Here is a 144,179-nt window from a genome sequence, read left to right as displayed (position 1 = left end):
CTGCATAACAACCAACTAGCAATGCCCTGGAAACCACCCAGAAGACCCTAGCAACAACCTAGCTACTGCCTGGAAACCACCAACAACATTCTAGCGTTATCTTCAAAAATGAACTATAGTTGTAACTACATAGCAACCACCTAGCAGCTCTCTGGAAACCAACAAAATCACCCTAGCAACAACCTAGCTACTCCCTGGAAACCACCTACAACATTCTCGGACTATCTTCAAAAATTAACTTTGGTTGTCACTGCATAGCAACCACCTAGCAGGTCCCTGGAAACAAACAAGATCACCCTATCAATTCCTTGGAAAATACCCAGAACACTCCAGCATCATGGTCATGACATTTGCATGGGAAAACCCCATTAACATTTTAACAAATCACTTTTTGCTCTACAGCATAACAACCAACTAGCAACACCCTAGCAACCACCTAGCATCTCCCTGGAAAACACCTACAACATTTTAGAGTTATCTTCAACAATTTACTTTGGTGTCACTACATACCAACCACCCACAACACCCTGGCTACCACCTAGCAATGCCCTAGAAACCACCCAGAACACCCTAGCAACCACTTAGCAACTCCCCAGAAACCACCTACAATATTTTAGCGTTATCTTCAGAAATGTACTTTGGTGTCACTACATAGCAACCACCTAGCAACACCCTGGAAACCCTGGCTACCACCCATCAACGACCTGGAAACCACCCTTGCATTGTGCTTTTGACAGTTACATAGGCAAATACCATTAAAAGTCAGGTTATTTTTGCCATTGTTTTGCCACCACAACAGATGTAGAAATTGCACACTTCACTCATAATTCACACATCATTCTCACGCGCAACAGTCCCCGCCGTCCGCTCACCACGACGACAGATGCCGATCCCATAATGCACCACCTTCACAGGAAGCTTCCCCCGCTGTTTTTGTGATTTCTTCATTATGTTAACCAGCTGGTCGTCACTCACCTTCTCCTGATATTGCCTGCGCGAGGAGTCCAGCGACTGGATCAGCGCCGTGGCGTGGCCAACAAACATGGCGTAGCACGTGGCGCCCACGATCATGCTGAGGATGGTCAGCCACACGTCTGTCATGCCGACGGGCGGGTACATGCCATATCCGATACACAGCATGTGGCTCATGGCCTTGAAGAGAGCGTAGGAATACTGCTGACCCCACGTGTCGTTCTGAGAGGAGAGAGAGAGAGCGAGAGACCATCACAAACACTTTAAGTCCACCTTATAGATCTATACCATGTTTATGTAGTGATAAAGTTAATATTCATGATATACTCACATTGACTTTGATCTATGTATCTATCTATCTACTGTCTGTACCTATATATCTATCTATCTGTCTGTCTGTCTCTATCAATCGCTAGCAAAGCCTAGCAACTAGCTTAGGACAAGCTAGCAATGTGCTAATTCATGTTAGAAATATGCTAGCAATGTCATGCTAAATCATGTTAACCAAATGTCAAAACATGTTAGCAACATGCTGAAACATGCTAACAACATGCTAATTAATGTTAGCACAGAGTTCAGACATGCTAAATCATGCTAACCAAATTTCTAAATGTGTTAATGTGTTAAATCATGGTAACAATGTGTTAAAACATGTTAGCAACATGCTGAAACATGCTAGCAACATGCTAATTAATGTTAGCAAAGTGCTAAGACATGCTAGCAAAATTGGTAATACATGCTAGTAATGTGTTAAAACATGCTAATTCATGCTAGCACTTTGTGTTAATTAACGGTAACAACATGCTAATTAATGTTAGAATTGTGTCAAAACATGTTAGCAATGTGCTAATTCGTGTTAGAAACATGTTTGGAACATGTTAAATCATGCTAACCAAAATTTAAAACATGTTAGCAAAATGCTAAAACATGCTAGCAATTGGCTAATTCAGTGATAGCAATGTGTTAAAACATGTTAATTCATGCTAGTAATGTATTAAAACATCCTAGAAATTTGCAAATACATGCTAGCAATGTGTTAAAACATGTTAATTCATGCTAGCAATGTGCAAAACATGCTAATTCTTGTAGCATTGTGTTAATTAATGCTAGCAACATGCTAATTAATGTTAACATTGTGTTAAAACATGCTAGCAATGTGCTAATTCAAGCAAGCAACATGTTGTAACATGCTTATTCATGATAGCAATGTGCTAAACCATGTTAGCAAAACACATTATCAATGTGTTAAATTATGTAAACAACATGCTAAAACATGTTAGCGATATGTTAACACAGTGAGCTGTTGGTAAATCTGGCCTTTTGTGTGCATAAATAAAGATATACATCCAATATCATCCAAAGGCTGAAAAATATTAAGGTATAATCTTTTCAGCTGCATGCATTGAAACAGAAAGTTGAAACACTTCCAGTGACTTCATGAATATGAATCCAGATTGACTCCTGAGAGTTTGGGCTGGGAGAAAACAGAAAACACAGTGACATAAAATGAAAATATGTACGAACGAGGCCGGAAAAGAGAAATGCGAGAGAGCTGCAGAAAAGTGGGTCAGCTATTTAGAAAGATGTGAATTTCTGTGTGCTTCTAAAATAGTGAATAAATTGCCCTTGTCCTGTGGATGTGTGTGCGAGTCCGTGAGGAATCAATATTGGCTCCGTCTGATGTGACATGTCCAGATTGCTTTCAGACTCATTTCTATAGAGGCTCAATCCTGAGAGAGCGACAGCTTATTACAGCGCTCCAAAAAGAGGAAAAAGATCATACCGTTTCATAATGACAGCCCCGTCACTGGAATAGCTGGATCTGACAACGTAAAGGAGCTGCGGGCGTCAAAAGTGAATTTGAAAAGATACAGTGTGCCACTATTTTACTTTAATACATGTGCATTTAAAATACTAAGAATCATCATTTGTACCTCAGTGTAAAGGGCAAAAGTGACGTCTGGGATACGTTTTTTAAGAGCTTACAAGTACGATAAAATGATCAAAATATGAGGGAAATATTTGATAAATAATTCAAATACGGAAAAAACTAAACATTAACTTGTTTTTTTTTTGGCAAAAAAGGCAAACTACAGCAATACATTTTTATTTTACTATGCAAAAAATGCATAGAAAGACAAAAAACTCACAGAAGAAGCTCACATTGACCAAAGAAAATCTGTTATGAATATTTTGCTGGTTTCTCTCTAATTTTTGCATGTGTTCATAATTTCTTTGTGTGACAGTCTGGTCAAAATTTATGTAGCACAATTTGGCATGTTTCATTGCGTTATTATCAATTGACTCAAGCACACAATCTTTCACAAATTTTTTATTTATTAAAATAAAGGGTAAATATGTCAATTTTCCTAGGCAGAACATCACTTTTGGCCACTATTGGACTCTTAAAATGGTTACACTTTACGGTAACACATTTGTTAACATGAACCTACAATAAAAATACTTCTAAATCATTTATTAATCTTTGTTAATTATAATTTCAACAATTACTATTACATCATTCAAATTACAAGTTGTATCAGTTAATGATAAGATAAATAAATACTGTGTAAAAATGTATTGCTTATTGTTAGTTAATGTGAGGTATTGCATTATAGGGGATATATGAAAATTTTCATTTATTAATTGCTTTTTGTATTGCCAAAGTTTGAACAGCTAGTAAAGAAACTTCCTAGGTTGTCTAGGTTGAAAGCCTGTAGACTTTATGTGAAGGAAGTTTTTGCCGGGAAAATCATAAGGATGTGACGTTTTCGTGCTTATGTTCAATGATACGAATGCTTATACAATGTTCAGGATAAGAGACATTCGGTACTGTAATGTTAATGTGTCATGAAAAGAAACATAGTCTCGCATCACCGGATCTATATAGTCTATATAGTCTCAAATATACTTTATAATCAAACTATCGACGCCCAGTTCCAGGAATGCACTAATATTTTTTTGGTAGTACCAGTTTATAACAATTATTAGTTAACACTAAGTTGTCAACACTTCGGAAAAAATAATAATTCGTCGTTACACTACATCCTTATGCATCGCTTTCTGCCAGGACTTTTACGTGCTTTTCCCAACGTCGACGTCCGGGTTAGCGGTAGCATTAGCCATCAGGCAAGTGTTATTTAAATAAACTCCTGATGTACTTACAAACTTTCCAATGCCTCGTTTTATGAGTACAGAACCTATTTGTTTTACTGTAGAAGTTTGGTGCCATTCTGGGCATTATTAGAGGGGTAATTTACCAGATACATCCTTGGATCCATTAGCGCCTGCACTAAGACATCCGGCTGATATCTCTAAATAAGCTCTAACTTTAATAATGTTCAACCAAGGGAAAAACGGCTTCATGGGGGTGTTTGGCTCGAGGTCATGGTGCAAAGGACCCTTGGTTGATTTTACTCCGAACCGTCCCTTTAAGCGCTCGTGGCGACACATAAAAGGCCAACGTCCTCTTTTCTCTCCGCCTTACGAGAGCAATGTTTTGCTGACCTTTGAAAATAATGCGGAAAGCAAAACACTGGATAATCATCTTGTCTGCATATGCAATGCATCCACTGTATATCTGTATATCGCGCTGTTTTCCTCCCTTTTCCGGGTCAGAACGTCTACATTGGGTTGTTTCGGCAGTGTATAGTGTAAATGCAAATATCGGATACGGGTCACTTTAAATGTAAGCGGGTCGTCAAAGAAATCGGATATAGTCAGTAAATCGGAATTGTGCATCAAGACCTGCAGTGTATATGCAGCCTGTAGGCAATCACAAAAAACACCAATTATCCCAATTAACACCACAGGCCTCGTCGATAAACCCCAGCGATACACGACGGATCCCGAGAGGACTTTTCTGCCATCCTCACACTCATCGGGTCGAGGCTCGGGTCTCCGGCATTCAGCGAAGAAACTAAATCTCATGGGCGTCAGGAACAGGACTGTCCTCTCTCTCTGGACGCTGGAGACTCGCATGTCCTCTTGACTAAAAACAGAAGGGAATTACAGCCCAGCTCACTGGAGAACTGTCAATACCAGACGGATATCGAATTAAGGCTGGAGAAAAGCCACAATCTGTGACACTTCACCTCTCTAACTCACCAGCCTTACGCAATAACACAGCTCACCGTAACTTACCACTTCTGCTAGGAGATGTCCACACAATACTGAATCATTATATGAGTCATTTTACATCATGGAAACCTACATATAGTATGATACAGTACATAATAATAAGTGGTTATTCATATTTAAATTTAAATAATCATGTTGTAATGCCTATTTTGAGATAGTAAATCAAGAAAATTAAATACTTTTAATGATGAATGCAACTTTTTTAGGTTTAAAAATGACTAAGGCATGAATTGCAAGGTATTATATGAATGCACACATAAATAAATGTAAACAAAACATAAAAATACAGGTACAGTACAAAAATAATTGCAATATATAATTGTATCCTTGTCCTAATTTGAAATGGTTAAATTCAACTAGGACGCAGGAAAAAATACATATTTATTTTTGCTATCGAAAAAAATACATATTTATAATAATAAAAATGCATTAATAATAAAATATTTATAATTAAATATTAAATATACTGTATAACGTATATATATATATATATATATATATATATATATATATATATATATATATATATACTTCATCTCATTTTATTATTTTCTCTTTATATTTGGACTGTGATGGAAACAAACCAACAGATCAGATTAATAATAATAATAATTATGATAATAATAATAATAATAATAATAATATTTTTATTAGTAGTAGTAGTATTTGTTATTATTATGTGAATATTGATACTAACATTGTAATTTTATGTTATTAATTACATTTTTATATTAATATTAATATTATATTATAATGCTAAATTGCTAAATATTATTATAATTATGAAACAGTTCAGAACAAAAGACTCAAAAAACGATTATACAACAATATGACAGTCATATGACATATACTGTCATACCGGCATACTCTGATCAATCTGCGAAAGAATAAAAGTAAATCATAACATGTGCATGCTTTGAAAGGGGAAGCGATGACAGACGGAGTGTGTGTGCACACACTCACTCACCACCATCTTGTTCTTGGACACCCAGCAGTCGGCGGGGAAGTCTTGCAGCATCGGCACCAGGAACTGCAGACACCCGTCCCAGTGACACAGCAGGAGCATCATCCCAATCAGGTTCACGATTCGCACCATTGCACTGGCCAGGTCATAGGTCATATGAAAAATCTGAACAGGGCAGAGAAGGAGGACATGAGCTGTCACACACACACATTGCTCAATCTGAATGTCACTGACATTTAAACAGGGCAGAGCATCACGCATGACACTGAGAAACACCATTTAATAACTCAGACATGCATTCTTCATGAATTGAACTGTAAGGAATGATATGAATGCACAGGTAAGTACAACTAAAAATACAGATACAAGAATCTAAATACTCAATGCAATCATGAGAAAAATAATTGTGATATACATATTTTATCCACACAGTCCTAATTTGAAATGGCTGCATTTTAAATCAACCAGTCGGAAGTAAATTTACATTTTGCACTGGTGAAGGCAGACAAACACCACGGTAAAATCTTCATTCAGCTGATACAGTACTGGCTATAATACAGTATACAGTACTGGCTGTAATACAGTACTGGCTGAAAATATGATTAAATTTCTGTGTAATATGTTAAAGAGCATATTGTGTAGTTGTGCTGGAGTCAGTTGTTTTATTGGTTAAACATGGCAAAATGTGCCAACATCATTTTTGTTCAGGCTGTCATACAAAGAAATTATAAACACTTGCAAAAATAAGAGAGAACCAACTAAATATTAATAACTGAGTATGTAGTCAATGTGAGCTGTTTGTTTATATGCATTTTTTTACAGAGTAAAATAAAACCTCTAGCTGTAATTTGCCTTTTTAGTCAATATTGTCAAATAATGTTGTCAGATAAACACCTTAACCAAGTTTAGTATTTTGTTTTTCTTTGACATTTAATTTTTTTTAATATTTAAAATTTATAATAATTTATAATAACATTTAAAAAAAAATTCCTCATATTTTGATGTTTTAAATGAACTTGTACGGTCATTAAAAACAAATATCCACTCCTGATGTCACTTTTGCCCATTACTAATATATCTAAATAAATATATATATCATATTACAGATCATTTCAGATTTAATATACAAGTATCCAAGTCTCGAGTAATCAAGTCTACAATGACTGTTTTAGTGTGTGTGTGTGTGTGTGTGTGTGAGAGAGAGAGAGAGAGAGAGAGAGAGAGAGTGAGTGTGTGTGTGTGTGTGTGTGTGTGTGTGTGAATTCAATAATTGAAAACAGGTCAGAACAAGTCTGGACTCCTTCCGTTCTGCTCTGAGTGACAGAGAGAGAGAGCGAGCGAGAGAGAGAGAGAGAGAGAGAGAGAGAGAGAGAGAGAGTGTGAGTGAGTGATTGTCTGATCCTCATGGTAAGAATCCTCTGGAGAAGCTGGACGTCCAGTTAAGTGTTAATGGCCTCCACAATTGAAAGCTACTTAATGTGAGTGAAGTCACGGCACGCGCTGTTAACTGCACCAGTGCTTATTAAAAACCACTCGAGTCCTTTAAAACACAGCTTTTAAAAGCTTATGTAAGAGGAGCGTGCTCATATGATGCCATTGTTATTGAGCAACGAGAAATCAGAACCAGTCATGAACAGTCTCTCTCTCTCTCTCTCTCTCTCTCTCTCTCTCTCTCTCTCTCTCTCTCTCTCTCTCTCTCTCGTCCTTGACCACCAATTACTGAGATGGTGATTATAGTTTGTACGTTTCTCTTTAGTAACTACAGGGCCCTATTTTAATGATCTAAGCGCATGGTCTAAAGCGCAGGGAGCAAGTTCACTTAGTGCGTGTCCGAATCCACTTTTGCTAGTTTAAGGATGGGAGAAATGGTCGGTGCCTGGTCTAAAAGGGTTGTCCCTATTCTCTTAATGAGTAATGGGTGTGTTTTAGGATTAACACGCTGTTTAAATAACAAAAATAATAATAATTGCGCCATTGACTTTAGACCAGGTTTCAGTCTATTTCTGTTGCCTCAAAATAGCAACGCTCCAACAATGCACCAGAACACACCTCGTTCTCAGACCGGCAGCCCATGGGCGCACAAATGGGCGCAAATGCATTCATATTTAAACAATGCGGTGCAAGACATGAAAATGAAAACTGTGTTGGGCTGCACTGCGCCGGGTGTAAGATAGGGCCCATAGTGTGTATGCATGTGACGTCACCGTCGGCCGGAGTGACTGCGGTTACACACACTGAGTGGCAGAAACACTGAGTGGCAGCATCTGTTTTCAGCGTGAACACCGTGAAAAACACATCTAAAACGGGAAAGAGCTTTGAGATTGATTATACAACTAGATTTGACAAGAAATCTGAGGTATATTTTCACAGGCTGACGAAAGATACAGAACAGAGAAGCAAATGAAATTACAGAAACAACTGGATCCAGGCAGAGAAAGCTGGATTTACAGTTTTCATTTTGTGTCAATATGCTGAATTATGGGGTAAAATCATACACTATATATTGTATTGTTAGATATTGTATTGACAACTCATAAATTAAATATTTACCAGCGTATATTCTGCATAATTGGATGTTTTTAAATAAACACTGACAAAAAAACTACCCAAGTTTTAGTACTGGACAATATGATGTATAACACTGATATACAGTGAGTGATCACATGGATTTACACCTATATTGTATTTATATAAAGCGTTCACAGGCAAATTTGCTTTATGTTTTTCCCCGGCGTGGAAATCAGGCTCATATAACATGATTCCTGCTGCATGTCAATATCCATGATCACTGGATCTTTGGTAAGTTGTAAGAAACACTATATCGAGTCCAACCTTTAGTTTAAACTCATAATCGTTTGTTTTAAAGTGGGAAAGTGGCGTCAATGCATATCCTCTGTTTCCAGTGCCAGGACACTGTAACGACACAGAGCATTGCTTCGCTCGTGGTTCTGGCTCTTTCTGAGCGCGGGGAAACAGCATGAGGTCGGATTAAATAATTGGCTCTCTGTAACATTAACTAGCTGTAAAAAAAAAAGCATCTGAATTAATCATGCAGCGTCGTGCAAAAGTCACCCTCATTACCGACCGTCTGCATTTACTGCTGCATCATCACAGAGAGAGACACAGAACATGATGGAGATGAAACGAGAAGGACGGCTCATATGAAAGCGATGATGCTAACTGAAGGATTGTACATTTAACGCCACTATTTTCATTCAGCTTTGGGGCCAATGACAAATACTGAGATGATAAAAAGGAAAAACCTCAATAAATGAATATTGATTCATGTCATCGACTCTTGGGTTGCATGAAGACGATAAAATATCAAGTCATGGCACCATTTATCCAGATGTTGCTTATACTGACACAAGACCTTCAGAGAAGATAAGCTTAAAAAAGATTAAGCGTTGAGCGGTCTTTATGTTTTACAATTACAATAAAATTTCACTGGGAGTTATATTACCCATGAGAGAGTCACGGTTTAGCAGGGAAGAGGTGAGGCTTGGATCTGTTTGCAGCTTTTATTGAAATGAAACATGAAGATAATCCACTATGATGGAAGGAGTGAGAACAGATACAAACAAAAAAATGCAGCAGCTTTGCATCCAATATAAAGACAAAACCTGACAAACTGAGATTAAACACAGGGTTAAATGAGAAGCTAAACAAGACACAGGTGAAATCCATGAGAAACAAATTACAAACAAACATTGGGCCGTATTTTAACGATCTGAAATGCAAGTATCAAACGTGAAACGCAAGTAAGTTTGTGGGCGGATCTCTGGCGCTGTTGCTATTATACCGGCGGGATAAATGACTCTTGCGCCCGACGCAAATCTAAAATGTGTTGGTCTGAAGTCGCTTCATTACTCATAGGTGTGGTTTGGGCGTAACGTGAAATAAACCAATCAGAGCGTCATCTCACATTCCCTTTAAGAGCAGGCGCGCTTGTTCCATGGCGGATTGCTATTATAACGGCGGATTTCCCAGACGCGCGCCAGGAGCGGTTCACAGCCGAGGAGACCGACGTTCTCGTCAGGGCCGTAAAACACAGAGAAGTGACATTGGGGATGGAGAAACACACCCAGATTAGCTTCGGTTAAACAGGCGTATGATAATTTGGGTAAATGTGTAAGCTAGATTTATGCCTATTTTTTCACATCTTCATGGACACAACAATGATTTCCCTCGTGTGGAATATTTTTCTGTGTAATAATGTATGATTTGCAAAAATGTGAACTGCTGCGTCTGTGTGTAGATGAGAGAAGCAAAGTGTGTGTGCGTTGTGCACACGCTACATTATGGCCAAGCATTCGCCCTTAAAATAGCATCTGAACGCGCCGCTGACTTTAGACGAGGTTTCTCCTGGTCTGTGGCGGGATTGTTTTCTGAAACTGCAAAATAGCACCAGGGAACGTTTGCGCTGGAACACGCCTCCTCTTTTCACTGAACCGCCCCCGGGAGCGCAAGTTCATTCCCTAATTTACCGACGTGCGTCTGTGGAGGGAAAAGTCTGCGTGCGTCGGGTGAGAAATAGGAATGAAACATGCGTCGCTGTACAAGTCACTTGCGCTGGGTGCGAGAGTCTCTGAATAAAAACAAAAAGTGACAATCACTGAAACCAGACACACACACACACACACACACACACACACACACACACACACACACACACAAACAAACAAACACACAGACACAAACACTCACACACACACACACACACACTTACAATTACATCAATTGTATATCACAATTTACATATAATTTATTATACATTTTAATATTAAGTTATATAATTAAATGATATAATTAAATGATATGTAAATTGTATACCGTATATATTAAATATAATAATTGGCTTAAATATATTAAGATTCTATTATTATATATATTAAATAGATAAATAATATTTCACAGTAATAATATTAAAATTAATATATAATTACAATATTCGTAATTGCTTCATATTTCAGGCAGAAGGAGGTCGTATGAGGTTTCTCATCAGGGGCTCACCGGGGTTTTGGACTCAGCCGAAGGACTGTTTGCTCTCTCTCCCGTCTGTCTATAATAAATTAGCATGTGAAATGGAAACAGACTGAAGCGCAATTAAAACGAGAAGTGCTCTGGGTAGATTGTGGAAATCCTCTCTAATATGGGCTTATTATAAAGTCATTATTGTGAATCAGGGGAATGAAGACTAATGTGTCTCATCCGAACAGTGAGGGACAGATCGACCAATGTATAAATCACAAAAACTATAGAGGCCGTTTCTAGTTTCTCTTTCTCTTACACACAGATTGATGGACGCTCTGCCTCTGAGACTCTAATTGACACGAGACACATTAATGATGAGAGCTTCACGCACTGAACAAACGTCTCAGCGATGATTGATGAAGATGAGGACAAATCAGAGAGACAGAAACAAGCAGAAAGACTAAATCTAATCAGATGGACCAAAACCTGCTCATGAACTGATCTGATAATGAATCAATGAGTGAAGAATGAAAGAAATACCAGAGGAAACATCGTCATCACAACTAGGGCTGCACGATATTGAAGAAAAATGCGATATGCGGTAACTCGTTAAATAATGCGATATGCGATACGATAATGCTTAAAGTGTGTAAAATAAACTTAAAGGATTAGTTCACTTTCAAAAAAATGTTTGCTGATAATTTACTCACCCCGATGTCATCCAAGATATCCATGTCTTTCTTTCATTAGTCGAAAAGAAATTAAGGTTTTTGAGGAAAACATTCCAGGATTTCTCTCCATATAATGGACTTCAATGGCAACCAACTATTCCAATGTTCAAAGAAGGTTCAAATGTCCGTCTCAATGCAGCTTCAAAGTCTCGACACGATCCCAGTCGAGAAATAAGAGTCTTATCCAGCGAAATGATCGGCCATTTAAAAAAAAAAAAAACATATATATATATATATATATATATATATATATATATATATATATATATACTTTTTAACCACAAATGCTCGTCGTGTGCCATCTCTGAGATGTGCGACGCAATGCGTCTATGTTGGAAAGGTCACGCGTCATGTCATCTATCTAAGTTATTTGTCCGTGTTCTCCGGTTCAGAAAGGAAGGGAAGGGCGAAAAACTCCATCTCATTTTCTCCTCCAACTTCAAAATCGTCCGACATCTTTGTTTTAATTTATTATTATTATTATTATTTTTTCGTGACCTTTCCAACATGATGACGTAATGCGTGGCACATCTCAGAGATGGTACAAGACGAGCATTTGTGGTTAAAAAGTATATATATATATATATATATATATTTCTTTTAGAAATTGACCAATCGTTTCACTAGATAAGACCCTTATTTCTCGACTGGGATCGTGACGAGACTTTGAAGCTGCATTGAGACGGACATTTGAACCTTCTTTGAACATTGGAATAGTTGGTTGCCATTGAAGTCCATTATATGGAGAAAAATCCTGGAATGTTTTCCTCAAAAACCTTAATTTCTTTTCCACTGAAGAAAGAAAGACATGGATATCTTGGATGACATCGGGGTGAGTAAATTATCAGCAAAACGTTTTTTGAAAGTGAACTAATCCTTTAAATTATCTTAATTTAACATATTTCAAATTATATAACCTACATGCGTGTTTCACATTCTTTTTGTGACGAGAAAACATCCCTACAGCTTCTGACAGTGAACATCAGTGTTTTACTGTATATAAGAAGTGTTATTGTAACATCAGTGTAAACCACAGGGTTTAGGGGTTCAGGTTATCCTACATTAGGGTTATTAAACAACAGAAACTGAATAATCAAATGTAAAAATAAACACTGCTTAGTTTTCACTGTATGATTTAAATATAAATACTGATTCTTATTAAAGCTACAACAGTTATTCAGCCGAGAGTGAGTGATTTTCTCTTTGTCTTTTGTTCATGACCCCAGTTATTGCAAGCCGTTGCGATATGCATATCGCGATATAGACATTTTCGATAATTTTGATATATTGTGCAGCCCTAATCACAACTATTTTATAGATTGTCTGTCTGTATAATTATATGCATTCTAGTATTGCATCACCTGCAAAAATATACGTATGATACTGCCTTGGTTTCTGGACACAAAAACACATCCTCATGTTGAAAACACATCTTCGAAACAGCACAACGCTTACTCAATTTTAACAGCTTTTGCAATGTAAGAAATAGGCATGACATTGTGAAAAACATGAAAAGAAAGAACTCTTAGATGTGTTTATAATTGAGCCCGAATGAAAGAGGCGATTAGATCTGTCAGTATGTCTGAATGAAAGACCAGACACCAGTAATCACTGATGAAGGAGGTTTCTCACAGAAATGTTGTGCACTAAATCATGACCGGGCAGATTTCATTAAATCAAGTGTTTCCCAATGACTGCAGACCTCAACAAACCTCCTGGAGGAGATACACGTCCAGTCAAAGGTCAATACAAATATGAATGTGAATGGCGTACAAGCTACTATTAAAAATAAATAAATAAATAAATTACAAATAAACTGTATGCCTACCTCACATGTATGCATTTTTTCACAAAGGATTATTTTTTTTCTTGACTGATTAACATGTAATTAAAAATAGATGTAATGGATGTGACCATATGTTGAAATGTTGATATTATTAAAAAAGTAGACAATATTCTGGAGGAGAGTCTGTGAAAAATATCAGGGGAATGATATTCTAATGCCGGGTTCAGACTTCATGATATTTTTGTCTGTGTCAGAATATGTGTTTTTGACTACTCGTTGCTTCCCGACCAATCATTGCTCGCCGTCTTTAATGATATGCATGATGTCATCGAGAAGGCGGAACTAGCGACTGATTTCCGGAAACAAGAGTGTAAACAAACAATGGCTACAGAAGCGGTGTGTTTTGTTCTGGTTGTAATGTCATCGGTAAAGCCCAAAAGCCCCCATCATTGAGGACTGGAAAAAAATTGAACAAGCTAGTCTTTCTGTTGGGACGTTGTGAAGCCTTTCAGATGCAGCATTGGTTGTCATCCACTATGACACACTATACAAGATAAATCGATCGATTCTTGCGTCCTGATCAAGCTGCAACCTTCCTGTCTCTTTCTTGAATCCAACACTGAAGTGATTAAACTGCAGTTCATCGACTGGCCACTAGAGACCGGCTGCAGAAGAGACTCAATCCCATAGACCTCCATGTTAAAATGCCTAAATTTACAGCAGAAACAAATGTGTTTACGGCCTGGTACAAAAAGTGGTTTTGGTCTATATAGCTAATTTTGGCCTACATGAAAACTGTGAGGGGTGAATTTTTTTATAACTCATCCATTCAAATTTTATTAAGCCTTAAATTTCTGCATAATTAGGGGCGTGGCCACTTGAGTGACAGGTGGATTGCCGCTGATGTCACTACTAGCCGTTTGCCTGCTGTCTGTTAGCGTCACGTCACCTCAGCTAATCCGCCTCGCTGCACATTTTCGTTTATCCGGGAGTGACGCTGCCAAGATGGCAACCGCCGGCTCCGCCCACTTTGGGCTTCAAAAATGCTCGTCAGAAACAAACGGGTGACGTCACGCACACTACGTCCATATTTTTATACAATCTATGGTCGTGACGCCCATTGTCGATTATATATATAAATATATAGCGCCTATATGTCGCTGTATAGCTGCACATGTAGTTGGTCATACGCATATTCAACGCACACAGAAATCTCTGTACAGTATACAAACTGAATACTACATGAAATGAATAGAGTAATTCATAGGAGATGTTCAGAAACCTGCCATGCAAAGCTGAGGGTGTTTGTAGAGTCTTTATTTACATGGTTTTAGAGCCCACCTGCTGTGTGCATATTTATATTACACAAGTCACATTTGCCTTTTATGTTGCTAAACCTTCTTACATCTCTTAATACACAGCTAAACCCCTCCTGAGGACTTTATCACAACCTAGATGTCAGGTTTGTATGGAAGCTTGTTTCCACCACAGAATAAATAATAAAAAAGGTAATTGTGACTTATTATCTCACAATTGCGTGATATAAAGTAGCAAATGTGAGTTATAAAGTCAGAATTGCGTGATATAAAGTCACAATTGCATGATATAAAGTAGCAAATGTGAGTTATAAAGTCAGAATTGCGTGATATAAAGTCACAATTGCATGATATAAAGTAGCAATTGCAAGTTATAAAGTCAGAATTGCATGATATAAAGTCGCAATTGTGTTTTGTAAAGTCAGAATTACATGATATAAAGTCGCAATTGCATGATATAAAGTAGCAATTGCATGATATAAAGTAGCAATTGTGAGTTATAAAGTCAAAATTGCATGATATAAAAGTAGCAATTGTGTGTTATAAAGTCAAAATTGCATGATATAAAGTCGCAATTGTGTGTTGTAAAGTCAAAATTGCATGATATAAAGTAGCAATTGTGAGTTATAAAGTCAGAATTGCATGATATAAAGTCGCAATTGCATGTTATAGTCAGAATTGCCACTTTATATCACGCAATTCTGAGAAAAGATGTGAGAACTTTTTTCTCAGAATTGCATGTTTATTCCTCACAATTCTGACTTTATAACATGGAATAATGAAGAATAAAGTCAAAATTGTGAGATATAACCTCTCAATTGTAAGATAAAAAGTCGCAATTATCTTTTAAAATGTTTTGTTCTGCAACAGAAACGAACTTCCACAGGGTTTGTGACTCCAAACCAAACTAGAGCTGTTATGTTTGTGTTTCAGCAGTCAGAACTCGAGTCTACCACTGAAGAACCTCGGGGACCTGTGCACCATATTGGACATTATGCTTCCCATCCAGAACATCCAATCAAAGCGACACGAGCCATAAATCAGAACGATCCCTGATGCAGATCCTAATAGAGACGGACTCCCTGCCTCCGCTCAATAAACAAACACAGATGGTCCAGCAACACGAACGCCTCAGACGATCCCTCATGCTAATGTTGCAAACTCTTGCCAATGAGAAGTGGTTAAGCTTTGTCATTATAACATGGTCTAAAGGGGGTGTTTCAGCTCTTTAAAACACCCTCTTCATTAATACTCCCAGTGATGGTCCTCAGACGCCCCTGGATGCTGCGAGAGAGGCTTGTTTTGATGGCCATCTCATCCAGAGTCATTAAGCCTTCATTTGAGCTTGATTCAATAACACTCTGACAAACTGGATTCACTCGCGGGAGAGAGACTTGCTTGAGGAAACTGTCCAGGGTGGAGATGTTCCAACAAAAGCTGGAAATACTGATAAGAGGATGCATTAGATTGAGATTATCAGAAGCAAAAAAGTTAGCTTTCCTCGTGTCAGGTCCAAAACTTAATGCATAAGATTCAAATATTTTCAGTCCATTTCAGTATGTATTTGAAAAAATCATAAGGCTGTAAAATCGTGTAAAAACTGTGAAAAATTAGTTGTTTTCTATGTATTTTAAAGTGTAATTTATTCCTGTGATCAAAGCTGAATTTTCAGCATCATTACTCCAGTCTTCAGTGTCACATGATCCTTCAGAAATCACTCTAATATGATGATTTGATGCTCGAGAAACATTTATGATTATTATCAGTGTTAAAAACAGTTCATATTTTGGGGAAAACATGATCCTTCTCTTTTTAAAAGAACAGCATTTATTTAAGATAGAAATCTGTTATAACATTACAAATGTCACTTTTGATTAATTTAATTTGTCCTTGCTAAATAAAAGTATGAATTTTTGAACAGTAGTAAATCCCAGAAGTGACTATATTTTTTACTCTTAATCATTCAGTGGCAAAAATAGCTGTTCTAAATCAAATCATGATCACTATTCATGACAGTCAAGACATCATTAAACTAAAAGCAGGAACTGTTTCCTTAGAAATTACACTTTTAACGCCATGGCCTTCCATTTCCACTCTCTTACACATTACGACTCTCATCTCACACACACACACACACACACACACACACACACACACACACACACACACACACACACACACACACACACACACACACACACACACACACACACACACACACACACGCACACTATCTGCTATATTGCTCAGAGTAACTGAAGGAAGATATTGAATATCAAAAATATATGTGACCCTGGATCACGTCACCAGTCTCGAGTCGCACGGGTATATCTGTGGCAATAGCCAACAATATTTTTTAAAAATGTGTGAGTGAATGCAACACAATCACCAACATAAATAAAACTTTAAAGGAGATTTTCTCAATATTTAGATTTTTTTGCACCCTCAGATTCCAGATTTTCAATAGTTGTATCTCGGCAAAATATTGTCCTATCCTAACAAACCATACATCAATAGAAAGCATATTTATTCAGCTGTCATATGATGTATACATCTCAATTAAAAAAAATTGTTTTGTGGTTCAGGGTCACATTATCACTATAATGTAAACGTCAGCTTTACAAAGGCAGTTCTGAAACGATCTCATGATTTGTTAAGACTGATGTTATTAAGTATCTTGCACTTCTAACATGTTTTGAACACTTCTAATAGGATCTGTTGAATCCTGCGCGCTGCTATGGGAAAGTGTGTGACCTGCTGTTATGAGAACGAACACGGCTCGACTAAATGAGAGACCAGCTGCATCTACAGCTTCACTTCTCACCACTGAGAGAGAGAGAGAGAGAGAGAGAGAGAGAGAGAGAGAGAGAGAGAGAGAGGGGAGAGAGAGAGAGAGAACGCTTCTAATCATCACTGTAATCACCATCCAAACCAATCCTCAAGAGAAGGAGAGGAAATTACAGGCTAATGTTAGCACTCTACTTTGAAACATTCATTAATTGATACATATAAGACTCAACACTTCGATTTCTGCCAAACCTCCATGACTGGAAACGAGAGTCGTGTAACATATGCTGCATTTCTGTGTCAAACGAGATCTCTTCTGTTTCGCAAGCATTTCTACAAGACAACCAGAGTAAACGGAGAGCGAATCTCACACATTTTCTCAAACTACGCTCATATTTGCCAAGTCTCTAAATCAAACATCTGCAGTCAAACATCAGAGATCTCAATATGAAGAGAGAGTATGAAAATTCATCATTTACTCACCGTAGCATTTAACTATGATATAAGTAATAACAACAGTAATATTATTATTATTAAATAAATGATGTATTATAATTTTCGTGGCAGTGTTGTCTGATGTTTTTGAAGGTGAGAAGTGTTTGAGTCCGAATTAATTTATTGTGTATATTATTTTATAGAATTATTATAAGAAATGTACATTACTACAAATAATACAAACTATTATTATTAGAATCTGACGTAGTAAGAGGATCTTATTATAATATTACCGGCCCTTAATCAGCACGTTTACACACACAGTGCCGTCATGTGGTTTTGCAAGCGACAATAGTGAAACCAGCTCTAACAGTGACCAGTTCTAACAGTGAGACCAGTTCTAACAGTGACCAGTTCTAACAGTGAAACCAGTTCTAACAGTGAAACCATTCTAATGCAATGGCAGAAGATCCAGCAAAGCCTGAAGCTGTTCTGTGGTTGAGCTCAGACGAGCACTGAACATTATTGACCAGAACATGTCACCGCTGTCTTATAAAGACCTCAGGAACTGTGGACACTTGTGGAGAAGTTAAACATGATGATGAGATGATCAGTGTAACTCCACAACAACTACAGAAATGTCTCCACTAACATTCAGAAACTCTTCCTGAGTCTCTCCGTAAGGCTGCACTCGCTCCTGGTGATTCTGGGATTCTGGATGAGTGAGATTGGCCTGTTCTGTTATTATCTCTTCTGAACGGAGGCGTAGCAACAGCTCATTTGCATTTAAAGAGACACACACAAAATGGCGCATTTTTACTCACAACCCAAAAGGGCCAAATTTGACAAGCTATAATAAATGATCTGGTATTTTGAGCTGAAATTTCACAGACACTTTCTGGGGACGCCATAGATTTATTTAACATCTTGTGAAAAGGGGCATATTACTCCATTCCTCCGTCCTCTTGCACTATGAAACTGCTGTGCAGATCACATTATTACCACATTTAAGCACGGTGAACAAACCCTCAGAAGTGTCCACTCACCTCCTCCCACTGGTGAATGTAGCGAATGAGCCGCGAGAGTCGAAGCAGTCGTAACAAACTGAGGATCTTCGTGAAGCGTACGATCCGCAGAGCACGCGCCGTCTTGTAGAAATCCGAATCGATGCGCGTCTCCACGATGAGGAAGATGTAGTCCACGGGGATGGAGGAGATGAAGTCCACCACGAACCAGGAGCGCAGATATTTGATCTTGATCTGCTGAGGGTCCAGAATGATCTCGGCGTTGTCTTCCTTCACGATCCCGGTGCGGAAGTTCAACACCAGGTCCATGAGGAAGAAGGTGTCGGAAACCACGTTGAAGACGATCCACGGCGGCGTGTGCTCGTCTTTGAAGAAGGTGATGCCCACGGGAATGATGATTAGATTTCCCACCATCAGGAGAAGCATGGTGAGATCCCAGTAAAACCTGGAGGAGAGGGACAGAATAACAAGTATGTTGTATGTTGTTTCCATCCATATTATTATGCACATTTTGGGATATCGCATTAAATTAAGAAAGAAAAAAAGTTTGTTTTTCAGAACCCATTGGCAGATATTATTTCCTTTATGCATAACCCTCACTTCATTTTGATAGTTTTTTCATAAAACAAAACTTATCGTATTTAAAGGTGCAGTAAGCAATTTCTGAGAAACACTGTCGATATTTGAAATCACCAAAACAAACAAGCCCCACCCCCTACCCAAAATGACCACACCCCATCTCGATAGCTCCACCCCCAAAATCATGAACACGCTATGCAACATAGGCACCTTCCCCTCATAAGTGGACACACCCCTACTGCTGATTGGCTCACTCTCTCTCATCTCCATTATGAGTGGACACGCCCCCTGCTGCTGCTGATTGGCTCACTCTCTCTCATCTCCATCATGAGTGGACACGCCCCCTACTGCTGCTGATTGGCTCACTCTCTCTCATCTCCATTATGAGTGGACACGCCCCCTGCTGCTGCTGATTGGCTCACTCTCTCTCATCTCCATCATGAGTGGACACGACCCCTACTGCTGATTGGCTCACTCTCTCTCATCTCCATCATGAGTGGACACGCCCCCTACTGCTGCTGATTGGCTCACTCTCTCTCATCTCCATCATGAGTGGACACGCCCCCTACTGCTGCTGATTGGCTCACTCTCTCTCATCTCCATCATGAGTGGACACGCCCCCTACTGCTGATTGGCTACAAGTGTGTTGTGCTGCTCAGTCTGATCCACTTTCAGCGTTTCTCAGAAATCGCTTACTGCACCTTTAAGAATGAATAGATATTTCAACTGGAAAACAAGACAAACAGCTCTTTTTGAATTGTAACACAGATCATTCATACATAATCAGCAGCATATAAATTCAAATCCAGAGTTTTTCATGAGCTCACATAAATCACAGCACATGGTCATAATTAAGATGCATAATTATTCAGAATGCAAATGCATGCACACACCTTTGTGACTAAGGAAATTCTTTTCTGCAATAAATTCATATTCTGTTCGCTGTGGATTTCATCTTATGAATCGTAAGCGGGATGCACTTGAGATTTCAGCGATGAATTATGTTCAGAAAGTCATGACGCTGAATTCCTCAGCGTTCTCCACCACGGTAAACACAGGAGTTTAATACATGCAGCGCGACCTCTCCCGTCCTCAGGAGCACCCACACACGCGTGTGTGTGTGTGTTTAGTTATAAATTGCCCTCTTGGCCCAGTTGGTAATTGAATCTAGATTGGCTCTGTTGTTGGGCGATATATCCTCACGCCTCTATAGATTGCATAGAGAGAGAAGGTCAGCGTTGTGAACGGCTTGTCTGGTTCTGGTTGATTTACCCTCACAAGTTTAGGCAGCTCATAAAAATCCATCGTCGGTTTGAAAGCCAATTTAAAGCGAAAGCGGTTCGATTTGCTCGTATCTGTGAAGACTTTCCTCTGAAATTCAAACCCCCGCCGCTCAGTATAGTTTATTTATTGTTTCTTTAAGCAATTTGTGCATGAATCACAGCATCCTGAATACACACTAATTAAAGTGGAAATTACACACACACACAACTGTCTGTAATGACTGAGCTGTGATCACTCACACACACACACACACTGAAAACACTGACAGTAATTGGACTTCTTCAAAGTAGCGAGGGAATCTGGCGGTTCGGATCACTGTCAGGGTGTGTGTTATATTTAGTGTGATGTTTCTGACACTGTTCGCTGAGGTTTGAAACCCAGGAGAACGTCACACACGTCACAGGAACGGCACATTCAACACGCGCAACATTTGTTCTTCACCCTCAGTGTTCCCCAGCACACACACACACACACACACTAGATAATGTGTGATCGACATTTGCCATTTTCTGTCAGTCCACTCGTGTCTCTGGTCGCGTTGACAGCTTTAACAAGGTCATCTGGACCCGATGATGTAATCCGACACTAAATGTCTCAGCCGATACCGATAGCCGATTACTCAGAATGATATCGGTCAATGCCGATACCGATAGTTTGATTTTTCTCAAGGAAAAAAATCTCCCAAAAACACTATAATATTAGAGGTTAAAATCAACAACAGAGCTATTATATTCAATGGCTATTTATATTCAGATTTAGGGCCCTATCTTGCACCCAGCGCAATTGACTTTGTACAGCGACGCATGTTTCATTCCTATTTTGCACCCGACGCACAGCGGACTTTCCCTCCACAGACGCACGTCGGTAAGTTAGGGAATGAACTTGCGCTCCCGGGGGCGGTTCAGCGAAAAGAGGAGGCGTGTTCCGGCGCAAACGTTCCCTGGTGCTATTTTGCAGTTTCAGAAAACAATTCCGCCGCAGACCAGGAGAAACCTCGTCTAAAGTCAGCGGCGCGTTCAGATGCTATTTTAAGGGCGCATGCTTGGCCATAATGTAGCTTGTGCACAACGCACACACACTTTGCTTCTCTCATCTACACAGACGCAGCAGTTTTCATTTTTAGAAAACCATACATTATTACAAGGAAAAATATTCCACACGAGGGAAATCATTGTGGTGTCCATGAAGATGTGAAAAAATAGGCATAAATCTAGCTTACACATTTACCCAAATTATTATACGCCTGTTTAACCGAAGCTAATTTGGGTGTGTTTCTCCATCCCCAATGTCACTTCTCTGTGTTTTACGGCCCTGACGAGAACGTCGGTCTCCTCGGCTGTGAACCGCTCCTGGCGCGCGTCTGGCAAATCCGCCGTTATAATAGCAATCCGCCATGGAACAAGCGCGCCTGCTCTTAAAGGGAATGTGAGATGACGCTCTGATTGGTTTATTTCACGTTACGCCCAAACCACACCTATGAGTAATGAAGCGACTTCAGACAAACTAAATGTCTCAGCCGATACCGATAGCCGATTACTCAGAATGATATCGGCCAATGCCGATATCGATAGTTTGATTTTTCTCAAGGAAATAAAATCTCTCCCAAAAACACTATAATATTAGAGGTTAAAATCAACAACAGAGCTATTATATTCAACGGCTATTTATATTCAGATATAATATTTACTCTCAAATTAAAAGCTGAAATGTTTGTATACAACTTCATGGCAAATTTATTCAAACGTACATATATAATTAACAGTAAATATGCTCTTCTCTAATGTTTTCATAGCTAACTAAGGAACTGTGAACACTGGCTAACTTTCCTGAGGTAAATACAACATGATATCATTCTCAAGCAGTTTTATTGACGTGTTTCTGCGGTTGAAACCTGAAACCTGAAACCTGAAACCTGCCTCAGAACACAACACACACTCCTCCACAGGTCACCTTTTGGCGAAACCTACGCTCACTCTCACCCTCTCGCCTATCCTCTCTGGTCTCATCCACACTTCCTCCACCTGATCAGCTTTCAACACTAGATACTAACAGTGCGACTGATACTCTTTTCTCCACTTTAACATCGTGCTTGGACAACTTCTGCCACCTTTCCTCCAGGCCAGCCCGCGCCACACCCTCTGCCTCCTGGTTATCTGATGTTCTCCGTGAACATCGTTCTAAAGGAAGTGGTGCAAATCGAAAGATCCTACTGACCTTGGCCTTTATCAATCCCTCCTCTCTTCCTTCTCTGCTAATATCTCTACTGCTAAAATGACTTACTATCACAACAAAATTAACAATTCCTCAGACTCTCGCATGCTTTTCAAAACCAAGCGAACGACGTCTTGTGGTGCCATCTCAAAGAGGCACAAAATCTCTTTCTCGGACCTTCACCATGACTGTTCCCTGCTGGAGGAATGATCTGCCTAACTCAACCTGAGTCCATAGCCACTTTCAAGAAACGGCTGAAGACGCTTCTTTTTCCGACAGCACTTGATCCAGTAATACTAACACTTTCTATTCTATTCTATTCTGTTCTTTCACAAGTTCACACTTACATACAATTTGAGGGGGTAAAGTTTAAAGGGGTGGTATAATGTCCTTTTCACAAGATGTAAAATAAATCTCTGATGTCTCCAGAGTGTGTGTGTGAAGTTTCAGCTCAAAATACCCCACAGATATTTTTATATAGCATGTTAAAGTTGTCACTTTTTGAGGGTGAGCAAAAACGCACCGTTTTTGTGTCTGTTCCTTTAAATGCAAATGAGCTGCTGCTCCCGGCACAGGGGGCGGAGCTTCAACAGCTCGTGTGTTAGCAGCTCCAATTATTTCACGCAGACACACACTAAAATGACAGAAACTGTTCAGCCTTTTATGTTTAAACGAAGTCAGACAAAGATGGAAAGACTCAAGAAGAAGTGACAACACGTAGAATGCAACTGGACGTCTCTGAATGGTTAGTTGATGAATTTATGTTGCTGATATGGATTTAACTATCTTCAATTGGCATATTCTGTCATGATAATCTATAAATCGCTCATATAGGAACTGTTGTGAGATGCACACAGAATGATTTTCTATTGCATGTGAAAAGACAGATGCTACAGTTTGTGCTGACTCACTTTCAATTTTTTCAATTTTTTTCCAATTTTTCACAAAATTGAAAGTGCAAACAAACATCAGAGATCTCAATATGAACTCAATATACTAATATATTAACTATATAAAATAATATAATACTCTTATTTCTCATAGAAGAAACATCATATACTGATTCTAACATTATATATGATAAAGAACTGCAATAAAGGAGCAGCTCATCCAAAATATCTAAATTTAAATCGAAATAAAATAATGATTAAAATAAAGATTAATCGCATTCACAGTATAACAGTGTTGTTATTGTCAACTCAGATTAATACAAATTATTAAAAATCATTATTGATAAAGCTGAAATGAAATAAAATAACAGATGAAAAACTTGAACAGAAATAAATATGTTTAAGTACTATAATTACTAAAACTGAAATAAAATGAAATTCGAGATAAATAGATATATTTAAATATATAATTTAAATATTCAATATTTAAAGCAAATACTACTAAAATAACACTTCTACATAACCTCCACCAGACTGCTTTTCAAAGATGTGAATGTGCAAAATTATGGACAATTTTAATTGTAATTTTAAATGTAAAGCTTGTTAAATAAACACGAATTCTCTAAATCTAGTTGTTGAGGCGGGTCTTATTTCATAAGCAGAGGAACTTCTGTGTTACTGATGGCATTTCTGTCAAGTTTGCTAGAAACATTTGTGTTCATGTACTAGATGTTTTGTACATGCATATTTTATTAAGGATAGAAACCCCAACATGCTCTATATATACAGTAAGTGTGTGTGTGTGTGTGTGTGTGTGTGTGAGTGAGTGTGTGTGTAGAGTATGTGCGAGTGAGTGTGTGAGCGTGCATGTGGGTGTGTGTGTGTGTGTGTGTGTGTGTATGAGAGTGTGTGTTTGCGTACAGTATGTGTGTGTGTGTGTGTGTTTGCGTACAGTATGTGTGTGTGTGTGTGTGTTTTTGCGTACAGTATGTGTGTGCATTTGACAGTCAATCTCATGTTCCGAGACAGAAATAGACTCCATCTAGTATTTACAGTGGCTCCGCTCTCTCTCGACACACTCCTCTGACGTTAGACTATGAATTCCCCACACATCCAGAGAGAAGAAGAAAACAGGAGAGAGAGAGAGAGAGAGAGAGAGAGAGATAGAGAGAGAAGACAACAGTACGACATGAACACAGAGAAAGACAGAGAAAGTGCTCGAGTAAATCTCACAAAACCTGTCATGATCATCCTAAATCAAAGGAAAGAAAGAGGATATTAGATATATTGCAAATGTAAAGTTTGTACAGTGAAACTAGCGCCACCAAACATAATGGAAACATCAATGTTCGGAAGCATCACAAGGTCAATATTTCTACTCTTTGGGGGGAAATTATCCAAAATTTTAATTATTTTTTTTTACATCTGACAATTGAACACTTTTAACCCCACATTCTCATTAATGTAATAAGGTTTCACTGGCTTTAATTTATACTGACTGTAATTATACACACATAACGGTAGATATAGAAGATACCGCTCAAAAGCTTGGGGTCAGTAAATATTCTTTTTTTAAAGAAATTGATACTGAAGGACACACTCACAAACACACACACACACACACACACACACACACACACATACACACACGTACACACACAGACACACACACGCACATTCACACTCACTCACTTACACACACACTCACTCACTCACTCACTCACTCATACACACACACACACACTCACAGTCACTCACTCACTCACTCACACACACACTCACACACAAAGAGAGAGAGACCTGAGATGAGCCACCATGACCTTTCTCTCATCCACTGGAGAGAGAGAGAGAGAGAGAGAGAGAGAGAGAGAGAGAGAGAGAGAGAGAGAGAGAGAGAGAGAGAGAGACTTGTTTCCCTAAAAGGACGTCCATGACATGTTTTCACCCTTTGAGTGCCTTCAGCTACAAGATAAGACTCTCTCTCGCCACACACACACACACACACACACACACACACACACACACACACACACACACACACACACACACACACACACACTCCAGCTGGCTGTCATCATGGAAACACACGCAGGAGTCATGGCTGCACGAGGGGAGAATGAATGTGAATGAGTGTGTGTGATAGAGTGTGTGTGATAGAGTGTGTTATCCCGTTATAGATTTTACCATGATTAACGAGTGTCGTCATGACACAAAGTTAACCACAAGATGATACCGTTTTTTGTTATATTCACTACAAATAATTTATATACAATTAATCCATTTATTCCATCTCATTCCTTCAATAACCCACAACACCCAAGCAACTGCATAGCAACACCCTGGCAACCACACACACACACACACACACACACTGTAGCCTGTCGTGCGGTTCTGAATGGTGTGTCGTGTCAGTCACTGACGGCACGATTGAAGCTGCTAATTTATGAAGATGAATTATGAGCAGCATCCTCCTGAATTATGTATTTTCTTGCTCTCTCTCTCTCTGTGTGTGTGTGTGTGTGTGTGTGTGTGTGTGTGTTTGTGAAGCGGCTGTTTGTTTTCGAGGTGCTTGTTGGCTCACAAGTTTGTTGTTTGTTGGAAGAATCCCTCTCAGAAGTGGGGATGTGCCATCTGGCCACACACACACACACACACACACACACACACACTCATGACACATTAAAGAGAGAGAGAGAGAGAGAGAGAGAGAGAGAGAGAGAGAGAGCGGATGTTAGATGATGTTGCTCTAGTATAATGTGCCGGTCTGAATTAGTCTATTCTCTCGCACTCTGTCCAATACACTGAGATTCAACTCAACAGGAGACCCTGAACAGTTAGTCTACATCTGTGTGTGTGTGTGTGTGTGTGTGAGAGAGAGAGAGAGAGAGAGAGAGAGAGAGTGTGTGTAAGAGTGTGTATGTGTGTTTCTGTGTGTGTGTACATGTTTCTGTGTTTGTGTGTATGTATAAGAGAGTGTATGTGTGTCTGTGTGTGTGTTTGTGTAAGTTTGAGTGTGTGTGTGAGAGATAGAGAGAGAGAGAGAGAGAGAGAGTGTGTGTGTAAGAGTGTGTATGTGTGTGTGTGTGTGTGTGTGTGAGTGTTTGTGTGTGTGTAAGAGTGTGTGTGTGTGTGTGTGTGTGTGTGTGTGTGTGTGTGAGAGAGAGTGTGTGTAAGTTTGAGTGTGTGTGTGTGCATGTGTTTCTGTGTGTGTTTCTGTGTGTGTGTGTGTGTGTGTGTGTGTGTGTGTGTGTGTGTGTGTGTGTGTGTGTGTGTGTATGTGTGTGGTGGTGAGTTCTTCTGAAGTGTGTACTCAGTGGGGTTAAGTGTAACATTAGTCGTCCGCTGACAGATATCTGTGCTCTTCTGCGTTGGGTTTATCTGGTGAAGTGTGTTTGAACAGAAGCTGATGGGCAGAAGAACGACACAGATAGAAGAAACAGTTCCAGCAAACAAGGAATCTTGCATCGCTTTCACGTTTAAAAACTCTTTGCATTAGTCAGACAGAGGGTGGAAAAATCAATGATCGTAGTTAGTAAACTTTACTAACATTATAAGTGGACCTCGAGACTAACAATTAATGATGTGACCCTAATGAAGAGATAACAGTCCTATGGGCCGAGTCCTGGTGTCTACACACACACACACACACGCACACACACACACACACACGCACACACACACGCACACTCGCACACACACACGCACACGCACACACACAATGAACAATGTTACACATTATCAAGATAGGAATAATGAAAGATGAAAATGAAAATTCATAATTTTTCCTCTGCCTCAGATTGTTCTAACGCATTATTAAACCTGCAAGTGCAGTATTTCAAGTCTTATGAAGTCACATGACACAAGTCATATTGAAACGTGTGAATGTTGTTGTACACTGTAAAATTACAGACAATAAACATGTTGGACAAAAAAATAAAATAATAATAATAATAACATCATATAAATAAATAATACACGTGGTAAGTGTAAAAACAGTGCTTTTTAACAATTTTCTACAGATGTTACGTCACAAAAGTACGCTTCTCCTTCAGAGTCACAGATACTCGTTTAATCTCTCTCTCTCTCTCTCTCTCTCTCTCTCTCTCTCTCTCTCTCTCTCTCTCTCGCTGGTTATCTGAGTGTATTTGTGTTTCTATCACAGACATCAGCCGCTGAGTGAGACAGAAACCAGTGAGTGTGTCTGAGAAAGTTTATCTCTGAATGAGACCAGTGTGAGCTGCGAAGGAGAGTGTGTGTTTCAGTGTGTGTGATAAGGAGAGAGGGATAGTGGAAGTGGAAGATGTCTACCGTCACCTAACGAGAACAAAACCTAATGTACAGGCTTTATAATGCAAGAACTATTGTGTGCAGCACACACACACACACACACACCGGCAGCAGGTGATGTAATCAGCGAATGGAAAGAGCAGAATGGAAGATGCTCGATCCCTTACAGCCAAACGGATCCAGAGAGAGAGAGTTACAACATTTTTTTATATTCAAATAAATATAAATATTTGTAGTGAATTTTGACCACTTTTCCTGTGGCATGTTGTGTTTTAATGTTTTAACTACAGCTTAGCACATGATAATAACACAATATATTTTCACGCAAAAATATAAATAATGCACAACAAGGCCTGTCTGTTTCCATTAAAAATATGAAGCAATTATACTATTTGATTTATTATTAAAAAACAAGGCAAGGATAGGCTCCTAAATGAATTTTAGCAATGTAATGTGACGCACATCTGTATCTCATATTTTCCAAATGTCTTGTACCGTTAAACATGTTATCACGTGGATGAATATGCATATGCAAATGATATGCAGATGAGGATATGGATAGTAAAAATAGGCGTTGTAAGCTCCATATATGGTTATTTCGCAACAGGAGACGCATGTGCGCACAATCTTCCGCAGAATGGGATTTATAAAGCGAATTTTGTGCAGTTTTATAAGTCTGAATATTTTTTTGCCTTACGCCATTCTTGGCTTTCATAATTTTTCATAATTCTTGATCCTTCTTCCGAGAGCTCTGACAAAGCAATAATGTCTTTTTAAGATGCATTCAAGACAGCAATATATGGAAACTTGTTCCCGCCACAGAATGAAAAATAAATAAGGTAATTGCGCGGTAATTTTTATCTCACAATTCTGACTTTTTTTTCTCACAATTGCGAGCTTACATCTTTTTATCTCAGAATTGCGTGATTTAAAGTCGCAATTGTGAGTTTTAAAGTCAGAATTGCGAGATATAAACATGCAATTCTTATAAAAAAAATGTCAGAATTGCGAAATGTAACTCACAATTGTGAGATAAAGTCGCAATTATCTTTTTATTCTGGGGCGGAAACAAGCTTCCATAGCAATCCGTTCACATACACACAACTCTTCACTCTCCAACAGAGTATAAACGCATCTGTTCGTTCAGGCCACACCCGAAACATTACAAGCCAACATTTTCTTTCAGATGTTTTTACAGCCTAATATTTTCAATAACCAAATTCTCCAAACATGTCCACTTATGCAATCCATGATTATTTCTGAAATGTGAAATTATTGTAATGCTGCCCAAGAAACAGAAATGATAAGTCCACCTCCTGAATCCCTGCATCCTCTGGTCAGAGTCGTTTTACTCATTTGTCACGTGACAGAAGCAAATCTTTTATAAACAAACCATCACTACCAGAAACTTTACACCAGCAGAATAATAAAAAACCTAATCAACACTACAATATGACAACATGCATCGAGATGCATGTCAGAGGTCGTCCACAGAAGCAAAAACAGCATCTGCACAGATTTGTTTAGGGTGTCAATCATCTCTAGGGTGTGTGTAAGTGATCATCTCTAGGGTGTGTGTAAGTGATCATCTGTAGGGTGTGTGTAAGTGATGCCATCTATATTCTGATTGCATCAGTGCTTGACTGAAGTGTTAAATGAACTGGTGACTGAACTCTTGATATGCATGACAGAATTTACCTAAATGACAAATACAGAACTGGAAAATATTTCATTTCACACTGCAAAGTAAAAATGGCGCATTCCACTGAGATACACGTGTGTGTGTCTGTGTGTTTGTACATGTGTGTCAGATCCATCTTGCTACTGTCTTGTCATCCTCTTAAGCAAGTCTGAAATACACAGAAGATCCAACAACTTCCAGCACTTACCCTTCCACATGACCTACACACACACCCACACCCACACACACACACACACACACTTACACTTTATTATTAGTACAGTGTGTGGTTGATTCTGGCTGCAAGTGAGTGAGAGAGACAGACGCCGCTTAGCCGTCTTATCTGCTCATGTCTCAACTTTAAGAGTGGCTGTCAATCATCTTTCTATTGAGCCTTTAAGCAAACAGTCTCCAAAGCAGTGCAAATGACAAATAAATGATCGACTCGTGTGATTTCCATATGAATGTTTGTCAACAGAACTGAGTGCAGCAGTTTTTATCTCTGGGGTTTTGAAGAAAATGACATGGACCCTTTGATAAAAACCCCTTTAAAGGGGGTCATGACATGAGAAATCAAATTTGCCTCGATCTTCGTACTATTAAAACATCCTGCAAGTCTCATAGCTTAAAGCATCCTCCTCATTATAAACAAAGCAGTTTTTAACCAAGCTCCAAAAACAGCTCGTTTTGATATTGGGTGACCTGTGGGGCCCTATTTTAACGATCTGAAACGCAAGAATCAACGCGAAAGGCAAGTAACTTTGTGGCCGGATCTCGACGCAAATCTAAAATGTGTTGGTCTGAAGTCGCTTCATTACTCATAGGTGTGGTTTGGGCGTAACGTGAAATAAACCAATCAGAGCGTCATCTCACATTCCCTTTAAGAGCAGGCGCGCTTGTTCCATGGCGGATTGCTATTATAACGGTGGATTTGCCAGACGCGCGCCAGGAGCGGTTCACAGCCGAGGAGACCGACGTTCTCGTCAGGGCCGTAAAACACAGAGAAGTGACATTGGGGATGGAGAAACACACACAAATTAGCTTCGGTTAAACAGGCGTATGATAATTTGGGTAAATGTGTAAGCTAGATTTATGCCTATTTTTTCACATCTTCATGGACACAACAATGATTTCCCTCGTGTGTTAATATTTCTCCTTGTAATAATGTATGGTTTTCTAAAAATGATAACTGCTGCGTCTGTGTAGATGAGAGAAGCAAAGTGTGTGTGTGTTGTGCACACACTTCATTATGGCCAAGCATGCGCCCTTAAAACAGCATCTGAACGCGCCGCTGACTTTAGACGAGGTTTCTCCTGGTCAGTGGCGGGATTGTTTTCTGAAACTGCAAAATAGCACCAGGGAACGTTTGCGCCGGAACACGCCTCCTCTTTTCGCTGAACCGCCCGGGAGCGCAAGTTCATTCCCTAATTTACCGACGTGCGTCTGTGGAGGGAAAAGTCTGCGTGCGCCGGCTGCAAAATAGGAATGAAACATGCGTTGCTGTACAAAGTCAATTGCGCTGGGTGCAAGATAGGGCCTGTGATGTCATACAAGCAGAGACATTTGCATATGCCCGCCTCCAGAGCAACACATTAACGAATAGTAATACATCATTGCACCATAGGCCCCGCCCACTGGCGTATCACACTAAAAGCAAACAGAGCCCATTATAATCACTGATGCTGTCTACACTGATCCAGTTCGTCCAGTTTAAACAGCTGGTCTGCGTCTCGGTACAGACGTCAGAAGGATCCCAGTATCAGGAAAAAGTGGATGGTTTGTTTAATGGCGTTGGAGGATTATATGTTTGTTCGGAGCATTTGACAGCAGATTGTTTTGTAAATGAGGCACAGTGTAATGGAGAGTTTGCAAAGAAACTTTTGTTGAAAGATGAAGCAGCCGACTGTACTGGATCTGTAAATGACGGTTTTATATGGATAATGTTTTTCAAACACTTACTCACGTGCAATAGCTGTTTCCTATGCAATGACGTTAGCCAATCATAACAGTGGGATTTTTTAGTAAAGAGGTTTAGAATGAGGGTTGAATTTGTTTTTTGTGCAAAAAACTTATAAGTGAATCTCAAGGAACATATTAAGATAATTAAAACATCAATGTCATGACCATTTTTAGATCTCTGCACGTCAAAACTGGATAGAGACGCTTATAAAGGCCGTGTTTGAGTTTATGGGATATTATAATATAATTTAAATGATGTTATTCCCCTCTTCATCTGGTTTAAGATTAATTTGTCTAAGCTGTCTGCTTTCATTGTATGGAAAAGAGAAACATGAACCTTCTGCTAAACTTTTCCGAGATTTGAAACAACATAAGAGTGAATAAATGAAGACAGAATCATAATTTTGGATGATTTATCCCATTAAACCAAAGTAATGCTTCATATTGTTAGTAAATACTATTCTAGGTGTCTGTCCAGGCGTTTAACGGATGCTTTTGACGTAAATGATAAAATTGCATTCCAGAAAACCTGAGAGACACTGTCAATCCTTTCAATTTGAACACACAAACCACAAAATGTTTGCAGCCAATTCTGCTTGGTCAAAAGACAAATCGGTTGAATCTATCAGCAAGAAATGAAGCATGTAACAGATATGAGGAACTGATCCTGGAAGCGTTTTGTTCTTTCAGAAACACTGACACCTTCAATACAGTGTGTCCTCTTGCCGAGGCTGTAAATTGGTGTTGTGTAGAACTAGATTTGAAGAGAAAGATGAAAAATAATGTGTTCAGCCACACACTGAAAAGAAAAACACAAACGCTGCGTCTTTGGAGAGACTAACAGCTCTGTTACGCTCACATCAAACCTCACGAAGCATTACACTGTTAGTAAAACAAAAATCTTTTTTTGTTAATAGAAATAAAGCTGAAAAGCTGTGTAATTTCAGCACCAATCACAGCAACAAACTTTTAAAAAACAATGATTGTTTTTAATTCGCTTTTTGCCAGACACTTCCATGGCCACGCCCCCTGTTTATCATTGGCTAAACAAAGAGTTAGTCCCACCCAGAGCTCACCCATTGGCTGAGTCAGATGTTGACATGTCAGAAGAGTCACATCATTTACATATCTCAGAGAAATCAAATATCCAGTCAGTGGCCTACTAATAATTGTATTAAAGACCCCCTCTAGTCAATCATTTTATCCCTTAAAACTCATTTTGATCTCCAAAATTACATATTTAAACTTTTTTTCCTTGTAAAAAAATCCTCATGCCTTGAAATATCTTGAATGTAACTCGACACCCTTGCCTCATTTAGTATGCGCGGTTCTATGAATATGCAAATGAGCCCCGCCTCCACTCACTCGCTCAGCTCAGAGATCCACTGGTTGACGATCACACGTTGATCTGATTGGTTACAAGGTAGTTTGTGACGTCAGAAACACCAGCGATATCAAAGCGTGTTTTTGAGACTGTCTTTGGTTCACTGCAGTTTTAAGGAGAAAATACTCAGCAATGGTGTCGACTTACACATGGTTTGTCTTAAAGCATATTAAAAACACCACATAGACACACAAACAACATTAAAAGCTGGATTTTCACCACAGGGGGACTTTAATAACCTGCATTATACAGTATTTTAATGTTGATAAAATGACACATCTCAACTTTAAAGTCACCATGAATTCAGAATGGACAATTCTTGTTTTTTAATGGAATATTCCAGTATTTAGTATAAATGATTTATCGGTGCACATCATTATTGTTTTAATAATCTTGAATCTGAATAACTTCCTCTTGCAGCATCTCTTCTCTTCTCTGATGGCGTGGGCGGGGCAACAACCTGTCACTCACATGAGATCAGCCAATAGCAAACCACAACCATCCAATCAATTCCCTACAGGCAAAATCAAGCATTTGTTCTTGTTCCAGAAGCCGTTTCACTCGGATATGCGAAGAAAACACTATTGCAACTCTTGTTTCATGTCGACTTTAATACGAAGAAAAATGCTCAGCAACACATGCAAACACAAAAGCCTTTGCAGGCGAGTGGTGTTGGCGTGTGTCCTGTTCGGTGACCTCTCTGTAAGTGAGCCTAGGTCACGGCATTATTTCAATCACTCTGCGGCTCCATCCCTCTGTCTCTTATCGTCCCATCAGAGCCGCATCCCTATCCCTCCATTAAATAAATTGTGTTGTAATAATCCGCTGTGCTACGTGCTCCTGATAGTGGTGGCCTTTTTGATTACCCCACTTTCAGTCCATCCAGGACACTCGATAATTCCCACTTTACCTTCCCAGAATTAGAGCACGAGGAGGGGCAGTCGGTCACTCTTTCAGTGCTTCTTCTCAGAAGTTTTGCTTTTGTTTTACTTTTTTTTTTCATTAAAGATTCTGCATTCTTTGTTTTTTAAGAGTGACATTTAAGAATTAACTCCTTTTATTTTGACAGCATAATATAAAGCAGAAGCAAAGACCCAAATGTAAGCGTTATGCATTTGTATAAGCCAAGTGGAAATGGAATATAACAACAAAAAAAGTCAACCACACACACATTTTTCATGATGAGTTTGGTGAACTTCAGGTAGATTGCAGTGATGAGTCATTCATGAACGATCCGTTCGGATCGACTCGGAAGGTAAAGTAATTATTGTTCCCTGTAAATTATTTTTGACTGTATTATAATGATTTCTTAATTCAGAATATGATCGAGATTGCGTAGATGGATGTGTTCGGGGAATTTGCCTGTTAAAAGTATAACATTTAAAGCCCCTTAAATGAACGAAATGACTCGAAAAAAGATTCGTTCATTTTGATGAACGAGATCGAACAAGAGAGTCGGTGAAATGATCCGAACTTCCCATCACTAGTAGATTGCAGATGTAATAGAAGAAGACAGAGAAGGTGAAGAAGAAGAAAAACAACAAGGACAAGGATGAAGAAACAGAAGCAGATGAAGAAGAGGAGAAAATAAGAATAGAAACAGTAGTAGAAAAAGCAGACAAAAAATAAAAATAAAAGGTGTAACGAACAAGATGAAGGTTAAGAAGCAGAATAAACTGAAGCAGATGATGATGATGAAGAAGAAAAGAAGTAGAAGAGAAAATTAGAAGCAAAGGATAAACAGAAGAGATGAAAGAAAAAGCAAGTGTTCCTAGAGAACTGGAACACAGTTTCTTTCATGCACTGAAACCGATTGTGAGTAAACAGCCTCAGTGATTGGCTAACGTCTGCATGTCAACACAGCGACGCTGTCGTTCATCAGGGCTGATGAATATTGAGTAGGTGTTATTCAAATGAAGTTGGTCGTATGTAAATGAGAAATCAACTGTACCCTGTAGCCGTGTAATAAGCTGATATTCTCTAATGTCCCCTGATACGTCTGTGTGTGTGTGTGTGTGTGTGAGCAGGTTTACGGCGCTGGTCTCGCATCATTCGCAAATAAATCAGGTGTGTGAGAGACACGATCACAAACCCGCAAGACCCAAACAAATCAATAGAGAAACGCAGCCAACAATCAAGTGCAATCAAAACCTGGGGAGAGGATCAGACTCTGTCATTTGAGCTGGGAGTCGAGTGTGTGTGTGTGTGTGTGTGTGTGTACTGTACATGATCATCCACTGGAACCGTTCAGCTCCTAGACCAATCACTCCTGTCCTAAACGAATTCAACTAGAATCTCACTCCTCGCACAGAAACTCAACCGTATTAGTTCTGTTTAATCGTCAGTCAACCTAAATTTTATGCATGGATTATATAAAAAAACGACTGCATCAATGTCCTCCATGAAATTAAATTAAATTCGTAACCCATTTTGTGTAAAAGGATATTCAACACAGACCAAAAAAAATTACACAAATAATGAATAGGACTTGATTTTATCCATCAGAATTGATAAAATGGTTAAAAGTGGGATATAAATATCAGATATCAAGACATGATGGCCAAAAATAGTATAAATAATAATAATAATTGAATTTACCAAATTTGACATCATTATAATTTCATTCTGCTTTTAAAGACTGGGGGGGAAATCATGAGATTTATCACAATTATTGTATTGATTGACATTGTTTTATGTTTCTCTTCAGGTTTATGCAGCTAACAGGACTAATGGTGGGAGGAAAATACATATATTTGTATATGAAAGCACATCAAAGTAAAAACACATTTATATCTAAAAATATATAGCTGATACATTGTATATTTTAGAAATAATAGAAGATTTGAGGGTCTATAATAAAATATTATTCGAAAACTTTGAAACCCCCGGCCAACGAAATGGAAAGTTATTTCCAAGGTTGAGCAAGTTATTATATTTCAATGAAAGATTGTTAATACGAAGATTTTTTAGGACACAACGTGCACTGATAAAATGTTCACAACATGTTCAAAATACACAACATGCATTAAGAAATACAAAAACTTGATTTCATGTTGACTTTGAACATAACTAACTCACACAGACTAAATGATTGAGGAAAATCACTTCCCATAATTCAATATTAGGAACTTCCCAAAGGCAGAAAGAGATCTAATGTTTATAATTACGGTCATCATACTCTTACACTTCACATGAAGAAGAAAAGAAAGCAAACCAGCCACACAGGAAGAAAACGAGTGAGTGAAAACGAGAATATGCCTGTGATTTGTCCCTAATGCCATTAGACATTGTTATCAAGAGATCTGTACAGTAAGCGCTTATTACGTCTGCGTTTGCTTTAGTCACAGATATCAGAAAACAGCTCGCTCCCTGTGACACGACTCTTACTGTACAGCATCACACACAATTACCTCCGCACAGATGTTTCCGCTGGAATAAAACCAAGCGGATGAAGAAAACGTGGAACACGTGGAACAAAAGAACATTTCATCTGGATCGAATCACTCAAACCACAGTCTCTCTCTGTCTGTACCTGAAGAAAACATCAAACTCTAATGTGAATTCTGTATTCTAAAGCTGCTCCACTTTGCTGTAATAAATTCAACTAGATCTGAAGAAAGAGGAGAGAGAGAGAGAAAGAGAGAAAATAAACCAGCGAGAGATGATTTCCTTCTTATTTTCTGCGAAGGTACGTCCCTCTTGGGAGATGTGCGGCTGGTTATGCAGGATGAATAAAAAGATGGAAAGAGAAGTTTGTGTGTGAGAAAGAGAGACAAATGTAAAGAGATGAGCAACAGAGGTGGAATTAATTGATCAGACCAAATGAACCCCTAATGATTCCTCCTGTCCACTGCAGACTGTGACGGATTAACGGCATCGTTAGTGCAAAAACACGCTCTTTCTCTTCAAGACTGCACTGTTAAATCTCTGTTATTTCATGCAAAAATGAGGGTGACGCTAAAGAAGATATTTTAAAGAATGTCTCAGTGTCCAAAAACTGTCTGGATCTCAACATTCTTCAAAATATCTTCTTTTGTGTTCAATCGATAAATAAATAAAAACCTTTACGCACTTTAACGTGCATTTGGGAACGCAACACGTGCAAAACATCTTCCCATACTTGTAATGAGAAGTGCTTATGAAATCCCTGCAGTTTTCGGTCAAAATAAAAGCTTGATGGTTTAAAGTTTGAAAAGGTGCAGTACGTGATTTCTGAGAAACACTGTTGATATTGTGATCGGTCCAAAGAAACGCCCCTCCTTCATTGCTCCGCCCCTAAAATGCACGAACACGCAATGCAAAACTGGATGTCTCTTTATAGCTGTAGCTACTTCACGAAAAATAAAGCGAAGATGACGAACGAACAACAAGGAAGAAAAAAAATGAACATATAATACACAAGAGCTTACACAAGCAGGAGTTTGTTGTTAGTCGCCAACAGCTCCAGACAATCAATGACACTTAAAACTGTCCTGTCACTAAAGCTAACCTCACAAACACAGCAAATCCAATGTTACTCACGTATGGAGTAGAAACAAGGCAACCTCGGCGTCCATTTTCAGGCCTTCCCGCTTAGGTCTCTCCAGCGCTGGAAAGCTTTTCTAATATTAACTCGGGTCATACAGCTCTTGCCTGATCATAACCCTTGTTTTCCAGTGATATTCCTCTGACCTTTTCTCTTTTGTAATGTCTCAGAGCCATCACTCTTTCTACAGTTAAATCTCCCTCTTGCTCACTCTCTCTCCTGCCCAATCATGAGTGGACACACCCCTACTGGTGACTGGCTAACTCTCTGTCCTCTCCCATCATGAGTGGACACGCCCCCTACTGCTGATTGGCTCACTCTTTCTAATCCCTGATCATGAGTGGACACGCCCCCTACTGCTGATTGGCTCTCTCTCTAATCCCTGATCATGAGTGGACACGCCCCCTACTGCTGATTGGCTCACTCTCTCTAATCCCTCATCATGAGTGGACACGCCCCCTACTGCTGATTGGCTCACTCTCCTCCCCCATCATGAGTGGACACGCCCCCTACTGCTGGTTGGCTCACTCTCTCTAATCCCTGATCATGAGTGGACACGCCCCCTACTGCTGATTGGCTCACTCTCTCTCCTCCCCCATCATGAGTGGACACACCCCCTACTGCTGATTGGCTCACTCTCTCTCCTCCCCCATCATGAGTGGACACACCCCCTACTGCTGATTGGCTCACTCTCTCTCCTCCCCTATCATGAGTGGACACGCCCCCTACTGCTGATTGGCTCACTCTCTCTAATCCCTGATCATGAGTGGACACGCCCCCTACTGCTGATTGGCTCTCTCTCTAATCCCTGATCATGAGTGGACACGCCCCCTACTGCTGATTGGCTCACTCTCTCTAATCCCTCATCATGAGTGGACACGCCCCCTACTGCTGATTGGCTCACTCTCCTCCCCCATCATGAGTGGACACGCCCCCTACTGCTGATTGGCTCACTCTCTCTAATCCCTGATCATGAGTGGACACGCCCCCTACTGCTGATTGTCTCACTCTCTCTCCTCCCCCATCATGAGTGGACACACCCCCTACTGCTGATTGGCTCACTCTCTCTCCTCCCCCATCATGAGTGGACACACCCCCTACTGCTGATTGGCTCACTCTCTCTCCTCCCCTATCATGAGTGGACACGAGTCATGAGTTCAACAGCGTTTCTCAGAAATCAATTACTGCACCTTTAAGACAGCCATAAATATTAGTCTTGTAATTTTAAAATTGAAATGCTAAAAATATATTAAATATTTCTAAAATATAATTTTTTTATTGTACTGTGAAATATTACAATAGTAATATTTATACTTATTTTGTTTTATTTATTATTTTTTTACAGAGCCCCTAAAGGGACATGGTCATGGAAAAAAATATGAAATGGGAGGGAAAATTATAGGTCAATGCTTTTGCGTTTTCTCACAAATGTTTTGCTTTCCCCATAACCGAGCCGTTCCTCCCCATTATAAAGGCTGGATAAAATAAACATAAGATAAGAAAATACTTTATAGTTGGAAATGAGATTATTGATTTAATTATGGTCCCTTCTTAATCCTTTATTTGCTCTCTGAAAACATGCACTCAGTCTCTCTTGTCCTGCACAAATCATATTATACAATACGCCTGAAGCCTGAAGTGACAAGCACATTGCCTACAGCAACGTCTCAGTATCACACAAGCTCTTCCTTCCTTCCTCTGATCTCCATTATGGAACTTCCTGTGTTTTAAATCACAGTATAAAAGCATTTAGGCTTTGTCCGATCTGTCATGACATCATTCTTTTCTGCCAGCAACATCAGCAAATAACATGTGCTATACAGCAGATGAGGCCCGGGCAACACACAGTCACGCATTACAGTGTCCGTTACAGCGTCACTCCATTAGTGAGCGTGGAGAAACACTAATGAGCAACATGCACTTAATATAGAATTATTTTGTGGAACTGCAGGTAATTACACAACATTACTGCTATTGAAAATAATTATATTAACATGCAAAAAAAGCACAGCAATGTAAAGTATTGCCTTTGCATTGCTCTGAGGTGAGGAGAATCCCACAAAAACAGGTCCATTTCACATTTCACCACAAATAAGGATAATAAATCATATTTTGCATTAAGAAAATTATGCAATTTATACTGTAAGATTATTTTCATGAAAATTAAGCACTTTTCGTAAAAAAAAAAAAAAAAAAAATCATTATTGAAGTATGTTTGAGGTTATTCTCATTATTGTCAATGGTATCTCTCATTATATTAATATTACCGTGATACAATATTTTTACTGTATTACATAAAAAAAACGAATTCAGTGATTTTTTTCATTTAAATCAGCATAAAGTTGGCATCAGAACACCTATACCTATACTTTAAAATAATGTAAAATAACTACAATTTAAATGTAAATAATGTTTTTGCATCATTTTCTTCAATGCAATTTTTATTTACCCTCATAATTAAAATACATGAGACCCAGACATGCTCGTGCTCTCGAGAAGTGATCATGAGATTTTTCCCGTTTATACCATCTGCACTGTGATTGGCTGGATTAGTTCGACCAATGTCCAACATCACATGCCGTATCAAACAGGTTTGAAAATATTGCAACGTCTCAGATCACGTCGGCTCATTCTAAACTAGCATCTGTATTTCTCTCGTAGACCTCGTAAATCTGTGCGACAGCAAAATCCAGCTAAACGTTGTGAGCTTGCCTTTAGATGCACCACTGCTTGACCTTTTAATAACTGCGGTCATTGTCCTTTTATGAAGTGTGCAGAAGCGGATCTCGCTCATTAGCGCTGATGAGCGTCTGATCTGCGCTGATCACTGAATCTGCAGCGTGTGACCTGTGGAAGGGGTGAAGGCATCAATCGAACGACTGAATTACAGTGATACGGATAAATCTGTGCATACGGATGGATGGAGACATGGAGGATTTTAATTGTAGTTTCCATAATCACAGAGTCACCGGGGTTTAAATGCAGCTACAACGGGGGATGTTTTTTATGCATATACCTTATAACACTAATTACATTCCCATTACGCAACAGCAAGCCACCTCTGATGCTCACCTTCTTTTATTTGTCGTTTTCCAAAGCCTTTTCAAAGTGAGCATTGCAAGTACTTTAAGAGCATGACAAGATAAATATATGGCGAATGACACGCTAAACAAGAGGATTTTGTGTAAGATGTCATAGAGGGACTTTACTTTGTTCCAAAACCTACATTAAAAAAAAAAAAAAGCTGTTGAACAAACTTGATTAAATTAAGGAAAACTTTTTTGGACATTTTTCCAACAAAATCTAATTTGTTTGAAATGATTTGTTGTAATCTTGTTGTATGAACTTAAATTCATTTAGTCATTCCTGCTAGATAAAGTTTTGTCAGGTTGACTACAATTAATCTTTGCCCTGCCTAAAATCGCCAACATTATAATTTTAGCTAATTTGACTCTACAGTTATTTCCAATGATAGAAGCTACTAGTTTTCAATTTAATTAAAACCACCTTTCACAGAGTAATATTGAATATTATGCAGGGCTGCGAAAGAGGTTTAATGCATGTATAGTGTATATACTGAGTGCCCACAGCCCTAAACTAAACACAGTCAGTCTTCTGCATAATGGTAACCACAAAATTCAAAAACATTACAGAAAGTCCTCTAAGTTTCTAACTGAATATTAAACACTAACATTAACTAACAACATCTTTCCATTTACAGAAAAACACATAAAATAACACTTTAATCCCTAAATTTACCCTCCTAATGCAGTCCCTTGCAAAGCATGCTGGGAACTACAAATCCACTGCCCAGTTAGTTGTCAACAAAAATGATTCATGTAGTTTTCACACAAATTAAAGGTAGGGTAGGTAGGAATTGTCTAAAAAACTTCTTTTCCAAATTTGTTTAAACTTTATTTATATATCAATACATAATTAAAATGTAAGTACTCTGAAAAAGAAAGTATAAAAATCGAGTGTCTGTAGACCTCTCACGACAGCTCATTATTTCCATTCACTCCACCCCCTCCCTTCTGGGCTCCTTCCAAAGCCACGCCCCCAAAACACATGAACGCGCGACGCCGACCGCTGAGCTGAAGACGCATTATTTACCTGAGACGAGCGGAGAGGAAGGAGCACAGTGCATGTAGTGACATCATGTCAGAATCACATGTAATAAAAAAATCTAACTTTATCATTATGAATATAAACAAATAAGATGTATTTTAGTACTCACTATCAAGCTAGCATATTGATATTGGTAAAGTTTAAAATATATATTTTTTGATTCGCTAACGAGCTAGTTATATCTATAAGGCAAAGCTAAAAACTGGTTGCATTGCATACACGTTTTTCCATTACCATCATTTACACTGTGATGAAGATGAATTTCGTGTAAGATTCATAACATATATGGTGTTCTGCATGTAAGAGTTTCCATGATGAAAGCATTGTTGACTCTGATGAGGACTACACTCCAGAGACAAGTACCGCATCGTCAGCTCGAGGACAGGTCCGGGGTCGAGGGCGAAGCAGAGGAGGTCGTGCAAGAGGCCGTGCAACTAGGGTCCGAGGATATTGACACGCGTTTTATTCAAAGACTTTTTGTTCATTACCTTTTCTAGTACTGTCTTCCTTTTTTGCCTTGTTTGCCTTCGCTAACTGCATATGCCGGTAATGTGAATTTTTGATTGCTCTTTCTCTGCCATTGTTTTGCTATTCCTAGGTTCCGTGCCTCTTGAATTCCTCAAATCAAACGGGTGCGCGAGCATATGGGCAGATCCTGTGTGGCAAAAGGGTGGTTGCCATGGTTGCGAGAGAGTGACAGTCGCCTAAGCCAATCCTTTGTTTCGTCCCGAATGGAAATAATGAGCTGTGTTTAATACAGATTAAACGGTCTAGAGTCACTCGATTTTTATTCTCTTTTTTTTCAGAGTACTTACATTTTAATTATGTATTGATATATATAGAAAGTTTAAACAAATTTGGAAAAAAGTTTTTTATAAAATTCCTACCTACCCTACCTTTAAGTAAGTAAACTTCAGTTTTAAATATATTAGGTTGATTGAACACAATTAAATTAAGTTGTGACAAAATATTAAACAATTGTGTTACTTTTGCTTATTTTAATTAATTAAATTTAACAAGAGGCAAAAATTCATTTTTTGAGTGATGAGCTGCCTACAAAGTATTTTTAGGTGACGAAAGTGGCCGCACGAAAGCTGTCTAAAATGCAAGCAACAAGCATTGCTGGTGTAATAGTCGGATTTGTGGGCCTTATGGAGTATGCATGGGTTATTTTCTGTATCTGATCTGTCCACCGGATAGAGGAGTCAGACCAAGACGTCTGTGCTCAGAAGATCTCAGTGTTTATATCAGTCCTTTAACTGTAACTCTGCCTCGTTCCACCCGATTACATCACGCCTTCCCTTCTCCTCCTCTCTCTCTTCCCGTTTCCCTTACGCTCGCGATATCTCGCGTACAATCTAACTTTATTTAAACCTTCCCATTTCAATTCTTACACTGGTTTGATCAAATTGCAAGGCATCACCACACATACTGTTCACAGATAAGGCAATCCCAGAATGCACTGTGACAAATTCAGTGACTATATAATTGTGTAATAGTTCAACAAGTGGTGATATTCAGTAAAAGACCATTCTTGCTTGTGTAACATTGCTTGAAAATATATTTGATTTACTACTAAATGTAATACTTTTAGCTTTTCTTCTAATATCTTTTTATATTTTTGCCACTGTCGCCTTTGGCTTTTGGCTTGCTTAGTTGGGGACATTTAATATTCAGCAATATTATTGATCTCCTGCATTGACAGCATTATATGAGAACTGAACTGAGCTGGATATATATATATATATATAAATGAATTAAATTAATAACTTTTTTTACAACAGAAATTAACCATCACTGAACTTACTTAAGCTGGACTGTGACACTATTTTCTTCTAGATCTGCTGTACAGAAACGAACTTTATTGCATTATTTTCCTGTTATCTCTGTAAATCTGTACTGTAAAAAGCGCTATATAAATAAAGGTGACTTGAGTTTTTAATATATTTTCAAATTTAATTCCTTACTTTTTATAGTTCTATTTTTATTTGCCCATTTTAATGATTTTTCGTGTCAAGCAGCTTTGAATCACCAGAGTGCATGAAATCAATAAATAAACAAAATAAATAAACTATATTACAGTCAGCATGAAATCAAAATCTTACGGCAGTGTTTATTTTAAATGATTTATCGGTGCACATTAATCTTTTATATTAAATTCATGTTCCTGGTAATCTTGAATCAGAATAACTGCAACAACATCTCTTCTCTTCTCTGATGATGTGGGCGGGGCAACCTGTCAATCACATGAGATCCACCAATTGCAAACCACAATCATCCAATCAATTCCACACAGACAAAATCAAGCCCCGCCCACATTTGTTCTTGTTCCAGAAGCGTTTCACTCGGATATACGACACAACTTCCTCGCAACTTCCGCTTCATGCTGACTTTAAATATTAAACACATCATCACGTCACACAGAACTGCTTCCAAAAGTCTCTTCTAAGAGGATGCTGACTTAAAAGTTAGCATAACGGCTCACTAGGTGTAGGCGAATGAATACGGGTCAGTGAAATATCCAAGTCTCAGTCTGAATAATACAGTGTGGCCTTTATCTTGCGTAACAATGTGTGACCTTGCTGTGGTAATTACAGAGGTGTATTCAGGCCTGTAAACTCAGGCTATTGTGTTCAGAGGGAGAGAAGCGACGACACTATTATCTGTGCCACAGCAACAATGTGGAGAACGCCAGAGATCTGTAATTCAGTGTGCTTAAAGGAATAGTATAGGCAAAAATGAAAAATATGCTCATATGCTGATATTGTTTTTCTATGGAAGATTCAAAAACTGAGCTTTGAGGTCATTGACTGATGCCAAAACACTGCTGGTTCGTCTAATAAGTGACTAAAGCAAACAAATGAGATGCCATAGCTTCTGAGGAGGGGAATATGATCTAATATTATAATATTATATAGATAGCCTATAGATAACAATAGTATCTATATATTAACTAATAAGCTGAGGAGATGTTCTTCTGTTTTGCCAGATGAGAAGTCATCTTTTTACTCTTTTAATTCCTTTCTGTGTAAAGCACTTTGAATTACCATAGTGTATGAAATTTGCTATATAAATAAACTTGCCTTGCCTTCTTAAAAGAATGGAGAGTAAATATTGACAAAACTTTCATTTTCTGGGGATGTATTCCTTTAAAACAATCTCTTAGATTATTAAGGGATCAAGAAACTCTGGAATGAGAGATCATCTCAGTGACCAAAATGCAACGTCTCATGCACAACATTCAATTATAAAACAAAGAGCTGATGACAACAAAAGAAAAGAATAACTTCCTCTCTCAGCACCGAAACACACACACACACACACACACAAACACGTATCAACCTCAATATTGCATCAGTGTATTCCCACACTGCCTTTAATATCCTCCAGGAACAACGCTGCAATCTCATAATGTCGAGCAGAATAAAAGCATCTTCTCGGGATCAATAGGTAAACAAGGCGAACAGCAGTCGTGTCTCCGGAGGGGTTGGGTTTGCTGTTCCTGCACTCTTATTCACATTCATGAATGAAAACAGTGTGTAAATTCAACCCAATCACAGACATCCAAGCCAGACAGCGTTTGTGCACATGCATTTAGCCCGTTTCAGCGGCTTGTGAATGCTAAACACACGGTATAATAATTATCTGTCTGCCTGAAACGACTAATGTTTGCTTTTTCTGAAGGGTGTCATCATGACTACAGCGTGAATCTGTTTCTGTGTTCACTCATGTCATGACAAATGAAGCCTGAGGCAAACCGGTGTGTGTTATTAACAGGCTGAACATATCAAATCTGTATAGACTCAATGTCATCCCCAAGGACACATCTTAATGAATAAAGAGAGAGAGTCTGGATTTCATATAAAATTCAAGCAGTTAATGCACTTCTGCTGTCAGCTGGGAGAGCTTGGCTTGGTATGTTGCAAAATGGCTGTAAAAACACATTTGGAAGAAGAAGAAGAAAAAATATAAACAAAACTGAAATGTTTTTCTTCTTTTTTTGGCTGCATGCATGCAGCATTTGATTTTGTGAAATCATATGCTTTATGATATCTGAGTTAAATATGACTACACTCTAAAAAATGGTGGGTTGTTTTAACCAAATTTTAGGTCAAATATGGACAAACCCGAATGTTGGGTTAAAAATGTAATTTAAAAATGTAACCCAATGGCTGGGTTTGTCCATATTTGACCCAAAGTTGGGTTAAAACAACCCAGCATTTTTTTTAGAGTGTATTAAAACTATAACTATTAAAAAAATATAAATGAACAAATATCATTGATGCACCTTTATATTTAGATATATTTAGTCAAATCGATTAATCACGATTAATTGCATTTGAGATAAAAGTTTTTGTTTATATAATATGTGTGTATATATTTAAACATATTATATTATAAATATGTGTGTGTATATGTATATATACACACACACACACATATATTATACATATATATAATAATAATAATATATATAAACAAAACTTTTATCTCAGATGCGATTAATCGTGATTAATCGATTTGACAGCACTAATTTAGACACTTGAAAATATTAATCATGACAAAAGTGCATCAATCATCCTTCTCTCTTTAAAACCTTTAATTTTTTCTTCTTCAACTAAACCGGTTTAACATAATTAAGATACCATGCATTTCAAATACTCTATTTGATATGCTATTTTACTTAATAATTCCATTATTTTCCCCATGCATGATTGATCCACATGTAAAGTGAGCAGTGCTTCAGACTAGAGGGTCACAGAACCTGTTACCTGAAATCACTGTACGGGTGAATAATCCAGAATCCCGCGGATTTGACCCGTTCCTGCTCCCGTTCCACCGCCTTCTCGCTCCCAAACATCCTCAAGGAAAACTTGTTGACCCCGGGCTGCAACATCGCGCCGAACTGCCTGTGCATGAAGCCCGCTTGATAATACCTCTCGTCGTCCGGGAGGATCTCCTCGATGTCCTCCAGCTTTATAAAGCCAGGCTGCTGATGCTCCGGGAGCCCGTGATGCTGCTGACTCGTACCGGAGGAATCTTCTCCGTCTCCGCCTTGCGCTCCGGGCTCCGCGGCTCCCGGTGGGCTCTCCTCGCTCGGGCTGACTTCAGTCTCCGTGATCAGAAGCCTTTCCTCCGCTAAATCCGAGTCTTGGACGTGCCTACTAGTGATTGACGAAAGACTACCTCGGAACCTCCTGCAATCCCCGTTGGAGCTGGTCTTCACGGGTCTCCCGATGTCCGTCTCCATGATCACGGACTCCCCGCTTTTACTCTCCCCGGACGGCATGGGCTTCATCCGGATGCTCTTCCTCCGGGTGTCTTTATCAGTGTCTTCAGCATCACCCATTATAGACGCTTTCTGCCCGATGTGCGGTGGCAAACTATACAGCCTTTTACGCATGGACGAATGCAACCTGTCCATTATGACATTGAAGCGAATGCGCGAACAATTAAATGACAAATTAATCCGGTTTGCTACATAAACCCCTTTGCAACAGATCCCGAATAGTCTGAAGGGTCACCTGTCACCTGCCATTAGGCTTCCCAAATTCGCCAGATCCAGGTCTCCGGCTTCAAGGCACTAAGTGTGTTGCTGTGCGCACGTAAAGTCTGAGGATTGAATGACGTGTGAGGAGCGCACGCGGAGGTCACGGACCCTCAGGATCCCCGTCAGCTGTCAATCACATTCACAAGCAAACACCCGAGATCCCGTAACCCACATGTTCAGCCGGACACCATCTCCGCCGTCCCGAGTCCTCTGCTCGCTTGAATATGGTGAATGTGGTGCATATGGTGATGCTGATCTGTCGGGTTGCCATAGAAGCGAGAGCTCAGCCCACCCACTCAGTGTCAGGTGCCCGACACTGGAGAACTCACTCACGATACAGCCGATCCTCGCATCTCACGGGATATTTTACGCACAAACTTTACATCTAGGGTGGCTTTATCAATGCAAATGACATTGTCTGATTATTATTTTTATTTGAGTGAGTGTGTGTGTGTGTGTGTGTGTGTGTGTGTTTGAGTGTGTGTGCGTGTAAGTGCGTGAGTGTGAGTGTGTTTGTGTGTGTGCGTGTAAGTGAGTGTGTGTGTGTCGGTGAGTGTGTTTGTGTGTGTGCGTGTAAGTGAGTGTGTGTGTGTCGGTGAGTGTGTTTGTGTGTGAGTGAGAGTGTGTGTGTGTGTGTGTGTGAGTGAGTGAGTGTGAGTGAGTGTATGTGACTGTGTGTGTGTGAGTGTGTGAGAGAGAGAGAGAGAGAGAGAGAGAGAGAGAGAGAGTGTGTGTGTGTGTGTGATCTATATTTTGGGGACAAATGTGTGACAAAATCTCCAAAAACCTTCCTTTAGGGACATCCTCATTTGTAAATCTATAAAAATAAAGATTTTTTTTTTTTTTTAATAAAATGCAGAAAGTTTTGTCTCATGTGTAGGTTTAGGGGTCGGGTTAGTGTGTGTGTGTGTGTGTGTGTGTGTGTGTGTGTGTGAGATGTGTAGGTTTAGGGGTTGGGTGTCTGTGTGTGTGATGTTTAGGGGTCGGGTTAGTGTGTGTGTGTGATGTTTAGGGGTCGGGTTACTGTGTGTGTGTGTGTGTGTGTGTGTGTGTGTGTGTGTGTGTGTGTGTGTGTGTGTGTGTGTGATGTTTAGGGGTCGGGTTAGTGTGTGTGTGTGTGTGTGTGTGATGTGTAGGTTTAGGGGTTGGGTTAGTGTAAGTACAGTTTGTACAGGAAAAGTAAAGGATAAGTATATAGGCTAAACAACATGTGTGTGTGTAAGTGTGTATTTAGGGTTAGTGTAAGGGGATAAAATATGCAGTTTGAACAGTATAAAAACCTTTACGTTTATGGAATGTTCCCAGCTATAAGTAAACTTGTGTGTGTGTGTGTCGGTGAGTGTGTGTGTGTGACGGAGACCACCAGTGTTTAGTAAGTTACTCTAAAAAAGTGAATCTTCAACAGTGTAATTATTACTCTTTCTAAAAATTATTGGATTACTTATTACTTTCTAAATCTCATACCAACCTCAACCATTTGAACAACATGGATAGACATGAAACTGCTCTTTTAATTCTATGAAATAAATAACTTACAATTGCTATTCTTGAACTGACCAAAGTGTGCAAAGGGAGGTTACATTAAAAACATACATTTTAACATATATAGCCTACATTCAATTTTGATGTTTAATCCAATATTTATAATTGCTGTATCTATACGGTAATGCAATTACATCAGAAGTAACTGTAATTAAATTACAGAAAAACTAAGAGTAATCCCTTAGTTTACTTTTTCAAGCAAAAAGTAATTAATTACACCCAACACTGCCCACGATATACACAATATTCGCATTTAACAGCTTTTTTACACACAAAACTCAAGATTTAGAGTGGCTTTATCAATGCAACTGACATTGTCTGATTATTATTATATTTTTATTATTTATGGGCTACCTGTTTTCAAAAATGTGTCAAATTTTAATGAATTAGCAACTTCAGAACTAACATTATTAAATTAAATATAAATTATTTTTTATAACTCGACGCGATGTTGAAAATATCTAGTAGGGATCCTGACGCATGCGCATTGCGAGCATTAGTATGCTAGTACGCTATTTGAAATATAACCGTCAATCGCCCCTTCCTCCGCCTATCAGTTTGACTCGCTTCAGTTTCGAGGGAGAAAAGTAACGCGAACATGGAAAGTGATCCTTCACAAGAGCATTCGCAAGACGCGACAATTTCCAAAAGTGTTTGGAAACTGCGACGCTACGGTCGATTTCTGCCCAAAGAAAAGGAAAAATCCAAGTCCTCAGGAAGGAACTGCGCGTGGAAGGTGAGACGTGGGAGAAAAGTCCCGCCCTTTTTTTTTTTTTTTTACTTTCAACGCCTTGTGTTTCAACGGAAGGGAAAACACGACAATTTCGTTTTATAAGTGAAAAATGTTTATTTTATTATTTATTCAAAAACCTCAGAGTGGGAAAAATGCAAACATATAGTTTTTAACCATTAGTTGTTGTTGAAAAAAGATTTTGGTTAAGAGAACAAATTAAAGCCAGTAAGAGAAAACAATACAGCGCTACTAGTACTACTATAAACAGTTATTCTAAAATATATTTGTTTAAAGACATTGAAGGTGCTTGCTTGTGTAGTTGTCCACTAACGTTACTAGGCCTGTATTACATTTTTGTCAGTGATGTTTGGTGTGTTGCTCTATTGCTAGGGCGTTGTTAATTGATGCTGGGTGGTTGCTAGGGCGTTGTTAAGTGGATACTGGCGTTTTGGATGGTTTCTAGGGCATTGTTAAGTGGATGCTGGGTGTTTTGGATGGTTTCTAAGGCGTTGTTAAGTGGATGCTGGGTGTTTTGGATGGTTTCTAAGGCGTTGTTAAGTGGATGCTGGGTGTTTTGGATGGTTTCTAAGGCGTTGTTAAGTGGATGCTGGGTGTTTTGAATGGTTTCTATGTGCTTTGGCCTGTGGGTGATTTCTATGACACTGTTAAGTGGGTGCTAGGTGTTCTGGGTTGTTGCTTACCTTCTCAAATTGAGTCCACCCTTAAATCTCTTGTTATATTCTTGTCTCAAAAACACTTTTATAATTGTTGTTTCTTTCAGATTTTCGAATCCAGTGAAAGCGCTGGCCAACTGGAGCTGAATATTCTGGGCTCCGGTCATCTGCTAGTATCTCAAGGCCAAGAACTCTTGGTAAGATTAGGTAAAAACACACAGTATCTGTCCAGTGACCAATTAAAATTTATTTTTAGGGGCTTGTTGGGTGTTTATGAAATGGCTCTCTCTAAGCCGTCGACACTCTTCTTCCCATCAGGCTGTAAGTGCAGGTCAGGATAGCGCAGGTTTCACTGAGCCCATCATAAGAGCTTGACCGTATTTCTTTTCACCCGCAGAAAGAACATCATAATCCCCTTCCCGCCAGGCCTGTCGCTGTCCCTTAGGGATTGCCAGGCTGAGTGCTTCGGATATCTCCCAACAATAAGCCTCAATCTTGGACTCGTGGACACAATAGTCTTTGGCTCCTCATGGTGCATTTGGAGAAAGAGTCACATTTCAAGCTTTTATGCAGAACAACAGAGCCAAACGAGGCAGCGCGCTCATCCAGAGCAAAGCTTTAGGTGATTCTGAGATTAGGAACCGGCGTTCAGTCACGAATATGTGTCTATAATCTGAACACCACTTTTTTTTCCTTTGATATGCAGCCAGCAAGTTTGCGAAGTAGTTTCCAAATGCAATAAAGCCATACTTTTTCCATTTCCATCAAATGTGTTTCTTAAAATCAGTAGTTTTTTGGTTCTAAACATAATCTGCACAATAAAAAAAGTGCAAAGAACATGCAAAGATAATAATTTAATCTTATTTTATCTTTAAGCATCTTTGCATAAGGAATTTGTTTTTTACATAAAAATTTAACTTAATGGTTGTATCAGGTTTTTAGAAGCGTGCCATTTATTTAGTCACTGCACTTTCTACATCATGTATCATGATGATAAATCAAAGGAAATAATTTTAGTTTTATGCCCGGTTTCACAGACTGAAGGCTTAATCTTAAAATGCATGTTTGAGCTGTCTTAACTGAAAGCTACTTATCCTAAAATATGTCAGTGCCAGTGTTTTGTCTCAAGATGCACACCTTTTTTTTCTTTCTAAGACACGTTTATAAAAGCTACTAATTTAACTAAGGCCTGGCTTAATCTAAGCCCTGTCTGTGAAACCAGGCCATAGTTTTACAAGAAATCAGGTGAAAGTGTCCCTGTAAACCTCACCTACACCCACTTTAGTAGAGCTGTTAGTAGAAGCAATAGTAACAGTAGTAGTTGTAGAGCTAGAATGGGTTACACATCGCCTGTGTCCTGGTGAACATGGCAGTCGTGGCATTGAGGTTGCTAGTAGAGCCCTCTTCTGACATGCTTGTGTAACAGCAAAAATACCTTGCACTCAATGCCTCAATGGAGAAAGTATTTTTTAATTATAGAGGCATCCACCCACACAACATTCTTGCATTGTTGTTGCAACTTTTGCATTGTTAAAAAACATTCATATTTTCTCCAGAACATATCATTTTAGTTGTTAACTACAGTGTGTTAAAGGGTTCGTTCACACAAAAATTCTGTCAGTAATTACTCTCCCTCATGTTGTTCCAACCCCATAAGACTTTCGTTCATCTTCAGAACACAAATTAAGATATTTTTGATTAAATCTGAGAGCTGTCTCACTCCTCAATAGGCTTCTCTGTTATTGAAACTTGACGGCCCAGAAAGTTAGTAAAGACAATGTTTAAAGGACAAGTTCGGTATTTTACACTTAAAGCCCTGTTTACAGATCGTTTCTGATGAAATAGAACGGTTAAGATTAAAATTTGGACACATGCTGCTGTCCCGAGAATTTTAGGTTTATTTCGCTTTCCCCCCCACCTACAGAATGGCTGCATAGGTGCACTCGAACATATCCTTCCTAAAACGCATTAAACTTTCGTTTACAAAGAGATGAAACTCACCGAGTGGTCAGGGGTGTTCACTGATATGCTCATACAAAAATCGCTGCAAAAGATGCTTTCCAACAGGTGTTTTACCATTCGTTGTAAAACTGTGGATCTATTTTTCCAAACGCGTCACACCCGTAGATTCTTCCGTTGAGAGCTTGAATAATAGACACTCCAGCCCAGTTGGTGGCGATAATGCACCTTTGCCAATTGCAAGCAAACCACTGGCATTTCATTGAATACACAGAAGAAGCAGAAGAAGAAGCGGCGGAGTAATACCGTACCTCACACAGCTCTTTCAATACAAGTCAATGGAGTTGGACAAAAACTACGATAAAACCTGTTGGAAAGCATATTTTGCAGTGATTTTTGTATGCGAAAAAGCGAAATAAACCTAAAATTCTCGGGACAGCAGCATGTGTCAAAATTTTAATCTTAACCGTTCTATTTCATCAGAAACGATCTGTAAACAGGGCTTTAAGTGTAAAATACCGAACTTGTCCTTTAAACATTGTCTTTACTAACTTTCTGGGCCGTCAAGTTTCAAAAACAGAGAAGCCTATTGAGGAGTGAGACAGCTCTCAGATTTAATCAAAAATATCTTAATTTGTGTTCTGAAGATGAACGAAAGTCTTATGGGGTTGGTACAACATGAGGGAGAGTAATTACTGACAGAATTTTTGTGTGAACGAACCCTTTAACACACTGTAGTTAACAACTAAAATGATATGTTCTGGAGAAAATATGAATGTTTTTTAACAATGCAAAAGTTGCAACAACAATGCAAGAATGTTGTGTGGGTGGATGCCTCTATAATTAAAAAATACTTTCTCCATTGAGGCATTGAGTGCAAGGTATTTTTGCTGTTACACAAGCATGTCAGAAGAGGGCTCTACTAGCAACCTCAATGCCACGACTGCCATGTTCACCAGGACACAGGCGATGTGTAACCCATTCTAGCTCTACAACTACTACTGTTACTATTGCTTCTACTAACAGCTTTAAAATAGTCCAAGTGACTATCGCAGCGCTTCTGGGTTGTACATCAGAACGCAGGCTATCTACTGTCCCGAATTAGCCGGGACGTCCCGTATTTTGGGTCTAATTTATTTGTCCCGTACGGCACCTCCCTTGTCCCGATTAAATAGACTGCTAGGCTGATCTAACCACTGACTGATACAACAGCAACACAACACTTTAGTGATCACGACACCGCATCATCCAATCACAGTCCACACTCACGCGCATCAGACCATACCAATAACAGACTCTAAATTGAGAATTAATTATTCTTTTGGGACAAATTATTGTTTGATCTGCGAACAGAATCCTCTGCTGTCTGGTCGCTCCCGTTCGATCCGGAGATTCCGGACTCGCGCTAACGGCAAATACCTTTCACTATCCGGCCGGGTTTTGATTTCGGCAAATTAGTTTTGGTGAATTCAAACAACGTGATTATTGTTCATGAGTCCAACATCCAGCCACGCAAGAAAACATGAAATCTTCCTGAGGGAAAAGGATGCTATTACTTTCTTTAATTTCTTTAAAATGTAGTGTATAATGTTACAAAAGCTTTCTATTTCAGATAAATGCTATTTTTTTGAACTATGGTTTGTGTGTAATGTGACTTTTTTGTGTGACCTTAAAATTCGTTTTAGAATTAAATTGTACATACATTTTAAACACAGACAAACCTGAAATGACATATACTGTGTGATACAGTACAAATATTTTGAGTGTCCCTTATTTTCCTGTAAAGAACCACGATTGTCCCGCATTTTATTAATACTTTTAAAAGTATTCTCGTTGCTTGATAATCTTAAGGTTGAGCCACTGTAGTCACTTGGATAATTTTAACGATGTCTTTACTAACTTTCTGGGCCGGCAAGTTTCAATAACAGAGAAGCCTATGGAGCAGCGAGACAGCTCTCAGATTTAATCAAAAATATCTTGATTTGTGTTCTGAAGATGAACGAAAGTCTTACGGGGTTGGAACAACATGAGGGAGAGTAAATACTGACAGAATTTTCATTTATGTGTGAACGAACCCTTTAGCTGATCATTGTGTTTGCAGTGGGATTGACAGACTGCATTGGAAACACTGGAGGAGGCTGCTCTGCTTTAACGATGTGTTTTCAGCCCGATATAATCCTATTAAACGAGTCTCTGCTGGATAATGATGATGTGTGGTCCTGTTTTCTGTTTTGTAGGAGGGTTTTTCTTTGCTCAATGCACAGAGCTTCCTGAAGATCCAGCATAAATCAGACAGTCTGCTGTTCAACATTACTTTAAAGGTGAGAAGCAGCACTGTGATATATATATTTTTTTCTTCTTCTCACATTTCACTTTTTTTTTCCACTTGATTTGCGCGTGTTGTCCTGAAGGCAGGCTCCGCCTCTTTGTCCTTGAAAGCAATAAACAATTTTAATATGCAAATTTAAATAAAAAAATAGCTGCTTCTGAGTGACCTTCAGCTTACAACTGAAAGACAGACTCTGTGCCTCGTTAATTAAGCTAATGATCTCTTCTCCAACAAAAAAAACCCCCATAGTTCATGAATACTGATGCTTACCTTGAAAACAAACAAGTCCCTATAAGTTGCATTATTGTTACAAACAGCACTGCATCTTATCCACCTTATTCCTGACGATCTCACTGCGTTATGAATTATGGGTCGCACTTCCGGTTTGAGGAACTTCCATTCAAAAAGACTGAAACTAATAATTTCAAATCATAAATTTGCCTTACAAATAAAGCTGATCTGATTTGACTGGATGAGCTGTCAACTTTCTTTCATGATTTATTTTCAGACATCATGAGAATAAAGTTACACTTGGTATTTTAACGTGACATGTTATAACAAGAATATCTATGGCAAGAGCTTGTTTCTGTCGCTGCATTCGTTTCCTCGTGATTATTTTATTTTTTCATTTGCATTTCGCTGTAATAGTATGAAAAATGACAACATATACTGCACATTTGTCATCTGTTCTCCCAATTTAGCTTACGATATATCCCATTAATAATTCACTGGAATGCACGAAGAATCTCTAATTTCTCTCCTCAATCCTAACGTATCTTCTTTCCTGGTTTGTTTTCACATATATAAATACAGTTGTAAATATAGCTGCAAGCAGCGATGCGGGGCAACAGCAGTGCAGAGCAGGAAGAGCAAAAACAGCAGAAACCGAACATACTAGGGCTGTGCTCAGAATATCGATGCAACGATACATCGTCATGAACTCCTGACGATGCGCGTATCGATACAGCAGCTTCCGTATCGATACCGTTGTGCTTATGTAGCCAATTCAGGGCTCGAATTTCGGCGCGGGTATTGCGCATAATTTTAATCATTCCTGCACTTTAGCATGTAGATTGTATGAGTAAATTAATCCACACAGACTATACAATCAGATCAGTCATTTTAAAACGTTCTGCGAGACGCAATTTCACAAAGAGCGTGAAGCCTTGTTTGTACTTTCGCCTGGCTCCGCAGCGCGAGTCTCCGCTGCCTGCACACACACCTCCCCAAACGGACGAGGCGTTTATACTCAACGCGCTCACAAACAGCTCGCGAGTAACAAAAGTTATTTTTCGCAGATTATATCACTTTAACAAACAAAAACACGCAAAATTATGTCAAACATTTCGGTCTTGTTGAGTATCCTCTAAACACAGTCGGTTATGTCTTCAGCATAAAACGCATGATGGGACAGTATAATGAAATCAGGATCCGTGCACTAGGTCTTAAAGTGACAGAAGCCATAATGTGTCTGTCATTAATATTGTTGTCAAAACAACAAAAGATTTTGGATTAATTGCCTATGTATTTAATTTAGTCAGGACTAAAATACTACCCAGTGTTATTTTGCATTTGATTACTTTATTCAGTTTCTAGTAGCCTATTTCTGAATACTAGTGCTAGACCTATTCAAAAAGTTTTCTCTTTATTGGTAGGCTATCTTTATTCTATTGTATTTATTTGCGCTACTGAAGGAAGAGCCATTTTAAGCTTTTTTGTGAATTAAGTTTTTTATTTCATTTAACTCTTTGTTTTTTTATGACAAAAACTAAATAGTTTTTCAGTGATCACAACTGTTATAACACTGGTTATACAATAAACATATATTACTGTTGCTAAACTCTGAAATTCCAAATTGATCCATATCGTGATACGTATCGTATCGTGACATTGTTGGTGATACACAGCCCTAGAACATACATGAAAAAACAGTGAAATTGAACTCAAAATGAACAGAAGTTCAGATGAGAATGAACACAGAATGAACAAAAACAAACCTATTTCTAATCCAAGAGAAAGAAAGATTAGTACAACGCTTGAATAATAAAGGAATCGAAATTATACAATATTCCACACAGTTTTTCTTAAGTCGTCCCACGCGGGACTCGAACCCACTGTCTCTGGATCAGATGCCTGTCACTTATCTCGTTGCATCACTGTGCATTTACCAAGATATGTTCCATAATTCAAGTGAGAATCAACTCAACTCAAAAGGAATAATTTTAACATGCGCCACATGTCTTATTTATTGAGTTCCTTCTCAGATAGACGCCATGTCTGGAACTCAAGCATCTTTGCACCACTTCTGGGAATTGTCCCAGCGTCTAGAACGCAACTGATGCTTTTTCAAGCGTCTCCATACTTGAAAAAACGCGGAAAACTACTTTTAAACAGGAAATGACGGAATATTTACGTACATATTTACAGCGGGTCTATTCGCACGGGATTAGTATTAGCTGAGGTAATTTTTCCGGACCTTTTTACTAAGGGTAAAAGTCGTCGTAATCTTTACTGACATTCGGACGGGACTAAAGTCACGGAGAAGCTCTGGTGATTATTACTGTACCCCTCCTCTCCATGTTAAACTAGTCCCGTCCGAATAGGGCTTTAGACTGTGTCCTAATTACTAGTGTGACCAACTAGCGTTGAGTCAAGGGGCAATCAGTCTTACTTTCTAGTATCAAATTAGACCAATCTACGTTTTTATATAACTGACTTTAAACGGTTATGAACAGTCTTAAAGAAAAAAACGTGATGACTAAGTAGTAAGACTAGTCTTAACCGTTTATGCAACCGAGGTCTTAGAGATGTTTCTGTGTGTGTGTGTGTGTAAGGGAGAGAGCCGTTTGCTCAGACTGCAGTTTGAGGGTGCCAGTCGAGCAGAAGCTGCAGATTTCTGTGGAAAAGCTGTGGAGAAACTGCAGGATTATGTTCCTGTCCGGGAGCATGTGATCAATCCTGCATCTGCAACAGCCAATCCTGAGGAGCCTGGGACATCTACACAACAGCAGCAGGTCAGAAATACTCATCCATCCATCCCATCCATCCATCCCATCCATCCATCCACCTAAAACCCATCCTTCCTTTTATCCATCCATGCTTCCATTCATCCATTTATCCATCCATCCACAAATCATCCATCCTTCTATTCATCCACACATCCATCCATCCATCCATCCTTTTATCCATCCGTCCATCCATCCATCCACACATCCATCCATCCTTCTATTCATCCATCCATCCATCCTTTTATCCATCCATCCTTCTATTCATCCATCCATCCATCTATCCATCCATCCATCACCCTTCTATCCACACGTCCACCCACCTAAAATCCATCCATCCTACTATCCATCCATCCTTCTATTCATCCACACATCCATCCATCCATCCTTTTATCCATCCATCCTTCTATTCATCCACACATCCATCCATCCATCCATCCTTTTATCCATCCATCCTTCTATTCATCCATCCACACATCCATCCATCCATCCTTTTATCCATCCATCCTTCTATTCATCCATCCATCCATCCATCACCCTTCTATCCACACGTCCACCCACCTAAAATCCATCCATCCTACTATCATCCACACATCCATCCATCCATCCTTTTATCCATCCATCCTTCTATTCATCCACACATCCATCCATCCATCCATCCATCCTTTTATCCATCCATCCTTCTATTCATCCATCCACACATCCATCCATCCATCCTTTTATTCATCCATCCACACATCCATCCATCCATCACCCTTCTATCCACACGTCCACCCACCTAAAATCCATCCATCCTTCTATCCATCCACACATCCATCCATCCATCCTTTTATCCATCCATCCATCCTTCTATTCATCCATCCATCCATCCATCCATCACCCTTCTATCCACACGTCCACCCACCTAAAATCCATCCATCCTTCTATCCATCCACACATCCATCCATCCATCCTTTTATCCATCCATCCTTCTATTCATCCACACATCCATCCATCCATCCATCCATCCATCCATCCTTTTATCCATCCATCCTTCTATTCATCCATCCACACATCCATCCATCCATTCATCACCCTTCTATCCACACGTCCACCCACCTAAAATCCATCCATCCTTCTATTCATCCACACATCCATCCATCCATCCATCCATCCTTTTATCCATCCATCCTTCTATTCATCCATCCACACATCCATCCATCCATCCTTTTATTCATCCATCCACACATCCATCCATCCATCCATCCATCCATCCTTCTATTCATCCATCCATCCATCCATCCATCCATCCATCACCCTTCTATCCACACGTCCACCCACCTAAAATCCATCCATCCACACATCCATCCATCCATCCTTTTATCCATCCATCCTTCTATTCATCCATCCACACATCCATCCATCCATTCATCACCCTTCTATCCACACGTCCACCCACCTAAAATCCATCCATCCTACTATCATCCACACATCCATCCATCCATCCTTTTATCCATCCATCCTTCTATTCATCCATCCATCCATCCATTCATCACCCTTCTATCCACACGTCCACCCACCTAAAATCCATCCATCCTTCTATTCATCCACACATCCATCCATCCATCCATCCATCCATCCATCCATCCATCCTTTTATCCATCCATCCTTCTATTCATCCATCCACACATCCATCCATCCATCCATCCATCCATCCTTTTATTCATCCATCCACACATCCATCCATCCATCCTTTTATCCATCCATCCATCCTTCTATTCATCCATCCATCACCCTTCTATCCACACGTCCACCCACCTAAAATCCATCCATCCTTCTATCCATCCATCCATCCTTTTATCCATCCATCCTTCTATTCATCCATCCATCCATCCATTCATCCATCCATCCATCCATTTAATGTTTGTTAATATTAAAGGGAAAACTATGGGAAAATAATGTTATGTACTACTAGAGCTACTATCTATCTGGATTTCCTGTACATAATATTTATATCAAGCGATAAACGGGTAAAATGACAACACAATTAATGCATGTGATGTGATGTACAACAGAATATTTATGTAGGACAGGAAATAATGTAGGACAGAATGATGAGATTGTTTATCTTTAATATATAATGCACCAGTTAAGTGTGCATAATTAGACCTGACATTTAGACATTTACTTAAAAAAATATTTTTGTCAGCTTTGATTTACGTTAATTAAAACAAATAATGAATGTTATTTTGGAATTTTCATCACTAGGTGGTGCTGTTGCCACATGAGGATATTTAAATGGGCGACAAGTGAAATAATCCCACCCTCAGCAGAACTGCTTATTTGTGAATCTGATGTAAACACACAGACTTGAGGCTCTAAAGGGACAAAGGGAATTCACTTTGTAAAATATGGTTAGTCACGTTGTCTCCCCGCGGCAGGGATGAGAAAGATTCTCAGGGATGAGGATATTCAATTAGTAATGAGAGTATTGATCGGCTGGTGAGGCCCTCCGCGTGAGTCCTGAGACTATAATGAATGAATCTATTTCTGTTTCCACTTCAGGCCCCTGAAGATGCACCACGGGAGGCCCCTGCCGTTGCCATGGGAGCGCTGTCAATCAAACACCTCTCTCAGGTACCATGATTACACTGAGAGCCTGTATCTGGTGTTGACTCGCTGAATTAGATGCTGTAGTCAGTGATATTCTAATGTGACCTCTGAGATGTCATCCGTGAAGTGCACACTGACTTTTTCATGCATTATAATCTCTTCCTCTTCAGTTCTTCCTGGGCGAGTGTGAGCTGTCCCTGCCGATGGCGTATCATCAGAGCACGCTGCCCTCTGCAGGCCTGGAGGCATTACTGCGCCTCTGTCTGCTGGATGCTGGTTTTCCTGCTTTCGTGGAGGAGGTCGAGAACAAGCTAAAGGAGCTAATGCAAGAATGAGGTAGAGCAGAGCCTGTTAACTGAAACTATTTAAAATCAATTCGTTAAATTAAATTAAATTAAATTAAATTAAATATAAATATCAGATTAAAAAATACTTGTAATTAAAAAAATAGAAATAATACCTTGGCAACTAACTGAAATAAAATAAGTTGTACTAAAATTACAAAGAATAAAGCTGAGATATAAAAAAAACTGATAAATATTATAAAAGCACAGCAAAATTACTCAAATTAAAATGAAAGCAAAATAAATAATGAATTATAGCTCATTCAAAACATTAATACAAAAAACACTCAAATTCAAGAAAAAAAATGCCAAAAGCATATAGTAAAACTACTAAAAATAAAAATATATACGTGTGTGTGTATATTAATTAAAGATAACTATAAAAAAAACTATATTAAATACTATAATAGTATATAAATAATACTAAAATAACTGCTCAAAATCAAAACCAGTAAAAATGACTAAAGCACATAAATTTACTAAAACTAACTAAAATTAAAAAAATAAAGATGATTCAAAACTATATTAAATACTATAATAGTATATCAAAAATTCTAAAATAACAGCTCAAAATCAAAACGAATAAAAATGGCGAAACCTCATAGCAAAATTATTACAAATAAAATGAAAATGAAAACACACACACACACACATACATTATATATATATATTAGGGGTGGCATGGTACATGAAAAAACATCTGAACCGTTCGGTTCGCTTGTCTTGATTCGGAGCGTGTGTGCGTCACACGGTTCGACGCATGCGCAATGTAGCCTCGTGCCCGTGCTAATACAATGCTAAATCATAAATCAGATGTATGTAGAATAACATTACGATGTCCAGCAATCGATTTAAATAGTACACTGGGTTTACTTAGACATTTAATGAGATCTACTCCACTATATGTTGTTTTTTCACGTGAATAAATACATAGATCGACTGTCTCACGTATGTACTTTAATGGTCCAGTGGCAGAACTTTTGCCAAGCGTGTCATAGGTTCTGAGTTCTAATCCGCACTCGTATATATTTTTTTTCTTTTTCATCAAAACCGATTATGTTTATCAGTGGTTGTATATCAAGCAGGGACAGATTTGTGTGCATTTTGTTTTGTGATTTCACCAGAACGAATAGAGAGTCTCCTCAACGGATTAAAGCGCGCATCCGAGTGAAGACTGTGCGGCGTGTGCGCGAGCCACAAGAGAACACTGTATCCGCGCCACTGATCGCAGCGGCAACGAGCACTTTGATCACTTGATTTAAAAAAAACAATTTTCAGCGCTAGATTGCTTCTTATTTAAACAACGAACGTAACAAATACTTAGTTAACTGGAGATGCTTTATTTATTTGTATTGGTACATCCGTGCTTTATTTATTTGTATTGGTACATCCGTGCCAAAAAATGTTGGGGACATGTCCCACCCGCAAATTACGCCTATGATGACGAGACACGAGGAGAAATTGAGAAAGAACTGTCCGACACAGCGCACGTAGCTCTCACTACAGATGGATGGACCTCCAGGGCCACTGAAAGTTTCCTCACGGCGACCGCTCACTATATTACTTCAGAATGGGAAATGAGAAGCTGCGTTTTGCAAACACGCCCCATTTATGAAATAAATGAATTAATAATTAGATAATTAAGCTATATATCATATGCTGAAGCAAATCTTTGGAGTGTTAAAGATTAAAAGAAAAAATAACAACAAGAACCGTACAGAACCGAAAACCGTGATACGAACCGAACCGTGGGTTTTGTGAACCGTGTCACCCCTAATATATATATATAAATTAAAGCCAATTCAAAACTGTAATAGTATATAAATAATACTACCCGAATACTCCTCAAAATCCAGTTCCGCCTTTGATAAGCTCCGCCCCCACTGGTTACTGTTGCTAAGTGAGAAAAGCTTCACAGAATGCTCATTAACACAGGAGTATTTTGGAACCTTTATTCTGAAAAAGGAAACAATTGGTTTCACATAGTTTGTAATGGCTTTAGCTCCACCCACTTCCTCACTCGTATGTTGGTCCATTATGGTGACACACACACACTGTATTGATCAGTTGTCATGCAACTACAGCAGTGCAGTTCACAATGCGAAGCACCCTTATCTCACCGTCCCGTTAAAGCTTTTTTATTCTCAGAAATTAAACAAACCCACCCCACCTTACAATTGTCAGTAGGTCTATATGAATACATATTGCATAGGATTATAGCCATGCTGTACAAGAATCATCTCTTCTTCTAAAAAGAAACGACATTTAAAAAAAAAAAAAAAAGATATATTCTTTTTCTTTTTTACAGATGCTATCGTAATATTTGAACACTTACGGCACCACATGTACAAGACGTCTAAATAACTCTAGAAAATAAATGTTTTACATGTATCCATTTCATTTAATACAATATCAGCTTTTTTTAAGATTAAATACTGTTCTGCCACTCACAAAGGTTCTTGCATTCTAGTTTAAGACAAAACACCTCCTTTTAGTATTGGATGATAAACTGTACAAAGATCTCGATGATTCCTTACTTTTTTATCCATTTAAATTTCTTTAAAAACACACACACACACACACACACACTCTGATATGCTCTCTCTCTCTCTCACACACACACACACATAGGTTATTCATTTGGATGCAACGCCATTTAAAGTAACAATAGAAAAACGATATCTGAATCTTATTAGATTATGTTATTGCATGCATTCGAGACGACATGTAGATATGAAAAAGAATTAGTGCAGCAGGAGGGCATGATAAAAGAAAGAAATGCAACGTTAACAGCACATGTAGTAAAATCATCATCATCACCTTCATGATTCAGTCAGCGTCCACATTCACACACACATCATGAGCCTGGATAAGGCAAACTTAAGACAGTCTTTATTGTTCGTTTGTGCCAGTGTAACGCTGTCATTATTGTTGTTTTCTTCACCGCGTGAGGAAGGTTGTGCGTCGCTGAAGATCGCCAGGAGCTTCTCCTCTCCTCCGGATGGTCAGGATATGCAGTTGGTCATCTGGGAAACAAGGATTTAATCAACTAAAGGGAACATTTGCATGCCGGTTTGTAACTCAGAATGAATTGTAATGCGTAAAACCTTCAGCGCTTTTCAACGTTGGTCCGTCGTCGGCTCAGTTTGTGTTCCGCTGTCGTACGTTTTTCTCTTTGTGGTTGTTCGTGGAGTTCGTTTTTCTGGATGACGGATGTATACGGTTCACAATCAATACATGCATTAGTCGCACAAGTGTTAATAAATAAATGAATGTTCATAAATTGTGTTCTTACATTGGTGCAGCTGGTTCATCATCTTCATCAGGGTCGAAGAACATGCAAGAAAAAAGACTTTAATCACAAATTGAACAAAAATGAGATTATAAACATGCTTGTTTTTTAGTTATTTCACTTTAAATGGATGTTGTAAAATGCAACAGCGGGAGAATAATTGTTTTTGAAGTAGTTATATTATTGAGACCGAATGTGCTGATCATGCTGTCATGTTTTATTTTCTGTCTGGGCTCAATGTGTCACATTTTAAGTAGAAACACATAATTGTTTTTTTTTGGGAGAATGCTTGGAAATGTTCCCAGGATCTCTTTAGTGAAGATATTATCTGGGTTCCCAAGGTCAGCAAAAACCTGGAAATAGTTACACAATGTAAAACTGTGAGTGCAATTTCATATAAAAATAAAATAATTAAAAAAAGGGCAACACTTTACAAGAAGGTTCCATTAGTTAATGCATTATCTAACAGATTAATAAATCATGTAAAAAATGTATTTCTTGTTATAGTTACAAAAAACAAGGTTCAAGTGCTTTAAGGCCTTTAAGTGGAATTATACGATAATCTTTAAATTAGAGATGAAAAAGACCATTTTCTACAATTTCAGGTCAATTTACCATCATGGAAAAGTTGTTTTTGAAACCTTTATGACAGCTATGGCGCCACCTATGGTCTGATCGCCATAAAAGTTTTCATGCTTGTTGACAATCATATGTCGCATGTGCTCACCTAATTTCGTGAAGTTCTGGAATTTTTTGGCCACGCCCATTTTTATAGCTATCCAAAGGGGAAACATTTACTTTTTTTTTTTTTTTTTTTTTGGGGATAATTATTGAGCTAGAGTGTCCAGAAAATAGTACTGAAGTGGTTTTATTGAAGTTGAGCAAAATATCTAGGACTAGTTAGGCTAACACTAACACACAAACAACATTAAAAGCTTGATTTCCACACAGGGGGACTTAAACCTTGAAACAAAAACTGCTTTACATGAAAATATGATATGTAAAATTGTGCATTACGGATAGACTTGTCATATCTCATTGAAAAGGTTTCAACTAGCAGAATACAACGATCATATTTGTTTTAGTTAGAGACCAAACTATACCAAGTATTTGTATGAAAAACATGCACATGTAAACAGCATGTTCATGAACTGATACAACTAATTTTAGTAATATATTAGAAAATGTTGAAATTAACGTTAGCTATGATTAATAAATGCTTTAAACATATTCATGTTATCTAATGCAAAAAAATTGGAACCATGTTGTAAAGTGTTACCAAATAATCCTTATCCATTAATCATAAACCCCAGCACCAGACTCAGGTCTCGAGATGTTTAGAGAGCGGGTTATTGCTGATGCAGAAAGGTTGTTCAGTTAGAGGTCACGAGTCTCTCCACAGACAGATGGGTAGTTCTGGTTAGTTTATGCATGTCACATGCGCCCACAGACCGCAGCATTCACAGCGCCGGACAACAGGCAGGTTATGACAGGACAGTGTGAGTTAAAAACCTCATCCTTTTAAATACACAACCATCAGATCAACAGCACAAAAATAAGCCATCTGTTTTTTCCTCACTACATATAACAGATAAAACCCAGACAGCAACTTAGTGTCGGGTCAGATCCGGGCCACATCCGGCACATGTGGATTCAACGTTTACCGGATGTGGTCTGACACTATGTTGCTTGTCTGGGAACAAATAGGGGCTTTCGCACCGGAGGAACATTTTCATTGTTCCTAGAACTATTGGCGGAAGTTCCCGGATTTTGGCGTATTTGCACCACAGGAACTAGGAATGATTTTAGTTCTAGGAACTCCTTTTGGAGGAACTGATTTACTCCTACTTTAGAGTCGGTCTAAACCTGGGCTGCGTTTCCCAAAAGCATCGTAAGCCTGAGTTGATCGTAAAAACGATCATACGACTGATCTTAATATTATGGTCTGTTTCCCAAAAGCATCGTAGCTTAAGTAGCACTTGAAAATCTTCGTAGATCTACGAGTGCTCTGGAGTAATCGTACATCCCCAAGCGCATCGTAAGAAGACAGAGTTATGAGGACACCTGCAGGACAACCGGCAGATTACACCTTTAACTTTATTCAAATGTTTGTGATTATAATATAAGGTTAATATTGTACTTTATTGTACACTTTATTATTTTTTTGTTGTTGGTTAAATTAATGTATAAATTAAATAATTAAAAAGGTCAGAAAACAAAACAAAAAAATAGAAATAATTTAATCTAATAATTAGGGCTGTCAAAAGATTAATCGCGATTAATCGCATCCAAAATAAAAGTTTGTGTTTAAATAATATATGTGTGTGTACTGTGTATAATTATTTTGTATATATAAATACACACATGCATGTATATATTTAAGAAATATTTGCATACATATACTGGATATATTTATATATCATTTATATTATATATAAATATATTTTTTTATATATAAATAACACATTTTTCTTAAATATATACATGCATGTGTGTGTATTTCTAGATACAAATTTAATTATACACAGTACACACACATATATTATTTAAACACAAACTTTTATTTTGGATGCGATTAATCACGATTAATCTTTTGACAGCCCTACTAATAATTTTAATTAAAATTAGCCTAAATGAATGAACAAAAAATAAATAAAAGAAATTCTTTAAATCTGTTAAAAAATACATCTTTGTTTCGCTCTATCTCCTCTAAAAGGACATTAATTTCATCTTTTTGAAAGGTATTTTTTTTTTTTTTTTCAGCCATTTTGTCAGTGCCTCCGCCTGTAGGTGCTTTATATAGACTTGTCTTGATTGCTAATCCACAACAGATGACAATTATTAGGTTAAACGTTCAGAATACGATTCCATATAAGGTTATATTTCAGCACTTCGCGAATGGACAGCGACTCTTAAGTAGCGCATACACAGCTTACGCTAATAACTCTTCATTACTGTCTACTTTATACGTATAACAGTTCTATCTAATAACGTATTAGACAGGACTGTTAGACCGATCGTAAACTAATGAACACGGAGAATGCGAGCGCGGTGTGCTCAGCGCCGTCAAAATAAAAGTCACAGCAACAAGCTCATGTCTCACGTCACTTCAGAGTTCATACTGGCGGTGTGAATGCAACCAGGAAAATGGTCCTTTGGGAACCATTAGTTCTCGGGGAACCACCCTGGTGGCTAGTGCCGAGAACTACCCGGTGCGAAAGCCCCTAGTGTGACGGTGTGGTGAAGTGTCGAGTCCCACTGAAGTGATGGGTCCCAGCTTAGGACCCCAGTAATATGCCTGATCTAAAGCCGTTCTCGCGATTCTTAATGTAATCAATCAAACTTAAATTCATGTAATAATCTTTTATTTTTATCCTGATTATTTAAATAGTTAAAGTGAAAGAAATAGGTATGTTTTGCGACATTGTTAATTGTTATTAAGCAGTAAGGCATAATAAAATTTGTTTTCATTACAAGCATGTCATGTCACACAGAATTATGCTTGTATCATATTTGCTATCCAAGTTTTTTATTGAAAAATATCGTAGATGATGAGAAAAATGTTGTCTCTAATCATTTCGGATAGCTGTATGCTATGCTACTACCTAAGCTAACTAAAAAAACACTAAGAATGAGAAATGTTTAAATTCACAATCTATAGCTTCGGTTATACACTAGTATATGAAACATATAAGTTAAAGTATATTAACGCAATTCAAATGACTTGTATAATGAAGTGATATCTGATTTGTAACCAGGCACTAAAGCGATTACCCATGAAACGTGCTTTGAACCAATCGGATTGCTTGGGTCCGAAGCTGGGACTCATCACTTCAGTGGGACTCAACACTTCACCACAACGGCACTTTAACTTTATGCAAATGTGGCTGTTACGACCCTGATGCACATGATCAGTCTTCCCTCTGGTACTGTGATCTGTGCAGGCAAGATGGAGGAGTTAAAGGTGCTGTAAGCAACGTCTTTTAGGAGTACCACACATAAGATGTCACTACTACCCGAGAGACTTCACTGTAATAGGTGCCATGAGGAATTGCATTGTCTCTGACTGCACTTTAGATATACGAAGACAGTGCACTCACATTACTATGAATGGTAGAAAGTGCAATGCACAATAGAGGGTTTGAATTAACGTCAGTTTCCCGCAGGAAAACGGGACTGAGTGGCAGAAGAGCTGCTGCGTGACTGGATTTAATAGGGGAAAACGCCAGTAAAATGAACGATTATCAGTTTAAACTAAAGGTTGGATTCGATATTGTGTTCCTTACAACTTACCAAAGATCCAGTGATCATGGATATTGACATGCAGCAGGAATCGTGTTTCCTCACATTTATATGAGCCTGATTTCCACGCCGGGGAAAAACATAAAGCAAATTTGCCTGTGAACGCTTTATATAAATACAATATAGGTGTAAATCCATGCGATCACTCATATCAATGTTAAATATATCATGATATTCAGCTAGTTTTTGCCAGTATTTATTTAAAAACGTCCAATTATGCAGAATATACGATGGTAAATATTTAATTGATGAGTTGTCAATACAATATCTAACAATACAATATATAGTGTGTGATTTTACCCCATAATTGTAACGATCACCAGCTGGAGTTGCCATTGAGAGCCACCAGAGGGCACTCCACATAAGACTATTATCACTCTCAAACTACATTTCCCAGAACTCACTGCCTGGACTCATTCACTGATCACATTCACCTGTACCTCATTCACTGATTGCATTCACCATTGTCTTATCATCCTGTTAGTCTCAGTCTATATATACCTTGTTCATTCATTCACTCACCGCGAAGTCTTGTTAAGTGTTACACTGCATTTCTGAGCGTTTCCCTGGTTTTCTTGTTTCTTGGTTTTTGATATCTTGCCCTGTTCCCTGGATTACTCTCTTGCCTCTGGTCCCTGGATTACTCTCTTGCCTCTGGTCCCTGCCTGTTTTGTTTGTTTTGTTTGTTTCTTTGTTTTGACTACCTGCCTGTGTATGACCCTAGCCTGTACTTTGGATTACGCCTCTGGATTGCCCCAGCCAATAAAGCTGCATTTGGATCTCCTACTTTGTGTCTCTGAGCAGTTCGTAACAGAAGACTTCGCCACCATGGATCCAGCAGCTGTCAGTAATGGAGCTCTAATAAGATGGCTATCTTCCATGTATCAGGATGGTCAACCTATCGAGAGGTATGTGAGGGATTTTCTGGCTTGCTGTCATTTAGCGTCATTAGATGATACTCAGCTCATGGACCTGTTTTGGAGTGGACTGGATGAGGCGATCGCTCAGATGATGCCGGATGACAATACCGGCTGGACCCTAGAAGGGTATATCAACCTGGCCCTTTCCTTGAGCAATTTGGCACCCCCCGAGCCTGATTCAGTTCACGTCCCGTCCGTCCAGCCTGAGAAGTTTCTCATCATGCCAACCATCAAGCTGGTCACCGGATCGGTCTATTACCGTCCAGGGCTGGTATCCAGCATGGCCGATTCCCCGCTGAGGTCAGTACGTGTTGCCATAGGGGTCAACATGCATGAGTCTCGTCCCGCTGAGACTATCCTGCCTAAATCTTGTTTCGCCGAGGCCGTCCTGCCTGAGTATCTTCCTGCCGAGCCAGAGCTTCACGCCAGTCCAGCCGAGCCTGCACTTCACGCCAGTCCAGCCGAGCCCGCACTTCACGCCAGATCTGCTGAAGCCAAGGCAGTATGCGTCATGCCCGCCACCCCTGAGACTGAGAGCGTCATGCCCGCCGCGCCTGAGACAGCAAGCGACATGCCCGCCAAGACAGAGCCTTCACCGCTGGTCCCGTCCAGCACAGAGCCTTCACCGCTGGTCCCGTCCAGCACAGAGCCTTCTTCATTGCCGCTGGTCCTGTCCAGCTCAAAGCCCTCTCCGCCGCTGGTCCCGTCAAGCTCAGAGCGCGCTGATCCTGAGCCAGAGCCAGAGCTTCACGTCAGTCCTGCCGAGCCAGAGCCAGAGCTTCACGTCAGTCCTGCCGAGCCAGAGCCAGAGCGTCACGTCAGTCCTGCCGAGCCAGAGCCAGAGCGTCACGTCAGTCCTGCCGAGCCAGAGCCAGAGCGTCACGTCAGTCCTGCCGAGCCAGAGCCAGAGCTTCACGTCAGTCCTGCCGAGCCAGAGCCAGAGCTTCACGTCAGTCCTGCCGAGCCAGAGCCAGAGCTTCACGTCAGTCCTGCCGAGCCAGAGCCAGAGCTTCACGTCAGTCCTGCCGAGCCAGAGCCAGAGCTTCACGTCACGTCTGCCCGTCCAGAGTCTCGTCCCGCCGAGACTGAAATTGTTCCTGAGCCTGAATCTGATCCTGATACTGATCCTGAATCTGTTCCTCTTCCTGCGCCTGTGTCTTCGGACAAGATGGCCGACTCCACGCCTGTGTCCTCGGACAAGATGGCCGACTCCACGCCTGTGTCCTCGGACAAGATGGCCGACTCCACGCCTGTGTCCTCGGACAAGATGGCCGACTCCACGCCTGTGTCTTTGGACAAGATGGCCGACTTCACGCCTGTGTCTTCGGACAAGATGGCCACCACATCCCCTGAGCCCGTTCATGTTCCTGAACTGTCGTCTCCGCCCCGGCCGCCTGAAGGGTCGTCTCCGCCCCGGCCGCCTGAAGGGTCGTCTCCGCCCCGGCCGCCTGAAGGGTCGCCTGCACAGCCTGCTCCGCCCTGGCCGCCTGCACGGCCTGCTCCGCCCTGGCCGCCTGCACGGCCTGCTCCGCCCTGGCCGCCTGCACGGCCTGCTCCGCCCTGGCCGCCTGCACAGCCTGCTCCGCCCTGGTCGCCTGCACAGTCTGCCCCTGCCTGGTCACCTGCACAGCCTGCTCCGCCCTGGCCTTCTGCCCTGCCGGAGTCTTCAGGTCCCCTTCCGCTGCACGGGCCTGGCCCTCCATCCCGCCCCCGGATCCGCCTCCGCTCCACCTCCCTCCTGGACAGTTTTAGGAGCGTCTGGAATCCGCTCCTTAAAGGGGGGGCTATGTAACGATCACCAGCTGGAGTTGCCATTGAGAGCCACCAGAGGGCACTCCACATAAGACTATTATCACTCTCAAACTACATTTCCCAGAACTCACTGCCTGGACTCATTCACTGATCACATTCACCTGTACCTCATTCACTGATTGCATTCACCATTGTCTTATCATCCTGTTAGTCTCAGTCTATATATACCTTGTTCATTCATTCACTCACCGCGAAGTCTTGTTAAGTGTTACACTGCATTGCTGAGCGTTTCCCTGGTTTTCTTGTTTCTTGGTTTTTGATATCTTGCCCTGTTCCCTGGATTACTCTCTTGCCTCTGGTCCCTGGATTACTCTCTTGCCTCTGGTCCCTGCCTGTTTTGTTTGTTTTGTTTGTTTCTTTGTTTTGACTACCTGCCTGTGTATGACCCTAGCCTGTACTTTGGATTACGCCTCTGGATTGCCCCAGCCAATAAAGCTGCATTTGGATCTCCTACTTTGTGTCTCTGAGCAGTTCGTAACAATAATTCAGCATATTGACACAAAATGAAAACTGTAAATCCAGCTTTCTCTGCCTGGATCCAGTTGTTTCTGTGAATCGCAGCGATTCATTTGCTTCTCTGTTCTGTAACTTTCGTCAGTCTGTAAAAATATACCTCAGATTTCTTGTCAAATCTAGTTGTACAGTCGATCTCAAAGCTCTTTCCCGTTTTAGATGTGTTTTGAGTTTTTTTGCGGTGTTCTCGCTGAAAACTTCTTGCCACTCAGTGTTTCTCCGTCACTCCGGCCGACGGTGACGCCGTGCGCATACACTCTATATGGCAGAATAAGTCCCGCCTTCTAAATTAAAGAGCCAATCAGCAGCTGGTAAAGTCATTGCAGCTGCTTGTACACTGTAAAAAATGATCGTTGTTTTAACTTAAAAAAGTAAGTTACCTGGTTGCCTTACAATTTTTAGTTCATTGAAATAAATTTGAGCTAATGCAGTGAAGGAAATTGGTTCAATTAATAGAAACTCAAAATATTATGTTATCTGAACCACATTAATTATCTAAGTTGATTTGACTAAAGATAAAAAGTTGTGATAACAAATCATGAACTTTTTTTTTTTTACAGTGTAGAAGCTCCGGATGCTATAGTTCTGAGACGCGCGCTTGTTGAGAATTTGATGTTTGATGTTTCCCCATTCAGAAAGAGCTGTGCTTGCATGACTAAAATAGTCGCCCGAGAGGCGTTTCAAAGATGGCCGCCGAGTGAAATGACTCGGCCAAGTTTTTTTTAGCCAATCAGAAACATTCTCCGACTGTCAATCATTTAGCATACGTTCAGGGTTACTGCCATCAGTTCGGCCAACGCGTTTTAGAAAAGAAGAACATCTGGTTAAAAGCAAAATTGCTTACAACACCTTTAATTTGAAATTTCAATTAATATTCATCTTGCTCATGATATAAAGCCTTATGTACAGCTGCTTATATACTGTACATGGTGTAGAAACCATTTTCACTTAGAAACTAGTACATTTTACAAATAATTACAAAGAAACAGCAAGTAAAATTGAATCAAAAGTGTAATTTTGAAGTATAAAGACTTCAAATATACATTATATTTTAAAGTGCGCTTCCTTTCTATTACAGTGTGCACATTTTTAGTAGCAGGATCTTATATATTTATTTATTTACCAGTAATACATCACATTTGTGGTCAGATTATTTTTTTTAACTATAGCCACCGTTGTGCAGCTCGCTAATAATGTTTAATTACTAGTCGGGATAAAACAAATCTTAAAACAAATGTTCATGTCTCTCGTGTCAGTTTATCTACACACAGATCCTCTAAAGGTGTAGAGGACGCCGATGTTGAAAATATGAAATCCTGGCACGAGGATTTCAGCTGTAATGTGCGTCATAGCATTATGTCCTCATCTCGGATTCTGTTGATAAGACTGTGGGCAGATATAATCTACCTTAATCTAGCGCACCCTCCCATTACTCTCTCTCTCCTGGGGACAAATCCTCCCCAAACATCACAACAGAACACGCTGTTCATGCACGCACACCTCCTCTCCTTACTCAGTGCTCTGCATGCGTTTTGCTGTAAAATAAGAGTCTGTTCAGCGAATCATCCAGAGCAAAACAAACGCATGCAAGATAACATGGTTAAAAACTCTCTATTTCGATCCACATGTTATTATGATGATTAGTTTATTCATATTATAAGTAACCAGGTCATGTGATGACTTGCAGTAAAGATGCCAGGGTGAATCTAATGAACATAAAAAGCGCATCAAAAAATTGATTTGCATTGTGACATTATTTTCATAACAACTGGATACTCCACGATTCGAATTCCTGCAATGCTATATATATATATATATATATATATATATATTTTTTTTTTTTTGTAATTTAAATAACAATATATCAACTATACATAAACGTTGACTGATGAATTTGCGAATGGTTTGTCTTAAAGCATATTAAAAACAACATTAAATGCTTGATTTTCACCACAGCGGGACTTTAAGATGAAAATAAAACACTGTATTGCTGTAATAGTATTTACAGTAATACAATAAGGGGGTTAAAATGATGTCATAATGCAAAAAAGGTGAAGTAGTTACATTGTACTTACTCAAATAAGTATGAACTACATGTACTTACTACACAGTTAGGGTTAGTTGCTTGTAATTATACATAATTTACTGTTACTATAGTAATTACATGTAGTAACATTTCATTTGCACCTTAAAATAAAAGTGTCACCAAAAAAAATCTTAATTGGCCTAATTTTTTTCTTTTAATATGACGGTGAAATATGACCCGGACGTGTTTTGATGAGTTTTGTGACTATATTGCTATATTCCAGAGGCTAAAACAAACTGAGCTGCACAATCAGATTAATAAAATGAGTAAAAGACTAAAAATGTTGCAATGAAAGCCCATTACGAACCATAAACTTAACGGTAGAGAATCCAATCACAATGAATTGAACACTGTTGATGATACAAACAAATTTTTAATTTCAATTGATAATTAAATAAGCACGCGTTGTGACATCACAGCCTGAATGAGGAGGAAACAAAGAGAAGCAGAAATGCCTAAAGACATGCACATTCTCAAACTTACCAACAATAAAGAATATGAGGCCACATGGAGAAGGAAAAAACAAAGTTTCATCCATTATTTACTTGAATTAAACACTTTCATTCAGTTTGATTGAGCATCAGAGATATTAAATGGGAGTATAATTGAATATGAACACGCAAAACCCCCTGAAACGGTCCTGTTTGTCGGCCTACGAACAGCACCAGCACTGGATTAGCATTCAGAAAACTGAGAAATAGTGTGTTCATCAGTGCACAACTACATGCCAACATCATTCACAGCAAATAGACTTCACAATCTATCGTTATTTGCTAATATTTGTATACATATCATACTGCAACACCAGCCGAAACAATGACTAAATATCTATTTGACTATTGGTTTACACATATTTTGATGAAAAATCATGAAATCATGCACGGATTAATCGCTCATAAGACCAGGAATGTTTATGTAGAGTGAATATTGACTTCTAATACGTTCTTTCTTTTCCATTGCTATTGTAGCAGAGTTTGTACATCAGAAATCCAAGTGCATCCCGTGCAATTCACTGCATACTTACTGTAAACAAACGCGGATGTTGGATCTGATACACAAACACTGCAATGACACAAAATAATACAGACATATCTTGAGTTCTAGCTTGAGTACAATAGTTTCACTGAGAGATTATATTAAGTTAAAAAAATATTTCTTTCTAAAGATAATTTTTCAATGTCTATTTGATACTTTTCTCATTTAACACAATAATGATTTAAAATCTTTACGGGTAATTTCTCAGCCGAATTTAATGTGTGAATAATTAATTGGCACATCATGTAATTAATTAGATTATGGGCCCTATTTTAACGATCTAAGCGTATGATCTAAAGCGGAGGGCGCAAGTTCACTTAGGGCGCGTCCGAATCCACTTTTGCTAGTTTAAGGACGGGACAAATGGTCGGTGCTCCCGGCGCATGGTCTAAAAGGGTCGTCTCTATTCTCTTAATGAGTAATGGGTGTGTTTTGGGATTTACATGCGTTAAACCAATCAGAGTCTCATCTCCCATTCCCTTTAAATGCCAGTTGCGCTCGCGCCATGGCAGATTCGCTATTTACATGACGGGATTTGATAGTGGAAAGACCGAACGCGTCTCCAGAGCGCAAACGGATCTGCTCGTGCGCGAGGTAAAAGTCCATCTACGGGACAAGCCGGATTCATTCCACCATATCTTTATGTACACAATAATAATATTTTACATTGTAATCCTTTTATTTGAAATATTTGGCATGTTTGTGTGCTGCTGTGCATCCCTGTATGTTTAATAAGCGCGTTGTGGACCCGCCTATAGGCGCACATTACTAACGCGCTCTTTAAATAACAAAATAAATATTGCTCCATTGACTTTAGAGCAGGGATCAGTTGGTCGATGGCTCAGTCTATTTCTGTTCCTCAAAATAGCAACGGTCCAATAATGCGCCAGAACACACCTGGTTTTCAGACCAGCAGCCCATGGGCGCACAATTGGGCGCAAATGCATTTGCTATTTAAACAACGCGGCGCAGGACGTGAAAATGAAAACTGCGTCGGGCTGAAACTAGCAAAACACACTTGCGTCGCGCTTGGCGCTGCATTGCACCGGGTGTATGATAGGGCCCTAAAAATGTTAATCGCTTGACAGCCCTAATTTGTAAACACTTGTTTTGTATTTTAAATAACATATCATATATACATAAAACAATGAACATTATTTAAATTACATCATGGTGGTTTTTGTTGTAGTACCCATTAATATGCAAATTTCATCCATTATTTACTATTGTTTTAAACATATATTGGTGAAAAACCATGCACGGATTAATCGCTCATAAGACCAGGAATGTACATCGGAAAATCCCAGTGCATCCCGTGCAATTCACTGCTAAACATGTAAACAAATATTTACTGGGTGGATGCTGGATCTGATAAACACTGCAATGACACAAAATAACACAGACGTATCTGGAGTTCTAGCTCGAGTACAATAGTTTCGCTGAGAGAGTATGTCATGTGTTGTCAGTCACTAGAACGAGGTGCATCTCGCAGCAGATTTTAAAGGGTAGCGTCGGACCCCCCGGCTCTGAGAGACCCTTCTGTGGTTCTGCAAAGGTCAGATTAGCATGAAGCTGCCGTGTGCCTGACTGCATCCCTTTAGAGACCGGCACACTCACGGACAAAGCATGTCCAGAACGGAGCCCGTCTCCTGCTCCTTATTACTGAATACTTATAAAGTCTTATCAATATATTAAAATAAATGTATTGCAATAATGCTATTTTACTGTAAAATTACATCTGATTTTCTTCATTTTCAAACGGTATACCATCAAGCTTTTATTTTTCATGACAGAATCAGGGCTGCGTGATTTATATATATATATATATTGCAAATAAAATCAATATTGCAATATGGCTCAGTGCGATTGTCAAATCGAGCAGACATAATTAGTTCATTATGTTGCATGTTAGGGCTGCACGATTTGGGGAAAATGTCATATTGCGATAATAGAGGTCAATATTGCGATATGCGATATATAATAAACAAATGGTTTCATGAGTCAACTTGCTTGGTTCTCAAAGAAAATAAATGCACACACAGATTAGTGATAATCTGCCTAAAGAAAAAAGTTCTTTATCAAGAGCAGTGAGTGTTTTTCTCTGTTCCCTTTGTTCTTTGATTAACTTTAGCGACAGATATAATTAGTGGCTACTGTGTACTGTCCCTTTAAGACCAGCCGCTGCTGTCAGAGACGCGGATCTCACACACGCCTCATTCTCTCACGAATCACAACTCTTCACGTTCATCATAAGACTGCTCTTATGTTATGAAGATACTCGACAAAAAGACATTTTGGCATAATTGTGTGTGTTATTGTTCGTCAAGCTCGAAAGAGAACTGTATTCTGGCATGCTGTTTTGTGCGCACGCGAGTCATTAGCGCGAGTCTTTCTGTGTCACAGTCACGACATTCACAGGCAGCGCGTTTATTTTGGCATACATGTGTGTTGTTCGTTCTACAGCGAAAGAGAACTTGATACTGGCGCGTGTCTATCTGGGTCGTGTATGTGTGTGTGTGTGTGTCAGGAGGACATTCACTGACAGCGCGTTCTTTTTTGTCTTATCGCGCATGAATGGTTTAAAAGCATTTGCATGAATAAGAGCGGGATCATGTAACACTAGCCAAAGGATGCCAAAAATTAACAGATGCTGCGTTAATTGCGTTAACAGAGCTAATTTGTTTATTTAATATAAAATCGCAGCATTTTGCATCATATAATCGCGTAGGCTTGACATCGCCATTGCGATTGCGATACGATTAATCGTGCAGCACTATTGCATGTTCATTCACGCGTGTTAATAATAATAATAATAATACAACCAGTAATGCATTTCTTTAATGGCCGGCAACCCGTCAAAATAAAAGCTTGATGGTATGCCGTTTGAAAATGAAGAAATTAAGATGTAATTTTACAGTGAAATCAAATTAATTTTATTTCTCGATTTACAGAAAAATAGCATTATTGCAATATACCTCTTATATTATTTAATATATTGATAACACTTTATAAGTATACAGTTATAAATACATTTGCAAACTATTATAGTTAATTCATAGTTTAATATATTGTAGTCTCTACATTGTTAATATATTAATAGGCTATATTCAAATTGTGAGTTCTTCATTTTTTCATCTTTATTATTGTTTAATTAGCTCACATGTAAAGAGTTAGATCATGTTTTATCATGCTTTGTTGACAACTTAACTAAAGAGTTCTCACTTTAGATTAGGTCACATAAAATCACATAAAATCTCAATAATTATGTGCTTTAAACCATCCTTTATTGGACATTAATTGCATTAGTATTATATATTTATAATAGTGCCTTTATTGGACATTAATTGCATTAGTATTACAGTATATATTTATAATAGTGCCTTTATTGGACATTAATTGCATTAGTATTAAATGTAGTATTACACTGTCTTTAAGTTGTTTCTCTATTGGAGATTAACCATGAAATGATTACAATATAAAATATATTAAAAACGAATAAGTGTTTTAAATCACAATTAATCACAGAATAAATTTGATTAATCTAGTTAATTTTTTAATCGATTGACAGCACTATTTTATAAATACATTAAGCATATATTGATATTTCATGTATGATCCCTTAACCTTATCCCCAAAACTAAACATAACCACTCAACTGAAAAGAGATTAAAAAAATAAAAATAAATAAAAAAGCTGCATATAACCCAAATATGAACGGCCATATTTTTCAAGTTTTTCCCAAATCGTTCTGGCATAAAAGGATTTTGTGCTTCAGGTCTTCAGACTTTACAATTTCAGCTCTTTTTTTTTCCTTTTTTCTTTTTTTTTCTATGGAGATGAACTCACAAACCACCCTAAATCATTCTAGAATGATTCATTCTTTCACTCATCTGGTGAAACTCCCTGTGTGCAATATATATATATAGCAGAAAATCTAAATAATGCACAGCCCTAGACAGAATGAAGCAAAAAAAAAAAAGAAGAAGAAACGCAACCTTCAAATGTTCTTGCATCCAAATATCGTGTGTAACTGTACAATATTAACATTTCTGTTTCTCTCATTGAAAGAGAGTGTCATGTGTAGCTGTTGACAGGATCAATTATTCATTAACTTTAAGAGTGTACAAATGTGAAGCAGCTCCAGTGTTGTGATTTGTCTTTCTAGTGGAGGATCGGGTCTCAGATTAAAACGTGGTCAAGCATAGAGGTCAGTGTTTCCCAGTGGGTCTCTCTGACTCAACGCTCATGAATATTCACTTGTGCATCTACGCTAAGAGCCCGGGCCGTAAATGACCCACTAACAGCCTGTTCAGAATATATTATTGATGGCAGATTCAGTGTTTCGAAACAGCCTGCATGGATTATTCTAAAGGTTCACTAAATATGTTTGTGTGGAACATGGCAGAGTTGCACAAATAATCAAATATATAAGATTGCAGTGACTGCCACTGCAATTCAGTCGTTGTGAAAGTCTTAAAGTCCCCCTGTGGTGAAAATCAAGCTTTTAATGTTGTTTATGTGTCTATGTGGTGTTTTTAATCTGCTTTAAGACAAACCATGTGTAAATTCACATGGTCGACACCATTGCTGAGTATTTTCTCCTTAAAACTGCAGTGAACCAAAGACAGTCTCAAAAACACGCTTTGAAATCGCTGGTGTTTCTGACGTCACAAACTACCTTGTAACCAATCAGATCAACGTGTGATCGTCAACCAGTGGATCTCTGAGCTGAGCGAGTGAGTGGAGGCGGGGCTCATTTGCATATTCATAGAACCGCGGCAAGGGTGTCGAGTTACATTCAAGATATTTTAAGGCATGAAGACGTTTTTTTGGAGGAAAAAAACTGAAATATGTCATTTTGGTGATCAAAGATGAGTTTTAAGGGATAAAATTGATTGACTACAGGGGGACTTTAACTGAAAATCAGATTAAAAAATACATTGAACCATTGAGTTTTAGGACTTGTTTCTGCAGCTTAAATTTCCAAAGTTTAAAGTACTTTTCAAAAGCACTGAAAGAATCAATAATGAAATCAGAACCAGAACTGTTAAAATTCCTGATGTTGCTCATGTGCCAATCACAAATGAAAGGAAAATATATTAAAACACTCGCCTGTGAAACCGACCGTTTAAAACCCTCTTATCTTTATGCACAGGATCAATTAAGTATCTTTGATTGGCTATTGCATTCATGTGCTCAACAGAGCAGTCTCTGATTGGTTAAAGTGCTGAAAGTGCTGCATGTTGAAAATAGAAAATGTGGATGCATCTGAAGAAGACATAAATACTCAAAGAGCATATTGCAGGTAAAAAAAAATCAAAATGAATATATAACCGTGTATGAAAATATCATATGAAAAGATAATGCAGGATTTAAAATGTTTTAAAAGGACACCAATTTAGTAGATAAAGTGAGCGTTTCTTTGACTACTCGTAAAAAACGTTTTTTTTCAACATCGCGTCATTTTACGTCACACGAGGGAGATGTGTGTGTGCTCTGCCGCAGCTCAGTGCAGAGTAGGCTGGTATTCAGTAAGAGCGGTCGTGAGTCAGTGTGTTTTCAATAGTTTTTGTATTTCAATTTATCATCTTCATGGTAAATTATTGTGTTTGTGGAGCTTGCAAAAACTCCAGCCTGTCAGGACATCGAGTCCACCGGTTTCCTAACAAGAAAAGGGACGGTGCTATCTTTCGTGCCTGGGCGCGGTTTGTGCAGGTGAAGAGACGGGATTTCTCTTCCGCATCGGCTTCGGAAAACGAAAACTGAGCTACTCGTTATTGTGTGGACCGTTTATCAGTTTGGACCAGTGCAGCGCGAGCCTGATCAAGCAACACTGTTACTGCGAGATCCAGTAAATAAAGCATTTGAATTCGCCACTGAAGTAATAACATCGCTGCGAGATCTAGTGAGAAATATTCACATTTCTCTGTTATTACGGATCAAACAGCGCTGACGTGGAAACCAGGAATAAACTGTGCAATGAATGAACTATCCAGTGTCCACAGATCAGCAACATTCACCATGGATTTACTGTAGTAACACTACTGTCTGCAACCATGGACGTTTGACAGGAGTAGTAGGATAAAATGCTTTCAATTTACATTACGTCGGTTTTATTTTGACATTATGAATACAATTGCTGACCTCAAATGTTAATCTGAACTAAAATAAACCTTTGTTTATAGCCTACTACCAATATTACATTTCATTTTGTCCAAGGAGCTGTTTTCTTTTATTTGCTTCTAAGAAGAGTCAAGTATAGCTCCATCATTGCTCAAAGTAAAAAAATATCATATTTATGATGTTAGTTTTAATTTAAAAAAAAATTAATTCAAGGAAATTTCAAGGAAATGTATCTATAAGCTAACACTGGTCTCTCACCAAGACGCCTGCCCTGTTCTTCACTATCTCCTCACACCACAACTCAATTTGTCTCCTCTGACCGTTGTTCTGTCTAACATTAATCCTGGCCTGTCCCTGCTCTCTTGGCTGCCTAGCAGGCTCATAATTGTATAGCTGTGCTCCGTCATATGAGTAAGTATGAACAATTTCCTCAGCGTCCGAAACGTCATGCGATCCATTATTTCCCTGTTTGAATCGACCGCTCTCCCTCGTGCTACGTCACGCCCGCCACGCCCATTTTCAGATGCGGAAGTAAAATTTTCTCACAAAAACGACTCCAGAAGCCACTGTAGCGTATTTAGAAGTTTTTTTTTAAAAGAAAATCTAGTTCCTACATTATTTTTCTATACATTGACTCATTGGGTCTTCTAACTTGCAACATGCTATTTAAAGTCCTCCTGTAGACAATAATTGTATCCCTTAAAACTCATCTTTGATCACCAAAAAGACATATTTAAATGTTTTTTCCTTGAAAAAAATAATTTGTGCCTTAAAATATCTTGAATGTAACTCGACACCCTTGCCTCATTAAGTATGTTCTATGAATATGCAAATGAGCCCCGCCTCCACTCACTCACTCAGCTCAGAGATCCAATGGTTGACGATCACACGTTGATCTGATTGGTTACAAGGTAGTTTGTGACGTCAGAAACACCAGCGATTTCAAAGCGTGTTTTTGAGACTGTCTTTGGTTCACTGCAGTTTTAAGGAGAAAATACTCAGAAATGGTGTCAACTTATGAATTTACACATGGTTAGTCTTAAAGCAGATTAAAAACACCACATAGACATATAAACAACATTAAAAGCTTGATTTTCACCACAGGAGACCTGAAATAAGCTCTGTGTTGAACACAAACTCAATATATTTTATTCTACAACTTTAAACCCAACTATTGAAACTCAAACTTGCCACCTTGTAGATTTTAAATTAAGATTAAAAGAGTTAACGAAGTTTAGTGGTGAACCTTGAAGTCATGTGACCGTGGTGTAGTGTGTTTACTTTAGCTTTTTACTTCTGAGGCTTCAGAAAAGTCGTGTTCATTATCCTGAGGAACAAAACGTGTAGGAATCATCAACTTTTGTTGATCACAGAGCCTTATTTTCTGCCATAATTCAAACGGCAATGGAAAAAGGTATGAAATGAGATGAAAAACTTGTGAAAATACGTCATCACTGCAGCGCTCTATTTTTACTGCCTTTAAAAGCAGTCTATTTTAGATGTGTAGCTTCATTATGAATATGGCATGCAGCTGCCTCACACAAAATAAGTGTTTTATGTCACTGAAATCAAGGAAAATCAGCAAGTATAAAGAAGTCATAACTGTGCAGCCAAGAAAAACATATGTGACCCTGGAGCACAAAACCAGGCACAAGGGTACATTTTTTGAAAATGAGATTTATACATAATATGAAAGCTTAATAAATAAGCTTTCCATTGATGTATGGTTTGTTAGGATAGGACAATATTTGTAAATCTGGAATCTGAGGGTGCACAAAAATCAAAACATTCAGAAAATCTCCTTAAAAGCTACACTGTGTAACTTTTTAAGTTAATTCTTAGCAAAAAACACTTTGTTCTATCAAAAGTATATGTGGTCATTCATGTGTAAATACTTCCACCAACTAATAAAGTATTCTTGTAAGCGTAAAATCTGCCATTTAGAATACATACGAGCGACTCGCTCGAATAGCGGCAGCCATGTTGCGCCTCCATCTTGAAAATACATTAGCCAAAGAGGGACATACCTGGAAATTCAAGCTTCGCCTTTCACGTTTTACACTCAGTGACACCGTGACGAATGCGAGGGGGAGATTACTCGCGACTGCCGGCAGATTTGAAAGATTGCTGAAGATGGAGGATCACGCCTATTTTCGAGGACATGTAGCAGAGTCGCCAAGGAAGCGAAAGAGAGAATTAAAACGTCAACGCGACAGGCAAATCAGCAAGACCAAAGTCAATATTGGAGTAACTTTTCCCAGATGGAAAGAGCTCATGAGGAGCAAAGATTTTAAAACGGACACCGAAGTTGCCTGCTTTCTTCTCGACAGGTAATTCAGCCTGTTTGTGTAAATTCAAAGTTTTATAGTTGCTTGTCTAACCATAGCATGGTTGTGCATAACGCCAGAACGACCTCTAGGATAACTTGCGTTACTTTTCCTTGCGTCAATGGTGAAAAAGTATTGTTTACCTTGTAATATAAATCTGTGCTGCGACGGATCACAGGTGATGAATAGTTCTAACCTCATCACTTGAAGGAACACTCATGGGCGAAGTCGACCTGGAAGCCATGTTAATCTTGGAATAATACGGCCACCGTAGGAGTTAAAACGCCCTCGGAATTGAAACGAACAGAAACTAATATTCACTGGGTAGTCATATACAATTTCACCGCTAGATGGGGGAAAATATCACACAGTGTAGCTTTAAAGTTGTGCATTTGTTGGCGATTGTGCTGCATTCACTCACAAAAATAAATGTTTTATATATTTATGGTAGGAAATGTACAAAATATCTTCATGGAACATGATCTTCACTTAATATCCTAATGATTTTTGGCATAAAAGAAAAATCAATAATTTTGACCCATACAATGTATTGTTGGCTATTTCCACAAATATACCCGTGCGACTCGAGACTGGTTCTGTGATCCAGGGTCACATTTCCAGAATAATTCCTTTTCAGATCAAACAACAGCTGCCTCACACAAAATAAGTGTTTTTATGTCACTGAAATCAAGGAAAATCAGCAAGTATAAGCAGTCATAACTGTGCAGCCAAGTACAACATTTCTAGATTAATTCACTTCATTTTCGGATCAAACAACAGCCACTTTAAGCACTTCAGAATGATTATATATTGCCTTTCATGACCAAGAGGAAATCATACCGCAAAACTACAGCAGAAATGCTTAAATCCGAGCGCCTCTTACCGTCGGGAACCTCGTCCGGCCTCTTGCGCTTCTCGTAAACCACGATAATGACCACGAGGATGATGATCTCGGCCAGGACGCCCAGAAACGGCCACAGCGGGGCGAGATGGCTCCGGACGCGCAGGATCGTCATGGACTCTCTGGAGCTGATGATGTTCGAGGCGTTGCACACGTACTCGCCCGGGTCTGTGGCGATGTCCAGGCCGATGATACTCAGTTCTGTGAAGTTATTTCTGTTGGTGATGAAGAATCGGCCTGTGCTGTTGTCAATGTCCTAAATGAAGAGATTCAGAGAGGCTGTTGGGTCCTCACATATATATATATATATATATATATATATATATATATATTTAAGATTATTACATCATCTATGAATTAAAGGTGCAGTGTGTAATATTTAGGAGGATCTGTGGACAGAAATGCAATATCATATACATAACTATGTTTGCAGTGGTGTATGAAGAGCTTACTTAATGAACCGTTCACACACCGCGGGTCCGCTTACATCGACATGTTTCTACGGTGGCCCTGAGCGGACAAACGCGTTTCGTCACTATGTTGTTCTTCGTGTAAAGTAGCTAGCGAAAGTCAGTGGATAAAACACTGACACAATGATGAACAGGTAACAATAATAATCGCAATAACATATCGCTTTACTGAATAATTAAGTAAACCTAATTTCTTAATTTATCTTTGTAAAGAAAGCTCATTGCTTAACTGGCTACTCTCTGCCGTCTCAGACGACGACGACATCACTTCCTGTTGGCCACCGTAACTTCTGTTGGGTGCAGTTCGCAACATCTCCACTAGATGCTGCTAAACATCACACACTGCACCTTTAAGTTTCAACGTTATCATGAGATGAGGGTGAGTAAGTAATGACAGTTTTTGGGTAAACTATCCTCTTTAACTCTTTCCCCGCCACTGATAGAAATGTACATAATTTGTGAGAAAATGGTTCCCTGCCATAGACAGAATTTTCAGGCTTTCAGTGTTTTCACTGTTATACGGTAGGGGGCGCTATTACACATCTACTGAAAGATTACTGAATCTCCTTATCAAAACACAGGAGAGGAAGAAGCAGAAACAAGTGATATCCAAGTGGGAAGGAAGTCGACCGGAAGTTGAAGCCGGCCGTGTGCCACCATCTTGTAGCAGAACTTCACTTGCGTTAGCATTCCATTGACTCCCATTCATTTTGGCGTCAATTTGACAGCGAATAACTTTACATCTGAGGCGTTTGAAGACTCCATTTGTCCATTATTTATTTCTAAAGAAACATGACAATGTATAAAATGCTCCATTACCTTGTAGCTTATGTTATGGCCCCGTAGAAGCAGTTTTTGTAAAAGTAGGCTAACGATTGCGTCATAACCACATGACTCTCTGTCGCACAGTAGAGAGATTACCGTATGGACGGGAGGAGAAGCTCGATGGCAATCGGGGGGACGTGGAGGCAAAATGACAAAATAATTAATCAGAATACCTAGCAAAAGTTTCTCCTGCTCCTAGCTCATAGACACCTCCTACTCACACTCTCCGTCTCTGCAAGTTTCGGAAGGGAATGATTCAGTTTTCTCATGCCACAGCCACTAGAAGACAGACGGGTTGCTCACGTCACATCTACGTCGTCAAGCTCTGATTGAGTCGGTTTGAGTCTGCGCGTCAGGAACGGAAGTCCTAAAAAATCGCTAAAAATGGGCTTCACTTGTCTCAAATGAGTTCCAATGAGATGGCTCTGTCCACTTCTTATACTGTCTATGGTGATATCATGTAATCATATGCAAATATAAAATAACGCGATCATTAACATTAAACCGCATATAAATCAAATCTGCCTAATGTTACTAATGTTACTAATGCCCAATGAAATGTCGACCCAGGACGAGTTACAGGACTGAAGCTTTGAGTGTGTTGATGGACTCGATCGACTCCATCTGTGTCTGTGCATCATCGTCCTGAATCCCATCTGGATGTGATTTTCTCAGCTTTTTTATGAAACTTTCCCACATTCAAGTGAAGATAAAAAATAATGCATGAAGCTAGAATATTGTTTGAAAGCAGAGGGTCTTTTCTTTCTTTTGATATATTGCATTTTCAGATATTCATGCAACAAAATAATTCTGTGACTCGTGAAATTTTTGTGAAAATGGTCAAAACTGCTGGTGGTGGCTGGCAACTTTTTTCAGAAACGCTGGCAGGGAAAGAGTCAAAGAAGTTTCAAGACTGAATTTAAATTGCACAAGCGTCCAAAAATTAACACTTCTATTCAGGAAGGATGCATTAAATTGATCAAAAGTGACATTAATAATGTTACTAAAGAGTCTATTTCAACCAAATGCTGTTCTTTTGACATTTCTACTCATCACAGAATCATGAGAAATAAAAATGCATCACGTTTTCCACCAAAAATATGAAGCAGCACCTCTGATTTTGACATTCTTGAGCATCAGATCATCATATCAGAATGATTTCTGAAGGGTCATGTGACACTGTGTGTTGGATACGTACGACGTAAGACCCTCGGCCCACTTTCTTCCTCCACGTCCACACTGGATGCGGGTATCCCACCGACTTGCAGTGCAGCGTCGCGTTTTCTCCTTCTTTTTTGTTCTCGCTTCGTTTGTGGCCCAAGATTTCAGGAGCGGCTGGGTAGAGAGAAAAGACCATCAGGTTTAGTTTATAATGTTGCGTTCACATCACATTGAGCTGGACCCTTTACTTTACGTTCTCTCTACAACTCTCTTCTTCTGGTCTCGACATGCTGTGTATTATTTGGGTCATGTGATGTGATGTTTCATCCTTTTACATAGTCAGATTCCTGTAATCCTCTGACTTTAAAATAAAGCTTTTAAACTGTGAATTGTGACTTTATTTGCCTTCACACAACCAGGGCCGATGGAATTTCTTTTCAACGACTTTCATACAATTTCGCCATAAAACGCTTCCATGAACATATTACAGGGATCATTTTTATGGAGTTTGTGGACATTCAGTTCACCATGACATCAAAACTGACCACATTTACTTTAATAATACTTCCTAATAATTATAATATTATATATTATAACAGGGTGTCAGGAAGGAATATATCTAATATATGTTTAAATAGCAAGGTAGTATCATCACAGCAATGAATTATGAACAATATTGCTATTGCTAGTTAGAAGCAGGTGGCATCAGGGGGCGGGGCATTCTCAATCAAGACAGCATCTGATTGGACAGAAATTTGCATATGCTGATGAGAGCAAGATGAGTCATCAATATCATTGCTCTTTTTCCAGACATAAAATACATGTTCAAAGAAGGTTCAAATGCCCATCTTGTACCATCTCTGGCGCATCTCAGAGATGGTACACGACGAGCATTTGTGGTTAAAAAGTATATACAGTGAGGAAAATAAGTATTTGAACACCCTGCTATTTTGCAAGTTCTCCCACTTGGAAATCATGGAGGGGTCTGAAATTGTCATCATAGGTGCATGTCCACTGTGAGAGACATAATCAAAAAAAAAAATATCCAGAAATCACAATGTATGATTTTTTAACTATTTATTTGTATGATACAGCTGCAAATAAGTATTTGAACACCTGTCTATCAGCTAGAATTCTGACCCTCAAAGACCTGTTAGTCTGCCTTTAAAATGTCCACCTCCACTCCATTTATTATCCTAAATTAGATGCAACTGTTTGAGGTCGTTAGCTGCATAAAGACACCTGTCCACCCCATACAATCAGTAAGAATCCAACTACTAACATGGCCAAGACCAAAGAGCTGTCCAAAGACACTAGAGACAAAATTATACACCTCCACAAGGCTGGAAAGGGCTGTGGGGAAATTGCCAAGCAGCTTGGTGAAAAAAAGTCCACTGTTGGAGCAATCATTAGAAAATGGAAGAAGCTAAACATGACTGTCAATCTCCCTCGGACTGGGGCTCCATGCAAGATCTCACCTCGTGGGGTCTCAATGATCCTAAGAAAGGTGAGAAATCAGCCCAGAACTACACGGGAGGAGCTGGTCAATGACCTGAAAAGAGCTGGGACCACCGTTTCCAAGGTTACTGTTGGTAATACACTAAGACGTCATGGTTTGAAATCATGCATGGCACGGAAGATTCTCCTGCTTAAACCAGCACATGTCAAGGCCCGTCCTAAGTTTGCCAATGACCATTTGGATGATCCAGAGGAGTCATGGGAGAAAGTCATGTGGTCAGATGAGACCAAAATAGAACTTTTTGGTCATAATTCCACTAAATGTGTTTGGAGGAAGAAGAATGATGAGTACCATCCCAAGAACACCATCCCTACTGTGAAGCATGGGGGTGGTAGCATCATGCTTTGGGGGTGTTTTTCTGCACATGGGACAGGGCGACTGCACTGTATTAAGGAGAGGATGACCGGGGCCATGTATTGCGAGATTTTGGGGAACAACCTCCTTCCCTCAGTTAGAGCATTGAAGATGGGTCGAGGCTGGGTCTTCCAACATGACAATGACCCGAAGCACACAGCCAGGATAACCAAGGAGTGGCTCTGTAAGAAGCATATCAAGGTTCTGGCGTGGCCTAGCCAGTCTCCAGACCTAAACCCAATAGAGAATCTTTGGAGGGAGCTCAAACTCCGTGTTTCTCAGCGACAGCCCAGAAACCTGACTGATCTAGAGAAGATCTGTGTGGAGGAGTGGGCCAAAATCCCTCCTGCAGTGTGTGCAAACCTGGTGAAAAACTACAGGAAACGTTTGACCTCTGTAATTGCAAACAAAGGCTACTGTACCAAATATTAACATTGATTTTCTCAGGTGTTCAAATACTTATTTGCAGCTGTATCATACAAATAAATAGTTAAAAAATCATACATTGTGATTTCTGGATTTTTTTTTTTAGATTATGTCTCTCACAGTGGACATGCACCTACGATGACAATTTCAGACCCCTCCATGATTTCTAAGTGGGAGAACTTGCAAAATAGCAGGGTGTTCAAATACTTATTTTCCTCACTGTATATATATATATATTTTTTTTTTTTTAGAAAATGACCGATCATTTCGCGAGATAAGACCCTTATTTCTCGACTGGGATTGTGTCGAGACTTTGAAGCTGCATTGAGACGGACATTTGAACCTTTTTTGAACATTGGAATAGTTGGTTGCCATTGAAGTCCATTATATGGAGAAAAATCCTGGAATGTTTTCCTCAAAAACCTTAATTTCTTTTCGACTGAAGAAAGAAAGTCATGGATATATTGGATGACATCGGGGTGAGTAAATTATCAGCAAAATGTTTTTTGAAAGTGAACTAATCCTTTAACATTAAGTGCGTTCACACCTGACAGACCCCATATTTCTTCTCAACTTGTGTGCCATTTTGCATTAAGTAAATGTACCTTTATTTTTTTTTAAATGTTTAGATATTTGTACTGGAAAACAAGACAAGAACAAGAACATAACTTCATTCGGCATACAGACTAACAGCCACTTATATTGAGATGTGGATGAATTTTTTTTAACAATTTTTTATCGTAACCAGGCTTGCATAATAATTGTGTATCCTAACACCGCAAATGACTGACATAAACGAGATGGCACAGACTTAATTAAAAGCACCCCCGCGGGCGCAGTAATTCAGGCTTCCCCTCTCCGATGTGCTGAGTCACATCATTCCCTTCACTGGATAATACACAGCTCAATGTCACACACACACACACCCGCACTGCAATATTCCCCCGAATTAAAGAATACTGGATATGATCGTAACCCCTCGCTGGTTTTAACACGCAGGCGCCGCTAATCTCCGAAATTGCCGTAATTCCTTCCGTGCAATTAATCAGGATGAAGCGAATCTCTGAGTGAACGTGTGGATGGAGGAGGCGTGGATTGGAGCTTGGCTGACATCATCAACTCTAATTATGGTGCACACGTGCCTTCTGAGGATACTGTGTGTGTGTGTGTGTGTGTGTGTGTGAGTCACGAGCAGGGAAGCGATGGAGAGCTTAGCTCGGCATTATCCTCACTCACAGCGCATCTTTCAGACACAATACAACGCCACTTTCTCCATTACCTGGCCTGCTTTTACAATCATATTATATATGTAACAGCATATATACATGTACATATTTTATGTACTGCTAATTAAAAAAATTATTGAAAACTACTGTTAGTTATGAGAATCTAATAAGAATCAGATTTAAGAGAAAAATGGAAATTGTAAACCATTTAAAAAAAAATGTGTATATATATATATATATATATATATATATATATATATATATATAATTTTGATCAAAATTTAAATATTTAATAGAAATGACTTTTAATTACAAAATAATAATAATTAATATAATTAATATATATAAAATAGTGTATATAATTAATATTGCAAATATTATTTAATAGAAATAATGACTTTTTTATTTCAAAATATGATTTATTATTATAATTAATATATATTACAGTGTATATAATTAATATTGCAAAATATAATTATTTAATATAAATAATGACTTTTTAATTAAAGGTAAAATGCGACCTGCATATTTGACAAAAAAAAATAATATATATATTATGCTTAAAGAGAATGAAGCCCTTTTTTGTATTGTGACATTATTTTCATGACAAACACATTTTTCCCCAAATTCACATTATCTTCAAAACCTCCTCTAGTGATGAGCAGCGGAAGAGTGTGATCAATGCCGGGCAGAGATCGGGAACAGGTCGGATACTGGGATACTGATAGCTGTTATACGCTGCTATTTGTGGAGCATCTCATTTGCCTTGAAAGGAAAGAGCTCGTGTAACCCAAACCGAATGAAATCGGTGACAGATGGAAAATATACAGTAGGATCGAGACAGGAACTCATGCAGGGTAATGTATGGACTCGCGCTCACGACAGATGGCGCTCCGGGATCCTTCCCTAATAATGCAAACTAAATATAAACACACGTAAAAGTGCAGGCTGGGTTTCACTGCACCTGACGTGATTTAACTCTCTGATCGCTGTACACAAACATCACATTATATTCCTATTTACACAGACTTCAGAGCCTTGAAGCATTCACTGGGCAGATTACCATAGTGGACAGTCAACTCCTGCCATCAGAAACACTGGGAGTGGATCCAGAGCCTTAATCCCAACCCAACCCAACACAACCCAGCATGCAGAACGCCATCTGTTGCCTCAGAGAGAGAGAGAGCCAAAGAGAGAGAGAGAGAGAGACAGAGAGAGAGAGAGAGCCAAGGAGAGGGAGAGAGAGAGAGAGAGAGAGACAAAGAGAGAGAGAGAGAGAGACAAAGAGAGAGAGAGAGAGAGAGAGGGATAGGGGTCGACTGATTATCGGCGCCGATTTTAAGCATTTTTATGGTTATCGGTTTCAGCCATTTTCAAAACCGATAAAATAATTTAATTTTGAAATGCGCTAATGACGTAGCCACCTCTGACTTAACTCTAGACCAATGTCCCCGCCCATCTGATTAGTTTGGGAGTCACGAGTCCGGCCCGGCCAATCAACGCGGAAAGCTGAAGGCACTGAAAGTTTTGCACTCTCACACCGAAAGCACTGACTGGAGCCGCTTCACTGATCACACATCAGTCGTCTCTCAAAGTTCAGGCAGCCGCAGACAGAGTCCTGCACGGGTTCGGGTACCCGCGATATTTTGCTCAAACGGTTGAAAAATATCCAACTGTGTCGGATACAGGTGCGGGTCGGACACAGGCTAAACACGGGGTTTAAAACAATCACGTGCAAACGTAAAAATATATGCATATTTTCATCAAAAATCAAGTCCAGTGTGTGGGAGAAATTTGAGAGTTATCTGAAGAAAACAATATTGTGAAAGGCTTTGCTGCATGCATTTTCGTGTTGGATAGCCGCAAATGTGGAACTTCATTGCTGAGGAAGCACGCAGATAACTGTGGTAACCAAGCAGTTATATCGAACAGTATTTTTCTAATTTAACACTGTTAAGTATGTGTGTTGTGCAGGGCGTGTTTGAACCCAAAATGGTCAGATGTAGGCTAGACGAAGTTGCGTGGCATATAGTGTTGTAGCCGCGTCTGTTCGATTGGTAAAATGTTAAGGCTACTCAGTTTTGTGGTAACGTTAGCCATGTTCTTCATGTACCGGCCTTTTGACAGCTTTGGCTGAAGTTGTCCTTGTGTTAATTAACTGTATAAAGCGGAATGTCACGGAATTTGTCAACTTTGATGAATTAAAAAGCAGGTCAGTACAAATCAAATCGAATTTCAAACCGCAAAAAGACTATTTAAATGAAATGAATCCTGCTTGTCTCTAAATGAATGGCACAGACGCGTGATTTCATTTACCACACACACACACACACACACACACACAAACGCTTGCGCTGTTTTCAGCCTTGGCCACATCATTATATGAGGACATGATTGCATAAACATCAACAGACCATCCAAAAGTATGAACATAAATTATATATTTGATTATTTGGCAACTTTATCTAATCTCAAATCCTCTATGAAAAACCATAAAACCAAACAAGAGAAAGAAAAATGGTTTGATTTAGAATGTAAAACAATGAGGAACTTGAACAGTATAAAAATACACACACTACATGCAAAATCAGCTAAAAACTATTGAAGAATCTGTAAATTCTCAAAAATTCTGGGAACAATTGGAATCAAGAAACAGCCATACAAAACGGAGACACCGGAAAAATCACTTTGAACAACTTTATAGTGAAATAAAACCAAACCCAAATATATGAAAAAAATTATCAATATGGAACATGCAATTGGTACCAAACCCAATCACAGAAAATGAACTGATTGATAAAATCCAGCCCTACAAATCAAAAGGCAAGTGGACCAGATCCTCAAAGAACCGCTGAAGAACACAGAACACACACTCAGACCGGCCTCACTACACCTGTTCGTCTGGGTCATTTCCCCGACACCTGGAGTAGAGGACTCACAACGCCAGTCTTCAGACGTGGAGACACATTAGATCCAAACAATGACAGAGTGTGTGTGTGTGTGTGAGCACGATCATCAACACAAGACTCGTTCACTTTCTTAACGAACACAATGTCCTGAGCAAAGAACATCAGATCACATCTTCACCCTACACACCCTGATTGATAAACACATCAGCCAAAACAAAACCAAAATATTTGCTTGCTCTGTAGATTTCCAGAAGGCCTTCGACTCAGTTTGGCACCAAGTTCTACAGTCTAAACTCTCAGGGCCCTATTTTAACGATCTGAAACGCAAGTATTAAATGCGAAACGCAAGTAACTTTGTGGGCGGATCTCGGGCGCTGTTGCTATTATACCGGCGGGATAAATGACTCTTGCACCCGACGCAAATCTAAAATGTGTTGGTGTGAAGTCGCTTCATTACTCATAGGTGTGGTTTGGGCGTAACGTGAAATAAACCAATCAGAGCCTCATCTCACATTCCCTTTAAGAGCAGGCGCGCTTGTTCCATGGCGGAATTGTTTTCTGAAACTGCAAAATAGCACCAGGGAACGTTTGCGCCGGAACACGCCTCCTCTTTTCACTGAACCGCCCCCGGGAGCGCAAGTTCATTTCCTAACTTACCAACGTGCGTCTGTGAAGGGAAAAGTCCGCTGTGCGTCGGGTGCAAAATAGGAATGATACATGCGTCGCTGTACAAAGTCAATTGCGCTGGGTGCAAGATAGAGCCCAGAGGTATAGAGGGCAAAACATACAACATCATAAAAACATGCATTCAAACAATAAATGTGCAATCGAATGGGCAATAAACAAACTGAAGTCTTCACTCGAGGACTGCCCACTATCAGCTCTTCAATATACACTGATGAATTGTCGAAACTTCTAAATCATGAATTCAACAAATGGGACAAACATCCGACTGAAGCCCAGTTTTGTAAAAGCATCCAGTACAGAGAAACACACCTAATAACGCATGCAGGGCAGAATTATGCCAGTATCCTCTATTAATCCACGTTGAGAAAAGAGCCATTACATTTTGAAAACATCTAAAATTGAGTGACCCCAACTCTTACTTTAAAGCCCTTAAAAACCATGAAGTGAACGCTGGGAAGAGCCCAGCAAAGTACATCAATTCCTGCCACAAAAAGACACACACACACACACACACACACACACAGAGCACCGATGGTGTGAAGACCCTATATTGGAATTGCTCTGTTTATTATTTCTGCCCGTTTTTCCACACTTGTGCAATACAGAATTTGTTCTACTTTGTTCATTTTTTATTTTCCATGCTCATATAAATGCTTTGACAATACAATGTACAATTTTTCATGCCAATAAAGCTCACTTAAATTTGAATATGAATTAGAGAGAGAGAGAGAGAGAGCGAGAGTGTGAGTGTGTGTGTGTGTGTGTGAGAGAGAGAGAGACAGAGAGCGAGAGAAAGAGAGAGAGTGTGTGTGTGTGTGTGTGTGCGAGAGAGGTGCCAAACACACGAGTGGTTGGGGGTGAACAGAATGCATGATGGGACACATTCGGCATTCAGTTCAGCACAAGCGCATCTTCATCTGATATTCTGCGCTTCAACACTTTCATTAATGTTTAGGTGAATCTCAACCGGTCAAGAACATGTGTAGATCATATTTCACGTTTTTATGTTAATTATTAGTATACATTATAATGTTAAGTATGTGTATTTTTATATATATATATATATATATTTTATATATATATAGCTGACATATAATTATATATGACTTGACATAATAATTATTACATATTTCCATGAAATAATGAAAATATAATAATAATTTTCATATGATAATTATGAAAATATATTGTGTTAAAAAAATGTGAACTATTTTATGATTTTTGTATTATTTTCATGACAATAACACATTTTGCCTCAAATTCACGTTATCCTAATGCAGAAAATCTTATACTTATTAGTTAAATAATATATGAAAAAATCATATATTATTTATATTGTATAGTATTTGAACGTCGATTGTTGATTAAATTGTTAATTAAAAATACAGTACAGTAAAAACTACAGTATTAAAGAAAATGAGAACACACTGGAGAGAAATACATAATGCAAATAATCTTAATAGTCTTAAAATAGGTGTTTTCTTTTTGCAAATATATATATATATTCCTAAATATTATTTAGTAGACATAATGACTTATTTTTAATTACAAACTTACTTTTTTCAGTTCATTTGATAACGTGGTGAAATGTGACCTGGTCTCGTTTTCATTCAGTCATTTTCTCCTTTTTGTGTCTTTGCAAAACGATTAGACATTATAAAATATTCACCAAAATACTATCAAGCATCAAAAATCCTGAACAGTGTTAATTGATGAGTTTAAAGCAGCCTGATGTGAAGAAGCTGGCTCCGGTTGTTAATGTATACAGAAATAGGACAGGGACAATCCGTCAGGATGAGGGATCGTGTGTGTCTGTCGTCTGACAGGCCGCGGGCCGCAGCGAGAGTGACATCATCGCGTTACGTAACCAGGCAACGCTTAAAGTGAGCTTTGACATGATGGTCTGGGCATGCTCAGTGCGCTTGACGGCGTGTCACAACAAATTGGCTTAACAGTGAGGAACACGCAGGCGAGCTCAGACTGTGCCGGCTCTCGGGGGACATAATACACTTCAGATGCATGCAAACATTATCTGTGGTTATCGATATAATCCACCGTCTAAAATATTAGAGAATGAGGGAATTTCACAAAGCCTGGCAAGAACATGCATGGATCGACTATATTAATAATAAGGCCTAATTTTTTATATGCATTAATTTAAGCTTATTTACATTCAAATTATAAAGTAAAATTTTAAGAATAAAAGTCATAGTATTACAGTTTTTACTGAACATAAATAAAATATAAATAACATTTTTGTAATACGCCAAAAAAAAGGATTTATTTTGTCAGGTACTAATTTATGCTAATTAAAATAAAAATTTAAATTGAAAAGAAATCACAGTATTACAGTTTTTACTGTTATATTAATAAATAAATAGATCTCTTTTATATGAGATCGATATGAGAATATGCAAAAAAATAATAATGGTACTTGTAAGGTAATAATTTATGCTTTTTAATTAAAAATTAAATATGTTATAAATAAAAATCATATATATCTTTAGTAATGTGTATAATTTTATATCAGGTACTAATTTGTTCTTATTTAAATAAAAATGTGGAGAAAAAAATCACAGTATTACAGTTTTTATTGTAATATAAATAAAATAAATAAATCTCTTTTTTTGTAATATGCAAAAATAGTTGTATTGTTTATTTTATTATATATTGCTGGAATATTGTCAGGTACTAATTTATGCTTATTTAAATTAAAATTACAAATTTAAATGTTATAAATTAAAAATTATATATATATATATATATATATATATATATATATATATATATATATATATATATATGATAAATAAATAAAATCTCTTTATTAAAGTGCAAATAAACAATGGTATAATTACATCTCAGGTACTAATTTATGCATAAAATGTTTGTAAAAAAAAATCATAGTATTATTTTTTTTTACAGTAATATAAAATGATGTACAATAATAAGAAACACCAGTGAGAATCATAAAAACATTTCCGTGAGTCGTTTTTTCTTTCCTCTTTTGAGTCCTACAGTCTGAAATCTACAGTCGCCGCACGTTTGACTGGTTATGAAGTCATGGTGATGATTGACAGCGGCTCTCGAGTGTCGAAACTAACCAGAGTGGCAGTGAGGATTCAGGACCAGAACTGAGTGTATTTTAAGGTGAAGAGAGGCTAATTACAACTCCAAACAATAGCTAATTATAACCCAGGTTAGGTCTCTACTGGATGGCAACAGCGTTTCGATGGTGTTAACGGCATGTTAATGAGTTTTTGACAGGATTCCTTACCTTTGACCTCAATGGTAGCATTGGCATTTGGAGCTGATTTAAAGGTGTAAACGCACATGTATTCACCAGCATCATCTGCCCTCGGTTTACTTAACCTACAAAACAAGAAACAAAATCACTGCCAGCTCAAAAATAGAACATCTCTAAAAAAAATAAAACTCTTAAAGGAACAGTTCACCAAAAAATGAAAAAGCCTTTATTTTCTCCCCCTCATGTCACTCGTATGCTGTTCTTTTTCATGCATCAAGCTTACATTGATTGCACTATATTTCAAGTCTCCTAAAGATGTGTGAGGAACATTTACATTGTATGCATTTGGCAGATAAGTACTTTCACATTGCATTCAAGGTACGCATTACATCAGATCAGCTCATGCATTGCATTCCCTGGGAATCGAGCCCGCGACCTTGCCTTCGCATCATGCATCAAGAACATTTAATCTTTACTCACAGACAGTCTTCCAGAAGCTCTGAAATCTTACGTGCATTCATATTAAAAAAGGGTGCAACATTTAGAAAACGCCACTGATCCTGGGTTAGAGAATGGAGAAAGATTTCAGGCAAATAACTTGAATTTCTATCTTTACCAGCAAATGACTTCAGAAGGCTTGAAATAAAACTCTTTTTTGCAGTTCATTATACCTTGTCACTATATAAAATTGCAACAGAAAATAACAGCATACAGGGTTTGGAATGACATGAAAGCATTTTCAGGCGCGCTATTGCTCTAGGAGCCGATATTAATCATGGAGATATATTGCATTATTAATCACCAGACAGAACTCTATTACGAGGATGTTTTCAGAGAGCAGTTTTCAGGTGGAGATGTGTTTTGTTGGACAGAGCTAGAGCTTCCGGCGCAGTGCTGTCGACTCAGGAGTGAAGCGTCTCTACTGAGTCTGTGACATGAGTCTGACAGCAGATCGCCTTTCGCCACATCACTCGCTCTGATGAGACGTGTTACTAAAGAGATTTTGTGCTCCAACATCCTGATTGTCCTCAGTATCCTGAGATGCTACACTCAAATACTCATATATTACAGACTCCACGGGCGGAAGGGAAACTGGAAAGAATGCCGAAGTCAAAAGAGAGAAATTGACAAATTATATCATTTTTATATCAAAATAAATAAATATTTTGCTTAAATAGAACCATTAAGTGATTTATGCATCGTGACATAATTTTCATGACATGATTGGCATTACTGTAATGCAAAAAACCCCCAAAAAAATATTCTCATTAATAATGCTGAAATGAATGTGATAATTCTCATGAAAATGTGTCATATTTCACCCCAAAATGAAATGGAAAACAAAATTATAAATTGCATTTTTTATATCATAATTATATTTTACATTTGCAAAAATAAATAAATTATTTTTAAAGCATTAAATAATATTTAATTTATATATAAAACATAATATATAAAACTTTTAAAAATATTAGATATACATATATATATAGTTATTTATTCATGTAATTATATTTTTACTTATATAAGTATATATTTTTATATATTAAATTATATTACATTAATAAATTATGTTTATGTATATAATAATTTATACATATTTTATCTATCCATCCATCCATCCATATATATATATATATATATATATATACATACATGAATGATATTACATTAATATGTTTGTTTTATAATTGATTTTGGGTGAAATATGACACCTTTAATGAGATTCATCCTCCTCTCAGATGTATTTGAAGCACTAATCAGTGCAGTCGCTTTCATATTTTAATGCTAAACTACTGGAAACCCTTAATCCATCAATTTAAGCATGTTTCCTGTAGTTTTTAATAATCTGAGGGATGAAATTATTAATCTGTGGTAATTGACATCATGCCACAGATTCAGCAGAGACGCATTCAGTCGGTAAACCCGAAGCAAGAAGCACATTTTCCATTGAAATCTCACTTGAACATTGTGTGTTTGTGCGCGGTCTTTGTGTTGGCGATCTCCTGTCCGTTCTTCATCCAGAAGCTTTCCTGGTGTATGCTGTGCGAGTTCGTGAGGTTACACTGAAGGATGATGGGTAATTCCTGCCCGCTTTTAGGCTGCAAAATCTCCTGATCGGAAGCATTGATTCGTGGCTCTGAAACGGAGACAGAGTTCTGGACAGTTAGAGAACACAACATCACAAAATTAGTGGACATTCGTGTTTCCTCGAGACCTTCCCGGACGTGTACCTGAGTGGGGAACACATGAAAATGTGTGCACACCAAATAATGTTAACAAATCTTGTAAATTAGGTTTAACATATGTCCATTTATAGATTATTTAGAAGTTTAAAGGGACAGTTCACTCAAAGATGAAGATTCGGCCAAAATTTTACTGTCGTTTAAAACCTGTATGACTTTCTTTCTTTAGTGAAACACAAAAAAAAGATGAATCGAAGAAAGTGGACTGTGGCCAATGACTCTTAAGCTCCAAAACAGGACAAAAACAAAATAAAAGTCCACACAACTCGTGCATTTGAAGTCAAGTGAAGCCAGAAGATTGGACATTCAGACATAAATAAATCTTAAATTTCCCACAGAAGTCATTCAGGTTTCAAAAGACATGAATTTAATTTTTTTGGTGAACCATTCCTTTTAAGAGCATCTATATCTCCACACTCGCCTTAATGTATGCCTGAAATGGGACAAAACTGGCATAAGATTTCTTTGAGAACAAAAAATTAGAAAATAGACACTCAATTCACAGCTGAGGACAATCAAGAATTAAAAGTGAACATGCAGTTGATCTGATCACAATATAAGCCTCATCAGTTCAACACAAGACCACTTTTACAGCAAAATCATCTTGTGTTTCCATTAAATCCAGTTAAACATGGATCATTTCACGTGCAAAATGTCTATTTAACACTGTCATAGTTTCTGTTCATCTTGGCAGATATCAGTGGTCAAAGTTTATCTCTACTAGTAATGCTTTTATTTTATTTTATTATATTAAAACAAAGAATCTGCACGTGCACATTTGTACAGAATTGAAACGCATACGTCTTTTGAAGTCCCATACGTCCTTATTCATGAAATATTTTGGCTTTATGGATGATGCTTTTAGCTATCAATAAAACACTAAAAAATATTGAGGCCTAACATTTATGCATTTGAATGGCATAGAAAATCTCTATTCATTTGGATTACAGTTTTAACATAAACTAATAAACTTAGGGCCAGATTTACTACTGTAGCGTGAGAGCACAATCCCATAAAAGCGCCGATGGGAGTGTAAAGTTCTGCGATGATCTACTGACGACTTGCAAATTAAAGAACCCAGATGCAGATCATTTCCACAATGACCAACGCAATCTACCAAGAGCAGCGCAAATTAACATCTGGTTTAAGACATGCTTTTTTTAGGTGGTAAATAATGGTGCAAATAATAGTAAATTTACGAGTGCAAACCGCAAACTCTCCATAAATTTTACGTCTGAAAGGGAAACTTCTACAAATGCATATGCTCTACGGTCAGCCTCAAAAATAAGCCTGTCCTCATCTTTTTAGAGCCCATCTTTCACGGCGTGTCTTTAGTAAATCCTGACAGTAGTTTTTAACGCCAAAAGATGGTTTGTGCTGGAGTGAGCGATTAGTAAATCTGGCCCTATTAATAATGTGATGCATATTAATATGCATTATTGCATAATATGCATATTAATATGCATGTGTCAGTCATGTTTGTAGTAGAAACACAGCAGTGTTAACTAGTTTCTTGTAATTCAATGCCGCAAAAAAATGTTTAGTGTTATAAATGTACATGCATTTAAAAATAAAAAGTTTAAATATAAAAAAACTTTGATTTATGATGTTAATAACTGTGGCAAATGTCTGGGACTACAGGCTCAAATAACAAATATCACTACTTTTTATGGTCAAACTTTTTCATCTAAATGTACAGGCTTTAATCAGCTGAGAAAGTGTCCGTTAGTAAATCTGGCCCTATTAATAATGTGATGCATATTTATATGCATTATTGCATATTGCATAATATGCATATTAATATGCATGTGTCAGTCATGCATAAAATAAACAAGTAAGATGTCAAATCTGTCCTCACTCCCTCAGCCGTTGTAACACAGCAGTGTTAATTAGTTTCTTGTAATTCAATTGCCGCAAAAAACACAAAGTATAGTGTTATAAATGTACATGCAATTCTAAAAAATTTAAATATAAAAAAACTTTGAAAGATTTACAATGTTAATAACTGTGGCAAAAGTGTGGGACCGCAAGCTTAAATTACAAAATATCACTACTTTTTATGGTCAAACTTTTTCATCTAAATGTACAGGCTATAATCAGCTGAGGAAGTGTCTGTTGTGTGTCGAGCGGCTCTACCGTAGCAACCTCAGCATCCAGAAGGAAAATAATCACCCAGCGCTCGTACAGTAAAACCTCTAGATATCATTCCCACTCTGGGGGAGGAGCATCGGATGAGCCAATTAGCATTCCTCACACCTTCTCCTGCAGTTTGCTTTATCCGAGGGGAACGTTACTGCCAGTTCTCTCTCTCTCTCTCGGCCACACACACACACACACACACACACACACACTAATATCAGCGTGGAGATCCAGTCGAAGGTCATCTGGAGGACACCTGCTAAGAGGAAAGAGTTTAATGGTCAATCAGTGGATTTAATTTCCGGCTCACAATCCTCAGCCAAAACAACAAGAAATCGATTTTTCAGCCAGGAAGAAAACTGTGAAGAGAAGTTTTGGGGGTGAAAATATTAACACGCTAAAACCTCTACACACACACACAAGCACGCTGAAACCTATGAAGCTCGACAAGACCACCGCAAATCTCCTGACAAACTATACATCATCCGCAGCGCTTCCGCATGTATAGCCTGTTATATGCATGTGACGATGCCGTATCACATGTATATACTATGAAAACACTGACTCTCAGTAATGACAGAATATGAAGCATGTTTTGCATTTGTCATAAACAGACGCATGTTTTATTCAGCAAGTGAAGATGATAGACAGTAATCCCTGATCTTCAGTTAAACATGCACAATTAATCACGTTTGAGGATCTGAATATAATGTCATTACTGAATCACAGGCAAATGTAAAGAAGGCACAAGGTCATTCTCCGGCACACGGGGCAGTTTTATAACAGATGGCCCAGCCAGATAATCTCAGGATTTTTTGGTTTTTCTCAAGGTATTAAGATAAGGAATTGCCGTGTAACTGAACTGACCCCTTGTGTCTTCTTCCTGGTCCCATCCACCCTTTCCCAAGGACAAAAACACACGGATAAAACCCGGCATGACTTCAAAGCGCCGCCAGGCTTTACGCTCTGCACACGATGTCGGGCTTTGAAGTAAATAAAAAACCCACGCAGTGCAATAAAAAACTGAAAAACAAACAGACTAAATGAAATAACATAAAGAACCGAAACAAAATGTTAACCAGAAACGGGAAGCAGTGATGGAAGGAGGAGGAGAGGCAGACAGAGAGCGAGGGATTTGTCTGGGTTTGTGGTCATCCATAACAAGAGGCTCAAGGGCATTAGGAGAGGACGGGGACTGAGAGACTATTGAATTCAGCGGGAATCCTCAAAGTCTGCCAAAAGGAAAGGGTGACATTCGGACACGCCAGGGTCAAACCAAAAGAAAATACAGAAGAATCAATACAATACTGTCCCAAGGCAAAGAAAAATAACTCAAAGGAACATAATATGGGGTTTCGTTTTATTTTTTGTTTGTTGGCGGTGTGAGCAAATTCACAGTTTCGTTATATTTTTCACTCCAAACATGTTTTATGTATTACATAATCATGTGTTAATGACTATTTTGGGATGATCCGGTAAATCAAAGGTGCTTCCTGTCATTTGATTATTTCCTCTTTTTATATGAAGAACACAAACCAAAAGATCAGATCTCAAATTAACATAATATGAGCACAATCACAATTTTGTTACAGATATTTTGGTAACACTTTATTTTACAGTGTACATATGTAACGTGTACTTACCATAGTAATAACAGTAAATTATGCATAATTACATGCAACTAACCCTCAACCAAATCCTGTCCTAACCTTATAGTAAGTACATGTGGTTGCTTAATATTACTCAGTACTTAAATATATAATGACACTGTAACAATGACACCTTAAAATAAAGTGTAACCGATATTTTTCTCTCCAAAAATGCTTTATGTATTACATAATCATGTGTTAATGACTATCTTGGGATGATCCGGTGATTTAAATACTTTGTAAATCAAAGGTGCTTCCTGTCATTTGATTCTTTCCTCTTTTTATATGAAGAAGACAAACCAAAAGATCAGATAACATTCATAACAAAAAAATAAGTCAATTTCATAAAACAGAATTTGCACTATAAATATGAGTGAAAGTGCATATCATAAAATATCCGAAATACACCTGGGTTGTGCAAAATTTAGAATTAAAGAAGTGACTCACTTTCAGTTCAAGAGTGTGAAGTTGAACTGAACTGCCAAAGAATACCAGGATCTGATTTGAGTGCATTCATTTCCTCCACTGAGAAATGTATTTTTAACAATAACCTTTAAACATTTAAACACAGGCTTACTGTGAGCAACGAGCTTGTCAATCGATGGTATTTGATCCGTCAGCCTGCATTATTTCAGCTTATTTTTTTAAATAATCATGTTTAACAGTGGAATTTAAGTGAAAAACTACATTACCCATGATGCTTTGCAGAAAATTTCACCAATCAGAGAATCGAAGAGCAGAATGCACCAAAAGTGCTCTTTAGCTCCGCCCACTTCCATGAAGCACCGCAAATGACGATATGAGCCGATCTCGCTTTGCTCTCGCAAAACCTAAATGAGTCGTTTTTATAATTCTACATCATTTTTAATTTGATTGTACTGTTCGCAGTGCTTCATGGGATTGTAGTTCTTTCCTCACTAAAGCGGTTTAGTACACCGTCTTGTATTTTTGTCTGATTTTCAAAAACTTTTTTGCTTTGCTTTTTTTTTTAAAACACAAAGTTGACAAAACATCTAATTTCTAATTCAAAATGCAATTCAACTTTCAGTTTGCCACCTCGACTCAAATTCAGGAATTGAATCAGATTTTAAAAAGCATGGTTAAGCAGTTCAGCTCTGAAAGATGCGAAACCTTGATCATTAAACACATGTAATGCACATCAGCTCTGGATTCATATGGTCACAGTTACACTAAATCACTCCCATTAAAATCAAAGTTTCAGAGTAAACAAACATTACACCACAGGCATCCACCTTATTTTTAACGTAAGAGCCGGATATGCAACTTGAATGTAAAAGGCTTCCAGTTAAGTCCATTATGTTGCTTGATATTGCAAACTGGAATTTGTTTATTCTCATGATAATTAAACAGTTTGAGCATTAGTGCACTTGTTATTCTTCTACTTCATAGAGGCTAATCAATCGAAGTCTCGCACATTCACAGACAATAGTGTGTATGCGTATGACGCCACCGTCGGCCGGAGTGACTGCGCTTACACACACTGAGTGGCAAGAAGTTTTCAGCATGAACACTGCGAAAAACACTCAAAACACATCTAAAACGGGAAGGAGCTTTGAGATCGACTGTACAACTAGATTTGACAAGAAATCTGAGGAATATTTTTACAGACTGACGAAAGTTACAGAGAAGCAAATGAATCGCTGCGATTCGCAGAAACAACTGGATCCAGGCAGAGAAAGCTGGATTTACAGTTTTCATTTTGTGTCAATATGCTGAATTATGGGGTAAAATCACACACTATATATTGTATTGTTAGATATTGTATTGACAACTCATCAATTAAATATTTACCATCGTATATTCTGCATAATTGGACGTTTTTAAATAAACACTGACAAAAACTAGCTGAATATCATGATATATTTAACATTGATATGAGTGATCACATGGATTTACACCTATATTGTATTTATATAAAGCGTTCACAGGCTAAGTTGCTTTATGTATTTCCCCGGCGTGGAAATCAGGCTCATATAAATGTGAGGAAACACGATTCCTGCTGCATGTCAATATCCATGATCACTGGATCTCTGGTAAGTTTTAGTCCAACTTTTAGTTTAAACTGATAATTGTTCGTTTTTTGCAGTTTCTCCTATTAAATCCAGTCTTTTTTTCTTTTTTTTTTGCCACTCAGTCCGGCTGAGGAGGCGTTTTCCAGAGGGAAAGTGACATTAATGCATATCCTCTATGGCTTACTTCTGTTTTGCAAAATAAGGTGGATAAACGTGAGAGCGAGATCATGCCGCCAAGCCCTAGACTAGTTCAGCTGGAGAGATCTCAGCATCTCTAGCTCTACAGCACACAGATAACTCACTCTGCAACACGGATATGGTGGCTTGCGTTCGGATCCAGCTGATGGCCGGGTTCTGGCGCAGGTCGTTGCGTCGCGGGTCGTTGCTGGCCCGACACTCGTAGATCCCGGCGTCCTCCAGCGTGAGGCGAGAGATGGCCAGGACGCTCACGCCGTTGCTCCCGTAGGCCGTGTTGATGGACACCCGGCGCTTACGGGCCCCGTCCCAAAGCTGCTTGAAGGAGTCGGCCCTGTTAATATCAGCATACCACCACTGGATCTCCGGCACCGGGCTCCCGACCACGTCACAGTACAGCTCAAACGCGTCTCCCGTGAGCTTGATCTCCGACATCGGAGACTTCACAAACCCAGCTGGAGGGGAAAGTGTGGGAGAAGAGGGATGTGCGAGAGAAAACCAAAGCGTCGGATCAGTTGGAGAACACAAAAGAAGTATGATCCAAATGCAAATCATGAAGAAACAAGCCACAAATCAGAGATGAGTGGAAAACAGTTTGGGAATATTGTAGAAGAGAGAATAACAGGTTAATGGACACTCGGACGCTCTTCAATTTACATCACAGTATAACATGACCTTCAAGGCTCGAGAGTACATCCGAGTAAAACTGTGAAGGGATAGTTCAGCCAGAAATAGAAATTTGCCCATCATTTGCTCTAATGGCACACAAAAATAAATGTTAACCCTTGTGTTATGTTGCGGGTCAATTTGACCCGTTTAGATTTTATAGTTGCTGGAAATACTGGTTAACCTATGTTTTTTTTCTTGATATTTTGTGACTTTTTCTCATTTATCATCATGAACATGCATGAAAAGTTTCAACATGCTGGTGTTTTTTTGACATATACAAACAAAATTACTGTTCCTTTCGTGATGTTCGCGGGTCAATTTGACCCGCATATTTTAACGCTCTAAGGCAACTGTACGGACCCAAAATAATAACATTTCTTGGTTATACTTTGTTATTTCATTTTTTTACTACTTTATGAAGCTAAAAAATTACGTTTTTTTGATTACATTTCAATACAGAAAAATATTTTGTCGGCCACAGATGGTAAAAATTACCTATCATTTATTTTTTTCAAGCTACCTGAAATAATATTAAATCTTTTTTTTCCTTCTTGATATTTTGTGACTTTTTTGCATTTATCTTCATGAACATGCATGCAAAGTTTCAACATTCTGGTGTTTTTTTTTTTTGACATATACAAACAAAATTAATATTACGTTTCTGATGTTCGCAGGTCAATTTGACCCCCATAGGCTATTCAAAAGCAACTGTACAGACACAACATAAAAACATTTATTTTATGTATCAACTGGGCATCAACTCCAGTTCTAAAGTGTAAGTGTATCTAAAAGTGCTCTAACCCAAAACAAACACACTTGAAAAAGCTACATCATGGTGTTCAGAGTTAATTGCAAATTACAAATGAAAATCTTTGACAGACGCAGATAGTAAAATAAGCTCTCATTTATATATTCAAGATATCTGAAATATCTTGAGACTTCGACATAGACTGCAGAAAAAAATTAGCTCAGATTAATTGATTAATTGTTAAATTATGATGTTCTTAGCCAAAAAAATAAAAATAAAAAAATAATAATTTTTATTCAAATATATATAAATATAATGTATATTCAAATTTTGTCAAAGCAAAACAGTTTTAAAAAATGGTTAAAAAACATTTTCATTAAATCATATCTTCAGATATACAGTGAGGAAAATAAGTATTTGAACACCCTGCTATTTAGCAAGTTCTCCCACTTGGAAATCATGGAGGGGTCTGAAATTGTCATCATAGGTGCATGTCCACTGTGAGAGACATAATCTATAAAAAAAAATCCAGAAATCACAATATATGATTTTTTAACTATTTATTTGTATGATACAGCTGCAAATAAGTATTTGAACACCTGTCTATCAGCTAGAATTCTGACCCTCAAAGACCTATTAGTCTGCCTTTAAAATGTCCACCTCCACTCCATTTATTATCCTAAATTAGATGCACCTGTTTGAGGTCGTTAGCTGCATAAAGACACCTGTCCACCCCATACAATCAGTAAGAATCCAACTACTAACATGGCCAAGACCAAAGAGCTGTCCAAAGACACTAGAGACAAAATTGTACACCTCCACAAGGCTGGAAAGGGCTACGGGGAAATTGCCAAGCAGCTTGGTGAAAAAAGGTCCACTGTTGGAGCAATCATTAGAAAATGGAAGAAGCTAAACATGACTGTCAATCTCCCTCGGACTGGGGCTCCATGCAAGATCTCACCTCGTGGGGTCTCAATGATCCTAAGAAAGGTGAGAAATCAGCCCAGAACTACACGGGAGGAGCTGGTCAATGACCTGAAAAGAGCTGGGACCACCGTTTCCAAGGTTACTGTTGGTAATACACTAAGACGTCATGGTTTGAAATCATGCATGGCACGGAAGGTTCCCCTGCTTAAACCAGCACATGTCAAGGCCCGTCTTAAGTTTGCCAATGACCATTTGGATGATCCAGAGGAGTCATGGGAGAAAGTCATGTGGTCAGATGAGACCAAAATAGAACTTTTTGGTCATAATTCCACTAAACGTGTTTGGAGGAAGAAGAATGATGAGTACCATCCCAAGAACACCATCCCTACTGTGAAGCATGGGGGTGGTAGCATCATGCTCTGGGGGTGTTTTTCTGCACATGGGACAGGGCGACTGCACTGTATTAAGGAGAGGATGACCGGGGCCATCTATTGAGAGATTTTGGGGAACAACCTCCTTCCCTCAGTTAGAGCATTGAAGATGGGTCGAGGCTGGGTCTTCCAACATGACAATGACCCGAAGCACACAGCCAGGATAACCAAGGAGTGGCTCTGTAAGAAGCATATCAAGGTTCTGGCGTGGCCTAGCCAGTCTCCAGACCTAAACCCAATAGAGAATCTTTGGAGGGAGCTCAAATACTTATTTGCAGCTGTATCATACAAATAAATAGTTAAAAAATCATTAATTTTTAGATTATGTCTAAAATTTTTTTAGATTATGTCTCTCACAGTGGACATGCACCTACGATGACAATTTCAGACCCCTCCATGATCTCCAAGTGGGAGAACTTGCAAAATAGCAGGGTGTTCAAATACTTATTTTCCTCACTGTATATTTTTTGGAATATTTGACAAATGTTGATATTAAAAGTTTACAGTTTGTACCTGAATCTTTGTTGTTTTTCATAGTGTGATTTTTGAGGAATTGTATTGAATCCAATGCGGGTCAATTTGACCCGGACCATAAGGGGAGTGCACAGAATTCCAACATAACACAAGAGTTAAAGAATAACAGCATACAGGTTTGGAACGGCGTGAGTAAATGATGGTAAAATGTTCATTTTTGAGTGAATTTTCCCATTAGAACTCAATTCTCATTCATGTTTACATGAAGGGTTCCTTAGTATTTCTACACATACACTATGAAAATGATTGTTAGAGTCTGTTTTACAAGAAAATATTATTCCAGTTTTTCTACTTCAGAATTTCAAGTTCACGCCATAATTGTAACACTTTACAATCTTCATCTCATCTATTTTTTTATTTAATGCCATGTCAGCAATCAGAGCTATCTTCATGGCAAAAATTCAATTACAAAAACACAAATATCATATAAACACAATAAAACCAGAACAAAGATAACCAGAACACTTTACAATAAGGTTCCATTAGTTAACAGTGGTTAATGCATTAACTTACAATGTGCAAGATGTGTAGTTAACAATATAGTTAACTAATGTTAGTTAATGCAACCTTACTGTAAAGTGTTACCAAAAATAGTGCTTTTTTTCAGTGTATGTATTAAACTGATGCTCTATCCATTTTACCAATATCTTATACATGACAGACAAGAAGAGAAAAACATTTGCACATACAGGAATACGTGCGGTTTTGCTTCATATTAGCAGGATCATTTACGGTCTTCTTTAAACGCTCAAGGAAACGGCGAGTCTGCTTTTCACGTCAGTCATGCGCTTTCTCAATGTCTCTTTGGTAGAAAATATAGCATTGATAAATGGTTATGTAGAATAAAAGCTTCTACTTTAAGATATATTTTTTTTATTATCAAGTTTAATAATAATTTTCATAAGCAACATTTCTCTTTTCTATCAATATCTTTTCCAGTGAAACATACTAAAAATCCTTAAAGTGCCGCTAGTTTTAAAGATCAAAGTTCATGTACACAAATACAGTTATTGTCTCCAGAAATAAAGAAGTGATTCTGAAATGAGTTTTCAGTGATTCCAGTCTCACTTCCTGTTACAAACCTACATAACAATGTAACTAATTAGCATAATGCCAGCCTGTGGTCTTGATTGGCTGAGCAGCGTCTCTTAGCTCCGCCCTCTAACACTGTAGTGTATCCGAGACTGGAAGAGTTTGGTTCGTGTTGTTCGTGTCGAGAAGACGCTGTTTTCTGAGATTGATACGGTAAAACCCACGCCATCGTTACTGTTCGTATCACTGTGATCAAGAGCTGAGATTCAGATATGATAATGAGCGTTTGCTTTCTGACCAATCACAGCAGAGCAGCTCTCAGAGAGGTGGAGCTTAGAGAGACTGAACCCTTGATGGAAGCGTTTCAGAGAAAGAGCTGATGCTGCAGTGCAGATTATGAGAAGATTCATGTGTTTTGGACTGTAAATCTGCTGTCGGAGACGGCAAAACAACATTAGGAATCTTAAAAATAACATAATAGGGGCACTTTAAAAACAAGAATTTACTTGAGAAGCAAAATCGAAAATACAGATGTTATGTAGAATAAATGCATTTAAGATGATTTTTCATTTACAATTTTGCCTATTGAAATTTGATTCAAAAAATGCAATGCATCTTCACAATAGATGTAGCTATGCATTTTTAACCACCATTTTTGTCTTTAACAATGTATTTCCAGTAAAAACCCTTAAAAACAAGAATGTATGTAAGAAGCAACATTGTGTAAAATAATTGCTTTCTTTCTTGCTTTTAGAGAATATATATTTTATATATATATATGAAGAGTTCAGATGCAAAAGCCTCTAAGTGCCATCTGAAATTTTCTTCTAGAATGATCATTTTTATAAAGCTTGTATATTTAAGTTCAATAATTTCACTTAAATGGCAATGAAAATGACCTATTAGTTGTCATTAAAGTGAAATTACTGAACTTAAATATACAAGCTTTATAAAAATGAAGAAAATTTCAGATGGCACTTAGAGGCTTTTGCATCTGAACTCTTCATATATATATATATATATTGATTTTCTCCCCTCATTGGTAAACTGCATAAACATTAAAACAAGAAAGCATTTTGTCAATGAGAAGGGAAAAATAAACTGAATCCAAGATAAATTCTCTGAAAGCAAGTCTTTTTATTTCACACATTTGTGCTTCTCTAATAAATGCATCTTGTTTTGAGGATGCTTAGATATTTTCTCACTGGAAAACAAGAAAAAAACACAGATTTGTCTTGTTTTTGTGTTTTGCAGTGAGCCTCTAAGCGCTTAAGAAAAGGTATTTTGCAAAGCTCCAGATGGCGAAACACCAGCATCTCTACTTATCCTGGGAAACAGTGAGATACGGAGAGATGATGCCCCGCGAGATGAAGTTATTATCGTCAGGGATTACCGGGCCTGTAAATGAAATGATTTCTGAAGGTTTGCAGGAGTTCACAGCTCTCGCGGTAAGACTCAGAGAAAGGTGAAGAGAACAGAAGTACGCTTGCATCGCACATCAGATCCGCTCGTGACTCGATTACGCTCGACCCCTGATGCTTTTACATCGCTCCTGTTTACGCTATCAGATTGTCATATGTATCCGTGAGATGTCAGAGCTGACTAATGCACAGGTGGTGTGAGCCACAAACATGTGACCTTAGTCACACACATTCTGGAGGAGATTCATCGAATCATCATCATCACACACACAAGATATCACAGAGACGAGAAAACGTGAGGTTAATCATCACTAACATCATCTACTGTGTCTCACACTGCAAACACTGTTTTACACTACAAATATCTATACCTTCTTAAATCAAGATACATTTACTTGAGCAGGAAAATCACATTAGAAAAGTAAGCTTTATGCTTAAAACAAGAACAAAAAAACAAAACTTGGTTTTCCTTCGAAATAAGTTTATTTTCCTCACCCATTGGGAGATATTTTCCTTGTTTTAGGAATAAACTCCCTTCATTATTTACTTTTATTTATTAGACTTAATACCTTCAGCAATTTAGCTTCTCCAGTAAATGTATCTTGATTTAGTCATTAGAACTGAAAAACAAGACAAAAATATTTGGTAACAATTTATTTTACAGTGTCCTTGTTACATATGTTACATGTACTTACCATAGTAATAACAGTAAATTATGCATAATTACATGCAACTAACCCTCAACCAAACCCTAATCCTACCCTAACCCTATAGTAAGTACATGTAGTTGATTAATATCACTCAGTACTTCAATATATAATGACACTGTAACAATGACACCTTAAAATAAAGTGTAACCGAATATTTTTCTGCAGTTGTTTCTCCTAAAATGTAGAAGTCAGTAACACTATAATAAGGTTCATTAGTTAAAGTTGGTTAATGCATTAGCTAAGATGAACTTACAATGAGCAACACATTTGTTTTAGTATTTTTTAATCTTTGTTTACATTAGTTAATAAAAATGCAGCTGTTCATTATTAGCTCAGGTTTACTAAATAATATTAACTTTTGATTGTAATAATGTATAAGAAAATGCTTTAGAAGTATTTGTCATTGTTAGTTCATGTTAACTAATGAAACCTTATTGTAAAGTGTTACTAACACACGCTAACAGGTTCTATAGAGAACTCTAGGGTTCTTGACTCAATGTTAAAGAACCCTTCATGCCAAATGTCTTAAATGATTGCATAATACTTGCATATTACATGTTTAAGGGGTTATTTCATTTTTTCTCTAGTGATAAAGTATGTTTACACGCTGCATAAAGGGGACATATCATGAAAATTTTCCTTTTTCCGTGTTTAAAGGGATACTTCACCGATTAGCATAAATTACCCAATTTAAATACACATTCATCTTTCCAGCGGTGAGATATATATATATAGATGATATAATCGGGTCCCCGGTGCTTCTACCACAGAAAACGTGAAAAGGTGAAACCCAGTAACTTTGTTCTGGTGAGCCTTTCTCTGCAAGCATGTCAAAATATTACACACACAAACGGCACGTTTTTACTCACACACCAAAAGGGGCAAATTTGACAAGCTTTAATAAATAATCTGGAGGGAATTTTGAGCTGAAATTTCACAGACACTTTCTGGGGACGCCATAGATTTATATTACATCTTGTGAAAAGGGGCATAATATGTCACCTTTAATTCATAAAAATGATCGCATGATGGAACCCCTAAAAGGTTCTATATATGAATAGAATGATGGAACCATATATATATATATATATATATATATATATATATATATATATATATATATATATATACACACACATATATACACTACCAGTCAAAAGTTTTAGATCGGTAAGATTTCTAATGTTTTTATAAGAAGTCTCTTCTGCTCACCAAGGATGCATTTATTTGATTAAAAATACAAACAAAAACAGTAATATTGTGAAATATTATGAAAATTTTAAATGACTGTTTTCTACTTTAATATATAGTAAAGTGTAATTTATTCCTGTGATCAAAGCTGAATTTTCAGCATCATTACTCCAGTCTTCAGTGTCACATGATCCTCCAGAATTCACTCTAATATGATGATTTGATGCTCAAGAAACATTTATGATTATTATCAGTGTTGAAAACAGTTGTGTACAATTTTTTTTCAAAAGTCTTTGATGAATAGAAAGTTCAAAAGAACAGCATTTATTTAAAATATAATATTTTCTAACATTATAAATATCTTTACTGTCACTTTTGATCAGTTTAACTCATCCTTGATGAATAAAAGTATTGATTTATTTTATTTCTTTCCCCCAAAAATAAAATTAAAATTCTTACTGACCCCAAACTTTTGAAGGGTAGTGTTTAATGTTACAAAAGCTTTAGATTTCAGATAAATGCTGTTCTTTTGAACTTTCTATTCATCATAGCATCATGAAATAAAAATGAATCACGGTTTCCAACTGTTTTCAACACTGATAATAATCATAAATGTTTCTTGATCATCAAATCATCATATTAGAGTGATTTCTGAAGGATCATGTGACACTGAAGACTGGAGTAATGATGCTGAAAATTCAGCTTTGATCACAGGAATAAATTACACTTTACTATATATTCACATAGAAAACAGATGATTTACACTGTAATAATATTTCACAGTATTACTGTTTTTGTTTGTTTGTATTTTTAATCAAATAAATGCAGCCTTGGTGAGCAGAAGAGACTTCTTATAAAAACATAAAAAATCTTACCGATCTAAAACTGTTGACCGGTAGTGTATATATATATATCTCCTTTTCTTCTAAGAGAGATGTAGTCAACACAGATCTCACTAGGCTCTTCTCCTCATCTGAGAAGCAGGAGACTTCAGTAAGACGAACTGTCTAGGAGAATCAACTCTAGATCTCATTTGTGATCGTTCTTTCCTCTGGGCAGAAATATGAAATATCACATTGGCATGATGACGGTGCTCATGGTTTCTAAACTGCGGTTGAGTTTAACCTTGGAGTGTGTGATGAATGCTGTCCGTGACGCTCGGCTCGACTCCAAGAGCGACTTCTGAAGATCGAGACTCAATCATCCCGAGAGATTTACAGATCTACAGTACACACACCAAAATATCAATAAAACGTGTCAAAATGTATTCATCTAATATCAGTGATATCGTACATTATTCACTATCGCACATATTTATTTTCCTCAAAGAAATGAATGCTTTAACTCATCAAAGACGCATTCAGTGGCATTAAAGACATTTATAATGTTATAAAATATTATATTTCCAATAAATGCTGTTCTTTTGAAATTTCTATTCATCAAACAAAATGTATCATGGTTTTCACTAAAATATGAACTAACTGTTTTCAACATTGATAATAATCATAAATGTTTCTTGAGCATCAAATCATCATATTAGAATGATTTCTGAAGGATCATGTGACACTGAAGACTGGAGTAATGATGCTGAAAATTCAGCTTTGATCACAGGAATAAATTACATTTTAAAATATATTAAAGTAGAAAACAGTCATTTTAAATTTTCATAATATCTCACAAATTTTACTGCATTTTCATCAAATTTACAACCCTAAATTGTAAGGGTGAGCGGAAAATAATAATAATAAAAATCTTACCAACCCCAAACTTTTGAACAGTACTAGAGAATATGTTACTATACAATTAATAAAACATGTTTACACTATTTAACTGGATTAGCATTAAAACTTAAACTTTAATGTCAAAAAATATAAATATACATATTTACAAAATATTAATTTTATTAGCTTCATCACAGCTCTATTATCACGCTCGATCTCTATCTAAAAAGATATTTGGAAAGTAACTTCATATTTTACACTCAAGAAACTAACAGGAGATATTTTGGCAGGTCATTCAAGGAGACAGAGGTGGTTTTGTCACATAATCTCAGGATGACAAACGAACCGGCGCTCAGAGGACGCCTAAGCCGTCTTTTAATCATCATTCTTACACAAATAAAAGATGGATCAAGCTCAGTGTGTTCATTCGTCTCTGTTCAGGGAAATGACTCCACTAAAAGACAGAAATGTGCAGACATACTTCACTGACAACAACTGAGCTTCTTTTCAGCCTTAAACGTTCATGGACCTAGAAATATATGGTCAACATGAAATCAAATTGGACTCTTAAAGACGGCATATTATGCTCAAAGTCCTGATGTTGTTTCAGGCTCTACTAGAACAGGTTTTCCTGCTTGAATGTTGATTATTTTCCTCATATTCTCCATTGTTGCGGCTCCTCTCTTCCCAGTCTGTCAGTAACGCTCTGTTTACTTCCTGTCTCTATGAAGCCCCTCCTTCTGAAAAGCACACTGTGCTCTGATTGGTCGGCTGGAGCAGTGTGTTGTGATTGGTCGAGCGCTTCGAGTGTGTTTGGGAAATGTCCTGCCCCTTTCCATAACCGCCAGTTTAACACACTACTAACTAACTCAACCAGGCCCCGCCCCTTTATTCTGCGCATTAATTATTTAAATGAGGAATACTGTGACGTGTTCGTTCCCTTACAGCTTATGAAAATTTTCACATTTTCAAAGGCTTGAAATATCTCACTTTGCATGTAATGAGTCTATATAATATATTAGTTTCTCCTTTTAAGTTAAATTACTGAAATAAATGAACTTTTGCACGATATTCAATTTTTTTCAGTTTCACCTGTAAATAAACTTGTCTTGCCTTATAAAAAGGGGTCTTTTTGAGCTTTTTGAGCATGTATTTAACGAAGACAACTTATAGGAGAGGAAAAAATTAAGTTTTACTCGCATAACATCGGTTAATGGAAATGCCGTCATGTCGTCATCGACATATAGAAAATATTGCAAAAGTTTTGTGCAAACCTGTAATGTAAACGCGGCTATTGACACTGATATAGAGAATAACTGGATCTTCTTCATGCTCAAACTGCACTATTACACACTGAAGACAGATGAACATGTGAAAAGAGCAGAACAGGTCCTCTTTAAAGCATGTTCCTGATCTTATAATGAATGATTCATCAATGCAAGCTATTCCATGAACAATACGATGCTGATTTCATCGAGTGCTCAGGTGAGCGCCGGCTCGATGAGAGAAGCAATGAAAAAACAATCTTTTCACTTAGTTGAATTCCCTGCCCGAGGCACGATCACATGAACCATAATTATATTCTCTCGGAAATAAAGACATCCGTGTCTGGAGTTTTCTCAGGAACAGATTGGGCTTTCACACCTCCTCTACTGGAGCGCGATTCTCCTCACGCTTCGGGAACAGAAACATCTGGATGATGTGTGCGGCGTTCAACATTCACTGAGGCTTTCAATCACACATCAGCCAAATTAGCTTATGCTCCCGATGCATGTTCATAATACGTCTCAGTAAAAACTGAAAAAGATCATGCAATCATATTGAAAAATGCATTAAACTTCAGCACTAGCATGCATCCACACTGAAACCATTGCATGCTCTCTGCAATAGATGCTTTTATAAATGGCATCTCGCCGACTTTTAAGGCGTTTAACGGTGGGATTTTGGCAGCTCGAGTGTGTTAACGGGATCGCTTGAGTTTTTCACCTCTCCGGTGGGAACTACAGCTCCCTGGAGGACAATAAAACACCATGTGGATCCAAAAACACAAGGCCACACTTCCACACACTCACAGACGAGTGTTGAGTAGGTGGAGCGGGTCACGGGCGTCTGTCTGCCGTATTAAACAATAATCAGTGATCTGTGCTGTGTTTATATCATGATTTTAGAGTCACGATGCAGTGCGTATCGCATCTTTTACTGTGCTTTCTTCATCGCCTGTAAATTGCATATGGACTATCAAACTCGGGCGGTGAGAATGAGTCATGTTTCCGCAGCCCGGTGGAAACTCTTGACGGCTCTCGCAGGTGTTACATCAATTCTTGGTCAATCTCAACCAGTTAATGCGCCGCTACTGCAAAGAACAACATGAGCCCGTTTTTATACACGCCTCAACATGTCATCCGATTTCAAAAATGACAGTATATATATATATAACACAAGGTGGAGCGAATCATTTCTGACATCAGCGTCACAGAACAGTAAAAATAATGCAATAATAAGAACAGGTTTCCCAAACACACCAGTCAATCCGATGCAATAATTTGCGATATGCATACAGTAATTATATCTTATCTTAATTATACGTATATTTGGTGTTTAGTATATAGATTTAGTAATAATGTCTTGTTTTATTCATTATTTAGCACCTGATTTTAATACTATTTATTTTTAATTTGTTATTGTAATATTGTATTTTTCTTTTTCTTGCAATATTATATGAAAAACACCATCATGTCTTTTTGTATTTAATCTTAACTCAAGATGCATTTACTTGAGATGCATAAAGTTTAGTGAGTTTATGCTTAAAATGAGAGGAAAAATGTTTTTCACTTGTTTTTCCTTTGAATTAAGTATATTTTTCTGATACTATATTGTCTCGTTTTCAGCATAAACTCGCTTCATTTGGATGGAATTAATCAGAAAACATCAGATTTTGTATCTTATGTAGTTTTGCATTGATCAACATAATATTTATATGAATAATATACATCTACAATTTCTTTGAAGTTTCCTCCGTTTTTAACCATCTTCACTTGCTCATTTTAAATGGTTCAACAGTGTGACGAATTAATTAAAAGTAAAAAATTTTCAATTAATATGAGGTCAGAAATGCTGCATGTGTAATAATTACAAGAATCATCAAAATGCAGCTAAAGATGTTTTAGATAAAGTCACACCACATCAACTAGCATAAGCCCGAGATATGAGCATATCTGCCTTAAAGAGGATTAATGCTGTAATTAGCATCTCAAAAAGCTGAAGCTCAATACTTAAAGTTCACCAAAAAAATGAATATTCTGTCATCGTTTAATCACTCTCAAAAGCAGACGCTGTTCACACTGCACAGAACAAAAAACATTGCAATAAAAATGAGTCCTTGTTGGAAGAAAAGTCACTGTGCAACGATTAATCGCATCCAAAATAAAAGTTTGTGTTTACATAATATATATGTGTGTGTACTGTGCATAATTATTTTGTATATATACAAATACACACACATGCATGTATACATTTAAGAAAAAATTATATATAAAATATTAATATTTCTTATAATATAAATTATATATAAATATCTATACACAGTATATACATGCAAATATTTCTTAATATACACATGCATGTGTGTGTATACAAAATATGTACACACACAGATATTATGTAAACGCAAACTTTTGTTTTGGATGCGATTAATCGTTGCACAGCCGTACATGAGGGTGAGAAAATGATGACAGAATCTTCACTTTCCCTTTGAAAACGCACACACACACACACACACACACACACACACACACACACACACACACACACACACACACTAACTCATGGGCTATTTATACTCAGAGGAGTGCTTTTATACCGTGAATTGTTCATGAGTTCAGATTAGACATGGTTCATAGACATAAACACGCCACAAGGAATACTCTCTTTCCATCAGAGTGAGATTATAGTCTGTAATAAAGCATAAAACCACACAACACTGACCGAATGACAAACAAACCTCCCTATAAAGCCAGTCCATTAAGAGTTACTGGATTCCCTTCCACACAGAATAACTACAAAGACACAGTTCTCGCTCCTCGCGTCTGTGCTAATAATAGACACACGCAGCAGAATGAAGAAAGCCATTTACAGTCCTGCTTCCGTCAGGAACACACACACACACACACTGTTTACATCTTCATTCCTGCAATCAGATTAATTCATTAATCGCAGGAGTGAAAGGAAGGCGGCAGCTGTTGTGTGCAGATGTGACGAGCAAACAGCGATGCAATATTAAAAAGCGGATTCAGTGATTCCCGCCTCGACGTCTCAAACACATCAACACTTCACAGGCACAATCTCTTACAGTGACTCGGAATATTTTGCTGGGATATGAAGTTTAGCATGACGTAGTATCGTCAAGGTCATGGGTTCATGCATGTTCAGTGTCTTGATAAATGTTTATATTATAAAGAGGGAGATTTGACAGTAGGGGTGTAGCGATACACTCATGTCACGATTCGACACGTATCACGATACTGAACTCACGATACGATATTATTGTGATACTCCAAGACATGATAAAAGGTTAACAAAAAATGTACTTTTGATTAAAATGCTAAATTTGATGCATTGTGTGTGTAAATGAATAGTCTTGGACTTGGTGTTAATAACCCAAAGCACAGGACAATAGAGACACCAGAATAACAATATTCATGATTCTGAAGATGAAAATATTGAATTAATTTAGATGAATATGTTTGCACTCTTTCACTGACTAGATATATTTAAAATAATGTCGGCCTTTTTACTGGTAAAAGACATTTGGCATTATCAGGACCCATAAATATTCCCCCATTGAATTATTATACATTATATTCAACATTATATATAGTAGTTTAATGTAGTACTGACACTAAAACTCTGGAAACTTCACTATCCATGAGACATACTGTCGCATTTTTGTATTGCGATAAATTGTGACATGATATATTGTTACACCTCTATTTAAAAGTGATTTTCATTGCATATATTTTTTATCAGTTCATGCATTCCCTGGGGATTGAACCCGTGACCTTGATGATGATGTCACTCAGGTGGTCTCTTCCTTGTGAGTGGGCAGTTATTGATTATAATAAGCTGTAAAGATGATGATATGACAATGGTTAAACACCAGGCTACTTTAACTTATTAAACATGCCCACTAAATTAAATAAGATTCCTGTTGCTTTGGGGTTCTGAATTATTGCTTTCCGTTGGTCTCAGGAAACACTGATTTAATTCAGGCCATATTTCAATAATAAGATATGAATATGAAGTGTGGCTTGAATCCCTGAGAATCAGACAGTCGTGCTCATGATTCCCACTGAGAGTCCGAGAGTCTGGAATCTGAACGCTGAGGCTTTAACAAACAATAGCAGGATTATAGAGGAGAGCCACTGACCTTATGTGTGGACAATCAAAGCAGACCTTCACACACACTCACACACACTCACTCACTCACTCACACACACTCACACACACACAGTATCTGCTACTAGCGCTTATGCAGAGCATGTTTATTCAATACTTTACCAAGCACTTTAAAAACAATACACACACACACACACACTCACACACACACACACACACACACACACTGTATCTGCTACTACCACTTATGCAGAGCATGTTTATTCATTACTTTACTTGCAAGCACTTTAAAAACTATACACACACACACTAGTGTTGTCACGATTTTTCGATATGATGCCCTGAAAAATATTGATAATCAATATCGCTTTCCATAACGCGGGGAAAAACTGCCATATAGATATTTTTTTAACATCATCTCATAATTTTTTGTCCATCTATTGAAAGTCTAGGCAATCAATATTTCCAAGCTTCAAAAAGTGCATGACACACATCATAACAGTGATCCATAATAAAGAGACCCGATCACTTATAAACACACACGCGCGCGCACTATATATATATATATTTATTTATTTTTTTTGTGCTATATATACACACAAATACAGAAGTCACAGCTAGATATAATTGTGAATTTTTCTAATGATAAAATACTTTCTATTTTAAACTGGGATATGAGAAAGTTGGAATAAATAAAGCAATATGAATCTGTTCAAGCGGCCTGGCGTCTGGGAAACCTGCTTGATACTCAATATTTCTGGATAATATTCGGAGCAGAAACTACACACTTCACATCTGACCAGCTCTTTCCTCCTGATCCGACACTTACACCAGGTTAATCAGTCATAATCAAATAATTCCAGGATCAAATGAAACTATATTCCCACATGAAGAACATTTCTGCTTTACTAAACAATTTCCAGCCAGAAATCTGCGCTGCCAAAACTTGCATCCGCCAAAGATCACGTTTGATGCTTTTTTTAATTTTAATTTCTTTTCGACATAAAACTGCTGATGCTTCAGTGTTGTTCCTGTTTTTCCCCAGGCCGAGGAGGGAATACCCTCTTCAGGTGATGGATCTGCCCTCTCCTGGTCACAGATGCGACTCTCCAGAATATAAAGTCACACACACACACACACACACATGCCTTTAGGGACACACACTCATTATTTACAGCGCACAAAGCCAATGCTTTCCTTTTCAAAAAGCAAAAGCACACACATATCATCGCATATTAGTTCAGAACAACACCAGGTTCTCTACCAGTAACTAACATCAGGGCATTACATAATGCTGTGTGTTTCTCCTCAAACACAGGAGGCATGAGATCTCCTGCAAGAGTGTGAATGTCAGAAGGGTGAGTGTGTAAACAACACGGATTACTCTGGAGACTATGAGAAGGAAAACACTCCTTGTAAACATTCTCTCCGCAGCAATATTAAAACGCCCTGATTTAAAGTGCAATCAATGTCAGGCTTGATGCAGAAGAGCGCAGATCACCAACTAACTCCCACTTGGGTCGAATCAGTGTTTACGCGCAAATCTCTTCTCCTCTATATGCAACACACACCAACACGACTGTAATGCAGCGGGGTGTCTGTCATCGTAAAGATGGCATCGACCTCTAAAGCAGATTACACACACACACACACACACACTGTGAGAGATCCCGCACGACCGCGTTCCGTCATGCTTACCGTTCTGAGATGATACGTATGTGAGCATCAGGTTCCCGTGGATGAGGATCAGCGCGAGCATCCCCGTGTAGGACCGCATCCCGCAGGAGGAGAGAGAGAAGAGACGCGAGCGTTGAGGAGTGACGCGAAGCGGCTTCAGTCGCGGAGGAGCGTTGAGGAGGAGCGCGGACGCACGGAGAGAAACGCGACAGACGCGGCGCGGCTCTGATGCATGGATGAGGATGAGGATGAAGATGAAGATGATGCTCGGCTCTCAGGGATGCTGATGCTGAAGATGATGATGGAGATGATGATGATGGGCCATCGGTGTGTCCGTCATCGCGAAGAACCTTCAGCTGTCAGTGCGCGCACCCCGCAGGCTCATTCGCGCGCATCATCAGCTGTCAGCGCGCGCTCCCGTCCGCGCGGGGCCTCGAGCGCATCAGCTCTGCGCAGCTTCAGCGCCATTCAGTCACTGTGGAATAAAAAAAAAAAACTGTCGCATTACAATACAGTAACACGCACTACAATAAATAATAATAAAAAAAGATATTTTCAGTGTGCTTATATTTATATATAGAGGGGGACGCGGGATAATAGACACACAATCAACTCAATTAATATTTCTTACCTGCAGGTCAATTTTGAAAGACAATTTATAGTAATTACAATTTTTAAACTACATTCTCAACAATAACCTACCATATATATACACATATACATCTAATTAGTATTGGTCTAATTTTTATTTTTCTATTTCATTTAATGAATTATACTGTGACAACCTGCCCCAAGCTGACATATTTATATAAAAAATACTTTTGTCCTGAAACATTCAAGCATTCTTTCATTATATAATGACTCTTGTCTTTATATTAGTGTTTTTTTGTTGTTGTTGTTAACCAACAGATATTACAAAAATATGGTATTTGAATGTTAGTTTGGAGGACAGAATTGACAAAAATAATGAAATCAACTTTATATACGAGCATTACCGGAAGCCAGTGATTATAGTTTATAAAGTTATAAATATGTATATTTTTCTTACAAAAACGCATGGCTTTGCGAGTCATATGGATTTTTATGATGGATTGATGCTCTTTATTTGGGTTTCAAAATCTCAGGTACCATTCACTCCCATTATAAAGCTTGGAAGAGCAAGGATATTTTTAACAACTCTGATTGTGTTCGGCTGAAAGAAGAAAGTCATCGACACACCGATCTCTCTTGTGCTATGGTACTGAATAATAACCATATTCATGCACAACTGTATTCAAATGGTAGGCTACTCCAAATTTAAATACTTCAACGAATACCATAGGCATGGTAGTATAATGGTACTGGTTTTTATTAATGTCTCAAGGCTTCCATAGAATATTTATCTAGGGCACTACTGAGATTTCCTCCAAGAAAGCATGTTATCCACACCGCGTGGCCGTGGACTCGTCATTAACACACAGTCAGTCAGGATTAAGAGATGAAGAGAATTATGACCTCTCTCTGCACTCACACACACTCACACACATTCACACAGCACCATCTGATGGAGAAACCAGCTAATACAACACACACATCCTCTCTAACACCAGCTGTGGGGTATTCGCTTGATACTGCTCTTCTTCCTCTAACACGGGTTCATTTCATCAAACAAAGTATTGTGGTATTAAATAAAACAGTGAATAGTGTGATGATACACTCTTCAAAATAAAGGTTCTTTACTGGCATTGATGATTCCATGAAGAACTTTAACATCCATGGACTCTTTCTATTGCATCACTGTGGGGAGAAAACACCTTTTGGAACCTTTATATTTAAGACTGTATTAAATACATTTATTATATGTGACCCTGGATCACGTCACCAGTCTCGAGTCGCACGGGTATCTCTGTGGCAATAGCCAACAATAAATTGTATGGGTCAAAATTATCAATTTTTCTTTTATGCCAAAAATCATTAGGATATTAAGTAAAGATCATGTTCCATGAGGATATTTTGTACATTTCCTACCACAAATATATAAAACATGTATTTCTGTGAGTGAATGCAGCACAATCGCGAACATAAATGAACAACTTTAAAGGAGATTTTCTTAATGTTTCGATTTTTTTGCACCCTCAGATTCCAGATTTTCAATAGTTGTATCTCGAGCCAAATATTGTCCTATCCTAACAATCCATACATCAATGGAAAGCTTATTTATTCAGCTTTTATATGATGTATAAATCTCAATTTCAAAAAAATTGACCCATGTGACTGGTTTTGTGGTCCAGGGTCACATGATCTGCTTTTCACCATCATGTGAATGAACTAATGAATATCTTAATGCATAAAAATAGTTAGAATATACCTACTCTTTCATTATTTTAAAATTAAACATTCTTGAGGTGCATTCTGGCATGCTTTTAAACACTATAAAGGAGGAACGTATAGGCTGCACTTTTGACAGTTTTTCCTTCACTATCCACTTCAACCCAATTGTGTAAAACCATTTTTGTTTTCTAAAGAAATTCAAATGCAAGCACAATTTACATTTGTCTATTAAACTAACTCAAAGCATGTAAGCAGAAGCCTTTAGGTTAAAGGTTTTAGGGTCACAAGTAACAAACTCAGCCTGTTGTGTCCAAACTTTTGACCGGTCGAGTTTGCGTATCTAAGGATTCTTTTAAAAAAGCTCCCAGGAGTAAAGGCGACCCTAAACAATGCGAGCGAGTTGAGAATGATTCTGATGACACAGCACGTTGAGATCTGCAGTCACGCTGACGTGCCCAATAACAGAGCGGACACTTTTCCCTCCACTTTACTCGAGCACGTCAATGAAACACACATTTAAATGGAAGCCGCACCTTCCGCCAGCTGTGAGCCAATGACCTTCAGAGGAGAGGTGACGAACGACACACCCACCTTTGTTCCGAGCCAATGGGAACGTAAGGGTCAGGAGGGGGAAAACTTGCCCCAGGATCAATTAGTCTCGCGTCAGTGACCTTCTGCAAATGTGTGGGAGGAATTTCACCAGCTCTCCTCTGACTTTCAGGTGTTGTTAGTATGGGAAGTCGACAACAATGGCTTACGAGACTGAAGAATGAACTGAGCAACAGTCCTCTGGTGTCCAACGTGGCCTTCGGCTTCATCCTGATGGGACTGGAGAAGTTGGTGGAGCTGGAGTTTGAGTGTCCGTGTAATCCGGCCTGGAACGGGTTGTTTTCCTCCGCATTCTTCATCATTCCCGCCGTCATGGCCTTCGCGCTGATGATGATCATTCAGGGATGCAGGTGTGACGTCTGGTGCAGGAGGACCGTGTCTCTGTCCAGTTTTGTTCCCCCCGTGGTCTGGTTGATCCTGCTCTTCCTGGACGGTCAGTATTTCGCCTGTGCGATGACAGACTGGCACGGCCGGTTCGTGATCGTGGACAAAGCCGCTCCGCAGAAATGGTGCGAGCCCATTCAAGAAGAGAGCGTCACTCCTCAGGAACTCATGCTGCGCTCACAGCAACTGTTTGTGGAGTCTCAGGTGAGATCCTGGAACCCGTCAGGACACTTCTCGAGTCTTCACGCTCCAGTAGACCTCCTGCTAACTCCCAGTGTCGCTTTCAAATGACAGGGACACATTTCTTAGAACTCTGCAGATACACTGATACATTTGTAGAACTCTGTATCTTAAGAGTTCTACAAATGTATCATTGTATCTACAGAGTTCTAAAAATGTTTCTTTATCTTCAGAGTTCTAAAAAAAGTATCATTGTATCTTCAGATACATTTTTAGAACTCTGAAGATAACGTGACACATTTGTAGAACTCTGTAGATAAAGAAACATTTTTAGAACTCTGAAGATACCGTGACACATTTGTAGAACTCTGTAGATAATTAATACCTGGAATAGAGAACATCTTTAAAACTCTGATACTATCAATGTCTATATTTACAGCTTAGTTCCATTCTTGACTAGATTATTGAGAACAACCAATGAAACTTTTGACATTACATTTACTACTTCTGTAACCAAGCAAGTAATTTATGTCCCTTATAGTGGATGTTTTGTTAAGGTGTCTATGGCCATTTAATGGAGGAATCTCACAAAAACATGTCCAGGTCACATTTCACCTTAAAATAAAATGAAAATAATATCTTTTTGTTTTGTTTTTGAGCTTAAAGACAAATTAAGTTGATTTTACGGAGTTTCAATGTAATGCAATAAATAAACTATATTCTTTGTAATTTGTAAAAGTATAAAAAATAGTGTATTACAGTGCAAAATAATTCTACATTCTATATATTTTTCAATATATAAAATTAATGTTACAGTATTTATTTTAAATTAACAAAATACATATAAAAAAGTACTACATTGATTACCAGGTTACATAAATACTTTAAAATTGAAATAAAATATAACAGTTTTTGAACTAGAGAAATTTGGTTAATATTAATAAACAAGGTCACAATGCAAAAACAAATCCTAGAGAAAAAGCTTTATTTTTTGGAAAAATATTTAATTAGATTTTATGGTGAAATAAGGCCCGGACAGATTCAATTAATGCCATTATGTAACGGATAAAAAATTGAAGTACTCTTTACATGTAGGCGAGCAATCAACCCCTATTAAATCATTGCACTGTAAAAAACAAACAAAAAAAGTATATGATCAATAAGTTATGACAACATATGCTTTTTTACAAGTTATACAAGTCTCAACTCATTTTTTAGTTTAATGTAAATGTAAATGACTTTAACAGCCAAGTTGATTGTATTTCATTGAATGTACCTACTTTTTCTACAGTGTGGTTTCTCGTTACCTGTTACAGACGTCCACTGTTTCTCTGTCTCATTAACAGGTGATCGGCATAGTGCTGCTCATTTTTATCTGTTTCGGACTGGTCGTGTACGTGATCAGAGAAAGCTGCCAGCAGGAGATGGAAACAGAAGATGCCAATGTGGCGGAGATGACCCTCTTCAGCTCCAGCTGATAGCAGAACATATTACTCATCTGCCCGAAGAAAAACACGTGTGTTACAAGCCTTTCTGTAACCATCTTGAGTCACTCTGTGCATTACAGTGTTCATGTAAGAGAGCAGTGAGTAACACACAAGAACATTTGCTTACAGGAATAATTCACCCGAAACAGAAGATTCAGTCATTTACTCACCCTCAAGTGTGCCAGACTTGTATGACTTTCTTTCTTCTGTGGAGAAAAGGACAAATTCTGAAGACTGTGCTGGTCGCTCTTTTCACTGCAACTGAATGAATGAGAACCGAAGCTGCTGAATGACTCATCCATGAATCAGATCACAAGGGTTAAACTGTGAGTGAATAACAACTTCAGCCCGCTCCTCAAAAAAAACTTTAAATATAGCATTTTATGGACTTCTTTTATGGTGCTTTTACAGTTTGTCCTTTTAAAAGCTTGACATTTTTTCTGTTCATTGAAATTGCATGGAAAAGAACAAACAGCACAATTATCTTTGAGGAAGAAATAAAGTCATACAACTTTAGATCATCAAGAGTCGACGATGACATAAAAGTACATTTTTTGGAGGGAGCAAACACTTTAAAGGATTATTTCCAGGTTCAGTATAAGTTAAGCTCTATTGACAGTATCTGTGATCCATTAAAGGGTTAGTTCACCTAAAAATGAAAATTCTGTCATCATTTACTCACCCTCATGTCATTCCAAACCCGTAAGACTTTCGTTCATCTTCCAAAACACAAATGAAGATATTTTTGAAGAAATCTGAGAGCACTCTGTTCCTCCCATTGACAGCTACGCAACTACCACTTTGACGGTTCGAAAAGTTCATAAAGAGATTGTAAAACGAATCCTTATGAATTGAGCGGTTTAGTCCAAATTTTCTGAAGAGACTTGATCATTTTATATGAGGAACAGATTGAATTTATACTTTTATTCACATATTTAAACATTCATCAACTCATACATCAGGTGTGGTAAACGGAAAATCTTGTGTTACGCAGAACGTTTGAGCTTCATCAAGAACCAATGAGGTTCATTCTCATGTTACGCAGCGTGTTTGAGCTTCAGCAAGAGCCAATGAGGTTCATTTTTGTGTAACGCAGAACGTTTGAGTTTCTGCAAGAACCAATGAGGTTCATTCTTGTGTAACGCAGAACCTTTGAGGTTCATTCTCGTGTTACGCAGAACGTTTGAGCTTCATCAAGAACCAATGAGGTTCATTCTTATGTAACGCAGAACCTTTGAGTTTCTGCAAGAACGAACGAGTTTCATTCTCGTGTTACGCAGAACCTTTGAGTTTCTGCAAGAACCAATGAGGTTAGTTCTCGTGTTACGCAGAACGTTTGAGCTTCATCAAGAACCAATGAGGTTCATTCTTATGTAACACAGAACCTTTGAGTTTCTGCAAGAACCAATGAGGTTCATTCTTGTGTAACGCAGCACGTTTGAGTTTCATCAAGAACCAATGAGGTTCATTCTTATGTAACGCAGAACCTTTGAGTTTCATCAAGAACCAATGAGGTTCATTCTTGTGTAACGCAGAACCTTTGAGTTTCTGCAAGAACCAATGAGGTTCATTCTTGTGTTACGCAGAACCTTTGAGTTTCTGCAAGAACCAATGAGGTTCATTCTTATGTAACGCAGAACCTTTGAGCTTCATCAAGAACCAATGAGGTTCATTCTTGTGTAACGCAGCACGTTTGAGTTTCTGCAAGAACCAATGAGGTTCATTCTTATGTAACGCAGAACCTTTGAGCTTCATCAAGAACCAATGAGGTTCATTCTTGTGTAACGCAGAACCTTTGAGTTTCTGCAAGAACGAACGAGGTTCATTCTCGTGTTACGCAGCACCTTTGAGCTTCATCAAGAACCAATGAGGTTCATTCTTGTGTAACGCAGAACCTTTGAGTTTCTGCAAGAACGAACGAGGTTCATTCTCGTGTTACGCAGCACCTTTGAGCTTCATCAAGAACCAATGAGGTTCATTCTTATGTAACGCAAAGCCTTTGAGGTTCATTCTCGTGTTACGCAGAACCTTTGAGCTTCATCAAGAACCAATGAGGTTCATTCTCGTGTTATGCAGCACGTTTGAGCTTCAGCAAGAACCAATGAGGTTCATTCTCGTGTTACGCATTACGTTTGAGCTTCATCAAGAACCAATGAGGTTCATTCTTGTGTTACGCATCACGTTTGAGTTTCTGCAAGAACCAATGAAGTTTGTTCATGCGCATGAAGCAGGTTCGGTTGAGCTTCTGTTTATGTTCGCTGATGAATGTTTATATGTGAATAAAAGCCTAAAATAAATCTGTTCATCATATAAAGTGATCGAGTCTTTTCAGATAATTTGAACGAAACCTCTCAATTCATATTGATGAATTTTAATATCTCTTTATGAACTTTTTGATGCGACAAAGTGATAGTTGCATGAACTGTCATTGGGGGGACAGAAATCTCTCAGATTTTATCAAAACTATTTTCATTTGTGTTTCTAAGATGCTCAAAAGTCTTACGGGTTTGGAACAACATGAGGGCAAGTAAATTATGACAACTTCTTCATTTCTGGGTGAACTAATTTTGACTCATTTACACATCGAGGGTGATAAGAATCGCTTTTCTGTAAACAAGAACATTCTTTTACAAGAACATATACATCATACAGAAGAATATACGTGTTTTAACAAAACAAAAGCTGCACATTTCTGCTTTTTAAACTACTTGGAGCACACTAGCTCATAGATTTCCAATACAAGTGCATTAACGCAAAACAAAAAAAAGTAATTATCTGTGTCAGTCAGCAACATATCACAGATGCTGTCAATTGAGATGTCATGGAGCAACTGTGTAAATACATTTTGTTAGGACGAATACTATTGTAATTCATTATATTCACACCCTTTAGGGCTTGATAAGGTGCAAAAGTGTCCCATTTGAGGGTTTCGCCCCAGTAATGTAAAGTGGTGCACTATTTTAAAGGGTTTTATATGCATAACAGGTTCAATTAATCAGGACTGATGATTATCACCAAGACTAATGGTCCTTTTCCCCCAAATTACTTCCATGAATGGACATGCCATCACTGTCTAACTGAAGTTCAAACTGAACAGCATTGAGGGAAACACAACTTTACACAAACAGTTTGACTGACATGATTATTGCCATTATTACAACTGCCTCGCCTCAACATAATGCAGTGCTTTAGTAACTAATTGAACACTGTATATAGTCACAATCCAGACAGAACAACGTGAGAAATCAGGGTTGCAACAGTTTGTTTAAGGATTCAGAAAAGACTGTGTAAATGTAAGTCATTGAAAACAACCCATTTCACTTTATGTTCAGCTCAGTTCACCTTTCCCATCATGCAATTGTAACTCCCGTCAACATGATATGAGCAAGGTCACACAAAGAGTGTTTTAATATCTTATTTTTCATTTGCATGTTGTTTTTATTTTTATACTACATATCCATGTGATGTTTCAACCTTTAAATATTACACTAGACTCGTTGTATAATTGTAGACATTATCTTTTGTTCTGATGTACAAAATAAAATTATATATATATTCAATTTCAGTACTTCCTCATGCATAAAAAAACAAACATTTTAATTGACTTGTTGCATTTAAAATCTCTGTTATCCTTGCAATCGCTCTGAAGACACGCAGCAGTGATTAAACTGTGGGATATTACAGTGGTTTTAGTCATTACAGGCAGTAACCGCAGTGTAAGTAGTTTGAGTGTCACTTCTATTAGACTCGAGTCCCGCAGGTCACTGTAATACATCACTGTAATTACAGACGCTCGCATCATGAGCTAATGCTTTCTGGAAGGGAGAATAGTGGAAGAAATCATTTCAATCTTAAAGTCAACATGAAATCACATTGACTTGTTTAATTCGTATCACTGGTCTCAACTGCGTTTACATGGACACTTATAATCGGATTGACGGCTCAATCGGACTAAAAAACCTTCATGTAAACACCTTAATCGATCCGATTGAGCTCGATCCGAATGAAATTTCGATCGGATTGAAAGGGGTGGTTTATCCCTTTTGTAATCCGATCGAGAGAACATGTAAACACTTGATCGGATTGAAAACCGAAACTGAAAGGACTGCGCATGTGCAATGACGTTAACTAGCGTAATGACGTATGACGCGCGGAACGAGCTGTTCTTCCTGTTGAATAAATGGTGCGTTCAAGTCATCTCGTATAGATCGTATTTACGAGTTGAACACACTTGAACGCCACCACAATGTCGTAAATACCAGTGGGGAGCTCGGGATTTTCTCTAATGGCGCTTTTCCACTGCATGGTACGGTACGGCTCGGTTCGGTACGGCTCACTTATGGCGCATTTCCACTGCATGGTACGGTACGGCTCGGTTCGGTACGGCACGCTTTGGAGCTTTTCCACTGCATGGTACGGTACGGTACGGCTCGCTTTAAATGGTACCACCTCTGTTGAGGTTCCAAGCGTACCGTACCGATACTAAAATGTGACGTAAAAACACTGCAGATCACTGATTGGTCAAACAGAATCATCATCACTACCAGCGTCATTATATTTACGACACGAGACACTAAACCCGCTAGATTTAAATAGCCAGTAGACAACAGCCAACACTGTAGCGCCTGTTTTAAAAGTATTTGCTTTAAAAAAAAAAGAGAGAGAGTATAAACTTCAAAAAAAGAAATGGCTGAATCGTGGTCAGGACGAGGTGCAGACGTTCCTCTCGTTGGTTGCCGAGGAGTGGATGGGGAAACACGGAATTAAAAATTTGCATTTAATATGATGATGTCATGGCAGTAGAGACGGCAACTATAACGATCAGTCCCACCCACTTTGAAGCGGTACTAACTGCAGTGGAAAAGCAACCGAGCTAAAGCGAACCGAATCGTGCCGTACCGAGTCGAGTCGTACCACGCAGTGGAAAAGCGAAGCGAGCCGAACCGTTCCGCGCCGAGTCGAACCGTACCGAGCCAAACCGAGCCGTACCATGCAGTGGAAAAGCGCTGTAAGCTCCGATCTTTACGAGTTGGGGGCGTGTCAGTGATTAACATGGCGGAATACACAATACATAAAGGTATTTAGCAGTGATATTGTCAGGCTTTTCTATTAACAGCTCAGTTAGCTAATCGCCAACACAGAATATGATAGTATTATAATATAACAATGCAACATGTAACGATGTGTTGGCATTGGCTTCATAAATTAATTAAAAACATAAAAATACAAAGTAGGCCTACACCTGATACACATTTCTTTGTTTTTTATTTTCTAGAACAAGAGTTTAAGAACCTTACTGTATTTTTGTGTAATTAATTAAGAGAAAGTAGCCTACTCCGCCATATTGCTCCGACGAAAGTGACTTGAACACACATGCCGTTATAAGCACGACTTCCCACCTCGTACGTACGAACTTCCCAGGAGGACTTGAACGCACCATTAGTGTCATATTAATAAGTTTCCCGTCATTCTAAAATCACTCGCGCGTCTGTGAAGTGAAGCAGGACAACGTCCCACCAGTCCTTGTTTTGGATTCTCATCCACAGACGACTGGTTTTGGCCGCGGGCAGGGGCATTTTTACTGCGTGATCAATAAGCAGCACGGCAAAACGGTTAATATGCTCTAAATTATGACCAGAGACGAATTAATATTACGTCTGCTTTTTAAAACAAATAAAGAACCAATAGAGGAGAATATTTATGCGCGAAAAGCGGGAAACTCTGTATATTCGTGCAGTGTGCGCATGTCAAAACATCAGATCCGATTTGAAACTTGTGACATATAAACGCGCACATAAACCCGATTACTTTATTTATCATTCATGTAAACACCTTGTTCGGATTCATCAATCGGATTGATTTCATTCCGATTGTGTCCATGTAAACGTAGCTGAACAATGCATCAGTGCAACAGTAGAAATGCTTCAACGTTAATCAAAAGCCAAATAGCCGTTTATGCATTCTCACATTCAGGTCTATATGCAATCCAGAAATACATCACATTACATAAGTTTCATGTTGACTGTTAAAAAGGTTTTTATTTTGTTATTTAATTAAAAATGTTGATATACTTACTCATAACCAAAACAACATAAACAGCAAAAAACTCCCTTAAACACACACTCACTCTCTCACACACTCACACTATCCCTCTCTTAAACTAACTCTCTCACACACACTCACTCTCACACACACAATCACTCTTTTAAACTCACTCACTCTCTCACACACTCACTCTCTCACACTCACACACACAATCACTCTCTTAAACTAACTCTCTCACACACATTCTCACACACATAATCACTCTCACACACACTCACACTCACTCTCTCTCTCTCTCTCTCACACACACACACACTCACTCTCTCACACACAATCACTCTTTTAAACTCACTCACTCTCTCACACTCACTCAGTCTATCACACAAACTCACTCTCTCACACACATATAATCACTCTCTTAAACACACACTCACTCACTCACTCACTCACTCACTCACTCACTCACTCACTCACTCAGTCTCTCTATCTCTCTCTCACATATACACACACACACACACACACAGTCAACAAAACTCAATGTCACTTCAGTGTTTCCACAACCTTAAAAGACACCTTAAACTTAATCTTGCTTTGCTCGTTTTCTTTTTGCACATAACCAGCAACATAAACATCCGATCACTTTAAACACAATAAAAACTACAAACGACACAATCAACACTAAAACCACCAGGACATCAACACAGTAGTACGAGTACCAGGGCATTTTATAAGAGTCAGTGCGCAGGTGAGCAGCGCCTCTGTGTGTCATGACGAACTCCATCCAGAAGAGGGCGCTGTCCAGTGGATTTAACGGCGTGTCTCTGTGGAGAACGGACAGTCTCTGCATGTTTGTCCTGTACGACGGCTCATTAATCACCTCCTCTAATGCATCTTTAAATACACCTCGATCTATAGTGGCGATGTCCACAGCTTTAGCAACACCTTTATGTCTCATTTTTGAAATGTTATCGTCCTGATCGAAAACAAGCGGTAACCCGACTAGAGGAACGCCGTGGTAAATGGCTTCGAAAATACCATTAGTTCCTCCATGAGACACAAAAACCTTAGTCTTCGCATGTCCCAAGAGATCATTCTGCGGTAACCAGTTAACCAGTAGAGTGTTGTTGCCTAAAGTCGACGGTCGCTCTCCTGTGTATCTCCAAATCACTTTTTGGGGAAGCTGAGCGAACGCAGCGGCTATTTCATCTGCGATATCACGGGGAAGCTGCGCGACTAACGTTCCTAAAGACATGATGATAACGCCGTGCTCTCCAGAGCTCTGCACGAACTCCTCAAGATCAACCGGAAGCGCTTTCGCCGGTTTGCACTGAAAACCGCCAATGTAAACGACATTCGGCATAGTCGGACGAGGAAACTCAAACACAAAATCGACTCTCATGAGCCAAATATCAGCGGCTTGAAATAACTCAAAATAATCCAAATCAGGGCCGAAATAACGGTCGCACAAAGCGGCGTAATGAGGACCGACGATGCGCCGGTAGAGGAACATCCGAAGAGTGTAAAACAACACGTTATACGTCCTCTGGAGAAACGTCATGTTGTCAGTCAGCTGTGAGAGCGGGAAGGGGACGTAGGATAGCGGAGACGGGGCGATCGCGAAATGCGCTTCTCCATGAACCGTCCATCGGACGTTAAAGACGAGCGGGAGATTTAGATATCGAGCGAGAACGACGCCTCCTCCGTTCGCCGGATCCGTCAACATCAAGTCAAAGTCGGCTTGTCTGATCCGTTCCACCAGCGCAGGATCGCTCTCGATTATGTAGATCACCATTTCGCAAATCTTCCTGTGCATTTCGGAGAACCTGTCCTTGAGGTCCATGTCGAGTCTGAATCTGGTCCACGCCGACTGACGCTCCCGCTTGATCTGTAATTGTCTAGATATGAAACTGCTGTAGAACTCGTCGTCTCCGCCCAGGGAGAACGGGACGGTCATGGAGGCGTAGTGAGGCGAGGTCTCCGAGATGTACCAGCTGTCGAGGGCCCGGATCACGGTGACCTGATGACCCCTGGAGTGAAGCGCCTGGATCAGGACGTTCATGTTCACCCAGTGACTGCCCTCGTGAGGAAACACCAGGATTTTCCCACAATGCACTGGGAGGGAGAGGGCTAGAATGATGCTTGAGATTAGGATCAAATCCATCGTTATGGGAGGAGCACAAACGTCTGGCTGAAAGACATAAACAAACAGATGTTGATGTGCATTATTTATCAGACAAGCTTTTGCTCTCTAATGTAAATCTGTGGGATTTAATAGCGTTTACTCTCTGGTGTTGTTCTGTTATTTCTTACTTCTTTTTACAACTGTTTTTAATTGTCCTTGCTTTTATTTTGTGATTATTTTAGTTCCTTTCTATGTAAAGCACTTTGAATTGCCATAGTGTATGAAATGTGCTAGATAAATACTTGCCTACAAATATTTTTTGATTATTTTTGATTATTTTAGATAATTTTTTTTACTTCATCAGAATGGTAAAAAAATGTGTAGAGGTTTCGGCAGATGCAGTGTGAACACACACACACACACACACACACACACACAATAATGGACATGATTCGAAAATGTTAAAAGGTCCTGAAAAAAATAGTCACCTGTTTTGTTCATGGTTAAAATTGAGCGCATTGGAAATTAATGAGAGACGAATTTCATCTAGTGGAAGCGTTTGGTACTGCGGCCAAACAAACTCTTACTGAAAGCTAATTTTTTAAGACATGATCAACCTCAAATTTGGAACATAACTTGTTTACATTTATGGTTTTGATTTTCCCACAGTTTTAGGGTAAAATGTGTTTTGGAAAAGATATAGTTTATATAAAAATTGAAAATTGTATTTTATTGCTATGAAAAATGCACAAAATGTAACATTTTATAACTTTTTTCAAGTTAACTTTTTTTTTACTTTGACCAAACTGAAGTCAGTGATCCAAAGAATTCAAGATTTATGACAGTTTAAGTTGGAAATTAATTTTTCAGGTCCATGCTCAGAAAGTGAATAAATGGATTATAACTACTGCAGAAATATAATTTATCTACCATAAAATCATCTAAAAATACAAAATATTAAATAAAAAACATTATCAAACTAAAATATAGTACAATCATTTCATTGAAATTAAAAAAAACTGTAATTTTTGACCGACACAAGAACAGTACCAGAAAGTTTAACTTAATTTTACAGAAATTACCCAAAAATACAGTAAAATGTTGTTGCCAGGACACTTTTAATAGTGACACAAGGTACCTAGACAGGATTTTATTTTTTTTAATTACACTTATCCTAATCTTAAAACAAATACTGAGAGGTTCACACTATGGATTATACTTAACTAGAGACTGAAAAAAGTAATTGTTTCCCGAAATGTTAGAAACAGCCTATGTATGAAATGTCTTTCAAGAAAACCAGCAGATAAAATGCGTTGCAATGTCACGATTCATTCCAGCCCACATTAGAATAATATCCAAATCAAGGTTATTAATTTCTATGGGATGTTCTGTAAAGACTGGCTTAGTTTAAAACAGTAAGAGTAAAACAAATGCAGATCTTAATCTTATATGAAGGTTCAAGGAGGCAGAACGCTAAATTTAGGAGCAATATTCAATCCTCTTTAAATCCCGGATGCACAGCAGATTTGTTACTATTTTAATAGAATCTGATCTTTCATTACAAATTAATACTTTTTTTGACACTCGGTGCTGCAGTTTCTCTGCCTGGTTAATTGTTGATTTGTTTTGGCATGAAAACGAACAGACTGTGTTTTGACACGCTGTTCTTGCACAACCTTGATGTGTGTGTGTGTGTGTGTGTGTGTGTGTCTCACAGGAAACACCATTTCATGTGATTTTAGAGGGTTTTGGGTTGCAAAGTCCCTCTTGGAAACATTGTATTATTTTTGTATAAAAGTTTCACCAAACATCTACATAAATATGCATACAGGTTACTAACATCCTTCAAAATATCTTCTTTTGTTTTCAGCAGAAGAAATACATTCATACAGGTTGGGAATTAGGAAATTATGACAGAATTACATTTTTGTTGGGTGAACTGTCCCTTTAAATGTCACTGGCTTTGGTCTAACTCTAAACATCCACATATCACAAGTCCTGTCCTTGAGTAATCAGAGATTCAGAACAAAACAACTAACTGACATCACTTCCTGTTGGACTGTTTAAGCATCTCTAAACAGTCAGTTTGAATCTGTTACACAATCTCAAGTATGTATGAATATCATGTCAACCACATTACAAAAGAGACGTGAAAACCCAAGACAAAATAAAGCATCAAGTCAATCATCCGCACCACAGATTAATGTATTTCAGAGGATACTTACACCAAACCTTCCCATGATGCATTGTAAATCATAGACCAAGATGTTCCTAGCAGTGAACCTTAGTCAGACTAGACGCCTTATTTAATGTTTACAGGTGAGTTTATATCTGCCATTAATGCATCATCTATAAACACTGTGAAAAATGTTGTAAACCACGCAAAATTAGTATTAATCTCTGAAACATCTCTTTAATCAATCCTACTGCATGCCACATTACTGCATTCTACTGATCTATAAAATATGAAATGACATGTTTTGAAGTGATGTATATGATGTATTTGACAATAAACTGTCAGACTCAGACGGGATGGTAGTTATATTGAACCCTGTGCACTCACTTACAAAACATTGTAAATTATTATATTTACTTCAAAAAAAACTGTGGTAAGTTGGTATCAGGCACAACTGCCCCTGCTGTCAATAAACTAAAGTTAAAATAATTAAAAATAGACACTTTTTGTCAAGCCTCGATGTAAACAAGCACATCAGCGCTACTGACAGACACAATGATGAAGGGGGGTCAGTTTTTTAGGGAGAATAGAAATCTATTTCCGGAAGTAAAATATCAACTCTCTCACTCACTGCTCCGAACAGACTTTCTCTTAGGAGTAAAAACCCTGAACACTTCATAGTGTGTTCAACTGTGCAGAGCTATACACACATACAAATGCAACATTAAACATGTCAGTCCACACACACAACCGCTGAATCCTGTTTGGCGACTGACAGCATGAAGCTCATTTCAGACTCTGACGACACGATACATGTTTCGAGGATTTTTATTATCCAAAACTGAGCGTGTCCATCCGTGAATGTGTGTAAAACCTGTTATGGTTTTAAACAAATGAAATTAATGAACTTACCAGCTGAACAGAGAGTGATACAGTGTAGCAGCGAGCTCGAGACACGCTCCTCTGTTTGGGTGGGCGGAGCTCATGAATATTAACGAGGCCTACGTCATATACATGCTGGATGGACTACCCTTAACATTAATATTCATGAGTTATATTTCTATTTTATTCCGCACACAATAATAGTATACAACACGCTAGATAGATAGATAAAATCACACAATTTATATTAACCTATGAAGTGATATCTAGGAAACAGTTTTCTTGTCATCATCGGTTTTATGGTGTATGCCCTGCTCAATTAATCATCATGTACTGTTAAAATGTAGATTTTGATTGTTAACAGAATTCTATTTCCAACTATTCTTTAATAATTCTCAAGGAGACCGGGGCTAGTTGTCACACAGAGAAGTCATGAGGTTAAAATCTCAATAAAAATGATATCTCAGTAATGTTTTAGTCAAATGTCCAGTTACACAAACCTGTGATTTGAACTGAAACCTTGAATTTGAAGATTGTCACAGTGTTTTATTTGTTGTAATTTCATGCAGTTTATTACTTGCAGTTTCTGTTGGCCGTAACAATATTCACTGCAGTAAAAAGTGGCTCAGCATGTGTGCTTTAAAACATGTGCAAATTGTAATTTAGCTCTCTACAGAGAATATTTTCTTTCACTCATGTTTTCGTTGTTACTTTTTACCATGTATTCTAATACACAACCATCGGACCAATGACACTGAAACACAGAAACTAAAAGCAATAAACAGCAGGAGTTCAACACTGCAGGACATTTGAGGTGAGCAGCGCCTCTGTGCTTCATGACAAACTCCGTCCAGAAGAGGGCGCTGTCATGTGGATTTAATACTGTGTCTCTATATGGAGACTGGACATTTCTGCATGCTTGTTCTGTAGGATGGCTCTGTAAGCTCTGTTTCAGAAAAGATCTTCTCACTGACAGCACTTAAGGACAGTATCTTTGCAGCCCTTCTCTTTTAGTTGAAAGAGATTGTAATATTGCTTTTAAAAAAAGTGTCAGTCCAACCACTACCATCATGATAAATGGCTAAACTCAATAGGTTCCTCCATAAGCTACAACAACTCTAATGTCTGGATACTAGAGTTTAGAGGAGGGTCTCCATGTTCCTTTCAATGGAAACACCAGCACTTTTCCACAGACACCTGACAGGCACAAACATGCTCAAAAATATTAAAGAAAGACAAGATCTGAGCACTGTCCCATTACTAGCTACAGGAAGGATGATATTCCTATTCTTTAATTATCATATAATAAATAATCAGTAATATCACTAAAATAATATTTCACCAGCTATTACTGTATGCATTACCGTTGGTCTGTATAACACAATGATATTTCTTTGCAGTGTTGAAATTATGCTTTTATTCAAAAGAGATGCATCTGATCTCCATACTATGTGTTTAAAATTATCTAGAAAATGTGCAACTTCTGCATGTGAATGTTCTCGCAGTGAGAGAGTTCATGAACTTTGACATCTTTCTTCATGATGTGTTCATGTTTTAGTGGATTTTCTTCTTTTATTAATTCTAAAATCAGCAGCTGTCCTCTTTCTCATCTTAGATCCCTTATATTTACACATCACTTTCTTACTGGTTATTTCATGTCACTTTACAGCCATCCTGTAACTTAAAAAAAATTGAGTAAACCCGTTGCCTTAAAATTATTAAGTAAATAAACTTCAGAAATGTGGAATTGTCAAGTTCACATAACTTAATTTTTTCAATTAAGCATTGAGTTTATTTACTTAATAATTTTAAGACAGCGGGTTTACACATTTTTTTTTTAAGTAAGTGAACTGAACACTTTCTACAGTAGTATTATCTATTGTTCTAAATGAACAAATGTGGCCACAGAGTCATGCTGGTCACAAAAACAACCACAGAATCAGTCACAGGAACTCATTGTTGGATTACTTCCTGAACTACACAACCCATTTCCACTAATATACTTTCACCAGTTTACAGTGTTGTCGTCCAGAGTAAATGAAGAGTGCATGATCATGATGTTGTTAAAAAACTGGAAATCTTTATTAGAAAATGAGAATATCACTACAAATTTGAAACAAAACTAAAATTTCAATATCACCATATGTTATACAAGCTTGTTTATAAACAAATGAACAATAATAATATAACAATTTAATGGCAGCTTCCCGTTGTGACAACATGCCCCATTGTATTTTTATATTGTAGTTTATTTGTAATTATTTGTGATTATATGACTAAATGAATAAATGATGTAAATTGAATAATAATAATAATGATAATATGAATAAATGATAAATCTAATGACAACTAAATGATCAATGATTATAAATGATTATGAAATTAAATAAAACAAAGTGTTAGGGAATTTACAGTTAAAGACTAGAACCAGATATGATTAATGAAGACCAGGAGTTAGAAGTGCAGTCAATATAAGACAAGATCAGAATTATAATAAATTGAAGAATTTCTTTTTTTACTGAAGATAGTTTGCAGTTTCATCAGGCAGAAATCAGCTTCAAGACTCACAAGGTGTTCGTAGGCCGTTCCAGAACACACTCCTTCAAAAGAAAAGAAAACAACACCAATGTATGCTTGCTTTCTTAAAGTAAAACACAGGTTGATATTGAAAACCCTTCGATCCTTCAGAGAAACGCTGAAATGAAGCAGGACTCATTTCAACTACTTCAGTAGCTCTGAAAATGTAAGTTTTTTTTAATAAATAATTTTCATTTAGCTAAAATTATGTTTACATTTTAGTAACATATGCTTTTATTCATTGGTTATATATTTAATTTATAATAATTTAATTTAAAAATAGAGATTAGTTCATTTTTAGAACCGTGTGTGCGCGCAAAATAGCGTGCAAATTATATTAAATTATTTATTTATTTATTTATTTCATTTTGAAAATGTAGTTTTCTGTGACCGTCGTGTTTAGGTGTTTAGGATAGATTATGAGGTACAACAATCATCGTGGTTGTGGAAAGTAGAAAATGTAAAAAAAAAAAAAAAAATCTATTTAAACCCCGCATGGACAAAAATGCTGATTGAATCTTTTCATATAAATGAGATATTTAAGACGACTAAATACAGTTTTTTCATCAATCTAAAGTTTTTGAACAGACATTGTTTAATAACAATTATACTTTAGATCGCCGTTAAACAAAATTTTCTAAAAGATAAATAGAGGATGTATGTATTCAAACTTTTAAAGATTTAATTTAATCAATCTTTCATTTTAAAAGATCATATTTAAACTTTTACGATTATGCCCTATGTGGAGATTTTCACACAGATACAACTTAAAGCTACACTGTGTAATTTGTTTAGTTGATTCTTAGCAAAAAAACACTTAGTTCTTTCAAAAATATATGTGCTCATTAATGTATATTTACTTCTTTCAAGTAATAAAGTATTCTCGTAAGTTTATAATCTGCCATTGAAAGTACATACGGGTGAGGGGTTCGAATGCCGGTCGCCATGTTGCCCCTCCATCTTGAAACTACATTAGCCAAAGAGGGACATACCTGTAAATTCAAGCTTCGCCTTTCGCGCTTTACACTCAGTGACACAGAGACGAATGCGAGGGGGAGATTACTCGCGACTGCCGGTGTTACGGATCAACTGGGGATCATGTTAACTGGGGACGCGCGCGTGCACGCAGATAGTTTTACCTGGATTTCCAGCAGATGTTGAACGGTGACAGATTCGTCACAGCGAATCTTTCACTGAGCAGATTTAAAAGCTTTCAACGTTATTGGTAAATGTTTGTATCATATTAGGACACTGTTGTTTACTCTGTCGCTGCTCCGCTGAATGTTTCAGACGCATTTAAGGGAAGTTTTAATGTGTTTTAATTTCACGACACAGACCACGCCCACATTATTTTGTTACATTCGTTTCAATGAAATTGAATATCTGATGACAACTGTAAGTAGATTAAATAAATTATGCTATTGACATTGTGTCTTTGCAGTGCATGTGTATTCGCAGATTATTGTTATTATGCCAATTTGTGGCTTAATTTAAATTGAGCAGCAATACTGCTAAAAGGGATGTCAAGCATTTATTTATTATTTATTTTAATGTTACTGAGGAATGAGTTAAACCATAAAGCATACAGTAGGCTAGACTCCATAAATGTTCCTAAAGAGTGTTGAAAATTGAGAAGCCATAGTTTATGGATCCAGTGAATTACCCACAGCATTTTTTCAGGGGAATGTTCAACAAACATATTCACAGGGCCGGCGCTAGCCATTTGGGTGCCCTAAGCACAAATGCTTGGCGGTGCCCCCCACCACCCACCCACCAAAGGAATAACGACCATTCAGAATTTCTTAGTTAGGTTCTCTTTACTTCCAAAATAACTGCTGCAAATAAATAATTTTACATTAACAATGGCACCAAACATGAAAAGAAATAAATAATATAAAGGTTAAAATTATAAATACCAAATACTACCACAATTACTAAAAACACAGATTTGGAACTGAACAATGTAAACACAGAAAGTTAAAAGTGCAAAGGTCTGATGAGGCACAATATAATAATTCTGTACATAATTTGACAACTCTGTGAATATGAAAATATACAAACACTGAGATTGTGTTTTTTTTTTTGTTTTTTTTTCTAATTGCAGTTTCAAAGTTTTTTTGTTTTTTTTTAAAAAGACTCAACATGCAGGGCTAAAGCCCCGGACCTTTTGCACTACTAGCGACGCCCCTGGACATGCATACACGCATAGGCGTAATTTGCGGGTAGGATCATGTCCCCAACCACTATTTTCTAAGGTCGATATTGTCCCCACCACTTTTGAAACATCTCAGGGCGCGAATGTACCAATAAAAATAAACAAAACATCTCCAATTAACCAGCAGAGCATTCATTTCATTCGTTTTTTAAATAAGAGGCGATCTAGCGCTGAAATGTGTTGTTTTTTTAAATCAACTGATCAAAGTGCTCGTTGCCGCTGCGATCAGTGGCGCGGATACTATGTTTGTTTCTGGCTCGCGCACAGCCTTCACTCGGACGCGCGCTTCAATCCGTTGTGGAGAGACTCTCTATTCGTTCCGGTACAATTAGAAAACAAAAAGCACAAAAAAGTGTCCCTGCCTGATATACAACCACTGAAAAACATAATCGGTTTTGATGAGAAAAAAAAAAAAAACTATATGAGTGCGGATTAGAACTCGGAACCTCTGACACGCTTGGCAAAAGTTCTACCCCTGGACCACTTAAATATACGCTTAATTTCGTCGGATCAACATATAATAGGCCTCATTGAACTACCACTTAAACCCAATATTAACATGCTTTAGACATATTTTATTTGTTATTTATACTAGTAGCCTATTGTGATGATTTTTCACGACCCAGATTTTTTGGTGCCCCCCCCAAGCACTTGGTGCCCTACGCGCAGTGCGTGATGTGCGTGTGCGGAGCGCCGGCCCTGCATATTCATTAGCTAACAGGTATGAAAGAAACAATAAAAAAAGGAAGAAAAAAAAAGAGGAAAAAATAATAGGCAAATGTGCATGCATGCAGGACAGCTGTATTTGCCAACAGTGGAAGATCTGACCACACAGTCCCACCTTCCACATTCTGAACATTCAATCTAAGGAAGGGAGAACAAACTATAGACTAAGTTACATGTTAATGAAGAACAGTTACTTGTTTTGCAATGTATATGTATACATTTTTCTTACCCATTGGCCAGTTTGGCCTTCATACCTATGCTGCTCTCCATCTAATGTAATCATGTTATATTAGTAAATAAATGTCACAGTTGTATTATCTTTTTAAGAACAATTTAACACACCATCACCCTTCATTGTGAAATTTTCACATCTCCTCTTTATATAATCATGCTCCTTTCTTGAGCAGCGATCGGGATATTGGTTATCCTGCAAAGTTTTTGATTTGTCTAACTTTAATTGCATCCATTTGCTGTGGCAGTATATGGCCTAACAACAATGACACTTCATTTATAGACCTTTTAATCTGTTCCTAATGGTTAGCAGACAACAATAATGAAAGCACATGATGTGATGGATAACAAGTAAAGAGAATATGTTAATGAGATTCATGGTACCAGTCAAATGAAGAGAACTGGCATAATTTAAATTTATATTACATAAAAAGATTGTGTCATATTTCTTTTGTTAAAGAGGTCAGCAAAAAAGTAAACAATAAAGCATTTCCTATTGTTTTAGAGAGGGTCATGCTATGCATGTGAGGTGACAAATGATTAAGAGGTTAGTGACAGTGGGCCTATGAGAATATTAGCCATAGAGAATATCAGTA

The 144,179-nt window shown here is 38.2% G+C and overlaps 4 protein-coding genes across 4 annotated transcripts in view; 1 reads left to right on the top strand and 3 right to left on the bottom strand.

Moving 5' to 3' along the window:
* Nucleotides 1–47,483, bottom strand: part of hcn4 (hyperpolarization activated cyclic nucleotide-gated potassium channel 4) — a gene marked incomplete at both ends in the record, with an annotated part of 87,980 nt that extends 40,497 nt beyond the window's left edge. The window contains 4 exons of the mRNA XM_084123493.1: nucleotides 976–1,194; nucleotides 6,080–6,241; nucleotides 19,152–19,575; nucleotides 46,831–47,483. Of these exons, the coding sequence (XP_083979619.1) occupies nucleotides 976–1,194; nucleotides 6,080–6,241; nucleotides 19,152–19,575; nucleotides 46,831–47,483 (1,458 nt within the window). The remainder of the gene's footprint in view (nucleotides 1–975; nucleotides 1,195–6,079; nucleotides 6,242–19,151; nucleotides 19,576–46,830) is intronic.
* Nucleotides 47,484–49,749: 2,266 nt separating this feature from the next.
* On the top strand, nucleotides 49,750–60,778 carry rec114 (REC114 meiotic recombination protein; the record flags this gene model as incomplete). Its single annotated transcript, XM_084124267.1, has 6 exons — nucleotides 49,750–49,887; nucleotides 50,666–50,755; nucleotides 54,755–54,838; nucleotides 57,681–57,860; nucleotides 60,396–60,467; nucleotides 60,614–60,778. 6 exons carry the CDS (start codon nucleotides 49,750–49,752, stop codon nucleotides 60,776–60,778), a joined length of 729 nt encoding a protein of 242 aa, XP_083980393.1.
* Nucleotides 60,779–62,725: 1,947 nt separating this feature from the next.
* nptnb (neuroplastin b) lies at nucleotides 62,726–122,114 on the bottom strand. Its single transcript, XM_084124809.1, has 9 exons — nucleotides 121,661–122,114; nucleotides 105,292–105,639; nucleotides 98,885–99,062; nucleotides 96,953–97,047; nucleotides 86,592–86,728; nucleotides 84,081–84,354; nucleotides 64,083–64,104; nucleotides 63,895–63,989; nucleotides 62,726–63,813 (listed from the first exon to the last, which is right to left on the bottom strand). The coding sequence occupies exons 1-8, from the start codon at nucleotides 121,737–121,739 to the stop codon at nucleotides 63,929–63,931; spliced, it is 1,194 nt and encodes a 397-aa protein (XP_083980935.1). The 5' UTR covers nucleotides 121,740–122,114; the 3' UTR covers nucleotides 62,726–63,813; nucleotides 63,895–63,928.
* A 10,513-nt stretch (nucleotides 122,115–132,627) lies between these two features.
* ugt5f1 (UDP glucuronosyltransferase 5 family, polypeptide F1) lies at nucleotides 132,628–137,924 on the bottom strand. Its single transcript, XM_084124667.1, has 2 exons — nucleotides 137,865–137,924; nucleotides 132,628–134,842 (listed from the first exon to the last, which is right to left on the bottom strand). The coding sequence occupies exon 2, from the start codon at nucleotides 134,813–134,815 to the stop codon at nucleotides 133,235–133,237; it is 1,581 nt and encodes a 526-aa protein (XP_083980793.1). The 5' UTR covers nucleotides 134,816–134,842; nucleotides 137,865–137,924; the 3' UTR covers nucleotides 132,628–133,234.
* Nucleotides 137,925–144,179: the final 6,255 nt, after the last annotated feature.

The sequence above is a fragment of the Abramis brama genome (genome assembly GCF_963993115.1).
Source record: "Abramis brama genome assembly, chromosome: 9".
In the NCBI taxonomy this organism is placed as follows: Eukaryota; Metazoa; Chordata; class Actinopteri; order Cypriniformes; family Leuciscidae; genus Abramis; species Abramis brama.
The sequence above is the reverse complement of the archived record's forward strand: the minus strand, read 5'-3'. Positions and strand labels throughout refer to the sequence as shown.

What these genes read in the sequence shown, in the direction of transcription:
- nptnb (XM_084124809.1), bottom strand. Translation starts at nt 121,739, where the DNA reads ATGCGGTCCTACACGGGGATGCTCGCGCTGATCCTCATCCACGGGAAC. An exon ending in ATACGTATCATCTCAGAACG is followed by an intron (nt 105,640 to 121,660) that starts GTAAGCATGACG and finishes TTTCCCCTCCAG; the next exon opens with CTGGGTTTGTGAAGTCTCCG. An exon ending in CACCATATCCGTGTTGCAGA is followed by an intron (nt 99,063 to 105,291) that starts GTGAGTTATCTG and finishes TCTCCGTTTCAG; the next exon opens with AGCCACGAATCAATGCTTCC.
- ugt5f1 (XM_084124667.1), bottom strand. Translation starts at nt 134,815, where the DNA reads ATGGATTTGATCCTAATCTCAAGCATCATTCTAGCCCTCTCCCTCCCA.